This window comes from Denticeps clupeoides, chromosome 5 (genome assembly GCF_900700375.1).
Source record: "Denticeps clupeoides chromosome 5, fDenClu1.1, whole genome shotgun sequence".
NCBI lineage: Eukaryota > Metazoa > Chordata > Actinopteri > Clupeiformes > Denticipitidae > Denticeps > Denticeps clupeoides.
This window is the reverse complement of record NC_041711.1, coordinates 9,478,949-9,623,127: the sequence shown is the minus strand read 5'-3', so window position 1 is coordinate 9,623,127 and position 144,179 is coordinate 9,478,949. Positions and strand designations below refer to the sequence as shown.

General features: G+C 43.3%; 8 protein-coding genes across 19 annotated transcripts in view; 3 read left to right on the top strand and 5 right to left on the bottom strand.

The window, feature by feature from the left end:
* Positions 1-2,360, bottom strand: part of LOC114790700 (ras-related protein Rap-2a-like) — a 6,091-nt gene extending 3,731 nt beyond the window's left edge. Inside the window, exon 1 of the mRNA XM_028980989.1 lies at positions 1,681-2,360. Within this exon, the coding sequence (XP_028836822.1) occupies positions 1,681-1,994 (314 nt within the window). The 5' untranslated portion in view covers positions 1,995-2,360. The remainder of the gene's footprint in view (positions 1-1,680) is intronic.
* A 1,582-nt stretch (positions 2,361-3,942) lies between these two features.
* mbnl2 (muscleblind-like splicing regulator 2) lies at positions 3,943-48,452 on the bottom strand. Of its 8 annotated transcripts, none has more exons than XM_028979241.1 (10): positions 48,236-48,452; positions 36,536-37,359; positions 18,847-19,011; positions 18,424-18,624; positions 17,287-17,541; positions 13,451-13,504; positions 12,921-13,077; positions 11,739-11,774; positions 10,808-10,902; positions 3,943-8,066 (listed from the first exon to the last, which is right to left on the bottom strand). In XM_028979241.1, exons 2-10 carry the CDS (start codon positions 36,707-36,709, stop codon positions 8,052-8,054), a joined length of 1,152 nt encoding a protein of 383 aa, XP_028835074.1. In that variant the 5' UTR covers positions 36,710-37,359; positions 48,236-48,452; the 3' UTR covers positions 3,943-8,051. The 8 variants fall into 8 exon arrangements, with proteins under 8 accessions (XP_028835074.1, XP_028835073.1, XP_028835076.1 ...); XM_028979240.1 differs by lacking the exon at positions 48,236-48,452 and adding an exon at positions 45,465-45,738; XM_028979243.1 differs by lacking the exon at positions 48,236-48,452 and adding an exon at positions 45,465-45,738 and having other exon boundaries at positions 10,808-10,860.
* A 16,551-nt stretch (positions 48,453-65,003) lies between these two features.
* LOC114790973 (2-oxoglutarate receptor 1-like) lies at positions 65,004-66,640 on the top strand. The gene is made up of 2 exons (XM_028981427.1): positions 65,004-65,077; positions 65,173-66,640. Exon 2 carries the CDS (start codon positions 65,334-65,336, stop codon positions 66,363-66,365), a length of 1,032 nt encoding a protein of 343 aa, XP_028837260.1. The 5' UTR covers positions 65,004-65,077; positions 65,173-65,333; the 3' UTR covers positions 66,366-66,640.
* Positions 66,641-69,776: 3,136 nt separating this feature from the next.
* On the top strand, positions 69,777-71,762 carry LOC114790673 (2-oxoglutarate receptor 1-like). Of its 2 annotated transcripts, XM_028980918.1 has the most exons (3): positions 69,777-69,944; positions 70,070-70,199; positions 70,293-71,762. In XM_028980918.1, the coding sequence occupies exons 2-3, from the start codon at positions 70,155-70,157 to the stop codon at positions 71,136-71,138; spliced, it is 891 nt and encodes a 296-aa protein (XP_028836751.1). In that variant the 5' UTR covers positions 69,777-69,944; positions 70,070-70,154; the 3' UTR covers positions 71,139-71,762. The 2 variants fall into 2 exon arrangements, with proteins under 2 accessions (XP_028836751.1, XP_028836749.1); XM_028980916.1 differs by having other exon boundaries at positions 69,780-69,944; positions 70,070-71,762.
* Positions 71,763-75,936: 4,174 nt separating this feature from the next.
* Positions 75,937-80,121, bottom strand: slc5a3a (solute carrier family 5 member 3a). Of its 2 annotated transcripts, XM_028980914.1 has the most exons (4): positions 80,101-80,121; positions 78,832-78,920; positions 78,674-78,741; positions 75,937-78,225 (listed from the first exon to the last, which is right to left on the bottom strand). In XM_028980914.1, the coding sequence occupies exon 4, from the start codon at positions 78,045-78,047 to the stop codon at positions 75,984-75,986; it is 2,064 nt and encodes a 687-aa protein (XP_028836747.1). In that variant the 5' UTR covers positions 78,048-78,225; positions 78,674-78,741; positions 78,832-78,920; positions 80,101-80,121; the 3' UTR covers positions 75,937-75,983. The 2 variants fall into 2 exon arrangements, with proteins under 2 accessions (XP_028836747.1, XP_028836748.1); XM_028980915.1 differs by lacking the exon at positions 78,674-78,741 and having other exon boundaries at positions 80,101-80,117.
* A 4,408-nt stretch (positions 80,122-84,529) lies between these two features.
* ptgfrnb (prostaglandin F2 receptor inhibitor b) lies at positions 84,530-109,457 on the bottom strand. The gene is made up of 10 exons (XM_028982013.1): positions 109,339-109,457; positions 108,852-109,185; positions 105,759-106,124; positions 103,492-103,902; positions 100,832-101,197; positions 95,851-96,258; positions 94,929-95,336; positions 93,224-93,331; positions 85,960-86,265; positions 84,530-84,930 (listed from the first exon to the last, which is right to left on the bottom strand). The coding sequence occupies exons 2-10, from the start codon at positions 108,895-108,897 to the stop codon at positions 84,767-84,769; spliced, it is 2,583 nt and encodes an 860-aa protein (XP_028837846.1). The 5' UTR covers positions 108,898-109,185; positions 109,339-109,457; the 3' UTR covers positions 84,530-84,766.
* Positions 109,458-110,114: 657 nt separating this feature from the next.
* On the bottom strand, positions 110,115-114,448 carry LOC114791024 (interleukin-1 receptor type 2-like). 3 transcript variants are annotated; one of them, XM_028981519.1, is made up of 10 exons: positions 114,379-114,448; positions 113,703-113,928; positions 113,457-113,628; positions 112,517-112,655; positions 112,372-112,434; positions 112,014-112,134; positions 111,783-111,925; positions 111,581-111,697; positions 111,052-111,157; positions 110,115-110,367 (listed from the first exon to the last, which is right to left on the bottom strand). In XM_028981519.1, the coding sequence occupies exons 1-9, from the start codon at positions 114,434-114,436 to the stop codon at positions 111,105-111,107; spliced, it is 1,092 nt and encodes a 363-aa protein (XP_028837352.1). In that variant the 5' UTR covers positions 114,437-114,448; the 3' UTR covers positions 110,115-110,367; positions 111,052-111,104. The 3 variants fall into 3 exon arrangements, with proteins under 3 accessions (XP_028837352.1, XP_028837354.1, XP_028837353.1); XM_028981521.1 differs by lacking the exon at positions 111,581-111,697; XM_028981520.1 differs by lacking the exon at positions 112,372-112,434.
* Positions 114,449-138,100: 23,652 nt separating this feature from the next.
* On the top strand, positions 138,101-142,731 carry atp1b1b (ATPase Na+/K+ transporting subunit beta 1b). The gene is made up of 6 exons (XM_028979958.1): positions 138,101-138,299; positions 139,775-139,903; positions 140,862-141,017; positions 141,502-141,686; positions 141,777-141,860; positions 142,260-142,731. The coding sequence occupies exons 1-6, from the start codon at positions 138,206-138,208 to the stop codon at positions 142,518-142,520; spliced, it is 909 nt and encodes a 302-aa protein (XP_028835791.1). The 5' UTR covers positions 138,101-138,205; the 3' UTR covers positions 142,521-142,731.
* Positions 142,732-144,179: the final 1,448 nt, after the last annotated feature.

The window sequence follows — 144,179 nt, the reverse complement described above, 5'->3', positions numbered from 1 at the left end:
CTTGTTCTTCCATAGGGTTTGGAGGCACCAACCCCATCCTCACAACTTGAAGGACCTGTTGCTAACATCTTAGTGCGTGACACTAATAGAATCCTTCAGCGGCCTAGTGGAGGCCAAGCCTCAATGGGTGAAAGGAGTTTCGGTGGCACGTTAGACGACCCAGGGGGACAAATAAATGCTTTTTAAAAATTGGGAAAATTGCACATACCCCCCAGCCCCCCACCCTCCAGGATCTCTATCTGTTGTGACAGATATGATAATATATTAACTGAAAAGTATGGTTTTGCGACACCTCGATGGAGCAGAAATGACATACATTTAATCATAGTTTGATAATTTGTTCTCTTTATGAAAATGTACCCATAAATAAAGATCATTCGTTTGCAACTGACAGCAACTAGTGTCACTCAGGAATGAAGCAGACAAGCTCCAGAGCCAGTAGGTACAAAAAGCTGAAGATACGTTGAAGACCATTAGTAATTCATAAGCCCCATCCTGGTGAATAAAACATGCATTATTCATTAACAGATGTTCATTATGTTTCAACGCGAGCACATATAGCAGGCGGGCCAGTCGGGGAGGCTTACCCACAGTTACGCGAGGAGAAGCGGGATGTAGAGCAGATGACCTCACTCCTGGACACCCCCTCCATTTCCTTTTCCCATGCTTCCTTTGCCAAGAGTCAAACGTGGCTTTAGGTTATAGCGCATTAATGCAAGCCTGATGTTTCCTTGGCTTGAGACGAAACTAAATCCCATTACGTTTCAGCGAGTGGCCGAATCTCACCATTGTCCATTACAACTTGCTGTGTCAGCAAGCATGCACTTATTTATTCAACTCCCCTCCTTTTTGCATGAAAAATATATGTCTGTTTAAGTGTGTGTGTGTGTGTGCATACATACACACACATTCCATTTGTAAATTCCCAGACAAGTTTTCTGTCTCAGCATTTCACACACACATTGCTTTTTTTGGAGTAATAACTACACAACCCACGTCTGAAAATAGTTTAGAAGCACAATAACACCCTCACCTGACACCCGACTACTCTACTTCACACACGGGCATGCTGGGACAAGGCGCGTTTCCCCACTGCTTAAAGAATTCCCAACTTTTCCTACTGACGATTTGTTGTGTTCATTAAATAAAAAGAAGCATAAATCTTTGGCAGCAGATGGATAGAAGTTTTTTTAATTCAACATTCATGCCTGCTGGAAAATTGGAATGATAAAATAAAGAACGGTTTTTATAAGAGGTGGAAAACCAGATGCCGGGGATAAGATTCAGCTGGGGACGGGATGCGGTCACTGATATGCCCAGATGTTCCCAGAAACCAGGTACAAACGAATTCACGCAGCTGGTCGGAAGCATGGACCGGACAACGGGGGGTTCCGGCCCGCGTTCCAGGGGGAGAACATGCCAAGATGTGCAGGATGACGGGCTTTAGCTGGGATGCTGCATTCTCCACTGTGTTAAACCCTGCTACTTACAGCATACACACACACACACACACACACACACAAAGTGCACTTCCAGATGGGATGTTGCTGTCTCCTATGACATCTGATGGCATGGACATTTCATCGCAGATGTTCTAGAAGAAGTGATGAGCTTCATAAAGCACAGTGATTCATATGGAACGACCAGGAAGGCTGATGGCAGGTTCTCCACTCCACTCACCTTTTCACTCTGATGATCTGATCTCTCATTGGCTTGATGTCCTGAAAGCTCTGCTGGTTGACCAGGCTGTAGACCAGGATGAAGCCCTGGCCGTTCTTGATGTACAGGTCCCGCATGGAGGCGAACTGCTCCGTCCCCGCCGTGTCCAGGATCTCCAGCACCGAGGGGGAGGAATCCACCTCGATCTCCTTGCGGTAGAAGTCCTCGATCGTCGGGTCATACTTCTCAATGAAGGTCCCGGTGACGAACTGCACGGTCAGGGCGGACTTCCCGACGCCCCCGCTGCCGAGGACCACCACCTTATACTCGCGCATCGCTGCGTTTCACGACAAAGGACGAGGAGAGAGGGGGCGCTCCATTCTGCGGCGGCGGGGGACGGTCCCGGTCCTGCCAGCGGACGGCGACCAATGGAAAAAAATGTCATTAAAAAATGTGGCGACCGCGTCCCGATTATTCCCGTCCCCCCACGCCAGCCACATCCACGGCCGCCATACTCTCGGGTGGAGACGCTCGGCTTCCGTACAGCGGACGATGATGGAGAGGCGTTCTCCCCGCCCACTGGAGGCCACGCCCACGGCCGCCACGGAGGATTTCCGCTGTGGACGGTGAGGGACGCGTCCACGGCGCTGCCACCAATCAAAGGCGGAGACGAGGAACGGTCCCAAGGAGGCGGGGACTGACGGTCCCGGATGCTGTTTCTATGGCAACAGGGAGCACCGCGGCGATGCTGCACAAGCAAAGATGATTTATTCTAAGTCTTAATGTAGTCTAATTACCGATGTCAGTAATAACGGCTTTATATACTTTACTGCAGTACGTTCATAGCAAAACATAGATGAAACGTCCATGTGACGTCAGATATTATCCATGGTGACTACCGTTCAGCGGTGGAGTAAAAGTGAAAAACACTGCAGCACAGCACACCGCCACAAAACAAAATGCTTCCTCTGCTTTTAACCATCACCCTTGGTGCGCAGTGGGCAGCCATGACAGGCGCCCAGGGAGCAGTGTGTGGGGACCGCGCTTTGATCAAGGGGACCTCAGTGGCAACGATTATGAGTCCGCTTCCTTACCCGCTTGGCCACCACTGCTCTACAGTTTTGGGTCCTTTAGAAATGTCCTTTATATGAATAGAAAAAAACAATAATGTAGTAATAATGCACGAGATACTGGACTAGTGTGAAGGCCAGTTTTAAATTATACTGAAATAATGAAGATTTTCAAGTGACAGCAAGTAGCAGGAAATGACTGGAGTTCCAGACTAATTGCTGCTGCTGAATTTTCCTTTCTACATTTAGGCAGATGTCAGCAGCCATATCCAGCTACCAGAGTCCAATCCAACTATTGCTTTCCATCCAAAAAAGAACATTTCTAAATTATCCTAAACTCTCTAATGGTTGTGTACGTAATACTACACTGCAAAAAGTGAACACTGGCTAAACCTTAGAAAATTGAATATATACATAATATATTAGCATTGCCGTAATGTGAATAAACCAAACAAACCTGCTGCCAGTAGCATTATAAGTAAAAAAAATCTACTCATAATCATCAATTATACAGCTTAGTTTAAGAAAGCAAACTAATATATAAAAAACACATTAAACAAATGACAGTTACGGTTGACTTTTTTTCAGCGTGAAGTAATATTGCTGTACTGTTATGTTTCCCATACACTTAATAAAACATAGCTCTCACCTGCAAAAATTCTAATCCAGACTGTTAGATATCCGCTCAATTACATAATCATTTCCATTCTGTAGTCATGAAAATAGTTGACCTTAAATCCCAAGACAGTTACGAGGAAGATATTGGTATCTTGCTCAAAATAATCTCGGGAACAGTAATAAACACAATATTTGTTGGCAGTTGTCATTAGAACCGTATTGAACAAGCAGTTAGAACTTGGCGTCATGTATTAGCGTTGTCAGCGTGTCCAGGCTCACACTTGGGCTGAACGTTGTAGGACGTTTCTTCTGAACTCCGATGTAGGCCCAAAACCTCAGTCACTTCCGCCATTCATTTTGCCAGGGCCAGATTTTGTTTCGATGAGGAGACCACCAAAATGCCAGGGCGTTGCATTGCACTAGATTATACGAACATTCGTATAGAAAATACAAACAGCTCAATTTTTAAAAATATGTACTACTGCTTTTCTAAAGATATGAAAGTCAAACTGACCAAAGATCCTGTGCATTCTGTTCCTTCTCAGCGCAAGGTCAACATTTCAATCATGACAAAATAGTCAAACAGAAAACACCACAAAATCCTTATACTTTTATTTCTTTTGCCTTAATAGATTTTACACTATTTAACTGGAACCAAAGACTATAGAACATAAAATAGCACATAATATGTATATATATGCACAAATAAAACATTGAAAAATTGTTACAAGAAAAGTAATATTGTCCAAAAAAAGGGAACTGGTTTGTTAATATATATTTCTCTTCTCTTTAAATTTATGTCGCAGTGTAGGTGGGCAACTGCAACTGAAATCAGTTAACATAGTTAACATAGAGTAAATACGACCACAGTCAAGTTCATCATGGCACTAAGTGCCACCACAGTATCAGTGTGACACTCGTAGCAGGAAATGACTTGGACACTCAGCTGCACGCCATTCATTCGGCCTGAAACAATACATCTAAATCCATCTTTTTTCTTTTAAAGCTTTAGTTGTTTTAGACAGGTTTTATAACCAAAAACCATTTTTTTATGTATCAAGACTTCTCACAGCATAGGAATTTGAGAAACGGACAGAAGATAAGGCAAAATGTTTTGATAAGCTGTCTCTGCTCAGTCATTCCGCTGATCAGAAAGTGCTTCGACTTCTTGACATACACCATCAGACAGCCGTAAAGGTTATTTTGTCAATTTTTTTTTTGTCAGTTTCTCAAATTTCAACAAAGGTTTATTCTCAGTTTTCGTTTTAAATATGATGTTTTAGTATTTCTTTAAACATTCACTATATCCTTACAATAGTCATTACATTATGTTTTAATTTGATGTGAAAATGTCATGCAAGATGCTTGATTAAATCTTTAACATTAATGGTGAACAAGAATAATCTAACGCTTTTCTTTGCACATTAGTTTAAAATGAGATAATTCTACTCTTATATGGGGGAAAGTGCAATTTTTAAAATTATTTTTACAAACAAGTGTCTGAAAACCAAGAGTTCCTTCAGTCAACCATCTAAAAAGGAGAAAAGCTGAATAGGTCATGGCTGGACGAGGTTGTCTGACTATATTTCATTTATCGTTACACTGATAAAGAGGTCTTTAAAGGCTACTAAAAATATTACGATATACAATCTTGACATACAATAGGAAATGTCTCAATATTTGCTTTACAATCTAATGTTGAACAGTGTTCTAAAAAAAAAAACCAACTGAACAATTACATCATTTACAAAAATACAAACTTTAGCCATTACAACTTCAGGCTGCCACAGCAACAATTTAATATTGTTATGAAACCATACTATCATACTTTTTTCAATTCTTATTGACTCTTTTTTTGTTGTTGTTGTTGCCTCATAAAATCTTACCGCTATACAATAAACTATTTGTTTCTGCTATTGTTTTCAATACAAGCAATCCAAAGCCTCGCTTGACTGCAGCACACTGTCCTCTGCTGTTGACAGGAGGAGAAAGCGACCGACGGGAAGCCAGCGGCCGCTGAAGGCTGTGAGACTCCACTCTGTGCTCAGTGGTTAACCCTTCGAGGGTCAGCTGAAGGACCAACTGTGCAGAGTTTAGCGCAGCTGAATAAATTACATTCATCTGAAAACATAATAGGTTACAACACTTTTTTTTCTCTATTACCACTAAGTAACAAAACAAAGGAAAATTAAACAATAAAATATAGATTTTTAATCACTTTCCACATCAAAAATTACATTAAAACTGTAACTTTTGTGAAGAAAACTAAATCATAATGTATGGGGAACAAAAGAAACCAAGAAAAAGCTAAGACCAGTGTCTCAATCTCGCTGAACCAACAAAATCTGTGGATTGTCTGTGTTCATCAAGCACCATGAAATTATGTTCAGTCATCATGATACACATGCATGCAGGCATGTGCAAAACACACACACACACACACACACACACACATGCATGCATGCATTCAGGTAGAGTCACACAGGCTTACACTCACTAAAGAAAGGAAAAGGATGGTGGCAGATGCAGGTGACCTTGGTGAACATGATTGGCTGGTTCCTAGTTCCTTTGTGGCCTAAAGAGCTCTGAGTGAAGCTTAGGAAACCAGGATATTCTATGGCATTCCGTATTACCATGGCGACATAGGGTTCAAAGGTTGGTGGATGACATGAACTGGAGAAAGCAAGTGCTCAAGAGATCATGCCATGGAGGATTTAACTATGGTCATGGTTATGATTTGCTGAAAAAATTAATGATAGAAGGATGTGTGTTCTAAATCAAACTCTATAAAATGAAAAACAAAAGTTCTTAAATGTATAGATGTATATATTAGAATATATGGGATTTATCTTGTATAATATCATAAAATCCACGATTGTTCTGACAGTCCTGATTTAACATATCTTAGTTGGACGTTTAACATACAAAACAAACAAGGTCCTCACAGAGTACACCTCAGTGACAATGAATACACACTCAATATAATATACACATTACAGACGATGAAACACATCACAATACGTTTCCGGATTTCCCGCTCAATAGTAACTACCGAACATGAAATAAAACCGTAAAAAATGATTATAACGTTATTCAAACATTCATCCTAAGATGGTGTGACTACTTTTCTTTGTCACATTAGTGATCACTTGGTGGTGTTAGCAGTTGTTGTGTTGACTATATATTTTGACACACACACACACACACACACACACACACACACACACACACACACACACACACAGACATATATCTCTTCTTTTCAAAGTATGGTGACTTATTTTGGTACGTGGGAGTTTGCTTCAATAATCGTGAGATTTTTTTTCTTAGATACATAGATACATCTACTCAAGATGCTTAAGATGGTTGCTGTGTGTAAAGGATTTTAGGCACTTCTACTGTTTTTCAAATAAAACAGAATTACTGGAAACAGACAGTCACAGATAGCCCTCCATTATGAAATTAAAGTCCTCTTGCTTGACAAAGATCGTCTACTGCACTCTTTTTGAGTCTAAGCTAATTTTCCTGCCCCCTCCACTCTACATCTCAGGACTGAAGTCAATTTTCACACAGACAGCGCTCCTCAGACACAGTCTCCGTCTAGAAGCCGCCTAGATGTCATCTCCTCGCCCATCTAGTCAGCGTACAGACCTGTGGACACGTGAGGCTCCAAGTGTGTGTGTGTTCTCAGCAGCTCACCAGCTTGGTTTAAGCCCTTGGCACGAAATGGAAGCCACGATTGACTCCCCAATGGCCTGTGTTTCCTCATTCACACACCCTCTCTATTTCACACACACGCACACACACACACAAGCACACACACCCCAAAATCAAGCCTTCCCATGACAGTAAACTCAGTCGATGTGAAAGAGTGAGAGTCAGAGTGATTGGGGGGGGGGTCCTTTTCACAGAAGCAGTTCATAGCACATTGATGGCCACTTCGCACGTTGCTTCCCATCTTTGTTGTTTCCAATATACCATTGTTTTGGCCACTGGTGACTTTTTTCTGTTTGTTTGTCTGTTTTCAGCCAGAGACCGCCGCTAGTCTGTAGTCTGTGAGACGGAGAGATCCCGCTGTCTTCCACTCAGGAAGGGGAATGCATTCCTAACAGTGGACAGTCACCAAGGTACAGGCTGTATTGCCCTATGACATTCAAGTTTTTTTTTTTCTTAAATATCAAATAAGTAAAGCTCACACAATCTCTCATACCTGGCACTCACATGTTGCTAAGACCTTAGGGACATTTCTGTGACTCCTCCCATTCAAAACAATCAAGTACTTTATATCAAGCACTATGTTTGAAGAACAGTGCATATAATGTAATTTTTTTTTTCCCAAGGGTGAATCTTGTGCAGCTTCCTTGTTTTGTTTTCTTTGAAAAATATATGAAAAGAATGACCTTAATTAAAGAAGCACAATCATTCAAAAAAAAAAAAAACTATCCATATGCTCCTATACATGTTTTTTTCCTCTCTTTTTTTGGACTGCATCATTTACATGTCAATATATATATTTTCCTAGTAGTACATTTACATTGTACATATTACACCATCACTCATTAAGTTGTGGTTTGGTAATTTGTATTCGTATTCTCTAGCATGCAGGTTGCTGTACTTCTAAAGGGGAGGGGATGTAGTATTTACAGACTGGCTGTTTGGGGTTTCTTAATGCAGCTTCTTGACATGCTGTCCCGTTCCGTTGGCTTACTTCAGGATGATCTGTATTGAACACAGAAGAAATAAGAAAAAGGAGAAAAATTGTATCATTTAAAATGAAGTTTTATTGCGTCTGTGGCGTCTTTAATAACATTTAAATTCTTGCATTTGGTTCAATTTAAAGAACAGACTGAACTGAATAACATGTTGTTAAATGTTTTTTTATAACATTCTAATATGGCAACAATGAAAAAAGAAAGAAAATCAAGTGAGGTTCTTATTTGTAATGATACTTCACTGTACCATCAATATAAACAGACATTTTTACTGTTGATTCTATCAAATGCACACCAACACATGCTTTGAAAATAAAGAGAAAAAAGAAAGAGACCAGTTACCAGCTGTTTAAATGGCCGTGACATCACATTGAGAATGTAATATGTGAGTTGTGTGTTATGGATAGTTAGAGTAAAAACTTATAGCAGCGTGGCTGACGTCTCAGCATTTTCGACTGAATGTGACGTGGGGCTGAGGCATCTCGATGGAGGGGGTGTGGGGCCACGAAGGGCAGCGCCACACGGAAGTGTTTGGCTGAGCAATGAGGGGCTGAAGCACAAGGCCAGCAGAGGCAGGCATGCAGGATTTGGGGGTCCAGAGATGTTAAATAAGAAGGCGCAACACAAACAGCACAAAGTTACAAATGTTCAAGAGTGACCTCAGCCTTTCTAAAGGGTGCAGGTGTATCATAAATATGTCTATTTAATTTCATATTGACACATTTCCTGTCCCCAGTATACTTCAATGTAGGATGATTTTTTGTCTAAAGGTATAAAAACTACAGTTATTTGTCTCTTCTGGATGTTCTGTTCGCTCTGTAATGATGCTTTTCAACCAAGCGGGGGAGCTGTTTCCCTGTGTGTGACCACTTCAGCAGTGCAATACAACACTCAGAATGCGGTTGCACTTTTTCGCAGACTGCTTGTGGTCTACTCTTTTCGAGAGAAACTTGGGGTGCTGACATCAGTGGCAGCTTAATCCACACTTTCGATTGCCTGGAAGCCAACCGCAACCCTCAGTAAAGTCAGACGGCTCCCAGACATGTCAGAGAAGTCAGTGCTGGAGACCATGGTTTTCGATATGAGGCTCAAGGGCCATGGAATGATAACCGGTAAGACAACAAGTAGAACCAACTAGTAGCACGTCTTGGAGCGTATGTGGCGCACACAGAGGGGTCTTGTTAGGCTGAGGGCTTATTTTATGCCTCCTGCATGACACATTCACAAGAAGCAGAGCCCTGCGGCTCTTCTCTCCACATAATTAAACCTGGGCGTTAAATTATTTGCAGCAGTGACTCAGCCCCTGGCTATGCCACTGTCCATCTGGACGTCTGGGATTGGCTGTCTAGACACAGAGGGGACAGGGTGAGGGGGAAAAATGAAGCTGTTTCCCAGGTCAGAAAAAGAAAAACCCAGTTCTGTAAAATTATAAAAAATAAATGGGCAGCTTAGGACTGTACACTGTACTACAGCCCTTCAATGTCAGAACTCATAAAAACGATTAGAAGATGTATAGGTGTATGACCGTTGCACCCCTCTGGATATGGAATGGCTGCCATGAAAATACAAACACAGACCGGCATGTGTGGACTGCGCACATTCTTCCTGCTTCTTCCTGTTGCTGCGCCACAATCAACAGGAAATGGTCAGTCTCCCAGAGGAAATAGGGCTTTCAGAGGCCAGGAAGGCGGGAAGCCCAGGCAGTTTCCTTACACGACTCCATGTTATCCAAAGGCACTCCAGAGAGGTCAAATTATATCTGGCTCTAATTATTCCATACAAAGGGACCATCATGCCACAAAAGACAAAAAAATAAAACAATGTAAATTATGCATCCAATGGGAAGAGGTGTCAAAGGTCAATGGGCAGATTCACCTATACAATGAACTTCCTAAACAGAAGAAGAAAGGTGGAAATTCCCTGCTGCCTAAATTTGTATGGCAGTTAATGACTAAGCAGTAATTAGGTGAGCTGGTTGGACGCTGTGTTCTCTGCTGCTCTTTATGTCACTAAACTGTCACTTCCCCACCAAACCCCCCCACCCGTCTCCATGTGGCCTTCATGTCCTCCGGGCTTGTCCATCAAGCAGCACTCTGGTGTCTATCTGCTGGATCGGGTGCCATTTTTAGTACTCTCTGGAAAAGGGGCGACGCAACGTCCTTCCTGCCACTGAGAGCGCTAATAGCTCCACTGACATGTGGCAGCATTGATGGGTTTCCTTGAACAGTGAAACACCCAACCTTGCACCCTTACAATGCACAGGCAAGACCAGGGTCAGGAAAAAGAAAAGCAAAACAATCCCGTGGCATTCACACAGGGAGGAAAGGTGTAGACCGCAAGCGTGGAAACCTGATCGCCTTGATGTGCGCTCTGAAAGCGTGTTGTGACTGAGTTTTCCTTTGCTTTCTTTTTTGCTCTCCCAACTTATTAAAACAGACATAAATCCCTAGTGCAGATGAAGGAGGACAAAACTGACAAAACAAAAGTTGAGACCATGCAAGGAAATAATGCAACACAACACAACTACTATTTGCCAATGGGTGAGCTCTGAATAAGCACTTGAAGGTGCAGGAAAAAGCTGCTTGACATCTAAAATCAGAACACACACAACTGCTGTATGTGCTGGCTAGCGACAGTGCCGCTAGATCAGGCATGGTGTAAGATGGACAGGAAGCCCAGGCTCGCGCTAAAACCGTGCTTATTTGGAGCTCAGGGACATATGAAATAAAGCTTTTAAAAAGAGCAAACCTGATTGGCTGGTGCTGTTGCTGCGTAGGGGACACTTGTGGCAGGAGTTGTTGCTGCAGAGACAGTAGCAGGCGTAGCACTGTACATCATGGGTACTTTTTCAGGAAGGGAACCATGGAAGCAATGAACAGGTAGGTGGAGCATTATGGTAACCATGGTAACAGGTATGTGTATGAATGTGTTTTTGGGAAGGGGAACAGGGTTTTGTAGTATTATTGTTATTATTATTGTTATTTTTGCATGGTGAATATTACAGAGCAGCAAGCCATCATTAGGTTAAACCAGCAGATGGCATGCAATCACGATGCAAAGCAAAAAATGAAAAGCATGGGAGAAAAACAGAAATAAAACAAAACAACACGAAAAACAGAGGAAAAGCTGATTACAATCACAGGTAAGGAAATTTATTACAGCAATCAGTTTATTTCCAGAGATGTTGATAGAATAAGCCAGTTTATCTATACATTGCACAATACTTTTATGAAAAAATATATTTTTCATTCTAAAGTTTTTAAATTAAAAAAGACTTCTCTGGAAAACTGATCAAATTTCCCAAATCAACAAAGCACACCAAAGGCAAAATATAACTCCTGATCAGTTTGGTATTAGTCTGGTAATTTCACATACAGATGATAGCCTTCTGAGTAATAAGTTCAAAAGAATAATACTTAATAATGCTAATTAAATACATTATAGTAGTAATTATTATTATTATTATATGGAATCAACAAATCGACTCATTTAGAGTGACCATCTGCCTGTGCAGGTGAGTTAAAGAGAATAAGATAATCATCGCACAGCATTTAAACTGGACTCAAATGTGGTCAACACACCCTTTAAATCTTTAAATCACCTGCAGGGGCATCAATACCCTCCCCAGTGTCAAAGTGGAATGGAAGGATTAAAAAAAAATTAGGAGGAAGGAACCTACCAATGCTGCTAGCAGGAGTCATGCACAAGACTGACCCTGTGCCCATGCAGTGAAGAGTGAACAGAGGTTAACAGAGGAGAAAAAACATGTTAGAAGAGCCAGATTTTTTTTTGTCTTTTTCAGCATGCCAAAAAACAAGAGTACATAAGCTTCTGTCATCACAGCTTGCTTGTTTTCTTCGAGAACTGTTCTTGGTAAATGGCTAATGCAACTCAATCATGGTACTTTTCTTGGACAGTTGCCATTCGAACTCAGGGGCAACTAGTGGAAAAATAGCTTGATTGAATCGAGCTGAGAGCCACTAAGAGATGCCAACTGTGCACAGTGCAAGGGAAAGAACCAGGAGGTCGGTACGAGTTTAAAAAATGAAATAGGAAGCCACACTGGTTTGACAGAAGATGTGGGGTTGGTAGAGCAGGACAATGCAGTGAGAGAACAGTCGTGGGACTGGCTGCTCTCAGTTTACAACAAGAGGGTGGGGGGATTTCACAGGGTGTTGCAAAAGTCAACATCACAAGGGGGGAGAAGGCTAAAGGTAATAAAGGATTAGTGCACCTTTCTTTAAAAAACAACTATAACTAGTTATGGAGAGCTAATATAACTAGTGTTTCAACAGTGGCAGTGGTAGTACGGACTAAAACTGAACACTGCAGTCGCTGACATATGGATCCTGTGCTGGCAGTTTGTAAGTAGGTGATAAGATCCAAAGTGCATAGCTGGTAATTATGCGGCATAATAACCCACCATCTACCATATTATTATCATGGCTTTACAATGCGGATGAAAGGAGATTGGGTTTTGCTTTGCCTAACACCTGGCACTGATTCAGCTTTTATCTCCAGGCCCATTTGTCTTTGGATCAAAGTCTGAATAACTTTGTCATCTGCATCCTTCAAAGAAACTAGCACAAGACAGTGTCTGGAAGCACCACACCAGAATAGGCTATACAGTTGTTGGACAAAAGCAAATAGCCTGGTGGGTTGTTTTATTGTTCTTCATAAAGTGTTGCGTTCTTTTACATTTTACTGTAAAAATGTGGTTTAAAAATTTTCGGAGCATTTGGGAAAGACTTGCAGGTTGTGGCATCAGGAACATTTTAAAATGTGACGGTGCTAAGAGAGTTAAGTGTGTGTGTGTGTGTGTGTGTTTTTTTTTTTTTTCACTCTGCGGTGCCAGGCTTACCTGTAGGAAAGAATGCGGCCGCGGGCTGCTGGAGCTGCGCGCTGGCCAGGGCCTGCTGGTAGTGCAGCATGCTGGGGTTGAAGAGAGCGCTTGCCCCATTGCTCTTTTCAAGTGCCGGTCTCTTTGGTAGGGGCTGAAGAACGCCATGTGGGAAGGCCTGGTCAGCCAGAAAGGAAGGACAACATTAAAATACCTGACAATCACACACACACACACACACACACACACACACACACTCATGCACTTCCAGCTTATACAACAGCTTTTATGAGAACTATAAAATTTTAAGCAAAGCACTTAACTCCAATTTCATTCTTAATTGAAATTCATTATATTCATAGTTTTAGAAGACATCTCACAAGTTTACTGAGAAGTAAATACATTGTACTGCAATCCTTTCCATTATTCAATGGTAGTATGTTATGTCCACATATACTGATTAAATCATAGAAAAGGCAAATTAAAATCTGTGAGTAGCTACAGTACATTCAAAAGCTACATGCAAAGCAAAAGGAGAAAGGTCAAAGTACCAGATCTACAGATGCCTCGAGGGGTCGCTTCATTGCTTTGGCAGTCGACTGAGTCTTTTAATAGCAGGCAGCGAGCACATGATGGCAGTGGGCCAATGGGATTCAAGCGTATTAACATACAGGTAACAGCAAGCAGAGGTGCATCATGGGGGACAGCATTGCATTGTGGATAGGTGAGAAGAAAAAAAAAAACAAACAAAAATAATCTGAATGCAGTATACCACATACAAAACAATAGGCATGCACATAACGAAAAAACGGTTTTAAAGAAACATTTTGCTAAGTTCTGAATTAGTACGAAAGCAAAAAGCATCTACTACACCTTTGTTAAAAGCATAAGAAATAAAGACTTAAAATTTAACGAAACAAAGGCTTAAAATTTCACACATGTACACTATAATGGGATTGTAGTTAGTTAGTTGTAGTAAGCCTTACATACATAAAACATATTCAAATAAGACTTCTATATACATAGACACTCTGTATGCATTCAAGGTTTTTTGAAAGTTGGAAAAGTGAACTGGGACAGCCTGGACTGTGGGAGCCTGGCCATGTGGTGGGATAGAATCTGGCCACGTGGACATTGTGAAACTTTCATTTCTATGCGCAACAACAAACCAACGTGGCCGTGCGCTGTAAAATGCAGATTATGCACGCATTGGCTATTTTAAAATCGAAATGTGGCCAAAAGTTACAATAACCTCATGTCCTATTTAGAGCCCATTCACCATGACCAACGTCAATGGGTAAGGGTGAAGAGGAATTTCCTAGAACTTGTCAATACAGATGCCACTTCAGCGTAGCTTCTCAGAAGAGGTCAAATCCGTGTTTAAGAGACAATTGAATGGAACACACTTTTCTGTTCCTTTTAGAGGGCTGCTGAGTGTTGAAAGGCTACAAATTGTGCATAAAGGATAATGCCGGAGGACGTTGGCTCTTGGTCAATGGGGTCTCAAACAGGGTCTCCTTTGTCATGCTGATAATGTGCTTTTTTTGCATTTACAGTAAACACTGTGGCATTTCGAGTCATCACTGGGTATTGTGCCCTGTGCTTTTCCATGGTTATTTATGGCTATCTCCTTATCAACTGAACTCAATGACACTGAATTGGGGATTCTATGCTTTGTGTCATATTTACATTTTGTGAAATAATGATTTGTTTGAAAGTGAAGATTGGAAGACTAACAGAATGTGGAGCTCTCTTTATTTTTATATTTGTGAAAAAAGGTTCACAGTAACTCGTAATCTGCCATACACAATTGTTAGCCCATTCAGAATCTAAGTTATTACATGCATGTTGGCTCAATAAACATTACAAAGTCTGTATTAAGAGCAGTGTATTTGTAACCATATTTCTGTCCAGAATAACTGCTATTATTCTACAAATTAAATAAGAAAAAAGATGTAACAAATGAAAACATGCAATGGCAATCATGTATTACTGTACATATCTAGACATACAGTAAATTGCTTGGGTTTAGATTTTTTTGAGCTTACATAAATAGTAAATGATGTAAATGATGCAAGTCATTGAAAGGGATCATGCAAATGGAACTTGCCCCAGCACTGACACATATTCTTTAAAGCAATTTTAATTGTTCTTACCATGAAGACAGTTTGGAGGAATTTATTCAGTTCCCTGGCACTCTCAGCAGCTGGAAAATAAGCTAACGGTGAATTAGTGCTCAAGTGACTCGATGAGTTTAGTGGAGGGAGTTATGGCAGCCCACGGAAAATGTAGAAAGGATAAATTGTAGGTTGAAATTTAAAAAAAACATAGAACCACTCTGTAGCTTCATAGATATCAACTCTGCAAATTCCACTTTTGTTTACTAAATGCACTAAATCAACCCCCAGAAATCATGGCCAGTGTATTATTTAAGGATAAAAGGATAAAACCTTCAAAAAGGCCATATATGTTTAACAAGTACCATATGTTCTGATTAAGGAAGTATTAAATACTAAATGTTACTAATACTAGTATCATGTAGTATCATTATCAATAGTAATACCTGATACTAAAAGAGTGACGTTGACCCTTTTCTGTTACAAGCTAAGAAACACACTCCTAACGTTTTTTGTCTTTATCTTTACGTCACCTATGTAGTGTGGTGCTATTCAGAGCCACTCCAAACGAACGTCTTAGACCTGGTAGTTTATATCGGCTGAAAGAGTAAAAAGGTACTCAGAAAGAAAGACTCTGATATAGATCTGTCCCCATATTCCCATGAAAAATCATATTTTGTTGCTTCTAACAAAAGTGGAATTGCCATCCAAACGAAAGGCAGATTTGAATTCATTTTATTTTTCAGTAGGCTCCATTCACTTCCATATCTAAAGTCACTGATTCACATGGCCGCTATTTCACTGCTTGCTTGTTTCCCAGATATGGTGAACCAGGGGAATGCTGATTACATTCCTAGAAACTGACATCACAGTTGAGACATTCATGTCAAATTGCAAACGCATTTAAGGCACCAGGTGAAAAGCTTTGGATAATGTGTCCTCTAAAAGTCACATTCTAGCGTTGGAATGGGAAATGCTTAGTTTCAGGGCTTTGTTAAATTAGCAAGTCATGCTAATTCTGGGCTTCAACTGGGTGAATGACAATCTGATTAAAACATCTGATCTGAATTAAAAACTGTGCTTTGTTAAATTACAGTGATGGAATACAGAGCTTCGCTTGAGCCCACAAATCTAAAAGATGATATGTGACAATATCTAGTTGAAGCCAACAATGGGCATTTAACACAATGCACTATGTTATCGAAAGTATGAACAGATATGAAAGCAAATCCCGAAAATAAAAGATAAGAAGTGGCTTACAGCATATTAGCAGAGGTCACTTCAAGAGCGCACAGGATTACCGCTTTCCAGACTTTATGAGCCTGTAAAAAGATTCTGAATCCTGAGATGAAATCGAAACAGTGGCACCTTGAGGTAAATAATGTTTTAAGGCGTACAGATTAGCCACAGTATATTTATTTTCAGACAGAAGCAATATCCTCTGAATTAATTTTTTTACCTAAGCCAGGCAAGCGTCTGTCGTCCTTGTGTCACCCTTTGACCCAAATGGCGTGAGGCTGGACAGGCAAGGAGAGGGTTAGGAGCAAGCAAAGCAATGGGGCAAGCAGACGAATGAAAGCATGCCGGGGCAACAAGAGCCGAGCACAGCGACCGAACTGAGGAGCCCAATCCAGAAACACTGCGTCAGAAAGAGGAGGACGGGTGCAAGTTCACCGACACACCCTGACACTGCCTGATGGCACTCGGCCAGATTTGCAGTTTCTGAGGGAAATGAGACGCGGTCCTATATGTCAGTTTGGCATGACACTACCATCCATCTACCTAATTCAATTTGTACTGACTTAAACTGAGCGTGCATTCGCTCAAAGAGAGAGAGAGGGGGGGGGGTTCTGTCCTTGAGTGACCAAGGGCGTTAGGACAAAGCATTCCAATCTAGTGTTCTAACAATAACAGAAATAACAGGCGTGTCTATATAAATATAAAGTAGTGCTCCACATTGTACGCATCAAAACGCGATTGGCGAAATTTGTGTCCTTCAGTCGTATGTGTGAATTGAGCGGTTCAATCTGTGCTTAGCCCAAATGAGGAATTACTCCAAATACCCACTGCATGTGCAGGACAGCGGTTAACGAGGTAAGCCGCGAACTAGGTAAAGGTTTAAATGATATATTTGACATATTTTCATATGTTAATATATAACCGTTTCATGCGACGGGCGGCCGGTTTGATCCTTTTCTGTTATGTTTAGGCGGTGTGTACTGTTATGCCGTCGGCATATGCATGAGGACGTGTGTTGCAGGGGGTCTCACCATGGCAGCGGCCGCAGCCTGCGCTGCCACGGCGGTCTGGTTGGCCTGATGTTGGGCGGCTTTGATCTTGGCCTGCAGGTGGGCAGGGGGGTGGAAGTACTTGCACTTCTCACGGGAGCACCGGCTCTTAATGTAGTCCATGCAGACGGTCACAGTGTTGTCGCTCGTGTCGATCATGGGGCTGTCGCTAGGGTGGGCGAAGCGGCAGTCTGTCTCGCCCCGTGCGCAGTTGCCTCTCTGGAACTCACGACACACCTGGGGTAAAAAAAAAAAAAAACATACACACAAAAACTGAAAGATTCACGGACTTAAACTGCATAAGAAGGACTGACATAGAACATCATCAATGGGTTTCTGTCAGAGCATCAATGAATGACCTTACTTGTTCGGCGCGGCTTCAAAAAAACCTTACAGATTGTGATCTGGCACTAACAACAAGCCCCTAAGTGGTGAGCAAGAGTGAACTTTAACATCTTAATGGTTCTAGGCCCATTCATCTGAGTGCTGACTCTGACTTTACTATGTGCTTCTTGGCATCATTGATGTTCTTCAAAAAAAAAAAAACTTCTTTTGTTTGTTATGTATCAGTCACCTCAGGTGAACCACAAAGGCTCCTGTTTTCATCCAACCAACAAAGGTCACCAAAGATAGAGTGTTCACATATCTGTGTCCTTTCTGTCTCGACTGGCATGGAGAAAGCTTGGAGAGCTGCTGGGGTAGCGTAACGAATAGTGCAGTGTAAGGCATGCACGGTCAGAATTATTTCATATGGTATACAGGAAAACGAACTTCTGCACAGAGCAGATCAGGAAATTGTAGGTCACAAACAGCTCGGTAAACAGTCATGCTTGGTGTGGGAGGAACCTCATTCCTGAGAGCTCGGCCTCTCATTATCATGCACATCATTCAGTTGCTAAGTGACAGCCACTGGAGAACACTCATACGCAAAAACATGCTGTGGCATCTCCATTTGCAATGGTTTAGGCTGTGTCCACTTTTGAACAGAAAACAAAAACAAATGTTGGTTTTGATGTGAATGCAATTACTGAGCAATGCATTGTTAGCATTTATAAGGGGATTTATATATATAATTTCACTATGTTATCATTTCAAACCATTCTCCGAATGCCTGGTTACCTCAAGCTTGTCTGTCCGCAGCAGCTTTTGCGTGGAGGACGAACTCTGTATGCTGACGGGTGGGCTGCTGGGGACGATGACGGGGGTGCTGGGGAGCATCTCAGTGGGAACCAGACCCATGCCGTGACTCATGGGTGTCAGGTATGGAGCGTAGCTGACGCCAGGGCTTGATCCCAGACCTTGGCTAACTGGAAATGTAGGCTGTGAGAGAAGCAGAAATCTGTATGAATCTACACATACCGTCTGGTATTCAAAAGACATGAATTTTACATTAATGCTGCTGGTATTTATGATGTTGCCTCCACTGATATATGCATTTAATAAAAGCACTGATTTGTATTAAATATCATAAATCATTTTGAACTGAAGAGTAAAGCAGCAGACAGAAAGAACATGGAGTGCGGCTTCAGCATGGCAACTCACCACTGGCTGCATGGTGGTGCCAGGGATCATAAACTGCATCTGCTGAGCCAAAATGGCTGCCGCCGTCTTCTGCTGAATGAGGTTGTTTCTGCCGTTAATCTCCAGCTGTGTCTTCAGGTGAGCCGGCGGGTGCAAGTACTTGCAGTTCTCTCTCGTACAGCGGCCCTGGAACAGAGTCAAACAATGGAGGACATGTTGACAAGACGACTTCATCGTGACCGTGACGGACACAGTAAGCCAAGAGCTGCAAAATAAAGACAGTTCAGAGATGAAGAAATGCACACAGGACACAAGATAAATAAGATAATAAATGAAATAACAAAGAGGCCGGGAGAAAAAGAGGGGGATGGTGGGTTGGCGAAGAGAGATTAGAGGAGAATATTGCAACGCCCGGGGTTCTGTAGGGGAGGCTGCTGACCAGAAACAATAACTGACGCAGTAATGCAAGCAGTTCCGAGAGGTCACCGTCTCTGCATCCAATTCGCGTCACCTTAGAGGTGAGCGCCAACCACATCCCGCACCCGCTGCTGTCTCACTGCGGTAAGGACGCTTTGAGTCATTCTGTCTAGAGTATGTGTGCATGAGTCTGGTGTAAATGACCACAATACTGACCTCAGGACAGACTAAGAATATTACACTGTACATAATTCCATACTACCCTGGACAACCAATAACCTTTTATCCTTTATTCAGAAGGGGCTACCACTTCCTCGGAAACGCATCCAGCAAAAGGCATACTGGAATCTGCCTGGTCAGCATATTACACACCGTCTGGCCCACAACGTCTATATGAAACCGGATATAAAGGATACAAAGTTCAATAGTCATCCAGATTGCATTTCAAGTACCAGTAAGAAAATCTGAAGCAAGAAACATCCAATACACCTCTACTCATCACAAAAGGAAAATCAAACAAGCTTGCATTCTTGAGGCTTCCAGTTCATTTGGCACAGTTGTGATACGCTCTAATTTCCTGTCATCAAAAACAAACTAAATTTGGTCTGGTCGGTCCTGCCCCCCTCCCTGGCAGGCGGCTTGGCTGCTTCCTAAGTCGCCAGTCGCTGTGCTAGCACTTGTGCGCCGGCTGTCGCGCCCCTACTACATTGGTCGAAGACCTGTCAATAATTCAACCCCCCCAAAGGCAGCCCACTGGAACAATGTTGCCAGAAAAAGCCGAGAGGTGTCAGGGCCAATCAGTGTGCGGAGGGAGATGGGCTCATTGCGGCCGCCGCTGTCCAGACAGTGAGATGACACAGGAAATGATGGAGGAGTGAGCGCTGCTGCACTGTGGCCAGGAGTGAACCCGAAATTAGGCCAAAGATAAACCACTGCATCCACATATTTTCCAACCTGGTCCGAACCCAATACGATACTGCAGATAGCGATACCCATCCTAATACAATTGAACCGCTTTTGCTTTAACATTATTGGTGTTGCTATGGAGACACAAGGACTCTATATCAACACAGTATGGCTTTCAGAAATCACAAAATACAACACCACAGAATCTGACTGAGCATATAAAGAGGTCTATTCATAAAAGCTCTGCATTGCAGCCAGACCTCTTGCAAAAAGTTATTCTCCGCCCCTGCAGCAGTGGGCAAAAAAAAAAAAAGACCATCTCAACCATATAGCTGGCTTCGATGGTTTGTTTCTAATACGACACGGTGCGCAGAGGTCAAAGGTCAAATAAATTCACCACAGAGTGCCACGCCATTTAAAACTGCTCTTCAGACACGCATGCCATACCAAACAGGCCCATCTCTAATAAGATCAACCACTCTGTATACGCTTCCTAAAACAAGGTTATTCATGTGTAATTACTAAACATACTACAAATAGTACCTACACTTCAGAATCAGAAATTTATTGGCCTCAACGTTTACAGTATAGTTGCAGTATTTAATGATTTAAAGGATTATTTAGTTTTCATTTGTACTGAAATGCCAATATGTTGCACAAAATGTTCACCACAAGCACTGGTTCAATGGAGCTTTTGAGGTGATTGCACTCTGCCTTTCAGGGAGGCGTCAAGTTCAGCATATCGAGCAGGAGGTAAGAGTTGAGATCATTGATTCGTTTACCAAACTAAATTCTTCAAAGCCTTGCCTGCGTTTCCTTCCGTGTCCCTTTTCAGCTTCCCGAGCACAGGCGCAAATTTCAAGTCATTTCGAGAAGCCTGGGCCCATCAAAATATGTCCACATTAGATTCAGTTTTGAACAGATCTAGTGATCTCCCAGCATTCCTTGCAGGCTGCGACATCAGTGACTTGGCAGTGTTTATTTAGTGCAGGTATATGAAAATAGGAACCGAAGCCGGGGGAGTGTTGACAGTAATTTAAACTCTGTTAAATGGGATGACATTACACCCTCTTACTCCCAACTGCCGGCCCGTATCGCCCGTATCACACAAAGGGGCTGGTTTACTCCGAATTGGCTCTGACAACCAGCTTGTGGGGAAGGGCTTTGAAACCTTCGGTACATGAGAAATCAGAGCTGGGCATTAGACAACCCTAAATCCTTCACAGACGCAGCCTTAAGACAAAAAAAATGTGAAATCCGCCAGCCTCCCCCCAGCCTTTCTCCAACGCTGCCTCATGAATCGAAGTGGTTTCAGCCGAGGGCAAAACCAGTCACAGAACTGGTCATATGGCTACCGTGACAGTGATCCAACCGCACTTACATGTTAACATCACCACTGCGGCCCGGTGATGGTATTGATATCTTCCTGCTGCTCCAATTTTTCACTGTGGAAATACACTAACCTTTAAGCAATTGCAATAAACAAGGAGGACCATAATCCACCCCAAGGGAATCAATTGAGGAATGAATGACTTTTCTATATTAATGATTAATTATTCAACTATATAACTTAGTGAATTATAAATATATCTGATGGACTGTAGGGCTTACTAAAAATGGCATCCTTGTAATGAACAGCGATACTGACATGTAGATGTTATTTAACCATATTTATGCAGTACTGATTCTAGTTGCAACACCAGAACTAACACCAGTGCAAACAGTAAAAAAAACGAGGAGCATAACCCTCTCCTAAATGTTTCTGTGTAATATTAACATATGTTAGTTCCAGCTTAAAATGAACTAGACAAGTTAACAAATGCATCTGTCACTAGCGGATGTATCCCACTGCTATGCTGTCTGTCTGTCCTTCCATAACTAGATGAATCCAATTCAGATCCAACCCAACCACAATGTTAAACGATGGACAGGAAGTAATACCATGTGAACCTGCTGTCTGTGTCTCTCAGTTTTTAATAAATATGGACCTCTGTAAAAGAGCAATGTGGAACAGCGTCAACTGCTGACAAAAGAAAGTCCCTTCCCATGGGTGTCCTTGTTCCTAAATTACTCATTTCATTTCACCTAAGGCACACATCTAAACAAGGGCATTTGAAAGTGTAACAGCACACACCCTATATCACTACAGGTTGAACAGTCAATGACTACATTTGCATTATCCTGATCTTGATCATTAAAATAACCTGGTTCACTGCTAGATGCCTACAGCACTGAATGTCCCTTCAGTTTATGCAGCTTGTGTCCCATGTCTATCAAATGTAGGCCTTACGACTGCCCAGCGGTTCCAATATACCTCTGCGGCACGGACATGAACAGATAACCCATTTAGAGCTTTTCCCTGTGGAATTCAGCTAAGTGTGCTCATTAACTGCACATTTAACACTTTCAGGAAGAAGGAAACTGTCCCCATTTTCAATTATCTTCACGACAACATCTGTTATCAAATGTTTACTAATTGGATTTATACATGGCACTGTTCTTGCATAATTAATGGAAGTTAATGACTTAAGAGGATTAATCTTCAGAATCTTAAGATAAATATAGGTTAACTACCCAAAACTTGGCCTCCTTTCCACAAGGTCTTTCTATAAAGATAATGCATGTATCTGAAACGCCCTTCATGAACATTCCCACCACAGGGCACAGATCTGGACAGAAGAGAATGTTAAACATTTGCCATTAATTTGCCTATTCCCCAGGACTTAGAGTCTCGGTGTCACTTCAACAAGCTGGCCTTTAAATGGAGACGGCCTGACCGTGTGCCTCTGGGTGGGTGACAGACAGACGCGCACAGAGGAGATTCTCAGAGAGTCGGGATAAAGGAGCTTCAGTTGAAGCTCTGGCCACCCATCATCGATTTGCATATTCTGCTCAATGGGGCTCTATTTGGCCAGTCGTACTGAGGACAGAGCGTGGCAAAAAGCGCCGGGGTGCTCTAGACGGCTCGGCAGTGTGCTCCTTTAAAAAGGTTCAAAGTTCTGCTCTTGCTCTCTGATGCCGGTCCCACAGTCCACTTCCCTGAAACATCTTTATTTACCTTTAGCTACTTGTCACCCATCAGCGTTCTTTCAACCTCTGTTTTTAACCTTCTCACCTTCCAAATTTCTCTTCCTCTGTTTCTTCTAGTGCCAACTGAAAAGAGCACAGCCCTGCAGCCAAAGTCCACATTACAAAGCCCCGGCATCAAGAGCAAAGGCTGTCAGTCGTGTTTACTGAAAGCACACTAATCCACCAAATCATCTGATCAAGACTACATCAGCTCAAATCAAGCATACATTTTTTTTTAAAGCTCAGGCATATTTCGTGTCATATAATGAAGTGCCACGAGATTAAACATAACTTAACACTAGCCCGATTTTTTAAAAATAAGCTAGTGAAAAAAATTTGATGATTAATATTGGATGGTTTTAATAAACACAGATACCTGAAAACCATAGCTACAAAATTCTGCTTAATGATTATCAATTTTCTAAAAACTTTCTTGGTGCTTTTGGTCCTCTCAGTGCATCTGTAGCCATTCTAGGCTTTTAAGGGGGCTGCCAGCCTTTGCAACCAGAGGAGACCCCATTAAGTGAACCATCGTGCAACTAGAACCCTACGGGATGGGCCACTCGGAAGTTTGGGCAGCTGGTAAAGAGCAGGTCATGCCTTGAAAGACCTAGGGGTGGGAAGGAGAGAGCGTGGGCTGGATGCAGCAAGACACTTGGGCCTTCATGCCTGGATGAGCCTTTCCGGCTCCTCTTTCGAACTCCGGGCTCACTTATTGCCAGATCTCTTTACCAGCCAATACAAGATGCTAGCTACTGGAGGGAAATGGTGTGTACAGGGTGGGCGCTTCAGGGCCAGAGGTCTATGTCAGAAGCAACGAGTAACCTATGAGAAATCCTGCCAGGACAACAGCGAGAAGAAACTAAGCAGAGAGAGAACACACTTTACTGATGGAATGGAGGCTCACTCAAGCCAGTCACTTTCAAAACCACACGATACCTCGGCAAACAGTAAATCGTTGGGAGATTTGGTTACAGAGAGAAGCCTTTGCATGTTCAGTGTTGCAGGGAATAGGTGGACTGAGTATTTGAGACACCAAGGTTGCCGCACTCAGTAGACTGAATTAGCAGACCTCCAAAGCGTTCATGGAAGTCATAAGGAAGGGGTCATGGGTCAAATTAACAATGGATATTTTTGTACTTGAAAAGTGACTACTGTGACTATAACAAGAAAAGCATATGATAATGTAGCAAGCAATCAACTGGCATGAAGAGCATTTAAAAAAAAAAAAAACATCTTTCTAAATTTGTCTCTTGGTTCAATCGGGGTTTATGTGAGTGAAATATTGTTGTTTGTGGGTATAAATAGAATTAGCCTGTATCAGTTTCAGCATCACTGTGAAGGTCAGTCTCAATACAGTGGCACAGACCTCGAGGACAGAGTCATTGTTGCAAATGATGGATGTTGGGCACCGTAGGTTGTCACAACCCCGGAGAACGATGAAGAGAATCAGGGTGAAAGGTGTGTTTTTTTGTACATACATGAACATATAAGTCCTCCTGTGCTGATGGCCCAAATGATTTTGGAGGTTCCCTGAGGTCATTAAGAATGCATTTGTTTCAACACCTATAATCCTACAGATGGGCTACCAGCACGGCCTAGTGACGAGCCTCAGATTAATGCAGGAGGAACACTACATCCCACCCTCCTAAGCCCAGCTTTCCACTGCAGGGAGCGACAGAAAGGGGGAAGGAGGGGAACCGAGCAAAGGCTGATGTAATAGGAGAGAGAACGAACAGCAGAAGGAGGCAGAAAGAAAATATGGGCAGTAGACAGAGTGAGGAATTACATCTGCAGAGACTTCCCAGCGCCGCGCTGCACTTTCCAAGAGGCGCATGCACGTCACAAGCAGTGTGTGTACGTGTATGGGTGTGTGCGTGTGTCCATGCGTAGTGCAGGCTGAACCAATGACATTTCTCAAGGCCATTCAGACACTGGGAATCCTCTGTTCAGCCACGGCCAATATGCGCAGCCTATGGAGTTTTATTTCCTGAATACTGTGTCAACCCACACAAGAATATTCAATAAAAAAGCCAATTGGATGAAATGAATAGACGGAGCTACACAAGAACAGAAACAACTTGTAGTACATGCAAAAAAAATAATAAATAAAGTTAATTAGAATAAGAAAATGAATTTCTTTCACATTTAACTCCAGTTCCAATCGCTCGGTGACGATGTTGGCAGGCTATCGGAGAGGAATCAGCAGCAGACTCGGTCGATACAGAATAACCGATATTATCTGTGCAAACCTACTGGCCTTGTGTCTCTCAGCACCGTCAGAGCTTCTGACACGTGTGGGCGTTGATGTAGGAAGACTGCAGCAGCAGGGCGTTTTGTGAGCATACTCAAACAAGACCATGATCTTGCAGACTGAGCATATACTATACATATATTGCGATATACTGTACAAAGTCTGACTGTCAATCATGTTCATCAAAACCAGTTAAATGATCAACATGAAGCAAGCGACGGCATGTATAATGATAAATTTGGCCCACACATTACTCTCCAAACCAATAGTGCATTCAAATAGTTTTTGATATTCACGAGAAAATGACAACATCTCGTGGTGCTTTGTGGCTGAAGCAGAATAAGGGAAATATTCTGCGTGTGTGTGCATTCACCAGGTCTGAAAGGGCTCAGAAGCACCTGCCCCTCTTGCGGCGCTGCGGTAATCCAGACAGCCGTATCTCTCCTGCTGATAATCTGATCATGTGTGAAGTGCTGAGACATGGGACCCACCAAAAGGATTTCATATAATCCACCTTCCACACATACACACACAAAGCCACAAGCTTGTTAACTTGTAGCCTTGTAGAGGTTTATAATGTAATGAAGAAATGTAATACCATTTACTTGCCACACATTACCAGATGAATATGAAGTTGCAGGCAAAATGGTCGTAAATTACAACGCATGTGTTGTAACTTTAATATTAAAATGTTCTATTCCATAAAAAAGTATGACAAATGGCAGATAATGCACTGCAAAGCTGTCATGCATAATGTTTATGTTTTTGAATTTTTTTTTCTGTTGTAATTGATCAGATTAATCAACAGGTGACTTGCCAAACTGGATTAATGATTAAATATCCAGCCTAGCACAGGGGCAGATCAAGATGCACAAGACTGCAGAGTGGGCTTATGAATGGCACTGAATAACTTCATATGAACTGCAAAATCAAACAGGAACAAACTGCCTAATGGGCAGGCTCCATTTCCACAGGAGCATGTATTGATTTTTTCGCTGTTGCTTGTCAGACGAGGGATATTCTGACATTAACGCAAATCCATGAAGAGAAAAAAAAAAAGCGGAGGGGGTGAGGGGATGGGGTGGGACTGAGATGGCTCTGGGATCTTTTCTCGCCCTGTGATTAAATGTATATAATGGTTCTTTCGGACTTTTAAATCTGTACTATCTTTTAGTTTAGTTATAGCCACTAACAACAGATGATTCCGATGACTGGACAGCGAGGGGGAAAATTCTTCTGGCAAAGTTAAAATGCCGCTAACAATTTGACTCGATAGACCTAATTTAGGAAAGCACAGCAGACTGTGCATTCATTTTACTTGACCAGCGGCCAATGGTCAAACAAAAGACGAAGAAACATGCATATGTGATGAGCTGACACCGTGACCTTAGAAAAGAGCCGCCCACGCAAGTAGCGTTGAGCTTAACTCGGGGGCCACAGAGGAGCTGACAAGTAGCCCTTAACTGTGAGCATGTATTAATTAGGCTGCTTCTGTCAGCGTTCAGCACCATACGAATAAATAAAAAAAATGTAAAAAACGCTGATATTTTCCTAAACGCATTTTTTTTTCCTTCTCAGCCTCCGGTTCCCGAATGTGCACTGATCAAATGTGCGGTTGGCATTTCAGAGCTTTCCACTGACACCAGAGCCTTTAATGCCCATGAGGAGGCCGTTAGAGACGATCATTGCGCCAATTAATCAGATGTCAAAATGGAGATGGGAAACATTTAGGCCAGGGAAGTGCAATTACCATCTGGGGCCTTGTCATGTCAAAGCCCATCATCTTCACCTTTTCTTTTGATTAGAGTACCATGTCGTAGATGCTTTCGCTACTTAGTCCTAATTAGAGCATCAGACACATTTTGTTACAGCCCTTTGCACCTCCATTCATGGTACTAAGAGCAAAGTTAGTTCTGCTAGCTGTCTATTTTGTCAAGGGGGTTCACATGAAACTGGACATGAAGGGATTCCAGTCAGAATTAAGCCATGAACCATTTTTTTTTTTAAAGAAACCAAAATTAAGGCACACAGTGACAGTGATTCATTTGTGAACACAAGCTTTCAACGTGTCTCAGCCAATCAGATTTTAGAACACGCATTATACACTATTTATTCACCCACAAATGTTAAGGCCAATTACAGTCGCTGCCATCAGCAGGGTTAAATTCATCCTGTTTAAATGTCATTTGCTTTGCTCCTGAAACAACATGGCCTTTGTCGACATTTTCCCTTTTTGTTGTCGAAAATTAGAGCCGTAGCCACAAAAGCAGCACTACTCCGCTCCCAAGGTACTCCAGTGAAAGGCATGAAGTGGCTGGAAATGACAGGAAGTGAGCCGTGCCCCACGTGTCTGCGTGACTCATGCCAGACTAAGTGCACCGGCGCAGAGGACTGGAGGAAAAACGACGTCAGCAGGCCCACCTCGCGATTATTACCACTTAACAGCGTGAGACATGATAATGGAACGAGTGGGTGCGAGAGGCTGAAGAGAGGCGGTGTGGGAGGCCGAGAGGGAATGTGGCAAGGTGTGGAGCAGGGGTAGGAAACGTGATCCACAGGATGACCTTTTAATAAGCCCATGATAAAAGCTCCTCCCATGACCCTTACTGGGCGTGTCTCATTTTGAAGGCCACACCCTTCTGGGCCTGCATTTGGAGACCAAGTGCATCACAAGCAGGTTGATGAGGTGATTTTATTTCACAGATTGGAATTCATTCAGTTCCTCTGATGGATCTTTAGTTGTTTATGCTATCCCACAATTCAGTGCATTTTTCTTCAACACATGGCTGTCCAAGCAAAGGTAAAGTAGGCACAGGAACACTATCCAGGAGAAAATCAAATCAAAGGAATAGCTCAGGTTCCATTGAAGCAGTTTGTATTGCACTGTAATTAAAGTTTAAGATGCGTCAAGACGCAAGGACAACTGTAATTATCTGTAGGCTAGACTGTCTCATTTAACAACATGAAAAAACCACTGCTGTGCTGTGTTGTAACCACTGCTGGGCTTCTCAAACTTTCCACAAAGTGTAACACTTTGACCTGCACTAAAATACAGCAGTGCCAGCCCTTTTTTTAATGTGAATAAATTATTTACTGTCAACAAATGGCAAAACTGTACTACACAGAGTATATTACAAATAATAACTACACTGCATTTAATCACTCAATAATCTCAGTCGATTCCTGCTGTATCACAAGACGGTCAACGTGACCACAGTGACCCATGACCTCTACTGTTGACTGATTCAGAGGCCATCCAAAAAGCACCCACCTCCCACGCTGGTTCTCCACAGATCAGATTCCCAACCACTTCGTCAGAAAGAAACCAGGTTCAGTTCAGGTCTCTGAGAGGACAAGAAAAAGCCATGAGCTCATCCATCAGAAAAACAAGCCCAGAGCTCCCCTCTCAACGGCCACTCTCTTTGATTCTTAATGGGATCCTCAGAATCCGTAAGACTAGACGCACTGCCAATTAATGTCCCCACCTGTCATGGTGGTTCAGCGGTGCTGGCATCTGCTGGGTGTGAAATTGGCCGAGGCTGGTCTCACTTTCACCCCGAAAACCCTGCCAGCCTCCTCAGGGGTCGCTGGCCTCAGGCTGCTCTGACCTCTATGGCATGGCCACACACAGGGAGGCGCGTCCTCTCCATGGTCACCAACAAGCTCAGTTTCCTCAGGCCTAATTTCAAATTTTCCTTCCCGCTGAGCAACACCATGTTACCTCACCAGATTACTGAGTTTACCTTTTTACTGGGAAAATGGACTTCCAATAAGGTACTCAGCCTCGGTCAAATGGGTAAATTAACATTTCATTTGGTCAAATCCTACATCAGCTCGTGGAAGTCATGCTAATGAAAACCAGGCAACATCAGAAGTGAACCTACAAAATGTCACTTATTTTCAAATGCTGCACATCGGTCTTTTGGGCTCATAATGTTAAGTTATTTGAAGTGATTCCTGGAGAGATTTAATCATGGCAAATATTCGGGTATCTGTCACAGATTAGAAAATAGGAAATTACTTGATTCAGTCTGGGATTCCCTAAACCCACAAGTCCATAAACGCCCTGGATGGTGGCTTTTAAAAGTCCTTAACTTTATATCCTTCGTGGAACGTCTTACACAAGCAATGTTGCCCATGTGAATCTGAAGGGACTAAAGTGGAATTGCAGTACTGTAGTATTTTCTGTAGATGACAATGGATACCTTGAGACATCAGACCTTGAGACAAGGCCTTTAAAATTCTCCACACTTAACATCACGTCTGAGAATCTAAGGTACGAAAGAAGACCTTCTGAAATAAATATATAAGCAGGTCTGCGATCTGAATGCCAGACCTGTATGCTGACAAACACTCCCTGTCACTCCCAACTGTGACGTTCTACCTGTGAGACCTCTCTGGTCTCCTATCAGGGACTTAAAGGTTGCCGGCTAATTAGACAGGTTTGCCAATTTCAAGGGGCCAATTAAAGAGCCTCTCGGCTCATTAAAGGGTCTTGCTTCTTCAGCACCAGCTGTGGCCTTTTGGTCTTTTCCCAGAGTGTCACTGTTGATGCCACGGATTAGAGGCGAGACTGGCAGGATTGAGCGCGTAGTGCAGGAACATGGCAATCCAGTACGTATTCATCAGTGTGTAGTAGTGGGGTATCCAAATAGACTCTACAATAATGTAATTGCCTGAGGCTAATAAAATCAGAATACCCCAAATATGATCCTGGATGGACTAGTAAGGTCACCCGAAATGGCTTGAAGAGTTTGAATTTTAACGTAAACTTGTTTCACGAGTTTGGTTTTATTTTCCAGACTATGCCTCAAGCCTGGGTGCGATAGGGGCACAAATCAGCATAAAATTGTACTGCAGTTTACTGTGGCACAGATGTATATTTTGGAAAAAGTGTGTCAAGTGTGAATGTCTAATCAACATATACTCTACTAATTGCACAATGTTCCATGTGCAAAGCACTGTAAGTGGTTTTGAAAGTTTTACGTTCTGGTTCTGTATTATCCCAGAATATCTGTGTGTAGTTTGTTCCTGGACGGCATAAAAAAATGCATATGACTGACCACTCCATTAGAATCAATAGGATATTGGATTGAACTGACCTAAAATAATTAACCAAATGAATGAAGATTGGTCTATTCAAAATCTTTCATCTTTTTAGAAGTATGATGTGCTTCTTGTACATAAAAGAAATTTACATTTATCAGACGCCCTTATCCAAAACGACTTACAATCAGTAGTTACAGGGACATTCCCCCTGGAGCAACTTAGGGTTAAGTGTCTTGCTCAGACACACATGAGTGGGATTTGAATCTTGGTCTTCTGGTTCACAGACGAGTGTCTTTCCCACTAGGCTACTAAATTTGATATATTGTTATAATGGTATTATATAACAGTGCAGGCTGTGAAAAAAATACTTGAAGTGAAAACTGAGAATGAATTCAAATTTTTTCAACCTTTGATTTGTTAGCACAATTTATTTGATTTGGTTCTCTCAGTTCCTATCAGGCTCAAGAATGCCTCAATGTTTACGTTTGCAAGTCGTCCTGGCAATCTGCGGGAGATGCGCTCGAATGTGGGCGGCGAGGGAGGAGGAGACAAGCCTCGTCGGTGTTTACGCTGTAATTATGATTCAGCTCAGGGGGGACATGGAGCAAAACATGCTGTACGCTTCAAATGCATGAAAAAAGCATCTGATCAATAGGTTAATGCATTAAATGGAGTAAATAAGCTATGGCTTTACTTGCTGAGCATTGCTAAAAATGGCTTTAAAACATATTTTTGCATAGCAGCCCCCAACCTCTAGGGGTCACCACCTTCAATGACAGCCTTGATCTTAAATCTGGGTCTCCGTTCTTCATCCCAACATTGTCATTAGTTGCACCTGCGTTCATCCAGCGCACCTGTTTTATACATTTGTGTGTGTGTGTGTGTGTGTGTGTGTGTGTGTGTGTGTGTGTGTGTGTGTTCTGCTAGTCCTTTCTTGTGAAGCCTCGTCAGCATACTTCTGTGCATTGCCTGATCTGCGCACTTAATCCTCTTCGGTAGTTTTGGGGCTCTGTCCCAAATTTTGTTTAATAAAACTTGCAATACATGCACTAATGTCCCACAGACGCAGTCTGAATAATTACAGCCTACAGACACATTTGAATGCAGACTGCAGCTCAAAACCGTAATATTGTAAATAATAATTCCATTACGACCAGAAAGAACAACTGGGTACAAATGAGCAACATGAATCCACAAAAAAGTGGCACATTTCAAAGCAACAGTGACTGGGAGCCTGGATTTCAGTTCCTGGGAAAAGTGTAGTCACTTGGACAAAATGAAGGCTGGCAAGTTTGGAAAGAGGGTGCAAGGGGGTCTTCCTCAGGAATGAGTGAGCTGCCAGGCTCATCAAAGCCCAGCTCCCCGCCCGTAGTGCTGCAGTTGAGCACAAGTCAGCGCTTCATTGTTTTGTGAATGGCCAGAGGGGACTGCCACCGAGCGTGCTGCACACATTTCTCCCCATGTTTGCTCTGCTGAGGGAGTGGCCTGCTTTACGCCAGGGAATCTCAACCCTCCTGTTGCATAAAAAGGTGTTGCTTGACATCTTAGGTCTACAAAATAAAAATATAAAAAAAAAAAAAAAAAAAAAAACATAGATAGATAGATAGATAGATAGATAGATAGATAGATAGATAGATAGATAGATTTATGCATGCAAAAATATATGAATGGGAGTATTATACTGACACTGGCCGTCAGTTGGGGCTAAAGCTGACATTTCTTTACATCAAGTGGCAGGATTCTCTTCTAAATACATTTCAGTTGGTGTCATGACTTTAAATGCCATTTTTGAGTGAGGGAGCAAGGTAGCAAGGGATGTGATTTTTCACGTGAGTTTTATTCCTCTACTACTACTAGGTCTATGTAGCCCTAGAGAATTTGCAACATTTTGAGAGAACACACCACAAATTTTTTCAATCTGATTGAGAAAAAAAAATGGTGAAATCCTAGGGGGGGACAGAGCTCTTTATCGCATCAAGAATTGTTGTCCAAAAGTGCAATTTCTATTGTGATTGCTGAACATAATATTTCCTTCAATAAAAGTGATTTTTTTTCAGGCCAGTAGACATGCTACGCTGCTTTGGTTCCAGTCCGAGAGACTTTAAGCCTTGCAAGAATTGTGACAACTGAATCCATCCCAGCAGTAAGTGGGGGAGGGCGTTCAGAAGCCCCCGCTGACACGAATGTCATCACAACATCCCGCAAATAGAGACGGAGAGCACAGGCGGCGCTCCCCAGGCAAGTTCAGCTGGCGTTCACCAGCCTTTTCCTTGATGCATGCATGCTGACAGATGTTGACTGTTGATAGGACATTGTTGATAGGGCCAACCCACCCATGGCTTCCTGAAGCATCGAGCATGTCCGAAGCAAGACAGCACTTGAGGTGGCAACAAAAAGAGACGGGGGGATGAAAAAAAAATGAAAATGACTTTGATAACAACGGCCCATTCAACAGCAGGCACTGTGACATCATCATATGACTGGGCCGCTTGTATATCTTCTGTTCCCCTCCCCCAGGTTTCTCAGCTCTGCTGGGTGCTACAGCAGCGCCTTTCTAGGAGCGAGCGCATGGAAAGGCGGTGGTACGTCGGGACGGCGTGAATAAGATGACCTCACACGGTGAGGGAGACACCCGCATTCCACAAGGGCAGAATCTATATGCGAGATGCTCCTGATGCTCAGGAAATGCTGAGAGCAGCAGGACGTAGCCCGCCGTGAGTATAACAAATGGCACGCTGACAAGATCCATTTGCTTTTATTGCGTAGCAGAGGCGGCACGGCCAGACTGCGAGCCAGCCTTTTGTTTGCTGTTTCAGGTCAATGCAGCGGTTGTTCCTCGCAAGTCTCCAGTGCGCACCCTGCGGCACACTCGCTGGGGCGTGGGTCTGGTGACTGCGGACCCCAAGGCGGCCCAGAGGCGAGGGGGTTCTGAGCTGGGCTCAACGTGCTTCATTTCGGATCGACTGCGGGTCGGTGTCCTCAGACATCTCACGGCATTTGCTTTAGAATTTTTCAAATTCAAAACTGAAATGTACAAAATGATTATAACATGTAAAACGATTAAAGAGCTTTACTGCATTTTCATGGAAGGCACGAACATTAACACAGCTACTTGCATTTTCAAGATTGCATGACTGCGCGTGCACATTTGCATTTTTATTCATCATTCTCATCATTGTGAAATCGATGTACTCTCCCATCTGCTATTGCGATTTTTATGTCAACAATGCACGGCTGTCAATCAAATGGGCAGATTTCATTGTTGCAAAGGCAGCAATAAGGAGAGGAAGTGAGGCCTGCTGTCCTGTTTCCTTTTCATGTATAAAATCATCAAATTGGAAATAAAATTATTTTCCAAAATTCTTGTTTAGAACTTGATCAGCTTTAGAACGTTTTGGGCTAGACCCTGGAATGATGCAAAGAGCACATGTATCACCAGACAAATTAAACACAGTGATACCTGTTGGTCACTCATAATCTTCAAATGAAATAACGGACCATGCATATATAATTCCATTATTCTTATGAAATCAAGCATATATATATATATATATATATATATATATATACACACACACACACACACACACACACACACACACACACACAATTGAACAGACCAAGCGTCTCGATGACAGGGTGAGTTCCCCTGGAGAGGCATATATTTATTTTTGTCCTGTAAACATGTTCATGTGAGCACCATGTGAACTGAGCGTAACCTGAATCTTGGGTATTTCTCATTTTCACTGTAAATGGATTTCCATCTGGTCCTCCAGCTCACTGCACACAGTCAGGCAACATTTTTATTTTTAATCTTACCTGAGCCAGATATTCATTGATCTTTTGGTTTAGTAAACTGGAGCCTCAGTACCAACATCTTGGATCAGCACCGCTAATGCTACCATGATGTTGTATCGCTTACTTCTGGGGTTAATTTACTTGAAAGTGAAAAAGTGAAAGTGAAGTGATTGTCATTATGAGACACTGCAGCACAGCACACGGTGACACAAAGAAATGTGTCCTCTGCTTTTAACCATCACCCTTAGTGTGCAGCATGACAGGCGCCCGGGGAGTAGTGTGTGGGGCACCTCAGTGATTCCGGACTCGAACCGGCAACCTTCTGATTACGGGTCTGTTTCCTTACCCATTGGGCCACCACTGCACCTACTTCCGCTCTCCATGGAAACCGTCTGGTTTGGCATCAAGGCCCATGTGTGAAAATGATCTGGACATCTCCGCGCATGCCGAGCATTCCTCTCAGGGCCGGACGCTCCCGCTCGGCCGACGGGCCTTGACAGCGGCAGTCACAAATTGATCCCAACTGGGGCAGCTGTTAACCCATTAAGCCATCCGGGGTCTTTGATGGACGCGAGCAGCCGTAATGGCCCGCCAGTCAATCGTCCGATTAGCGGCACGGTAATTTACTAACGGCCTCCACTTTGGTGCGCGCACCCTGCCTCGGCCTGAAGAATAGCATGCGAGCTGCCAGGAAGTCAGCTAATTACTCCCAAAAATACACTCCAGCAATGAGTCACATAAATAATGCCACCGTGCCAAAGGGCGTGTAGCTCGAAACTGGAAATATTCGGCGTGCCCCTGCTGAACACTGCTAATGCTAATTTAAACAGTACAACTAAAAACTTTTTGGAGATAACATGGCACGGATAGCCTGATATTTCCACCAAATAAAGGTAAAAGAAGTACATCTTGATGGATAATGCTGTATTGAATCTGGAACAGACACTGCCGGAGAAACAACACCGTGTTCCAGTACACATGGGCATAATGCTCGCCAGCCTGACCTTGACTAATTTACAAGATAAGGACAAAAAAAAAGAAAACGCAAGCTGTGGGAGCTGCCAGTCGTGTTTTATCGAAAGGCTGCGAGTGTGTGAACGCTAAGCTTGGCTTTAAGGCTATTGTTGCGGGGAGATAGTACCTGCTCTCATTTCAACGCTCGTTTGTCACTGTCAGGGGAAGAATATATCCCGTTATGCCGTTTTCGTGCATAAGAAAAAGCCCACAGCTCCATACACACTGTTCCACGTGTGAGTTTTTCCCCAAGTAGAGGGGAGAGAACTGTGGTCACTTCTTAAGAAGTGCAGCCTACTTATGATGCATTGCCTTGGAAGTATAGAAAAAAAAATCCTTTTCCCCTCACATTACTGACGTCATCTGACATAAGAACGTCTGAAACCACCTGTGGACGACATTCATTCAGATTATTTCTGAGTAAAGCTCTGCACCCATGGCATTCTACTAGAATAACACCCAAATGCATTAGGGAAGGTAAACTGTAAGCCATGATCTGCCATCGGGGGGGAGAAATCCAAGCTATCACATGAACAAATTACCTTAGCCTTATTCAATTACAGGCCATTACATAAAAGCTCATGTTGCCGCTGCAGTTTTGAGCATTCGAGTGGCTGACATTCTGCCCACTCCAAGAATAGCCCTCGGCAACACACAAGAAACGGGTTCCGTGAAAGAGGGATGCTGGAGTGATGGTGGGGTTCGTCGTGGATACGGACTCTTGGCCTTTCGAGACGGCAGGTCAGGTTGGGTCTGACAAAGCCGCCTTATGTGAAGCCCAGGGCGTGGGGCTGACACACACACTCTAATTTGGGAATGTTCCACTCACACAAAGGCTCCACGTTTAGCATCTTGGGCACAAATCAGAAGGTACAAATGATCATGAGGGGATACCAGACTTCTCTGTCAGATGCCAAATATAGCCAGAATGCAACTTGCTACCGGAAAAATGCAGCAAATAAGAGCAGAATTGAGCGTACCGTCAGGACAGTTGAGACCGTTCTCGTTCGAAAAAAATAAATGGGGGATGGGGGGGAGGAAATCCATACTCCTTGGAGTCAGAGGCACAAATAGAAATGCTGCTGTAAACAGTCAATCAAGAACGAGCTTGGAAAACGAGAGCGCTCCGAGGGAGCTGCCAAAACACAGACTCTCGAGAAACGGTGGACGGGCCACGGGACCTCGTGGCTTGGCACTGCTTACCTTCAGCGAATCGAAACAGGCGATCACCCTCCCGTTCTCCACCTGGCAGCTCTTGGGTGGATGTGCGAATTTGCATTCCTCATCACTACGTGAGCAGGTTCCCCTCTGAAACTGCCGGCAGACTTCCAGAGTCAGCCATTTTGTGTCTCGTATCGAGGCAATGTTCAGAGCCATGGCAAAGCCCGGTTTAAAAAAAAAAAGTCCAGTTAATATCTGCTTTAAGACAAAAAGTGTTAAAAGGGCCGTGAGGGACTTCAATTATCTCCGAGTGCGCGTTAAATACAGTTTTACACCGCGAAAGAACTGTGTTTGGTGCATTCAGCGCGCTCCTAGTTTCCAGAGAGCATTATCGGCCTCACAACCGCCTGTGGCAGAAGCACGAGAGATGGCTGCTATCGACAAAGCTGTCCATCAGAGCCACGTCGCTCACTCAGTCCCGTGTGCAGGCTGCTGGCACGGCAACAAGGACATGCTCAGAGTCCGTATGCTGCTGACAACGTCCCGGCGACCGTGGAGTCGGGCTGTTTTGGGAGATGTTTCGAAGTGTCTGCCCGTGTGGACTGAGGAATTTGGAGGAGTGGTGATGACGAGGTCTTTTTTTCTTCAGGGCTTGAGATCTTTGTGCTTTGGCCAGGCCATCAGATTCTCCAGCTGCAGATCCAGCTTTTTCTTTGTGTGTGTGTGTGTGTGTGTGTGTGTAGGTGTGTTGAGCCTGCACTGAAAGCAGAGGCAGGAGTGGTCGAGTTTCTGTCAAAGCACGGCTGAGGAACAGTGAGCTGCTTCAAGTAGCGATGTTGTCTGACAAGGCACTTTCTGTTGGGGATCTGTGAAGGACAAAGAGAGAGAAACAGTGTTTTATGCATGCGTCATAAATGACAATCCCAACATTATCATAAACCTGGCAAACCAAGAGATTATTCGTCTATTTTAAACATTTATGATTAAGTGTGAGGCATTACAAATCTGCATTAACTATGCATGTCAAAAAAATAAGAGTATAGCGCCCACAATAACACAAAATTGATTATACACATTACATTTACTCCCTTGAAAAATTGTACTTCTAAGAGTAGGTTCACAACGCCATATTTTTAATATTACTTGAGTACATTTGTGAATTAGAAACTTTACTGAGTTTGTTACCATTTTGCAACCCTCAATTCGTTACATTTTAAACAATTTATTCCATACATTTATTTTTGCCAGAGATGCCGCCAGTAGATCTAACAAATAACGACAATAATCACATGACACCGTTTCACCAATCAGACGTAGCCATGCAGTCACATAAACATGCTATAATTTAAAAAGACCTCTATATATCTTCTGTAGAGGAAGGAATTAGCATTATCGTTTAGCTGTTTTATTTAATATATTACTAATATATAAACACATATAATTAGCATATTTAAGATTTTTTGTATGCTCAGATTTAGTCGATTGATTACTTCAAATTGTACTTGAAGTTAAATATTATTATTAGGAAATACCATAAATTAGCCTGTTTATATTTTTCTTTCTAATTACATTGTTTTTAAAAAATAAATGAGATATTAAAATCCAAGAGTTACTCAGTTGAGTATTCTTTTTTATTTTTGTGCTCTTACTTGAATAATTTTTTTGGATGACTACTTTTTACTTAAAAATTTTGGGCTACTTTGCCTACCACTGATTATACATTGCAAGGCAGTTTTAATAACAGTTAGACTTTACACTGGATACCAGTGTATCAATAATGTCAAGCCGAAGGAATTATCAATACCTGTATCGTTTTTTTATTTTGTGATGAGTCTTAGTCTGGTACTTTCTGTTTGAATTTCTATTTGGAGCTATTAGCTGAAATGTGTTGGTAGAGCATAAGCTGTCCAAGTGCTTTGGCTCAATCAAGTACCCATGGTAAAGCAATAAACATGGCCCTTCTCACAAAATTCTCCCTCGCACATGACAAACTGCCTCAGAGAGCTAGTGCGGTTTTGGCAGCAAAATGATGAAAAGCTAAGAGAAGTATGAATCCCTCAAAAGTCTGGCTGGCGACACAGAAATTAGGACTAATTAGGCTGTTTCATAATGGCAAGAGAGATAGAACATCTTGATCAGCTGCCTACAGCGTTGGCCCATCTTGTGGGCCATCGAGTCGCATACGTAACATGCTCAGCCCATCAAACCTTTGTTTCTTTAGCAAACATTCAAAGGCCCGGTTGGCCAATAGAAAGAGAGAAGCAATATTCCGGGCAGCAATCCAATAGGCGGAGAAGGGCCGAGACAGATGTGTGTGCCAGGCGCAATTACAGAGGCCACACAGGCTCAACCAGATCCATCCGAATTCAACGCTACGGGACCCCTCTACACGTACAACCAACCTCCAGCAAGAAAGAGGTGTGGGGGGGGGGGACTAGTTGCTGCTGTATAGGAAGCCTTTTTTCACTAAAAACATCTGGAAATATTTTCTTGTGAAAACTCAGGGAGCAAAACTGTGAGCGCACATGTGAACGAGACGGGGCGGGGTCGTAAAACGCCTGCAGCTGCCGTTTAACGTTCTTCCTTTGCTGTTTAACAACAGATGCATCCCCTACATTGTGGACCCGCACTGAACGAGAAAAAAAAAAACACAACAGACCACTGTTCGCCGAGAAAGCAGCAGCGTGATGAGTTGATAACGCCAGGTACAAGCAAATGTGTGCAAATTCCATTCAAATAGCAGCCGGGCCGGCTGAGGCCTCGGCACAGTGACGTCGGTTCCTTGTCCGGCTTTGTCACGGCGCTTTTTGCGGTGGTCCGCGGTGGGCATCAGAGCGTTGCTCTGCTAGCATACTGGGGCGCTGAGGAACTCTAATGAGCTTGAGTGTTACCGGTTGCTAAGGGTCATTCTGTACCTCTCGCGCCGGCTCATTATGCATAGCAACAGCAAACGCAGCCATAAAAGAGATTAGAAAAAGAAAAGATGTGTGACTGTACATGTTTCAAACATAACAATTTTGGAACAATAATATTGAATGTACTGTTAACAGGACTGCACTATTGCAAGTTTCATGCTATTTAGTCATTTGTGTTATTTGAGATAATCTTAAATACTAGTATGATTCTTGTCAATGCTCATACTAATATACTAATATAGAGAAATACTAATGTAGACAGATACAGTCAGAGCACAGAGCAGCAGCATGAGACGTATTTATCATCCACAATGTGGGGTCTAGCTGCTGTCAGCCAGATATGAAATGCAAATGTGGGTGACTATGCCTCGTCTGTGCTTGGCCATGCAATGCAAAGTCTTCAAAAGCAAAGGTGGTCGCCACAGGGATCTTAAAGACAAACATACAAGACAATCAACCAACTGGTGGGGCGAAAACGCACTGGCTCTTTAATAGATGGAGTCCATGGAAAGTGCACTGCAAGAATGCACTCCATGTCTTGGAGAAGAAATGAAATTTTATTAAGTTTAAAATGCGACCCCTGCTCCCAACCTCTTCTTTATGCTACTGTTAAGACATCACACATGAAACGCTCTCATGTGTTCACCCCCTGCTGCAATCACATGATCATCACATGACCACTCCCACTACCAAGCTCAACTGTTGAATCTGACATTCTCGAACACTGTGATTTGAAAACATGCCCCTGTGGTTTTTGATTATGAAACATAAAATCAGCACAAAATGTAATATGCTGTTTGAGCTTCCAGGGATACATGCTCGACAAACTGAGATTGTTTGTTTTACATCCCACTATTATTCTACTCAATCATTGTTTGATTGAGTAGAATCTCTGCATTCGTTTCAGCTTTAACTTGCTGAATCATCATTCAGCCATGCCAGTGATCAGACACAGAGAGCAAGTGTGATACAACCTCCTGACCTTATAACTGAGGATCATAACATGGCTCAAGAGTCATGTTATGCTAAAAATCAAACCGGGGATGAAAAGAATGCTGCAATTCCTAGCAGGGCAAATATCCAAATATCAATCACAAACCCCTGGCTGTGAGTGAATAATGTGAAAAGGGCCGCAACCACCTACACGCCCACAAACTGGCACACATGAAATTTCCAAATGAAACCTGTCCATTTGGAAATAGGCAATACGAGGTGAAATTATACAAAATACACACTGAAACAGAGCACAGAGTCTCAACGGTGGGATTTAATTTCACAGGCTCTCCCGCTGGAGAGTCAAATGCAGTGAGGGAATCAGGTAAGAGTCGCGTCAGACGTGACCTTCTGCAATTAATCCCCTTTTATTTTTAGTGCTCATAAAAAAGCCGACGGTCTAATTTACGATGTGCACAACAGCTAAGTGGTGCAAGAGAGAAACGTCCCACCTCCAGCTCGCCATACAGCCACCCATGCTGCCAAGTGCCACGCACAGCATGGCTTTACTTTATGGTTTTACTGTATGATTCGCTGCAGCATGTTTTACAGCATGCAGTGAAATAAGCTGACAAATGAAAAGGCGACGCTGGAATCATCAAAGTCTTCTGACCAAGCAGTTTTGCTATTTGCCATCCGGCCATTAGCTGTTTCTGCACTCAGGACGTTAGTGAGGAAGGTGGTAAAACACTAGAATCATCTGTTTCAGGACAACTGCACAGCACCATTATCAGGAATTACATTTCCAACACAAACTCGGGGGCATATTTGAATTTATAGGATCTGAATATTATTTTGGGCGGTCACTTTCACCTGACCTGTCAGGCACCTGCAATGGGGTTGTCCTGGAATAAAATGCATACCTTTTATACCTAAAGTTTAAGTGTTTTTATATTATTTGCTAGTTTTGATACAGCATTTGCAATACGGATATAAAAATAAATGCGATTACATTTGAGCTTTTTGCCAAAGACCATTTGCATGTAAGCAGCATTTTGGTTTGGACGAACTGTTTGAGCTAGTTAGGCGTGGCTCTCTCACATTCCCAGAGCGACCAGTGAATTTCAAACTCTATGAAGAAATTCTACAGCAGGTCAAAATGTCAGGGGACTGTGGTCTGTGATCTACAGCTCAAAGAATGTTGGGTCATGCAACATTGGCAATAATATAAAGCTCTGTGGCAAATGACGGTGAATTACAGTCCAACTGAAACACAGAAATAAAAACATCAGTGGAGGAAGCAGCCAAAAACCCCCTCCTGACCATAATGCACTTCACATTAGCAACTGTTCAGCAGACGTCAAGGACATCGGCTTGATCGGGGTACGTGGTCCAGGGGGAGGGGCTCCCAAAAATGATCTCACAGAAGCCCCGTCCAAAAAAACGAGAAGCTGGTGAAGAAGGACAGATGGTGCGCAGGTAGGAAGGTGGCTGCAACACCCTTGTTGTGACCTGCAGAGATTAGCAATGAACGCCCCCACCTATGCAGCGTGGACTGGCGGTTTCCGGAGCTGGGCTCTAGAAATCCAGACACCACGGTTACAACTGACCTGTCCCTCAATATAAAAAGTCGAAGTAAATGCAGCCGTAGGGACGCACACATACATGATTAATCAGAGTGACATATTTGACTGACTGTGGCTGGGGAGCCTCAGCCTTGGGGATTATGAAATTTTAATTCGAAGCCATTTATAAACACACTCCAGCCTCGAAAAATGGCTCTCACAGATAACAAACCTGAAAGGCATCCGGAGCCTGGCACTCCGACCCCTTCCAACAGGCTCCTTTAACCGACTAGTAACCAAGCTCAGGCCCAAGGGGAAAAACAGGGAGAAAATCTCAAAGGCATCGGCCCCATTGGGATTAGGGCTACTCAGGCCAGCTGGCTCTGGATAATCTTGCCCATCGACTAATTTGATAGGGGAAAGGGAACGTTATGATACTAAAAGCCACCAGTCTGACCTCAGAACAGAGTGGATCTCATTAGCTCGGATCTCCCACGTCCCTTGTAGCCTTTTTCATTTGCAAATCCTTCAAAAGCTGACAAGCAGGCGCGCCAGTTGGGAAGGGAAATCGTAGTAAAAGGGGGAGCTGATCTAATTATCTTGCCATGCCACTAAGGTTTGGTCGATATTGGATTATTTCCACATAAAAATATTTTAATTATCAATGACATCTAATTAGAACGTAGCCACCCTGGCATGTGATCATGACATTTAGCAATGCTGTACAGGCTAGTTTCCAGTGTATGGGTTCTAATACAGTTGCTCGCCTGTTGTTGTGGGAATAAAGCCGACATAAGGTTTTTACATGTGTGTCAGCATTGCAGTGCTCATGGCGGATTTAAAATGTGATCCAGTGAAAATGCAATTAGATACTGCTGCCCATAGATGCAGGAATTTTCCAATTTTCTTTATGATCATTTTTATTATTTGCCAAACCCAGCATCCCGCCATGAACTAAATAAACTAAAACCTGGCTTCTGGTAATATCAGTACTGATTCAAGTATTTATCTGTGTCAGCAGGAGAATTCAAATTATAGCATGAGAGCACATAAATTGATCAGACTGTATAATGTTGTAATTACTAATTTTACATACCAGGCACTAACATTGAACTCAGTGCAGGAGGGGTTAAAGAATTAAACACAGTTTAAGTAATAAGCTTAGCTAATGGGTGCCACACATCCAGTAAGACTAGCAGGAATGAAAGGGAGACATATCTCCACCGGACATTGACAAATGATTTTGAAATTGTTCTCTTTTAAATAAACGTCAAAGTAACTGAAGGAACTGTACTGCAATGGTGACAGCTGACTCACATATAAATTTATGACAGTATTTGCAGAAAATATGTTATATCTTACGTCTATCGCATTCAAATTCTTTTGCAAACATAAAGGCTATATATTGAATTACAGCCTGTCTTGAGTAGCTATTGTTCCCGCAATACAGCTCGACCTGTTTCGAGACTCAGGAAAAGTGTTACTGCAGAATTATGAGCATAGAGGGAGATGAGTGTCCAGCTGATTGAAAAGGGTTAGTGGACTAAGCGGAGCTATTGGACAGATGCGATTCCTCGTTTTATCGAGTCAGCGAAAGTTTAGATTATAATAGCCTTACCATCAAACTGAACCTCAGTGACCCAATTTATTATCTTCCTTGCACTAAGGTGGCATTTCCCTGCTAGATCATGCACACTGGTTTATTACAGACCGACGTACGTGTAACGCTGGCGTATCCTTCACTGTAGCCTTCGCGGACTGATGTGCGGACTGATTCAGTTAAAATGAACACTTGTGTCAGCTCTTTTTTTAAAGCTAATTCCACGGGAGCAAATATGTTAGATCACTTTCAGTCAATCGTCTGGGCTAAACAGGCATAAGACCAATCTTCAGAAACAAAACTGCAGGGTTTCAATTTAATATATCCATTTATTTCTTAAATTGTCTTTTTGCAAGAAGTGGAGGCTTTTCTGAAATCACGAAGTCAGCGAGCCGCTAACCCATCGCTGGTTCGTTTCCAGCTGCAGTCTGCACAGGGAATGCTGACTACCTCAAATTCTTCCGCACTGGCATAAATTTAAACAACTACAAGAGATAATATTTCACAATTTTTGGCACCGAGCTCCAATTCTTGAATATGTGTGCAAAATGTGTGGAATTTGGGGTGCACCTATCAAGCTATTTAAAAGACTGCTCTGCCAGTGACTTTAATTTATTAATTTTCTTCTGTATTATTATTTTTTTAAATTGCAGGAAGGGTTGGGTCAGCCCTACAATAAAAAGAACAGCATGCCTTTTTCCTGCCATTGCACGGCCTTCTGTGTCCTGAGCTTTCAAGGGCTAGCGCTGCAGCTGTGAAGCGGGGCAGTGGTCAGGCTGTTGCGACTTCAGAGAGATTATGAAAGATGTTGGCTCTCATTAAAATTGCATGAAGCCCTTGCTAATTACAGAGCCGGCCATCACTTTCACAGAGCCTCCTCCAGAGCAAAGGGGAGGACGAAGGGAAATTATGCTGCACTTGAAGCCCCACTGCAGGGATCCTGTTAACCAAATAAGAAAAAAGAAATTCCATTTCAAACTGCATCAACGCATTAAAATGAGTAACATGATTATACCCACCCACTTTATATTTTAGAATATATATATTGGCATTGAAACAATCTTGTGGGAATTTTTTTACATCCTCCAGATATAAGGGTAGTTATTCTGACCCCAACAATTGACTATAAAACGTGCTCTATAGTAGCCTTATAATAGTTAGATATGTGTTTAAACACAGCAACCTACTTAAACAGTCATCCAAAATAATCATTTGCTTTCTAACCAAACAAAATAATTATGCACTTGCTTGCCAGTATAATTCAGCAGAAGTTGGATAGATGGATATGTTTGCTTTGTAGTGCTGGGAAAAAAGTTTGAAACATATATTTAATCCCTTGGGTGATGAAACCATGACTACTTGCAGCCGTCAAACACATCCTTTTGTGCATTAAAATACTGCCTGCTTTTCTCCTTTTCCCTAAAACCAAAAGTAAAGCAGGCGTTGAAAATGGGGTCACTGCTATTCATGTCCAGGGGGTGGGTGGTCACAAGGAGTTCAAAGCAATCAAATTTCCCCTCACGATTCAATTGTATTTACCAGCGCACGTGATTTTAACCCAGGACCGATCTGAGAAAGATAACACAACACAAGTACTGTTCAAAAGTCAGAGGAAACTTTGCTCAGCTGTGTTCCTTCAAGTCCAAAGACAGATTACAGAGCAGAGGCAGATGATGGCAGCGGCTGCCAGCCACCACCACAGCAATGCTGAGTTTTACAGTCTCAGCCAACCTCACTATTTACTCTGTCTGTCGCTTGCCCTGTCTCTCTCTCTCTCTCTCTGTCCTCTCCCTATCCTCCCACTTCCTCTCAGCAACCCCCCCCCGCCTCCTCCACACCCCAGATGGTATGCATCACACTGCAGCAAAAACTAATTTTTTTTCTCTTGTTTAAGACAAACGAAGAACAATTTTTTAAAAAAAGAGAGAGAGAGATCTGAGAGTCTCTGCTCCTCCTACCTCATTCGTACAGTGTCCCGACTGTCTCGTCCTCGTCCTCTCAGTCAAAGTCAGGAGGCACCTGGTGCAGAGTCTGGCCTGCCCCCGTCTCTGCGGCTCCCGCTAACGACCACGTGAAGGAGCGGCTGTCATTCCCGGCGTGGCGCACAGCGCCGGTGGCCCATGCCTGCACAGGGGCTGCTCTGTCTCGGTAACGGCGTGTGGAGCGCGAGCGCGTCTGCCACTTAACTCTCCGGCCGAAACATTTCTAGCCACTCCTCTGCCCGGACTCCCCCCTTCCCTGGTGCGAACGGCCCCTTCCTGCCCACCCACCTCAGGCAACGGTCCGCCCCTGATGCGCTCTGGCAAATAGCGGAGCGGATTCCTGCTCTGCAGCTCGCCGGTTGGCTGGACGACTGTCAGGCTGGCCTCACAGCCTCTGATGACGGCCCCATCGATGCTGCTCTTAAAGGCGTTTGCCCCGAGCAACAGATACTTCTAAATGCCATTTATTATTTCGAAGTTGAAATGATTTCATAACACAGAAATAATATGGTAAATTATGCTTTACAAAAAAAAAGAAACCAAGTGCAGCACCGCTGAGATTCGGCTCCTTCAGGCTTTGGTGTCCCTCAGCAACCTTTGTTTCTACGGCGTTACCGTAGAGATGAAGATGTCCCCTCCCCACCTTGGTGACAGTGAGCCTGCCGGCGTCACGTGAGGGGGAGGATGCAGCGGTGCAGAAGTGATGAATCAGAGCCCGGTCTCGCCGAGTTTCCACCGGAATCAATAGAACAGCTGTAGGCTCTCATTACCCCTGAGCGGGCCGCAGCTATGTGGCAGCCAGAGAGCTTTTACAAACATTAAAACCATACGCGCGCCTCGAACATCAATGGGGTGAGCCGCGCCCGCGCCGCTCAGCTGCCAGACTGACCCCGCTCACCCCTCGGGCCAACTTTCACAGATAACGCCTTTCACAAAAGAGCGGCGATCTGGGTCAATCAGATCGCCAATACGAACGCCGGGACCGGCGTCTGTCATGGTCCGGCTGCGGCGACAGTGACTTTCACCCAGTCCCGGCTAAACTTAACCGGCGCAGTCATCCAGATAAGAACAAAATGTTTTCCTCCGCCACGAAAAAAACAAGAGGCGTCGCTTCCTTCCCACACAGTAAACACTCCAAACTTTTGTCCATGCTGACCCTTGTACAGGCTTACAGTCCATTACCGAACATCAACAAGAAGCAAATATCAATTTCAGCAAACATCGACTTTCGCTGTTTACTGAGATCAGATATTACACAGACATGTTTCACGTCTACAGTAACAACGTAGTAACAGAGTAATAATAATAATGCTATATTAACACGTGACGTGGTCCACTTTCATCAGGCACCCAAAATAAACACGCTCTCTAGCTTTCACTCTGACCAATGAGAAGAGAAAAGAAGAAGAAAAACATACTCGGAACAAAAAAAAAAACCCACAGGGCCATCCCTGACGACTGATCCCCTAAGGCAGTATTGTCATATGATTGCAAAATAACTAATACTTAATTACAATCATTAAATCTAGCAAATTCCAAATGTAAAGTTATGAATCAACTTTCAAAACTTTAAATTATTTTTTTATGAGATGCAAAAAAAAAAAATTATGTTAATGTGAATACTAGGTACAAAACTAGGTCCATTATCATTAATAAAATGTTAATAGGTTACATATGGGCTACTGATATGAAGTCATAATTCTCCTGTCCTTTTTCAACAAACTTTCAACTAAAAAATGAGACCAAAACACAGCCAAAACACAGGGCCTGACTATATAATGCTTTTAAAAGCACTGCCACCATAACACTTGAATGCTTTATTGGGCATTAGTATTAGGTTGCAAAATGTGATATGCACCACATTGTTCACCTGTGAATCAGATAATGGAATTAGATTTCTATCTGGGTCACACACGCATTAACATTTATTAAGATTGACCAAAGCATCTTAACATATATCCTCTTCCATATCTTGCTCTCAGCAGGTTTCCACGGTTACTCATCTTTGGTGTTAATGAGAATGAGATATCCACGTGCCCATAAGGTTATGTCCACACACACACACACACACACACACACACATAGATACACACACCTTGTAGTCAATGTAAAACTAGTGAAACAACTTGTAAATGTTGCCCTTAAAAATAAAATCATTATTAGTAACAGTAAAGTCGCATATAAGAATTTTTCACCCTAAGTCGTTTTTATACAAGAAAAGTTTGCGTGGAAACAAATATGGCTGACATATGATACACACTCATTTAAATAGCATAAAAATGTCTAAAAAAGTTGCTATTTCCTTCCGGAATACACAAATACAGTCGGCGCAAAAATGGCCATTCTGTACAACGTGACAAAGCCACGAACTCCAACCCGCACGGCTACGTCATTAGCTCGCCGACGTGATTCGGCAGTGATGAAAATGACATCCAGCTCAACAAGTTTTTATTTTATAAAGCCTTTTTTTTATTCACGAAGCACATTCTTATTGCACCAGAGGTGCACATGGCGCTAGCCATGTTTTATTTTTAGGCCAATGACCCTTAATGCTGCACTGATTGTAATATTAGTTACTCATATCAAAAAAGAATCTTGTTAGCCGGCAGCTAGCTGCAGAAAGACCCCCGAACTAGAGTCGCAAGGCCGCGAAAGTGCGAGCAAAGTGAGCGGATTTCCGACACAATGAATAAAAATGTCATCGGACAGACGGACGGACGGGAGCAGCCGCTCCGCTACCTGCTTACCTGCTGCCCGCGACCAGCTGCTTCTGGCCACCTTTCTGCCTCCCGCCGCAGAACGGGTCGGTGGGCTCGGCGGGGCGGAGATGGAAAGCGTGCCGGGCGGCAGCTGCTGCGACGCGGACGCGGGGCTTCAACTCGAATGCATTTTCGACTGAAAGAAGCGGAAAGATTTTTACCTCCAACTACTGTTACTTCTGCCTGAGCAACAAGCTCCTCTGACAGCTCGTGGGAGGGGTCACATGTGACGGCGGAAAGGGGGGGGGGGTTCCCTGCACGGTGCTTTTTTCCATCACACGCCAAGAAATTCTCACGCGTAGGTGTGATTTCTTTAGCTGATATAACCTTGTATTATCGTGTAATGTACGATTGTATATGCAGCTCTGCTACATTAACGGTCAATAGAACTGAGTGATCTCAGTACCCCCCTCCGACGGAGATGGTACGTTCCCAATGAATGTCAGGAGCCCTGGGAAGGGCAAGGGTCTGCTTGTTGCCTTGGAAACAACATCGAATCTCCGGGTTGTACAATGGATGCACACTGCTTTTAATCAACGAGCACTATCGTTACCGATACCCTCTGCATAGATTAACATTTATGACGTCATGTTTTAAGTACAGAAGCTCACTGTAAGTTCCTCACATAAAAGTTCAAATTCAATCAGTGCAGAATTTTAGCCATTACAATGTAACTACAACCTTACTAGTATGCAAAAGATGTAGATGAATAAGATGAATAAACTCTCTTCTGCTATTTGATTGTTTTAACACAAACATTGTGAGTCATTTACTCAACAACAGATATTCTGGAAATATGTAGGTGCCAATGCAACGAAAAAAGTTTTAAGTATAAATATGTGAATATGTAAAATAAATGTAAAAAAGGCTTGATTATCACTAAATGTTAAAATGCAATAATGTCATTGATGATTACACAGAGGCATAATTTCAAGAAAAAAACTGTTACTGGGAATTTCACACATAGGCAGAAACTATTTGTATTTCTCATTTCTGAGACGAGTCTATTTGCTATGTTGAAATTTATTGTAAAGGAAATGCAATAGCTTAATTTTTTTTTTACAATATTCAAAGCATAAAAGCCAGGACTATTGAACCCCTGCAAATGTTCACCATATATATAAAACAATATATCTGAAGTCACAATCCATTTACTTTGAGTCAAACGCAGAACAAAATGCCCATTAGGGCCAAGTCATGATGTAATTGATTTGTACCTAAATGAATGAAGAATTGACTTCTGTATACATCATAATTCACTCTGTGCCTGGTCTGTTGGGTAATTGAATAATTTTTGCTCAACAGCACAGTCTGATTAAGACCACTGTGCGAGGACCAGAGAAAAGACCGTAAACGAGGTTAGTGGATGTGTGTACTATCAATATGCCCTAGCGTGATAGTTTCACCTTGCTTCTTTTACATCACAGACCGGTTTTAAACAGAGCGTTCAGCGTCTACTGGTTAAATAGTACACATGCTGCCCTCTGCCTTGCTGAGAGCCATCTGTTTTCTACGCACACGTTTAATAGTGCGAGAAGTCTGGCGAGTTGGAAGCAACTGTTGCTTGATCTGTTGTATTTCTCACCGAACGCAGTATGGAACGCAGAGAGAGCGAATTCGGAGCTGTGTTGTGTAAATAGCGGGCAGGGTTTAAATCCTTTGTTTGTGTATGCAGGACACTGCAGCGAAACACACCAGACTGCTCTGCTCCATGGCTGCTGCAGGATAGGAATACATTAAGTAGGTTACAAATGCATGCATATATTGGAATTTGTTTTATGTTTTTTTTCTTTCTATTTTTTCTATTTCATTCACACTTTTTCACAGTAAACTCACTTATATGATTTTAAAGTGGCTGGCTGTCATTGCTGGTCATAAGAGTCACAAGACCGGCAAATGTCATCATCCATGTCACATAGCTTTAACGTGACAACAGATGAACCATTGTCAGGCATGATGAATCTTTTCTTTTTAGCTTGAATAAGGTTCATGTGCCTCTTTTTAAAAACAGAGCTCGGAGCCTTTCGGTGCTTCACAATAAACTCTATCATAAGCAGGCGGCTCGGCCAAGTAAAGTGTAGCCAGCGCTGGACCAGTGGCCATTACGGTATCCTCCTTGTCAAAGAGGCCAGTGTCCTTTCAGATAATAAAACAATAGGATACAGCCATTATATGAGCAATCATTCACTTTAAATTCTGCCGCTCGTGGGCATTTTCTCCCTCTCTCTCGAGGGTCAGTATGCACTCTGCTTCCGGTGCCATCAGATACCGCACCCAACCCAGTCGCCATTCTCAAATTAAACATGTCATTAATAGCTGCTCTCCTGCTGTCCACGTTGTCATCTGATGACAAGTGTACTCGTCCAGTTCTCCCAATCAACCACAGCAATGAAGAAGCTGCGAATTTATGTGTTATCAGTTTTGCCTTTTTCTGCAGTGGCTCGTTCATTCATGTTGATGCCACCAGCCGGCAAAGTGAATGCTCTGACATGGGCATGTAAAATAGCAGTGCTTCAGTGAGACTGTGACCTTCAAGTGAACGTATTGACCACTGGTCATTTCGCTGAGGATTCACCACCCTTTCATCGTGGGGCACGGCTAAATTTGCTATTCTCATTTGCTATTCTCTCTGAAGCGCACTGAAGCATGTGTCACGAGCACAGATAGTAATGACATTTCTTTGTGTTTCACACATCAAGCACTTGGCACACCTCAAGCATCAGCAAGCCATGTACAGGAGATGAACAAGAAAATGAAGTGTGTTTCTATTGGAAATGCACATTTCTGTCACAACATCCCCGGACTGTTTGGCTTGTTTCTGGACCTCTATCCATATGAAAGCCGAACAAAGAGGCCGATGTCATGAAAGCTAAGTATGCATTTCAGCGTAAGCATAATCAGCGGTGGCCAAAGGTGATATGTGTAGGGCAGTAAGCTACTTTCTGCCTTGTTGTTGCAGGATTAGGGCCATGAACCTCATGCAGGGTGTTCGCTTGACACCCCCTTATCCCCCTTCAAAACCACTGCTAAGCTATGAGAATGACAGAAATCTGCAGGGATCAGGATCCACCGCCAGCCACCTCCCGCGGACGTAATAAAGGCCTGGAAAGCTGGAGGCTATCAACGACTGAATCCTCCGACCCGCAGTTCACTGTCTGCACTTCACTTTCTGTTCCAGCATCCTTATTTCCAATTCTTAAACGCATTGTTAGACCTTAAACATGCTGATTTCATTATTTTGTGGAGAATGCAAATTATGCAAAAGCCCTCCTTTAGCTCTGTGGTTCTGAAGTCCTCAGATATTCAGAGGCCTTCTCCCTGCTGCATGTGCAGTATCTGCAGTTGGAGGCAGTGCACAGGGCAATAACTGAAGGCCTAATAACATTGAATTGCATCCTGGGCCTCAACCCACTCTCACAGGACCTGACTATTGATCGAGTTGCAGAGGAGGTAAATAGAAAAGATGTAGGCAGTGTCATAGATCTACAACTCAAGGAAAAAAGAAAACACTCACTACATTTTATTTATGTGCTCATGTGGAACTAAAACAGAGTACAGAGGAAAAATACATTTCTCTGTATTCTGGATGACTACAAGAAAACCTTTACAAACAACCAGCGGTACTACATGGAAAATGAAACTGAAATGATCTTCCAATTAAAATTTTTTTTAAAAATGATAAATATTGCTTTCTCTTCATCAAACATTCTGTCTATCTGTTTGTCTGTCTTGAAGGCCTATGACCTCAGTGAATAGGTGGAGCCGGAAGGCAAACAAGTCTGCATAGTGACAATAATAAAAATCTTTACTTAATAAGGTTTAAAGCTTATTGCAGATAGCAGCCAGTTTGGCAAAACCACCCTCTGAAAAATGGGCAAATTAAATTGTGGATGTGTATTGTTTTTCTCAGCCAAAGCTGGACCTCTGTGACCTCGCTAGGAGCCACTCAAACCTGGATGTTCAGTCGATGTCCAGCATTCTCACCCACGCTTCCCTGTATCCCAGGGCTGTTTATTATACCAAACTGTTGCTTGCAATGATATTGGCACAGCAGTTGTATGAATGTTAATATTTGTTACATAAACAGGCTCTCTGACAAACTGATTTAGACTTCAGGAATACGATTAATGAATTCAAATCAACATTTGATCACCTCATGATGGTTGGAGAAGTCAATTATTGAATCACCAACCACAAGCATGACAACTACAAATATTCCCAAGGGTTATTTGTTTGATATATTATAAATTAAAATGACATTAACCAACTAAATAGAATGAATCTGGGACCTTTTTGTATTAGGCACATATTTTTAATGTATGCATTAGAATCTCTATGCGCAGACATAAACAACATTGTCAAATCTGAAGCAATAATTAAGTATAGATTTGATTTGGCTGGTACTTAGGGGATTGTCAAAATGATACAAGCACAAGAGTGTGAGTGCATTCATGCACATGGACTGGGCAACCATGAAGTGAAGAAAATATTTCACTTGAGAGATTAAAATTATCTGGGCATTTACTTCATATTAAACAATTCCAAGCATTTGACAAGCATTGTCTAAGGATTACTATATAAACTGTCACTGTACAATGGATACTATATATACTGTCACAAATAATGAATTGAAAATGATGTGTGTGGATGAGTGTGTGTGAATATACACGCATTCCTTTATGAGTAAATACAAGAGGTAATCAAACATGTCTGATGATTAGTCCAAGCATTTAAGAGCAATATAAAATGAAGGACTGGCGTGAGGAATAAGTGGAGGAGCACAGATTGTAAATTTCAATACCTTTAAACTGATTTAAGAGACTTCTAAAATTTCTAAAAGTATATCAGCACCTTACCTCTGGCCCAGAAGATCAATTAGCTCTAATTGTCTTGTGTAAGACAATTGTAAACTTCAGACATGTGCTTAATAACATCCATCATTGTTAAAGCAAGCATAGCATTTTCAAGTTCTATGTATCGTTCTTATGTATAGAGCCATTTATCCTTCGAATTTCTATTCTTTGTCTGCATTCGCTTCCAGTAATTACTTTACATTCACGGCAGACATATATCAGTGCTTTATAGTCCATCTCTGATCTTCATACCTGTGCAGACTTTAAATGAACAAGTCTCTGTTCATCAGAGACTATCAGTATATCAGTATTCATGATGAACATTTAATGTCTGCACTGTAGATACTTCTATATGGAAATTCAGAGTACTGTTTGTTTATAGTATTATTAGTAAGTATCATACAATTTCACAGAATCTGAATATGTGTGTTGTTGAAAAATTTGAACACAAGGTCTTGACGTTTAAAACCAGAGGATCCCAGATAAAAGAGAGAGGCAAACATAAACAGAGAGCTGGATTATTACACATGCTTTGAATTAATGAAATTCACTTAAAATACCATGAAAACACGGATTTAGATTACAGCGCTGTTTTGCTGTAGGATTGTTGTCTTGGTAAAATCTACAGCTGAAGTGGGGGTGTGTAGAGTTGGAGTGGAGGCGGCTATGTGTGCAGGAGAAAAGCATGAAGCCAGTGGCAAGAATGCCTACACACCACCCACATGGTGGCCCAAGGCCCAAGATTGTACACACACACACACACACACACACACACACACACACACACACACACACACACACACACACACACACACACACACACACACACGTACACATACACACACACGTACACATACACACTCATAAACACTATTGCTATCAGAAGAACAATACAAATATTCCTCATTCCTTCTTCTAAACTCTTAGTGAACATCTGGCTTCTGCAATTCATGCAAATTAAATTAAAGCCTGCCATGGACAACTGAATGAGATTTAGAGAGAAACCCCACTCAAACTGTGCAAAAGTCAAGTTGGCAGGGAACCGTACCAAGGTCAGTAGCACATGCTGATGCCACCTTTACAGTTGGTGCAACCCTCTGCTCTGGTGTGAAAACGAGATTTCCAATGAAATGCCAAGTTGGACAGTGTACATTATCTTCTTTCTAAGCAATGACAAAAGCTATCTTTGCACTGCACATTAAATGTAATTTAAATGTAATATATTTACACACACACACACACACACACACACACACACATATATATATATCAAGAACAATAAAAGAGACAAATGGATGCAAATAAAAAAGATTCATGTACTGCATCATACCAATGATAACATAAACACTTTAAACAAAACCTTTTTACTTTTCTGATAATTGAGCTCCACCTAGAGGCCATACAGCTGCACCACTGAATAAATACAGTGGTATGAAAAAGTGTTTCTCCCCTCTGTGGTCTTACTTTCTTCCATGTTAGTAACATTTAAATATTTCAGATCATTAAGACAAAAAAAAGTAAACACAAGTGAGAGATTATATTTTTTATATTCCCTAAACATAATAACATAATAATAACATAATTAGAATTTGAATCAGAATCGCATTTGTTGGCCAGGTATGTAAGTAAACACACACAAGGAATTTGATTCCAGCTGATGGTCTCTCAAGCACAACAGTATAAAACATAGACAATATACAACATAAACAAATCTTATTTACACAAAAACCCAAAGATTTTCTTATTACTAAGATATGTACTAAGGTGTACATAAAGTCTAATTGTTTAATCTAGTATAATAATAAAAAAATATTCTAATTTAAATGTGACATGGAAAAAGAAATAAGAGAGGGGGCAAACCACTGTAAATAATTTTTATGATTGGTCCCTTCATGTGTGATATATTGGAACCCATAGAGAATGTTATGTTTAGAATATTGTGGTAAAATAGAATAGCATATTATTATCTCAAATAGAATTTTATTTGGAACTGCATCATTATATTAAATTGATTGTTTTTGTCATTTGCATTTAACCCATCACCCTTAGTGAGTAGTGGGCAACCATGAAAAAGTGTCCAGGGAGCAGTGTGTGGGGACGGTACCTTGCACCTTGATGGTTAGGGATCTGAACCTTCAACCTTTTGGTTACAAGTCCACTTACAAGCACCCATTAGGACACCTTAGGAGAACATCAGTCAGATAAGTGAAGTGAAAGTGAAGTGATTGTAATTGTGAAACACTGCAGCACATGGTGACACAACGAAATGTGTCCTCGGCTTTTAACCATCACCCTTGGTGAGCAGTGGGCAGCCATGACAGGTGGGAGCATGCCCGGGGAGCAGTGTGGGACCAGTGGTACCTTCGCAGTTCAGGATTCAAACTGGCAACCTTCCGTCCATTTCCTTATCCACTAGGCCACCACTTCCCCAGATGACACTATATGTGTTTCCAAACATGGTGGCACCAGGGGGTTGCAGTGCAGCTGATATTGGCCCCTCCTCTTGCTCTTTGAGTGACTTACTGGGATCTGGCCTGAAGAGAGCTGAGTCCTATTTTTGGGTGAGTACAGAATTTGTTTCTTTGAAGGAGAAAAACACCCTTGTGTTAGTTTAAAAGCGAAAATTCTAAGGGTGACTGTCAGCAGCTGTTACCAGGAGAATGTAGCTCTGAGGATGAAACCAGCTGTCGGGCAAAGACAACAGCACTTGACCTTGGCACAGTTTATGATTCATTAGGTCATTTTTTTAAACAAAATAATTAGTGATATTAAGAGCAGATGTACAAAAGATGTACAATTTATTTTTCCTTTGTGTGTATGTAATTGTATTTTAGCCAAGGCGTTACAATATATGGATTTTAATGTTTAGTGTGCTTCAATCAAACTCCTGGTGTAACATTTGTGCCACCTCTGCCACACCCCCAGTGTTCTTCCGGGGCTCACTAGCACCTTGATTATTCCCACCTGTTCTTCATCACAGGTAAGTGGTGGTAATCACGGGTGCTTAGCGGGATAATGACTTCTGAGCGGTGATTGGTTAGTTTAGCGGTAATGGGTAATGGGTCTGTCCACTCCTCTTTATAACCAGCCGGTCCCTCTAGTCCTGCGTTCGGTCTCCCTTACACAACCAGAGTTCCTTGCTGCACTGCATGCTGTCCTTAAATGGCAGTGACTGTGAACCCCACAGTAGGACAGGAACTCAAGTCTCCCCTCTAGTCTCACTACAGCTCTGCCACACTGCAGCTCCCGGAGACACCGTTTCGAGGCCAGTGAAGGACAAGGGCGATCTTCGGCTCTCACGCTGAGGGCCTCGCTGAGGATCCTGCAACAAGACCTCTTGAGGAAAGGTGTGGCACTACAAGAAAGGACATTTTTTTGTTGTTTAATTTTTTCCTGAGTTGAAAATAAATCCGCCATTCTCATTTTTCAACCTGCGTCCTCCATTCATCACCTGAGCTAGAGGGGAACGTGACACCTGTAATGCAGTAATCGCACTTGGGTGTGCACCAAAACAACCCACAAAAAGAGGAGGTCCCCATGGACTGGGCCAACACGGACGACGAGAGCAATGGAAAAGCGAGTTGGGCAGTCGGGGCCCGTCCACGATCGTCGCGAGGTCTGTGGGGACCCACGTCACTTCCAGGGGAGTGAGGACCACGAGAGAGAGCGGAACAGTGAGGTGGAAGACCGCAACGCTGGGGTAAGCTGGTGGAAGAGGGCGATGGGACGTCGCCAGCCAGCAACTGCGCCATCGGAACTGCCTCGCGGGGAATACGCCCTCCCAGCTCTGGTCGCTGACCCGCCTTCCCTCTGCCTGGATGTTCCCCAGCTGAAAGGCAGTGCAGCACCAGCTGCCCCCGCTTGCTGGAAAGGACATCCACCATCCACCACCACCCATGCCACACACCCACAACCATCTCCATGCTGCTCTTCCCTCCCTTTCAGATGCGGATAAGATCACCACCATCCTCACGCGTCTGACTGGGTCAGCATGGGGCTGGGGCGCAGCCCTATGGCAGCAGGGAGAGACAGAAAGAATGTGTTTTCAGTACTTCCTGGAGAGACTGAGGGCGGAGTTTGATCAGCCAGACCCTGAGCCAGGGATCAAACTCTGCCCCTCCACCACATCCAGCACCATTCAGGATCCGGGGCAAGAAGAACCAGCACTGGCGGGCCGTGAGAAGGTCGCGCCTCCCAAGATCCTGGCTGTGCCCCCTGAGTAGGTCCCGGAGAGCCCAGAGAGGGAGCCAGACGACCCTCTCTTCTGTCTGTCTCTGTCCGTGTGTGTGTGCGTGGCATTTGTGTCCGTATGTCGCCCCCACTTCCCCTCTTTTTGTCCACCAGATGGCGGCCCAGCAGCGGAGCCGAACCCCAGGGAGGGAGTTCCTAACCTGACTGCACTGGTCCAGGAGGAGGTGGACGAGCCCCAAGGTACCCCTAAGTCCAGCCAGGGAGGAGGGGGTGCTCCCCCAAAGAAAATTTTGGGGGGGTGAAGTTCGGGTTGGGGGCTCCTCCTGAGGGGAATGACACAAGACGCATCAGAGTGGACGTGCAGAGACAGGGCCCGCACGTACCTGGAAGGATCGGCCCTGATTTTTGTGTGCAGGTCTGAGGGTCCGGGGTCGCCATGAGGGACCATGCCGGGGAGCCAGGCTGAGGGTCCGGGTCCGCCAGTGGGAGGACCCAGTAGGGCGGGAGCCCTGTTGTTGTTGTCCACCCCGACGCCACTGATGGTACTGCTGGGGCTCTGAGGACGTAGCCCTTCGAAGGGGGGGCTCTGTCAGGATTGGCTCCAGGTGATGCCAGTTCTGACCATCTTTAAAAGTCTGTAACTCCGCCCCTTCTGCAGCGGCGACATTTTAGTGAACTCTGTTGTGAACTTTGAGGAAGGTATGCATCTTGAGGTCTGGAAATCGCCTGTCCCTGGAACGTCGCCGGAGGTTCCGGGACTGCTTCCCTGCGTGGTGCAGGGAGGGAAGCTGTCTGTTCTGCTAGCGGGGACGTTCAGCAAGAGGGGCTGCATGGTCCCAGAAGGCCCCAGCCTGGGGTGCCTGGAACGGTTGCTGGAGGTTCTGGGACCGCCTCCCTGTGCGGTGCAGGGAATGACACAAGATGCCTCAGAGGGGACGTGCGGAGCCCTGTTTTTGCCGCCGTCTGCCCGGCCGGGGAGCCAGGCCGAGGGTCCGCCAATGAGAGGACCCAGCAGGGCAGGAGCCCTGTTGTTGCCGACGTCTGCCCCACCACCTCCACAGATGGAACTGCTGGGGCTCCGAGGACGTAGCCCTTGGAGGGGGGGGCTCTGTCAGGATTGTCTCCAGGTGATCTCTACAGCTGAAGCCAATTCTGACCACCTTTAACACTAGAAGTCCCAGAGAGCAGCCATTTGGCTTTTTTACCTATAAAACCCACAGGACTTTTAACTAATATCCTTAAACACCTGTGAACAGATGCTTTTGTTACGTAAACAAGGCGGGGCCATGCTGAATCACTTCAAGGACACTTGTGTTTCACTTTGATATCTTAGTTAGAAATTAACACACATGGGTTTTTTTCCTTTTTTGAACAGATTTATTGATAAAAACAGTACAAAACAAACCAAACATTTGTATAAATATTTACAAATAAGAATAAAAAGTGAGTGAGTACATTTCAGCAATCACTCACAATCTTGGCACTGCCATGGCATCTCCCGTCTGCATTTACCACATGTGTATCTGTAGCAGTGAACACATCGCACAGTGGCATGATTGTTCTTGCACTGGTGTTTGACCTGGCACGTGGCTCTTTTTCCAGGGCTAGGTGTGGAGGGTTGTGTCCGAAGCATGAGAGCTAGCCAACTCTCGTGCAAGCTCCACCAGGAAGTCCACCTGTCTTTCTTGCTTCCCGGTGCATGCTTGATATAGCACATGTGCATTCTATGCTGCCATGTCAATCATATTATAGAACACGTTATTTTCATAGCACTTTTACACACAATGACACACTTGGAGGTGCTGATTCCCAGCGAATCTTGTTGACTATGCTGAGGATGGTGTTTTTCCGGCTAAGCAGTTTTTGCGCAAGTGACAGCGATGTGAAGAAATTGTCCATGGTAAAATTTCTGCCCTTGTCTAGGAATGGTTCCATCAGCCTCATCACTACGTCTCTCTTCACTGGGACAACTGTGGTCCTTGCCAAGATATGGGAGGACATTGCAAATGTTCTTGGATTTTAGGTCGCAAGCCACCCAAAACTTGATCCCAAACTTATCAGGTTTAGTTGCAATATACTGCAGGAAACAGCAGCGAGTCTTTGACTGGAAAAGCTGTTCATCAACGGTGATATGTAGACCAGGGTTGTAGGACGTGATGCTGCTGGTGACAAATTATCCCCATACACTGGAAATTGCAGCGAACTTATCTGTCTTTGCTCGATCACTGCGGGTGGACCTGTCATCAAAGCGTAGGTGTCACATGATGTCTTGGAAGCGCCATAGTTCCAACGATCTGTGGGTTTCCCAGGTTTGCTGACCAGCAGTCACGTAGCGATGGAACCTTAATAAGTGCCATTAGTTCAGGGAGGGCCATGAACCAATGAGCATGCTCCGTTTGCTGTGCATGTTCGATAGTCCATTCTTGAATGCTACGAAGCATGTCAAGAGTGATGAAACACAGGAAGCTCTGATGGTAACTCGAGATACTTCTTCTGGCCTTAGCTGTTGGCTCTCCATCTGCGGTGTACGCTTCTATTGGGGTGAAAGGGAGCAACTTTTAGCAAGCGATTTTTGGCCCAATCTCCTGTGGAGAGGCCATCAGCTCTATTGTCCTCCTGCTTTTGTTGTGCAAAAACACTAGTTACCTGTGAACCCTGGCATATTTGCATTTCTTTACCCACACCACTGCTTCAAGAGCACACAAAAACAAAATTCACTTTTTTGATTTTATAATTCAGTGATGATTCTGTACATGTATGAGCATGTTTATCAACCATGGACCATGACTTCACTCAGGTTATGACATTTGTGAACAAACATACATTGGAGACTGATGTGTTAGCATGTTTCCTTCATTTCATTCTATTAGCAACGTTTCATTCTATTTTCAGTCTATTTTTAATAAATAAAACACACATGTATTTCTATATTTAGTGAATTTGTGTCTTTCCTATTTGCAGGTCAGTCAGTGTGTGGGATATTTTGTATAGATATGGCAAGCTTTTGTGAAGGTGAATGTGCAGGTATCATACACAGGCGGTGTTAGAGTACACTTCTTGGGGGGAAGGGGAGTGACACATTCCAATCGTCCACCCATTTACAAATGAATTACAAATACATTTGTCGGTGATTGAGTTGTTAGTTTCAAACCAAGGTAGGGTTGGTAGGGCTGGTAGGGCTGCGGGGGGTCAGAAAAACCTGGGACTTTCTGTGTGTTAAAAGGCTGTAACTCCGCCCCTTCTGCAGTGGCGACATTTTGGTGAACTCTGTTGTGAACTTTGAGGAAGGTATGCATCTTGAGTTCTGGCAATCGGCACACGCCTGTGGGCTAGTTTAAGTTGTTTCCCCCATTATTCAGCCAGGCATCTGCCATAACCTTGATTGCGCTACACTACGTTTTCTGTATTATCCCTGTTTTCGTTTTTATTTTGTGTTTTGTAATAAAATCCCTTTCCAGTATGTCCTGCCTCTGCACTTCCTTCCCCCGTCAGCTCACGGTCGTGCCAGATTGTGCGTTTTTTGAAGCGACGCATTCTGGTTTGCTTGGATTCTTCCGTTTGTGAAAGGGAACCAAGCCAAGAGGAGATTATACAATGTTCAAAACTCACAATGTTCAGAACTCACCAAATGATTTGAACCAAAGCAAACGTTCTATGATGTAAAAGCGTCCTTAATCACTCGCTTATCATAATCGCTAAGTTCTACACAGGGTTGTTGCTTGGAGCCCATTCATGGACAGGCACCCAGCCCATTGTAGGGTGTAAACACGCCATTCTCTTACACACTCTCACCTGCAGACAATTCAGAGTTGCCAAATCACCTTAGGATGACAGGAGGAAACTGGAGAACCTGTAGGAACCAACACAGGGAGAGAAAGCAAACTCACTACCTCAGAGGTATGAGGCCATGTTGCTAATTGCCATGTGACCATGCGCTCTAGAACAGCAAAGTTCCTACTAACAGCTGAGCCTCCAGGTTACTCTAATGCAGGTGAACCCATTTGTTGGCATTTCAGTTGTGTCAAAGTGTGAGATGAAAATTAATATTTGAAAAATCAGTTGTGAAGAAATCACAAACAGCTCACACAATGAAATGTGGCCTCTAAATTGAACCCATATGGAGTGGTGGGCTGCTGCGATCAGGGGCCAGACCACAAGCCTGCTCCTTTAAATACTAGGTTACCACTGCGACTATGGGATCCTGGATACAGATACAGTGACATGTGCATTGATATGCACGGTGAGAGAGAGTGAGTGTGTTAGAATGCTTGACATTGCAACATTACATAATGTTAGCATATGAGGAAATAACCCTCAGCAGGTTGTGACCTGCCCAGAATTGTCGCTACTGGGGAATTACAGTAACTGATTGTTTAGTGATTGCACACATTGCCTCAGTGGTGAAAAGTGAAAGTGGAATAAAAACTGACAGTTTATAATTTCAAGTATCTGCAAATGGGGTAGGTCTCTAGGTGTTGATGTTCAGTGACTCAGCTTTTTAAAGATCTATCCTAGATAGTTAAGTGTCTTGCTCAGGGACACAATAGTAGAAAGTAGAATGTGAGTAGCAATAGAGTGATGTGAGAAAATTACACGTCATGCATTCTGAATCAAATGGAGAACGCAGAGGAACCAGGAGGAGTGAAGACCTGCTAGTCCAGTCTTAATGGACCAAACAAGATTGGGTGGCCTGTGTGATAAGAAATAGACATTCATGAGAAGATATGCATGAAGATTATCAGTATGTGAGGACAAGGAAAGGTTTCCCCAAAGTTGCATGCAGTGACCATAGATATGGTATAGCACACAGAAAACGTAGTGCAGCGCATACAAGGTTATGGCAGATGCCTGTGCTTTCAGGAAGGCAATGAAAAACATAGTGACACCAGTCAACCAGTGACAAGGTCATTGGGGGATTTTTATATTTTACATTTTTACATTTATGGCATTTATCAGACGCCCTTATTCAGAGCGACTTACAGTCAGCAGTTACAGGGACAGTCCCCACTGGAGAAATTTAGGGTTAAGTGTCTGGCTCAGGGACACAATGGTAGTAAGTGGGACTTGAACCTGGGACTTCTGGTTCATAGGAGAATGTGCAACCCACTTGGCTACCACCACCACCATTATATGCATCTTGATGTCACATAAGTACAAGGAGTGTGTCACATTCGCTAGCTCACCAGCAGAATACTTGAATTACATTACTGACCTTCTGCGTATTTGGTGTGGTTGTGAGATGTCTTCAGCCATATACAGTGTATGATGTCTTCTGAGGCCTCGTCTACAAGAGGTATTAGGGATGTACAGAGCAGAACACCTTGCCGGGAGGCGTATCTGGTTCCAGGCAACTGCTAAACAACAACTTAGCATGAAATGAACCAGAGGGTCACCAGGGCCACCACCACTGTAACAACTAAAGCTTCAGGGATTTTCAAATGGACCAATAGCATCATAATGGACACCATGACACTGGACTTTCCTTTCCTTTCCTTTCCTTTCCTTTCCTTTTATTCAAAGCGACTTACAAGAGGAAGACACATAAATGTTGTTGTTGTTGTTGTATCTGGGCTTTCAAATCATGTGTGTGGATAAAGGCTTCACACATATAACATATAAAGACACACATATTATTGCATCACATGCATCATTATCACAGAACAGTCTGGAGGATGCAGGTGTGGAGATTATGGAAGTGTCTCTGGTTGTAGGAGGAGAAGGATCAAGCCCAAGGGGCTGAGGCTAAGACGACGGCAAAGTTTTAATGTTGTGGCTGTTCAGTCATGTTCGGCGGCTGCGAATTGGTATGGCGGCGTGAGGTTGCTTTTGGAAAGAAAAGTCCAGTTGCCATGACTCAACTCTCAGACACGGTCGAGGATTGTGAGTCGTGAAACACAAACATTGAACCGGCAGTGCATTATGGCTGGCCAGCGACTTATGCTGGTCTTCCTTGCTGGCTATGGGTCACGCGCTGGCATAGTGGGTGATTTGTATTGAAACAATCACAAAAAACAAATACAACGTTTTTCCTGTTCTTCAATGCAGAATTCTGCATTTAATGGGGTTTCCAAATTTTTCACATTACTGTACCTAGTGGTGAGTAGGGATGTGCGTGTTAATCATAAATATCAATACTATCAATACCAAGTTGGTATCAGTATTGGATTAGCACAATGGTCTCGCTGTTTCTGTACCACGTTCCAACTGAAAGTAAACGTGCTGGTAGAAATGCTGCTCCTCACACAGGGGCGGCCCCAGTCTGTTTGGTGCCCTGGGCAATAGCCAACCCCGCCCTCAAGCAGAAAAACACGCAGCCAATCTCACCCGCCACAGGACACACACATTTTCGTTATAAATTCCAATCACATTTAGTTTTTGTATAAAGTATTAGAATTGGATCAGTATCACCAATACCAACCTGAATTTTACTTGGTATCTTATGGAAAAGGAAACCAATGGTCCTGCACATACCAAGTGGTGAGTCAGTAAAACCTGCCTACCACAGTAATGGCAGCACCGCATGATGGTAGTGACCACAATCCAAATCTTGGATTCATATACGTCAGTAGAAACAGTCTGCTTTTACCATCATGCATGTAGAATTCATTGTACATTTGTTTAGGGAAAGCTCCCAGTCTATTTCCTGTAGAGTAGGATTTTACATTCATAAATTCTCAAAAATAATAGTTTAAATAAATAAAACAATTTATATTTTTTTAATGTCGAGTGCTGACATTGTTAACCTTTAAATTAAAGAATATACAAAGATGTCAATTAAAAAAACAAAAAATAAACCCTGTAAATCTAAAATATAACATCTTGGATGTGATGATTTTTGAACAGTGGTGTCTCTGCCATAGGCAGCCTTGTAGGGCATGGTGAACACTAACATACAAAGTTCTCAAAAAAGCCTAAGCCATTTCAGTTGTGTACTTTGCACTAATAGCAGCTAATGGGATGGAATGTGTACTGGAATTACATAATAAACATATGAAATACATTCTGTTCTGTTCTTAGTTTACGTGAAGGCATACTAATGAACTTCAGCAGAAGTTAACTGACAGGAATTGTGATTATGGGTACAATTAAAAAAAAAAACTTGCTATGCGCGCACATTTTTAATTCAAGAGCACACTTCCCCAATGGTGTAACATTCCATTGTTAGACTTTTGAATGGCAGTAAGATCATCCTCACGCAAAGTAAAAAACAGAAGTCAAATGGGCAGTGTTGCCATTCATAACTGATGGACTTCAGCGAAATTAAAATCTCTCTACTAGATCTGCATTATGAACAATGTTAATTCATGTTTGTCATTTAAACACAGCTTAATGACAGTATTACTCTTTGCACAGTCTTATACAACTGTAGTCCTCTATAGGGAGTCTCTGCCACCCCCCCCCCTCCACCCCCCAGTTGGGATTGGTTGTATTCTCTTTTCATTTGTGGTTTATTGCTGGTGGAATAATGGCATTTAAACTCCCATTTACTAATGAGTTATTTTTGCTATCATGCTACCTCAGTGCATGGGCCTTCGTGGGGGTTTCAGGTCAAAGAGTGTTGTGGATTTTAACAAAAAAAGTAATTATATCAAACCAGTCCAACAATTTTTTTTCTTAGCCAGATGGGTGGAAAATTGCCCAATCTGGCAACTCTGCCAATTGAGGAAGAACATTATGCCTGAAAAGTCTGCCCCTAGCCTTTCAAGTGGAGGCAGAACTCAAACCATGCAAATGAAGATAGTAGCCAGCAGACCAACATCTTTTTTCACGGCATACATCAACCACGGTAAATTATTTTTAGTCTATGTCTAATATGGTTAGTTGTTGTTTTTACAATGTCATAATTTTTTCATAATTGAATGTTTGTTTTTTTTCACAAAGGATTTAAGGATTTATGTGGTGAACCAGATCCAATCACCCTTCCTGAAACAGTCCTCCCAATTTCACCAGGCTTGGACAGTCACATGCATCCCCAGTGGCTGGGTTAGCATTTATACAGTCCAAAAGCAAAAAAAAAAACAAAACCAGAATTTCTTTGGAAAATGGGGAATTCCTCGTCTGACAATTGTACGAATGTGGACGAGATGGTAAAGCATTATTACTTGCCCGTCATGTACAGCATCATCTTTGTCGTTGGCCTGGTGGGCAACCTGACCTCCCTGGTGGTCTACATATTCAAGGTGCGTCCCTGGAAGAGTTGCAGCGTCATCATGGTCAACCTGGCTGCCACAGACTTGCTGTACATCCTCACCATGCCCTTCTTTGTGTACTACTACAGCTCGGGAGACTCGTGGAAGCTGGGCAACTTTATGTGCCGCTTTATCCGCTTCGCCTACCACTTTAACCTCTATGGCAGCATCCTCTTCCTCACCTGCCTGGCCATCTTCCGATACTTAGTAGTGCTGCATCCCCTGAAGGCGATTGAGTTTCAGAGAATTAAGTGGGGGGTGCTGGCTTGCCTGGTGACCTGGGCTCTGACTGCAGCTGCGATCGGCCCCATGATGTCCATAATCACTCTGGTGGAGCAGAACAACAAGACTCAATGTCCAGATTTTGCCAGCAATGACCCAGCGCAGGTGTGGTGGTACAGCTGGATTCTGGCGGTGTTTGGCTACTTTGTGCCGTTGGTGGTGGTGTGTGTGTGCTACGCATTCATTGCACGGGAGCTGGATAAAGGCCCGCACATAGAGAGCCCTCATCGCACCCGAGCCCGCCGACTCACCATGGTCGTGATTATCTGCTTTGTGATTTGTTTCATGCCATTTCACATTCTCCGAGCGCTCCGTGTGGACACACGGCGCAGGCCGGACACGCCATGCATGCTATTGCACGGGGTGAACGCCACCTATATCATCTCTCGTCCCCTGGCAAGCTTCAACACCGTCTTTAACCTGATCCTTTACACGCTGGCTGGAGACCGTTTCCAGCAGGCTTTACAAAGCCTCATACAGGGTGAACTCTGGAGAAGGATGAAAACTCACATCAACGTGCTGGTTGTCTACAAGCCTGCCTTTAATCTTACACGACCCAGACATCCAACACACAACACGGAGGAATTCAGGAGAATTCCTTGAGTCAACAAAATTCAAGTTTTCCCAGTTCATGGTAAAGTTTAAGAGCTTCAGGGAGAACTGAAGCCTTTGCTCTGTTATGAGATGACCTGTAATCTGTTTTATTTGTAATTTTCCAGTGTTGTGATTATATTTACATTTTTTCATTAGTTGTACTGTCATGCCACTGTAGCATAAATGCATTCTTAAGATGGGGAATTCCAGATCCATGACTTTAATGAAGATCCCCACACCGTCCCCACACACTTCTTCCCAGGCTTCTTTCAGGGCTGCCCACTGCTCACCAAGGGTGATGGAAAAATGCAGAGGACACATTTCCTTGTGTGCTTGAAAAGTTCAACTTTTATTTCTTCTTTCTAAATAAATAACAGATGTTATAAATGTGTAACAGCATGTGCCTAAAGCTCATACCCATGAAGATGATAGGCGGCAAAGGCACAACGTTTGGCTCAGTATTTAAAAATGCAAATAATTGTTTTTCCTTGTGAATACCTGCAAAATGCAAACAGATTAAAAAGGATTGAAATTCTGTTTCTTCTATATTTGTTACAATATTAAGCCCTTACCAATATCTAAATCCAAAACACACACACATTCACAGAATGGCTTTCCTGCAGTAAAATTTTTTTTTAACCAGCAGCAATTCCCACTTTATATATCACTGTAAAAAATTCCACACTTGGAATTTTAAGGAATGAGTTCTGACCAACTTTACAGGTCATAGCCTATTCAGAATTTGTGTACTCTTATAAATACATTTATGTGCAGGTGTGCACATAACCTAGGACCAAAATTAAGATTGTGTTGGGACACTTGTGTTACCACGTGCCTTTGCATACCTCACCATCTCATATAGCTTTACACGTGTTGCTTGTCACTAACTAAATGTCCAAAAAAATTTTGCCATTTCACCACCAGCTAAGAAATTTCACCACCAGCTAAGGCTCCATTATATACTTTGGCTTGAAGCTTACAATGTAGTAGGGTGGTACAGGGTGGTAGTAGCCTAGTGGGTAACACACTCGCCTATGAACCAGAAGGCCCAGGTTCAAATCCCACTTACTACCATTGTGTCCCTGAGTGTCACGCCCGTGAGCTGACGGGGGAGAGAAGCGCAGAGGCGGGACATTCAGGAAAGGGATTTTATTATAAATAAACAACAAAGCACAAACACCAGCATGGTTGCCGAAAAGGGAAATTAAGGGGAACAACATAAACAAACCCACAAAAGCGCAGAGGAAAAAGGCAGAGAAAAAGAAACACCGCGAAGGACGCAGCCCGGTGCACTGAAAGCTGCCTGGACCCAGCGTGGGTATGTCCCACACGGAGCTGGACGCACAGCTGGAGATGGTGGTATGTGTGTGGCATGGGGGGTGGTGGGTGACGTCATCACGCGGCAACATGTGCCATGGCTCATCGGGGAGAAAGTGCTCCACCAGAATGGGTGACGCGTCTCTCCGCTGGCGTCCGCTTTCCTCGCGCCGGGCTGCGTCCTTCGCCCGCTTCTTCTCTGCCTTTTTCCTCTACGCTTTTGTGGGGAGCACCGACATTCTGTCACGACCGTGAGCTGACGGGGAGAGAATCGCAGAGGCAGGACATTCGGGAAAGGGATTTTATTATAAAGACAAGGGAAATGGGAAATAAAGGGGAACAACATAAACAAACCCACAGGCGTGTGGCGATTGCCAGAACTCAAAATACAAAACATACACGGTTGCCAAGTCAAGTTCACGAAAATGTCGGCACTCCCGAAGGGGCGGAAATTCCCGGCTTTTAAGTGCTGTCTGGATGCCGTCATGAGTCCAGGTGCCGTCAATCCTGACACTGAGCAAGACACCTTACCCTGAGTGTCTCCAGGGACTCAAGTGATCTGCACTGAGGGATGAAACACTGTAAAAAATGTCAAGACTATTGGCAGGCATTAAGATGCAACTAGGCGATGTCCTAATGTTTGTAGTTTTGATTTAGGCATGTTGAGTTGACCTCTTTTACGGGCCTTTTTCATTTATCTGGGTTCTTTGAAATGTTTATTGTTTGGGTGATAAAACCCTGCTTTCCAACAAAATATCTGGCGTTATGGGGTATCTAGTGAAGCCAACTGAAATCATGTGACCAGCAAGGACCATTGACAGGAGACAGATTTAGATATACACACAGGTAATGGGAATCAGGCATGGTTAACCAGCACAAGGACATGGCACAGGGTGGTGCACCAGGTCATGCACCAGGTCATGACAATGGTATTTTAATTCCCCATTCTTTGAGACTTCTAGGAATAAACTCCTCCTTTATTCAGGTGTTATGTAAAGTAGTAGCCGGCAGCTACAGACTTGAATGGAGTTGTCACTAGGATACCTGGCTGTGTTTTGTCATTTCTTGGTGTGCCTGTCACATGAGCATTTAGCGATAAATGCGATCAAGGGTAGTGTGACAGTCTCTGTGTTTGAAGTGAAGACATATGAAGACCAGAGCAATATAACAAATGAAATCAAAGTTATATATGGAGTGTGAACAATTGAGTATTAATCCTACTTATGATCAACCCCATTTTCAAGTACTTATATATTCATACCTTTTCAGTATTTAACCATTCAGTATATAAACCATGAATGATGAACAGGGTGGCCTCATGCGGGGACGCCCACGCACCCCCTGGTGGGTATATACCCATACCCAATAACATGTGATGCACTGTGTGTTCTGAAAACTTTCAAAAGCAGCCTAAAATGGCTCCAGTAATTTCAGCCACAGTAGCTGTCATGTCAGACAACACAAGCCAGCCTCCATATGTTCTCTCCCCATTTCATTGGTTGTCCTTAGTTATATTGGTAGGTAATGACCGCTGCTGAACAGGAATGGGGTGTTAGTAGTTTAGTGGGTGGCACACTCACCCATGAACCAAAAGCCCCAGGTTCAAACCCCACTTACTATGATGCGTCCCTGAGCAAGACATTTAACCCCGAGTGTCTCCAAGGGGACTGTCTCCAAGGGGACCAGACTAGGGCGTCTGGTAAATGCTGTAAAAAAAAATCCCACATGAGCTGCATTTTTGGAGATTGTGTGACCCAGCTGTCTAGCCATCACAGTTTGATTGATTTCTTGACTATTGTTTCCGCTTCCCACACATCAACATCAAGAGCCAAATGTAATCAGTTTTACTCACATCAACTCGCAGTGGTCATGCTATGCAAATCTGTTGTCAGTTTACATAAATACAAAGGAATGGGATTTAGTAGAAACTGACCTGTCCGGAATTGTCAGTTTAGAGATTTACAGCAAGTAGGCTTCACACGCAATTGCATCTTATATTTAAGAGCGAACTTCCCCATTGGTGAAACATATAACATTCCATTGTTGCTCCCTGAATGGCTGAAAGCTTGTCCACACGCAAAGGGGGAGAAAAGAGAAAGAGGAGGAAGAGTGTAGATGCTGGGAAGTCCAACCCACAAAGCTATTAAGAAAAAAAAGAGCACGATGAAGACTGACATTGAAGACAGACTTCCACTGCAGAAACAACTTGGCTCATTTCATGTACTATGATAAAGAAAGTTCACTGCATATTCAAATCTAATATACTGCATGGTGAGTATTTATTTAACAATTAACAATTTCTAAAAGGTATATAGTCTGAATATTTTAATTTAAGTGTTTTCTAATCTTACTTTCTTACTTCTACATTTCTAAATGTGTTTCCTTGTATGTTTTAGATATCTTCACTGTGGATATCCTCTGATGAACACCTTTTGATTTTCTTTGCCTACAAAAGTGAATAATCCATGAATAATTGTGAAAATGGATAATTCCTCGGCTGACAATTGTACGAATGTGGACGAGACGGTAAAGCATTATTACTTGCCCGTCATGTACAGCATCATCTTTGTCGTTGGCCTGGCGGGGAACCTGACCTCCCTGGTGGTCTACTTATTCAAGGTGCGTCCCTGGAAGAGTTGCAGCATCATCATGGTCAACCTGGCTGCCACAGATCTTCTGTTTGTCCTCAGCATGCCATTCCTGATATATTACTACAGCTCGGGAGACTCGTGGAAGCTGGGCGATTTCATGTGCCGCTTTGTCCGCTTCGGCTACCACTTCAACCTCTATGGCAGCATCCTCTTCCTCACCTGCCTGGCCATCTTCCGATACTTAGTAGTGCTGCATCCCCTGAAGGTAATTGAGTATCAGAGAGTCAGGTGGGGGGTGCTGGCTTGCCTGGTGATCTGGGCTCTGGCAGCAGCTGAGATCGGCCCCATGATGACCATGATCACTCTGGTGGAGCAGAACAACAAGACTCAATGTCTGGATTTTGCCAGCAATGACCCAGCGCAGGTGTGGTGGTACAGCTGGATTCTGGCGGTGTTCGGCTACTTCGTGCCGTTGGTGGTGGTGTGTGTGTGCTACGCATTCATTGCACGGGAGCTGAATAAAGGCCCGCACATACAGAGCCCTCAGCGCACCCGAGCCCGACGACTCACCATGGTCGTGATTATCTGCTTTGTGGTTTGTTTCATGCCATTTCACATTCTCCGAGCGCTCCGGGTGGACACGCGGCGCAGGCCGGACACGCCATGCATGCTATTGCACGGGGTGAACGCCGCCTATGTCATCTCTCGTCCCCTGGCAAGCTTCAACTCCATCTTCAACCTGATCCTTTACACACTGGCTGGAGACCATTTCCAGCAGGCTTTACAAAGCCTCGTACACGGCAAGCGCTGGAGAAGGATGAAAGCTCACATGCACATAATGGTTGTCAACCGGCCTGCCCTCAACCACACATGACGCAGGCATGCAGAATTTCTTGTGACTTTTACGTAAGCGTTTCAGACTTGTTTCGTGATAAAGACTCCAGATAATCAACAATGATGAGGGATATTGGCTTTCGGGAAAAACTGGTTCTTTATTACAAAAGATAAAGAGCACAATTATTCACTGTGTTTAAATATATCCCTTGGTAAGTATGTATTATATACTTGTAATTTAATATACATATAGGTACATATAATTTACTGATGTTACTCTGTGCAAATGTGCAAGAAAAAATTAAAATAATAGTTCTGATCATGCATTATGCTGTACTGTCTTTATGCTGTTTAAATAATTTTCTTAAAATATACGGCAAAAAGTAAATAACAGCTATATTTTAAATGTGTAACAACATTGGCCTAAACCTCATCTAGATATCCAGAGTTTAAGCCAAAAATGCAATACCAGTTTTGCTGAATCTGTTAACATGCTAGTAATAAATAGTAATAGTAAATGTACTGGTTTAGTTTTGGGAGTGTTTCCCACATCCCTCCAAACAAACCATTTCATTAAGTCCCCTGTTTGGGAAGTCACCTTCTCCCAGAAAGTTGTTCTCTATTTCTGCACAGCTCTATAAACAAACTCAATTAAAATAGCATTTTAAGTGGATGTGGTTTTTGGATGTGGATGTCCATTTTTTTCAATTAAACCAAACACAGACATTGCGTGTGTGTGTTTTGGGGTGGGCTGATGGAACTGACCAATCATCACGTCTGATGTGCTGGTTAGCCAGTTCATCAGCTGTTAGGGAATTTCATTTTATGTTATCCTTTATTCATTTATATCCATTTAAAAGTTATTAATTTAATGTTGTTGTTTACTCAATATATTCCGATATATCCAACTAACCAGCATATAAACATATTTAATTAATGGTCACATTAATGGTCAGTCTGGGTCAGTCTGAAGACTGTATCATTACAGACAGGCATCGCTGAAGGTCTCTTGTACATTGACATTTAAGGCATTTATCAGACACCCTTATCCATAACACCTTAAAATAGTTACAGGGACAGTCCCCCTGGAGACACTCAGGGTTAAATGTCTTGCTTACCCACTAGGCTACTACTACCCTACCACTCTAGTTGTAGATACAATGATGCATGATGGAGAGTTCCACTCTTGCGCTATACTAATACCGCCTTCTAATATCTACTGTATAAAAGGAACAGACCACCTGTTCCACTTCAGACAATGTCGTTGTCACAGCAGCCACAATGCAGATGATCTTCCCTTTAAGAGTAAATTACTGGACTGGCAAAATATTTTTCTGATGACACACAGCTTAGTGTTGCAAACCACGGACAGTTTCTAGTATATTTCCATTGGTGTGAAGGCTTTTTTTTTCTGCGGCAGAAACTAGGGTACGTTACACTCCTCACACAAGTTGTGTTTGGATGTTCCAGCACAGTAAAACCACAGTGACCTAAATATATAGAAAGGCCGAGTTAAGAAAATATGTTGGTTAAAACCCTACTGGACAACTTTCCAGATGTAAACTGAAGAATGGTACGTTTGTATTTGATATAATATAGTTGAGCAGTGAATGGGTCAAAAAGAGCTGACTGTGCATATTACATAACATGTTGCTTAACCTGATTAAACAAGAACTGCCACAAAGGTAGGAGTCTGCATAATTTTATCCACAGTGCAGTGCTGTCAGAAAGAAGCAACACTTGAGCTTTTCTGTCATTTCGACTAAAGAAACCGTGTATAGAAACAGCGTGAGAAGGAGATGGAGTGAGACGGTCTGTTTGATCACTATTGAGAACTACAGAACCTCGCGTGGAGCAGCGTACAAGGACATTTCAACTTGCCGTGAATAGTTCAGAGGCACAGCACGTTTTATTCTTACTAGTTGTCCTGTTTGTATTAGCTGGCAGATCAGAGTGAAAAGAATAGGGCTGGGCAAAACAATTATTTTTTAAACGATCAATCTAGTGATTATTTTTACAATATATTGATTAATCTAATAATTCAATATTCAAAATGGGTTTGATTCATTGAATAAAAAAAGTCACCCAGAGTACTTTCTCCGAAAACTGAATGGCTCAAATAAATTAGGGGCTTGAATACAGAAATTTTTTTGTCTTTAATTAAAATTAACAGCAGCGATGAGAGCCAGAAGCCCTTCCTAAACCCACAGGAACACAGCATAAGTATTTCAGGAAAGTATTTAATGTATCAACTGATCAGATCAACTGAAGGTGTAGGCGATTTTACCATAGGCACACCTTTTCGGAAGGTGATGATATTTAGTCATAAATTACACAGAAAATGAACATTAGCATGACACATCGGCCGGCTTTTTACAATTGCCAAGGTTCGTCACATCTTTGGCATCCTGCATGACATTAGTACATTGATTTTCCGCCTACTCGCGTTCCTTGACGTGTTTGATGACATTGATGCCAATGATGCCAATAATGACTTTGACGCATTGCCCCAGCCCAAGAGAGAAAATGTGGTGAACACATTCAGGCAAATGTGTAGCCACTCTTATAAAGGGTGCATTTTAATAATTCGTTTTTTCGTCCAGAGTTTTGTTGTGTTCCTCTTGTGTTTTATCTGCCACGGTGGGTCAGTGCAGAAGCATTTTTGATAGACAGTTGTCATTTTGCTGTGGTTTGTGGTTTCATATGCCACACACTGTTGTAACTGGAGCTAAGCTGGAACTGCAACTCGCAAACTTGAGCTAAGACTAAAGTTAGAAGAAGCACAGCTGAGCACCTCAAAAAGGTAACCTGTAACAGTTCAGGTCCGTGTGCCATGTTTTGGGGCAGTTTTGGAGAAAAAAGTCAAGAAGAGTAACACTCATGCAGATACTGGGATTTTCATTTTACTCAACATTTATTTACCTTATTATGCCGGCTTGAATGACCCTATATGTTCAGACATGAAATGGTAATACAATGAATAGGGGCTCCTCCTGAGGGGAGGGTGCGTGGGGAAGCAACAGAGCTGGGTCCTCCGGTAGCCGGTAAGCAGGGTGAGCCAGGCATGGCTGCACGTTACCAGAAGGCACCAACCGGGGGTGCAATAAGTGGTCGGACGGTCCGGGCAGGTTGGGAGTGAAGCAAGAAGCGTCATTGGGGATGTGTGGGGACGGGGCCTGCACATCCCTGGAAGGTTCGGCCCTGATTTTTGTGTGCAGGTTGGGAGTTCTGGCAATCGCCACACGCCTTCCCAGTATGTTTCCTCTGCATGTACACGTGACAATAGATGAAGATTTACCTCTCCTCACCAGGTTATGACCTACAATGTACTGTTCATAAGAATATCAGGCCAGTTTGAAATTTGTCTTCCATTGTGAGGGTTGTCCTCTCTGCACATGTGCAAACACAGAAGTGTCGGTTTGTTCAGCTGAGCCATACACAAGCAAACCTTTTAAACGTGGTCTCGCCTACTTATGACTGGAACAACAGGGAGAAAAGTTAGATATAATGATAAATCAAATGAATTTTGAATGAATGAACACCCCCATTTATGAAAGTTGCGCCATACCCGATGATGCACCACTGCCTCTATTTAAATTTTTCTGCACACCAAATGGCCAAAACAGCACGTTTCGCTTTATTCAACATCACTACTGATGTGGGCTCTTCTTCATATTGCTTGTGTATTGTGAGCAGTCAGGTCCCATCGGACCATACAGTGTGTGTACATGAGCTTTTTTTCGCATGCCATTTATCTTTGCAGTTTGAGCTGGGTGTTTACCGCACAACAGGAAATGACCAGGAAAACCGCACAGTGTAAATGAGCACAAGGCTACATTTGTAAAGTCAATGGGGGACTTGTCTTCTGACAGTTTCAGTGTCCTAGAGAAGTGTTACTTTTTTGATCCCACAAGCACCATTGTCAGCCTGTCTGTTGCATAGAACTGACTGGAGGACCCAGACACAAAGTAAAGTTTATTCACTTTCTACCCCAGCAGCTCACAAAAGGAAAGTTAATGCTGAGAGATGCATCCTTTTTCAACTATGTCAACCCTTTAAGTTTAGTAAGAATTAATATTGTTGGGTTTAAATATATTTGATGTAGGCCATCCAATTAAGGTAAATGTTATCTTTTTAGTTAACAATCTAATGAGGAATATTTTATTATTTTATTTCCTCCCTGAGAGATTGCCACCTTATCATGATCAAGGGATCTGTGTGCCTCAGTGACACCAAGGTCAACCTTCAGGTAGGACACAGAAGTTGAACAGGTCTTAGGGTAGTGGCCTGACAAAGTGTACATCCAGGTAAATGACAAAAACACTTATCCAGAATACCCCACCACGTTCTCGCCTCCATTGCCACTGTGTGCCCCCTTCACATTTCTGTATACCCCCTCATATATGCCTGTCTAGAACCAGCCCTGCATTTCAAAATTTATTGCAAAACCAAAATTTCCAGAAGGGCGTATTGAACCATGCCCCTAATTTGACTGCAGTCAAGCATGTAAATTCTGGAAATGTTGCCCACATTCTGCCCAAGTGCAGTAAATGGAGGAGGGAATAACCCGCCACATGACCAGAGTCATGGTAAATCCGAGAAATGTGAGATACTGGGAACTGTAACTCTGACCTAAAAGTCTATATCAGCCACACCCAAGAATTCCTGACCTGTCAGTTTAACATTTCTGGAATACTTTACAGGACAGCAGTCTTTTGTTAAGGAATACTTAACTACTTACAGGTGCTTTTTCACATACAGTAGCAATATGGTGATCCAATTATGAACCACAGTAAAAGTAACTCAAAGAAAAATAATCTTTATTAACAATTGCATTGGGTGTATATTAAGAATTATGCATTAATCTTTCTCGACATTAACAAAATTACAAGGAGAAATATACAAAGAGAAATATTCCTAAGGAATACACCAGAATAAGACCTATGTTGAGGATGGCCTTTGTTCTTGGAGGTTCATGTAGCATTGCTAAAATTGGCTCCTTGTCCTCTTCCAACGGTTTCTTCTGGATTTTTGCCTCTTCCTGCTTAAAGCCACAGAACCACTCCAAAATTTTCATACATTTGCCATCTTGTCCCTCTCCTGCTGTCTCTTCATTGTCTGAGGCATCAGTAGGGGATTCCAAATGGGTATTCCTATTCAGTGATAGACCCTTATGGCTTTGAACGGTCAAGTGATTGTCAGTATCATGAGAAATGTCATTTGCAATCAATAAATTCAAAGCCACACTTGTCTCAGCAGTAGGGTGATTGGAGGCCCTGGTCTGGAGTGGGGGCTTACAGTCTTTACATCTCCATATGGTTGTGGTGAGAGTCTGCTCTTTGCCTGGCGGAGGTGTACAAAGGCTGACAAACACTGTGACCAGGCATGAGATCCAAAAAAGTCCTGCAGCCACATACATAAAGTGAACATCTCTGATGAAGGTGGGGCGATTGTCAGGCTCATTGCAGGGGGGCTCTCTGTAAACAAAAGCTAGGATCAACCTGAGCGCTCCTAAAACCAACCCAACAATCCCGCCCCAGAAGGCACCAGATTCATTGCATCGCTTCCAGAAGACACCAAGCAGGAACATAGCAGCCACAGGTGGGGTGAGGTAATCTGAAACCTCTTGGATGTAAAGGAACATCTGGCCACCTTGCATCGCAATAATGACTGGTACCCAGGCAATGCTGATCACCACCATGAATGCCACAAAGAGTCGTCCCACTATCATGAGCTCCTTTGAGGATGCACGCTGCCTGAACATTTTGTAGATGTCGAGGGTGAAGATGGTGCTGGCACTGTTGAAGATAGAGTCCAGGTCACTCATGAGGGCGGCAATCATGACAGCCATCATCAACCCCCGAAGGCCCACTGGCATTAGTTCCTTCACCAGCCTTGGGTAGGCTATGTTGGAACAGCCTGAATGGCTGCCACACACGCTCTTACAGTGTTCAGGGTCAATGCAGGCCACTGCATCTGGATAAAGGATGCGGGATATCATACCTGGGATTACAATAATAAACATAGGTAGGATCTTCAGAAAGCCTGCCATAAGTGTCGATCCTTTGGCATGGGCTACATTTTTGGCGGCCAGAACCCTCTGTACAATGACTTGATCTGCACACCAGTACCAGATCGATGCTGGGGTTTGACCAAGGAGAAAGCCTGGCCATGGAAGGTCTTTATCTAATGGGCCTCGGAGTATCTTGAATGACTCTGGCTTGGGGTCAATATTGCAGAAAGGACTGTAGCTGATATTAAACATTAACGTGATGGCGGTGACATTCGGCCTGGCTTCCATGTATCTCTCTCGCAAGCCACTAAGACCCCCAACCTTTAGCAGGCTGAAAGCCGCCAGGATCAGAGCTCCAGCAATCATGAGGAAGGCCTGAAGTGTGTCAGTGTAAATGACAGTCACCAATCCTCCAGTGATGGTGAGCAGAGCAGTCATGCTGATTAACAGAACAATAGACACATACAGGTTCCAGCCCAAGGACTCTTGAATAAAGAGAGCACCAGAGTATAAGTCCACAGAGAGTTTGGTGAAAATATAGAGGGGGAGGGAAAGAGCGGCAAAGTAAACCTTTATTCGCTGTCCTCCGAACCTTTTTGAGAGGTACTCGGGCATTGTGTATACCCCGGAGTGGATGTACACAGGGATAAAGACCCAGCCAAGCACCTGGAGAATTAAGATTGCATTGAACTCCCAGGCTGCTACCGCGAAGCCACTGGTAGCTCCGGATCCTGCCAGGCCGATGAAATGCTCACTGCCAATATTGCTAACAAACAGGGAAGCCCCAATGACAAACCAGTTCATGGAGCGGCCAGCCAGGAAGTATCCACTGACTGTACTACGGTTGGCCTTCCACATTGAAAAGAGGCCAAAGCCTAGGACCAGAATAAAGTACAGAGCCACAACAACAATGTCTGCCACTTCCATGTCTGCCATGGTGGTAAACTTTGCTCTGTAAATGATGGTCTGAAATAAGTGCTTAAGGCGGTTTTTGGCCTGAGTAGTAGGTGTGATGTCTGAATTTATTGACTACTGCTCTAACATTTATTCTGCCCCCCATATATTTTTATTGATTCGGTGTTTTATTCTTGCAAGTTGAGCAGATTTTTGACATCTGAAACAGAACAAAGACAAAATTGGCAATTTACATCAAAGAAGAGAAGAGAAGAGAAAACAGAAGGTAAGAAATGTTGCTAGCAAACATACATACATACATACATACATACATAATACATACACTAACAGCATTTCCATACTCTATACTCTAGCTATACACTGACCTTAAAATAACACTATCACCATTAATAGGTGAATTGAATAGCATTGATTATCTTGTTATAATGGCACATGGGTGAACATGAGTTGGAAGCATAAAAAAAAGCATACGTCTAAAAAATCATACGTCATAAGTCTAGCGCCAATGGGCCAGTGCTGTTTTTGCAGCAATATTAGATAGATGTCATAATGTTCAGGCAGATCAGTGGTACAGTTAAAAAAAAATTTTTTTTTTTTTTTTTTTTTTTTATTATTTTAAATAGATCTGAATACCTGCCGTGTTATACCTGCTTTTTTGCGGTTTTCACAATTCTTGCCTGGTTGTCTCAGCTTTGAATCTTGTAGAGTATTGTAGCTTGTAGAGTCAAAAGGTTTTAATGTCAAAAATATTTCTGACTCCGTCAATAACCAACCGAACCATAGAGTATAAGTAAAATATACTCACTGCAAGTCTCATAATGGTTGTATGAGTACATGTCGTATCATTATTGTGTGAAGGCTCACAGGACCATTTTAAATGGGTGCTTTCAATATCTGAAACATTAAAAATTTCATTACAATACAAATACTCCTTTACAAGGTAGGGGTGTGTATTGGCATATGAAACGTATCACGATACATGGATCACAATTATATCACGATAAACTGTGATACTGTGCATATTGCAATATTCTACAGTTCACTGAAAATGTAAAAACAGGGCTGAAATACAAGATGCTGTGATTGGTCTGTCATATGTTGAGATTTCACTCAGCCTGAAATGCCAGACAGTAAAGTACCCAGCTGTACAGCGGCATCTACAACAGTGGAGTAACATTCTGATTCTCATCCCTGCTGATCTCAGAAAAACGCTCGACAGCGCCACCCGGTGGATTAAATATGCATACAAATTAATTGATATTCCATGTCCCTTTACCGATACAATATCACCACCTAACATATCATGATGTATTGCTGTATCTATATTTTCTAACACCCCTACAATAGAATATTATGCTTTAATTCTGCACTGACAGGACAGACATTTCTGTCTAAACTGATCTTTCTTGAAAGTAAGATCTGAAACTTTAATGACAATATTCCGAAGACAGCAGTTCACATTAAATAGCCACGATCAATGCAGTAAATTTTATCCATTAAGTAATTAATTCTCCATAATTTCTAAAATTTCAACAAGAGGAACCACAGAAAACAAGAATGATTCATTCAGTTCACAGACATTTCAAGTCCTTAGGTAAAGTGAAGATGGTGCATATTTGAAGTATTATTCAGGAGCCCAACCAGCAATGTCAAGATGCCAGACGAGAGCTGTTTGATTGTGAGCCATCAGTCTGTGGATGTACCTGTCCAACCTGTTAATCTCTCTGTCTCTCTCATTGTAAAAATTCTTTGTGATCAACTTATTCACAATTCACTTTAGTGAAAAAAAAGTCAACCTTGAAGAACCTAAATACTTGTATGTGTGATATTTATCCATACATGTACATAAACATAATGAAATAAAAATCAAAGTATGATGTTCAATTAGTTTAATATCAACACATTACTATGTGTTGCATGCATGCATTACTAATGCATTACTAATTATGGAATAAAAAATAGCACTTAATTTATTGCCTGTGTCATTATATTTAAATTTATTTAAAGTAAAATTTATGCAGCATAAAAGTGCATGGTGTCTACATTAAATAATACTGTTAAATGAAAAAGTTACTTGCATGTGGCTCTGCTGGTGCTCGACGAGAAGAAAAGCTGAACTGCTCTTCACCACCCAGGGCTTTCTGTAGCCCCGCCTCCTTCGTGGCCAGCCCACGCGTGGGGTTCCATGTTTATTTCCACCGTGAGCTACTTTTCAGTGCAGCCTGGGATTTTCGTGCTTTATTTTGACATTTTTTTAACATTATTAACATCATATTTTATACATATGTATGTAGTTGTTATATATATGTATAATAACATCATGTATAACAAAAAGCTTCTTTCTCTCACTTTAATTATTGGTGAGGACGATGATGATAAAGCAATAAACACTAAAAACTAATGAATAGAGTTTTGTGCTATTATCCTAAAGTTTATTATATGAAAAAGTGGAATTAAGCATGTGGGGTTGGTGTTATTTTTATTATTACCACCAGAGGGCAGCGTTGCCATTAAAATTGAGCAAACAATTAACAGGGTTGATATTTGACGTCAAACATCTTATAAAAAAATATAAAACTATAAAAATTATAAAACAAAAATATAACTTTTTTTTAGACACGACAGTTTTTGTTTACTATAGTAAATGTTCTATAGAAATGCTAAAATAGAAAGTTAAAGACTTGTTGTAATAAATTGTAAAAGATTGTTCATGCATTTTAGTTCTTTTTTAAACTCTAAATAGTAAAAAAAATGTGTCAAAAAGTGAAGAGATTACTTTTTCTGTGTGACATCAAAGAGGAGACACTTCAAAAGGTCAAATGCAAGCATGCCTTCCTTCACCATGGAAACACCTTGTGTGCCATCATGACCTCTCCACAGCAGTGGCCTGAGTGGAGAGTGGAACTTGTGTGAAATGTCTGTGGAGAAAGAGACGAGTGACTCCTGACCTCAGCATGGCATGATGAGAAGTTTATTTCTAAGGTTTTGGAAACTAAGGTTTTGCTGTCTCTTCTGATTCAACATTCTGTAGAAGTCTGTGTTTTATTATCAGCAGTAACTCAAGATGTCTTACAGAAAATACAATTTTTTTGTAAATGAATTGGTAGAGTTGGTTCCAACATGTTCATCAAATGCTATTTAGAGAGAACATTACATGATTTATATTTCAGGGGAAGATTAATTTTCAGATCCACTCATGCAGCGTCTACTATCAGGACGCCAGTCAGCACTGGCAGAAGGTTCAGATTCTGAATGTAGAAAACCTTATTTCTGTACAGCTCTGTACAGAAATGTGCAATTTCTTTTTTGATGCAAGGCTGGTAAAAGGGGTTCACAGTAAACAAAATTAATTTTAATTAAATGAATCCCAGTGGACTCTGATCAGCAGATGCCATTCGAGAGGAAGAAAAAATAGCACTCATCTTTGGGCACTAGGTGATCATTAGCAGAGCTGAGATTGACTAAGATTCAGACTTTTTTAATGGGCACCCTTCCTTGCGGTAGGCTTATACCAATAAGACTCAATCTGTCATTCTCAGTGGATTAGAAAATGTGGAATTGTTGTGGAATAATAGCATTGACTTAACTGCTCTGAAACTGCAGTACAGTAACATGATATTAGACGAAGATAGAGAACAGTAGATGGATTTTGTTCACTACATACAGTAGCTGACCAAGAGATCTCTAGCTGTGACATTCACAATTGCCTTGCGACTAAAAGCACCAGTAATGTCACAGATTTTTGAATGGTTGTGTGTGTGTGTGTGTGTGTGTGTGTGTATGTGTGTGTGTCAATGTCTGACATTTATAGTCCCTTTTCGAAAAGAATGACAACGGAAGACCAGTCATGCATCGAAATTGCCTTGAGGACATGGTGTTTCCTGATGTTTATTAGACTCCGCAGAGGAATTCATGTTAATGCTTTAAAAGCACTTAATGCTGTTTACTGCGGTGAAGATGTAGTCTGGTAAAGCTGCTCTCAGTATAAACACCCAGGCAGATGGGGGTTTTGTGACTGAATGAGTTAATAGACCTTGTGGGATGTTCTATGCCATTTCTTCCTAATGAAAGATGTTTAACGTGAGGTCTCTGTGAGATGCTAAAGGATTGAAAATGAAGCTGAGTAGGAGGCATTCTCTTTTGGAAGGGTTATTCTGCACTTGAACAATACATTTTTGTAAATGAATGTTTTCTAATTTCATCCATCATGTCCCCTCTCTAGCCCGGAGTTGGACTATAACTGTCAAGCTTGGCATTGTCATTTCTCGTCCAGGCTGTGGGGCTTGTGAGTGGGAGGCAGCATTATGCTGGCTGGACCTCTCCTCCAGAGAACAGACTTCTGCTGCAACACCAGCATCTCAGACTGGCGCTCTCAACATGTGTGTGAGTTTGTGTGCCCATGGCACAGCTAGAGATTACAACCAACCGATTTTAATTAACAGGTCTGTTATCTTTCGATATAAACACAGCAACATGAAGGCACATGCATGCATGCACAGATACATGCATCCAAGCAGGCAAACACACATTTCTTGCTGACCTGTATTTCTGTTGCTGCCGGTGTTGCCATAGGCAGGACAGGCAGACAATGGTCATCTGTCTGAGCAAACCTGACTCAGGTTTAACATTTACACTACAGACAGTAGAGTCTGGACAGTTGACCTCAGCCTTACACTCACTTGGGGGCTGGGAACTGAAACAACATACACTTACATAAGTCACAATGGATAAACCGAATGGACTGGATAAGCTTCTTTTCTGAGTGTCTGGGGCACAATTTTGTACAATGTTGGTGTACGATTTAAATGTCCTAAAACATTATAAGTATTAAAAACAGTGTGTGCAAAGTAGAATTAAATAGCATCCAATCTGGCAACACATCGACCATCAGAGTGCTAATGTTGTAAAATACTAGACATGAATCCATTCCAAGAGAAATCGTTCTCTTGCCATGTCAACAGCGTATTTTTTGTGAGAATATAAAAAAATGACAATTTTAAAGTAGCTAATCATTAGTATTAGTTTAGCCTTTTTATGACTTTTAAAAAATTGAAGAAGCTTTTACAAAAGTGATATTATGTACAAGACAAAGAACTGAGGCAATGTTATATAAGATACAGATGTTATATGAATACAGATAACAGTGTAAGGTTATATAAAATTGTGGGGTTAAAAAAATATTAAAATAAGATAATCCTTTAAAACTTAAGACAGTGAAATTTGTATAAATTAAAACAATCAAACAGCCAAGACAATGTACAGTATAAATATAAAACATTTACTATCACTTTAAACAGTTTTTTTGCAGTGGTATAAAATTGTGTACTGTAAAAACCTGATTAATTATACCCCATTGGAAGAAAATGGCACAAAAATCCGGAATTTTCATCTTGCATTGGTTTGATGGTAATACATATTTTAAAAGACAAAAAATGTCACAATGCAGTTTCACAAAAATAACTAGAAATTACAATAATATAATAATAACAACAACAACAGTTTTAACACCATAACAGTAACAGCAAAAGCATAACAGTGCCTGTGTCAGTCCGGTTCACACAGTTGTTACATGTGCCAGAGTGGTGCTGCAGTACAATAACCTCCCTCAGAAATCTTACCCATAATTCTATTGGGTGTGAGCACCACCCATCTGGTCCCCTTCACAAGAGACTTTTCTTTTCTCTGTATCAGATAAGTGCTCTGAGCAGATGAGGAGAGCGAATGTGTGCATGGCTGTGTGTGTGTGTGTGGAGCAGGACATGCCGGGTCTTCTTTTGAAAGACGGGGGGACCGGGTCTTTTGTCTCAGCGCCTGAATACTGATAAACGATAGCCTCAGGGAATGAGAGGGACAATACCACACAGACACATTGGAGCAAGATCCCACCACCCGCAGGCTGGAGGAGGAGGACAGTAGAGGGGACCGTCCCACAATTCATTTCAGCTCCACTTCCTCTGGAGTGGAACAATGCTTGAGCAGGAACGGAACTGCTGGGGGCCCTTTGTCACGGGCCAAAGGCACAAGATCAACTCTGTAATGGACCGGCCTCACAGCTAGAATATTTCAGTCAGTCATTGCATACAGCATCTCATTCAGAAACACAAAATGACTGTAAACCACCATCGGTTGCACTGTATTTGTTAGCACCATACTTACTTTTAGTTTTAGTACAAACCCTGATCAACAATTGTTGGCAAAGTCATGGTCATCAGGTTAAAAAAGGAAGTGCTCTCCCACATCTATTCTTCATTTTAAAGCATTGCTTATTTCAAGGAAGTCATTTTTATATATATACATACATATGTATGTATGTACGTATCTCTCATATATATATATATATATATATATATATATATATACACACACACACACACACACACACACACACACACACACACACACACACACACACATATACATACATATACATACATATACATATATACATATACATATATATATACATATACATACATACATATATATATATATATATATATATATATATATATATATATATATAAATGTATCTCATATATATATTTATATATATAGAGTCTGAACACAACGTTCCAAGAGTGCAGTTGGTCCATTGGCTCATTTACCAGCAGCTTTAGTTATTTCCTGTCTGATTGTTTCCCCAGCACAAACCCCCTTCCCTTTTTGGTGCAGCTGGAGACCACTGGTTTCTGGTGCAGTTGCCATGGCGGCAGGTGGGGATGTCCAATCTGCAGCATTTGTCAGTCCATATCCAGCTCCATGAGTTTGTTGTTGACTCGGGGCTTGTAAGCAGCATTGCGGAAGCAGCACTGGGTGCAGATGAGGCCCAGCAGCAGAGAAAAGATGCCCATTGCCACCGAGGCGCATACCCCATACAGCAGCGGCATCTTCATGGAGTCCCAAACTGTGCAAACACAGGAACATTATCAAATGGTAGAGCGGTCCTATGCATGACTATCTTAGTTATAATTGATTCTCACGGGCATATAATTGATTCTCATTCAATGCATCCTACACATGCATGGATGCATGCACATATATGTATCTACCCTCTCACCAGTTTCCACATAAAAAAAAAAAAAAAAATCCATAATCAGGTGCAGGTACGGGTGAATGTGTGAGAGTTGGCAACCTTTTCTATATATTCACATTTTTACAACATCAACTTACCTATATGTATTGCTTTATGTTTAGGGATCCAAGAGCATTTACCAACCAACACCAAATTCCCCATCAGAAATGAGGACACGACTCTCACCGCATCATGAAGTACCTTTTTTGTAAATTTTGTACCATGGTAAGTAAATTAGACAACAAGAGGTCAAAATGAGATGCAAGCCTTTCATGTACAAGATTTGCAGCACACAGCGTGATTGTATAAAACGCTCAGTGGAACACACACACACCGAGTTTCATTAAGGGCTTCATTAAGCCCTCTTACAGCATCACAAAGCATTAGCAGTGGCTGGGATTCAGCACCCACTGCCTTAATTACCCAGCACTTCAGGGTGCTGTAAGATGAGCCTGACCCCCCAGTCACTTATTTTGTAGAGATTTAGCACAGTTGTAGAGCATGATAAACTTCTATATTATAAATGATATATTCACTGTTCACATGCATTATATCAAGTAATCAATCATTAAAGGCTAGATCTAGTTCAAATAATATATTAGGAAATTGGCAGAAATGAACATATTTTAGATAGCACTTAAAAAGCAAGTAATTTATGACTAAAGATGAACTTTAATGTATAATACAGCATTGTAAAAAGAGAATCTGGTTATCGTAGTTTGTTTGGGATGTTTTATATGCTATATTTGTATCAAATTTTCTTTTTCTTTAATGTGTAAATAATTTACAATCTATGAGGGTCTCCAGCAATCGACTTAGAAAATCTGAATGTGGAATGTGACTGTAATGATGTCCACTTACATGCAAACTTGACATTAATAAAGACTCTTGTGGAGGTGACGTCGGGCGCCTTGCTCCATGTCCCTGAGGCTGGGGAGCGGATCCATGGCGTGGCGATGCAGTGGTACTCCCCTGTGTCACTGTCCTGAACGCTGTGGATGTTGAGGATGTAGGAGCGAGGCCCTGTGCGCTCCAGGCTGCAGTCACTGCTGTCGTTGCGTGGGGTCTTCCGAACCACACCCCAGCGGTCCATGCTGGCCAGCAGCGTTGGGTGGTCTGACCCACGCAACCTAGTGATGTACCAGCGCATCTCGTACACAATATCATCTAGAGAGAAGCAGAAATGAAAGGCTGTGGCCATGATACTGTGGAAGAACTGCTGCAGAAACTGATTCCTTGGTAGTAGCCGAGTGGGTAACACACCTAGTGTGTTACACAGTGTGTAGCCAACCCACCTAGTGTACATGACTTTGGATGATGATAGGAAACTGGAGAATCCTGAAGAAATTGCACCAATATGGGGAGAGCATGCAAATTTCACACACACACACACACACACACACACACACACACACACGCACACAGGTCTGAGGCAGGATTCAGGATTCAGTCAGGGCAGTAAAAATGGGTGCAAACGCACGACTAACAAATTTTAAACAAAACAACAATGCAAATAATAGACAGGGGAAACAACCAATGACCAATGACATGGCAGGCTCACACACATGAAGACAGATTCACCCAATTATTAGGAAGACAATGTCACGTCCGTAAGATGATGGGGGAAGAAAGCGCAGAGGTGGGGCATACTGGGGAAAAATTATTTATTAACAGGGGAAACAACATGGGAGAACAAAACGGACCCACAGGTGTGTGGCGGTTGCCAAAACTGAAAACAACACTTCTCATAAAAATGTCGCAGCCCCGAATGGCTGCTCAGAAGAGCCTTATAAACTGCCGTGCTGTCATGCAGCTTGGTGCCAGGTGAGTCTCCAGCTGCACCTAATCATGACAGAGCCCCCCTCCACAGGCTACGTCCTCGGAGCCCCAGCAGTAACAAAAGCCAGAAGGCACCACCCAGGGGTGCAAAAAGCGGTTGCAGGAGGGTCCGGGACGGCCTCCCTGCGCGGGGCAGGGAGAGACGCAAGAAGCGTCAGAGGATGCCCGTAAGTACCCGGAAGGTTCGGCCCTGAATTTTGTGTGCAGGTTGGAGGGCTCCAGGCCACCATGCGGGACAATGTCTGGGAGCCAGCCAGAGGTTCCGGGTCACAGAAGGGCAGGACCTCCACCTCCTCCATTGGCGGTGCTGCTTGGGCTCCGAGGACGTAGCCTGTGGAGGGGGGGGCTCTATCACGATTAGGTGCAGATGGGGACTCACCTGGCGCCAATCTGCATGACAGCAGAATGGTTATAAAGGACTATGTTGGTCAGCCCAACAATTTATGTGGACTGTGCAACAGTTGTGTTAGTTGTTTTCAGTTCTGGGAATCGCCACACGCCTGTGGGTTTGTTTTTGTTCTCCCCCCTTTTCCCCTGTTTTCGGCCCTCGTGCCATTTTTCCTTTGTTGTGTTATTTTCAATAAAATCCCATTCCCAGTATGGGATCCCGCCTCTGCACTTCCTTCCGCCATCAGCTCAAGGACGTGACAGACAACATGATAATCCAGACCGGAACACGGTATCAAAGCACCCCCTAGTATCAGGTCTTGACACTAGTATATACTGAAATGCTAACACTAGTTGATTGCTAATATAATGCATCTAATGCATGATGTTAACATTTTTAGATATCTAATTCTTAATGAAGATATGCCAAAACACGGCTACTCATGTTAAGAAGCTATTTATTTGTGCCTTAGGATCGCTGTGAGGAGTAATAAGAATTCCCATTTTTACTCCAATTAAGCTGCTCTGAAAAAAAACATTGGATTGACAGAATAAATGTTATGTTGTTTAAACAGCATGGTGCGGCTGGTATGAAATGGGATGTGAGATATAAGGAAGAAAGCTCGGTGAGCTTTTCCAAAACAGGCAATTAGTGCAACAGCAAGACAACCCACTGCAGTCACCCACACATGATTCAAACCCCTGAATAGCATCTCTTTTTGAACACAGCCCCCCCCACATTAAAATACGGAAGGAAAGACAAAGGGAGAGAGAGAGAGACAGAAAAGAAAAGGCAGAGAAGAAAGGAAAAAATGGAGGAAAGAGAATACGAGAGCAAAGTACGACAGAACAATAGGGTGCACGAGTACAAGAAGGATGGAAGTTGGGCCCTTGCTAGTTATCCAGTTCATCTGAAAAAAAATATTACTGCTGCTCTCTGGAGCCATCAGAGGAAGAGGCATGATGGTTTTAATTATCACCCTAATGGGCTTGCTTCTATACACTGCCGAAATCCAGCCTTGCTGCACCCTCATGGAAGTCAACACCATGCATGCTCTATTTTTACTGTCCCTTCGAGGAACAAAGGACCTCTAAAGTGAAGCATATGTAAGGAAATGTAATAATAAAGTAATATATAAATTAAATATATATCAAAGCCATGTCAAGACTAGATATCTTGCTAAATTAGAATATAAAAAGGCGCTTACATGACTGTGCATGAACTGTTCATGCTCTAATGTCCTTCTGAGATCTAATTCAGTCACAAGGCCTGTCTTGGGCTAATGATGAAGACGATGATGAAGAATAAAATGGACAGGGCAGCGGTATTTATAGAGCTAATGTAGAGCCTGGGTCAAGGTCCAGTGCTTTACTGCCAGACTGGGTCCTCAGCCATGGACAGAGGGTGACAGGACCGCATTCGGGAACGGCCCCAGGGTCTCGCTGATACCAAGTGGCATTCAGATCTATTCATAAAACTTAAACTGAATGCTGAGGGTTTTTTTTGTGTGTTTGATGATACTTTTGTCGCTCTTCTGTTGGCCCTTTATTTTGAATAAGACATAGAAAGAGACACAGAGAACTGGGACAGAGACCCAGAAAAAATTCTTCCCCACTTCTCTACTGACATCCACCAATAAAAGGCATCTACTATCTTTGTCTTTGAAGTGCCTAGGGTGCATTATGGTGACATCTGCCTTAAAAGGGATATCTGATCATCATACCCTCAAATGAGAGACAGAATGCACAGAGACCACAGAGCAAAAAAAGAGAGCAGAGTCATCTAGTCTGTGTGAAAAAGGCCATGCATGCGTCCTCTAATAAAGTGTGAATGCGTGTTAATGCCATGCAGCATCTTTGTTGAACCAGGGGCCATTGATAGCTCATTTCTACGGTTTCTCCCTATCAACCCCCTTTCTACACACACCTCAAATTACATCTTTCCGTCAGAGAACAGGCCCATCAGGTTGCTAGTGGTATGCAAAGCTGCCGTAAATAATTACCAGTTTCGAACAAGGAACACTGCTGTAATCTAATCTGAAAGGTTCAGATGCATGCTTTCAGTGGAACCAACTGGGACACGCCAACACCATGACCTAACGATAGAACCGCCACCCGAAAAAGGCCGTGAGATCCTCCTGCTCAGTGCAAGAGCTGAAAGAAAGGCGCAAACCTTCAGGAGATTTCTGCTTCTAAATATAAAGTATGCTATGTATGGCAGAGATAATTAAACTGCAGGAGGAATATTTCAATGTCCACTGAGAGGCACAGTTCCTCTTCCATATCAAATCTGGCTGGGTATAGTCAGTACTGAAAAAAGTTCTGTTACATTGCTAAAATAAAGCTCAATACTCTAAGTGTTATTCACTACTCACTGTAACGTATTTACACGAGGCGTAGAATTTTATCATGTATGTAATAAAAAACGTCCAATCTGGCAAAACTGTCAGCACACCATCGATGCAGGTTTGTCAAGTTCACAAACAAGAACCGTACTTCCACCACTGAAATCTGGAAAGTCTGGTGCGGTTGTTCCTTAAAAACATTACCTTCATGGAATGAGTCAAACTCAAGTCACCTCATCACCTCTAATCTCAGATAAAAATCTTCTGTGGAGCTGAAAAAAATCCATGTACATTAAGTGCTCTGTGGTTTACCACCAAGACAGGTGCAACGTTCTCATGGCTCTAATATATTTTACCTTATATTATCTTTGTGAAGGAATTCAACTGAATTCCTAGATGTGGCTTTCCAAGATGTGTTCAGATGTCATACAACTTTGGTTCAGTCACTATCAATTCTAAAATAAAATGAGCCAATGAATAAACAAATAATTAGTGCCAAGAAAGTTGACCCCAAAAAGATACACATATTGAACACATTTAAATAATTCTGCATGGTCCATAAAATGGCAAATAAATAACTAAATCACTAAATGAATTAAATCAAAGGTTTTTTAAGCCTAAACCTACATCTTTTCCTTATAATTTTACTTTTACATTAATGTCACCTTCATTTAAATATTTTTTTATGTGAAAGTGATATGGACTGTAATTGCTTTTACATAGTTATAAGATCTAAATATAGTTAGGATATAAACGCAAGGAAGCACAGACATCTTTGGGTGGGTCGGGACAAGCCTCTATTCTCTCACTCTGAAACAATGGCACTTTTGAGGGTAATAAAAAAACTAATGAAAATGGCATTAACCAAATGTCACCATGCAGCTGGCTTTGGAGCGACTCTGTATTGTGCAGATTGCAGTTCTATGGAATTTGCAAGCAGCAAAGGAGGCATGAGCTATTTCTTGCCATGCCAGGCTACTGCAGGAAACTGTGCCATGGAGCTAACCCATCACCAAAAAAACTGGCCAGCTGCTACTGAGAAATGGGTAAAACAGCACATCTATCTACGACCCCTTAAGGACACTCAAAAGGGGCACTACATGCTATTTAATGGAACATGTGGATAATCATAGAAGTAAGAAATAGCAGCATATTACTTAAATAAAATAAATAAATAAAGTGAAGTGATTGTCACATGTGATACACAGCAGCACAGCACACGATGCACACAGTGAAATTTGTCCTCTGCATTTAACCCATCACCTTGAGTGAGCAGTGGGCAGCCATGACAGGCGCCCGGGGAGCAGTGTGTGGGGACGGTGCTTTGCTCAGTGGCACCTCAGTGGCACCTTGGCGGATCGGGATTCGAACCGGCAACCTTCTGATAATGGGACCGCTTCCTTAACCGCTAGGCCACCACTGCCCCTAATACAAACATTCAGAATACAGCTAATGATCAATACATTTCTGATCATTTAAAGTGATTTTACTATTTGTGCACTAATAATATTAAGCAGAGATGTATGAAAAGATTTTTGAGTGAGGGAGAGCCTGCCATTTCAGAGCAGATTAAACTGGATCCTGCTGAAAAGAATTTTTATGATAATCTGTTCCTTGGTCTATATGTCTTATTGAATATATTTAAGTGCAAAAGTAAATAAACCTCTCATGAACTCTCATGTCTCTCATGAGACAAACATTTCTAATAATTTAATATAAAGTGTGAGTTTTTTATGAGCAGAATTCTTTATTTTGTTCCTTTGAGCAACCTAAATGATTTAGATGCCCCATAGCTGCAAAACTAATTTGAGTATGTATGGATATATAATAGGTCTGTCGAGTGATTAAACAATTGAAAAACTGAATCACACATTCTGCAAGAAATTACTCATGATTCATTATTTGCCAAATGTGTGATTAATTAATTAATTCAGGGTCTGTGGCTTTGCGTAGCATGCAGTGCCTGTGGCACAAAAAAATGCAAGCACTAGCCATTCCAATCCATTCGTGCATCTGAACGCATCAGCTCATCAGCTAAGTCCTGAGTGAGAAACAACAGGTTGTTGCCACACATGTGCTCCCTGCCTGGCAGACACACCCACCCTCAGGCGCTGATGTGTTAAACGTTTCAAATGAATCACAATCTATTTTGACTCTTATATAATGCTAAAATAAACTATAGCTTTATTAGTTAAATGTGACATCATTGTACACGAGTGTACATTTAATGTGATTGTGTAAGCACTGCAGAAGAAGCAAAAGAGCAGCCGCCCCCACCAAAGACAGTGACATCCGCATCAGAGGCAACAAACATCTCTGCTGTTATCCTCTCCTCACTCTGAGTGAGATCATTACCCAACTGCTGCAGGTGATAAAGCTCAGTCAAGTGATTCCACCGCCTTTAACAAGCAACCTTTCCTTCAAATGAGTCGAGATGCAAACAGCGCTGCACTCTGTGAACATGCTGGCAAGCTAACAATACTTTGTAGAGTGAAGTAATGATGGTGTAGTGTGCTGTTTAATCAAGATAAATAATAATGAAAATGATTATTATTGTCATTGTGATTCACAGTGTAGCAAAGCACATGGTAACTCTTGGTGAGCAGGGAGCAGTGTGTGGGGATGGTGCTTTGCACAAGGATACCTTGGTGGCACCTTCATGGTTCGGGATTTGAAACTTCGTTTACGAGTGTGCTTCCTAACCCGCTAGGCCACCACTGCATCAATAAAAAAAACTCACGTTTAATGAATAATTCATTAAGATCAAAGTTTCAGTAATCATCCCCATAAACGTCCACCTGGGCATCCACCTTTAGACAACCCAACCCAAAAGCTTTTTACAAACTGCAACGACCCTGTTTCTTTAGTCTTGCAGTGCATTCCCGCTAATTAGATTGAAATGAAAACAATATTTGTGATTTAAGGGTGTGGGTATTCTGGATTCAGGGTACAATAACCGCAGAAACATTAAACAAGGGAAATGCCCACCAGGTCGGCTTTATTACCCTCTGTGTTTACCAAAGGCGTGCTGCCATTATTGCATGTTAATATGTTATCAGATCATCAGCTGTTGCACAAAAACGGTCGGTTCGTCCTGGACAATTTTATGAGCCTCTAAGTTTGCAAGAGCAAACGGGGTGATTACTATTATATGGAATGGGAGGAGGTTTGTCCCCAAAGTGTCTGAGAATCCTTGCTAAGATAATTTGAGTATTAAGAATAATCTCACTCTGCTTGTACTATTGCCTAGTAAGCATCAGCAGGACATGCAAAACTTGCCCTTTCCATGTGACCTTGGAACTGATTACAATTCTTAGCATTCCATATGATTATAGGTCTTTCAGGTTTTGAAGGGCCGTGTTGTTAATGGGAAAAAATGCTCGGCATGTTGAAAGCAGAGACACCATTGTCTCAACGCAAGCTCCATTTTAAATGAAAAGTGTAATTTGCCAGGGCCTGCTCAGTCTGAATTCTAATGCAGTTAATCTATGCTGACATTTTGAGTACTATTAGTGGGTGTAAAATAATATGAGAGCAGAGGTCTTGGCACTTGCCTGCATTTGGAGGCGTTCCAGAAACACTCATGAGACACGCCACCTTGGCAGTCTCCCAAGGGTACAGGCCGATGGTGCCTGAGCTGAGGGACACATCAAACGAGGGACCTGCAAGCATAGGGAGACGTCCGTTGAGATGACTGCCAGACTATCACACTGGTGATCATGGCTCACACTCATCCTCATCCAACACCCAGGCCTAGCTGAACAGTGCTTGCCAAGGCTCTGTGAGTAGATCTTAGGGGAGTTCTCCATTCAACAGAGAAATGGAGCAAGAGAGAAGAGAGGGGAACAAGCTGCCGTTTTTGAGCTTCGCTGCACTTTTTTCCCCAAGGACGAGCTACTTTGAAGCCATTATTGCCCAGAGAAGAGAACAAGCCAACAGCCCTCCACAGGCCACATTAGCCCTCTTCAACCCGCTTCCTGGGAACACAATCCACAATAGGGGATAAAACTGAGGCGAAATAGAGGTGCAGAACATGAAAAACGTGTTTCAGGACACATGGGGTGCTGGTGTTTCGACAGGGATGGCTTTTAGGCTGTGAGTTAATTCCCAAGACAGGCAACTCCCCACATCAAAGAAGGTAGAATGTATTTCATTGCGAGAGAGAGAGAGTGAGAGAGAGAGATAGGAAGAGTGGCAATAGGAAGACATTGGTGTTTCTAAGGTGTGTTGACACACATGACATGAGATTATCGAAGCCTTGGAGTGAGAAAATGCTAAAATAGCAAAAGAACTCATGGGAGTTAGAGTCACAGAGAGAAAAAAGGAAGACAGATCTACTTCCCTACTCCAATCTCAGAAAAGTTCCCTACAGAAATATGCAGTGTTGCAAAAGCAACCATTAACAACCATTAACAATGATTGTCATGGTGAAACACTGCAGCACGGCGCACAGCACAACAACAAAATGTGTCCTCTGCATTTAACCATCATCCTTGGTGATCAGTGGGCAGCCATGACAGGTGTGGACGGTGCTTTGCTCAGTGGCACCTCAGTAGCAGATCAGGATCCTGCAACCCTCTAATTACAGGGCCACTTCCTTAACCGATAGGCCACCGCTGCCCATATTGAAAATTGAAATTTCTAAGGGATCATACAATTTGGTCCGATTACATCTAGACATCACTACTCAAACATTAAGGTCTTATTGCCTTGTTATGGCTGTCAACATTAGTGAAAGCATGATTTTCAGTTTTATGAGCATATTTAGTTTGAATGAGCTGAGATAAGAGGGATTGTAAATTGAATAAATTGCTCTCTAATGTATATCATGTTTTATTTAACCGTGTTCATTATAAGGTTCTGATTCTGAAAAACTGATTTATGTTGTATTTATTGAGAGGTTATGGACTTTTGAGCAAGCTCAGTGTTTTGTTGCATTCCCATGTTTGTCATTTTTATTGATGTAGCACAGTTCTGTTCTTTGTGAAATTACAAATAAAGCATATTAAGCATATTTGTAATCCTGTGCCTTTTCTAGGGAAAGTAACTTTGAATACCACTAAGGCATTATTACAAATATGAATTACAATTGAGAACTTTTTTTTTTCTGTTGGTCATTGAGGCTTGTTCACCACTCCATTCTTCTGCACTTCCTGTTAGATGCTAACGGCATTTCATTATTCTCTGTACAATAATAATAAGGCTTGATCTAATATAATACTAATGACTGAAAAGTTGGCATCCCTATTCAATCATTACCGGTGTGCTCAAATGAGATCTGGACTTTGTTGGACTCTCCACTGACAGCTTTAGTCCAGTCTTCTTCCCCAGGCTGCTTGGTCCAGGCAGCCACCTCGCAGGTGTAGAAGCCTCGGTCTGAGACCTGGACCCCCTGCAGCCGGAAGCGGAACTCGGCCGGCCCGCTCCTCGCCAGCGTCACCGAGTCCTGCCGGCCGGGCTCGCTCCAGTCCTCCAGGCGAAGCACGGAGCTCGGGCTCAGGGAGATAATCCGCCTGCTCGGCCCCCCGATCTCGGTCTGGATCAGGACTGCCACGGAGAAGCCTGCGTCACGCAGGTTCTTGGCCACCACCTGACAGCTCATCTCGAACGTGGCTCCGCTGGACCTGGCTTCTCGAACTCGCCGGGCGACCACATTTATGGTTGGGTCTGCGAGAACATTGGAATCAAATTTTAATAATTTCATGAATAATTAATACAATAATTAACACAAGAATACAATAATATATACAGTCAATATCTACGCAGTGAAGAATGTCCAAAGGCTGAAGATATTCAGCTCGTCTAATTCACACGCTGAGGAAACAACTTCAAAGAACGGCCAAAAATAGGCCAAACCAACATCGTTATTGCGTATTTACGAAAGGGTTTCTTTTTAATGTCACAGAGACAGCGCTTGACACCAGCATAAGCTCCAGGGACAGTGACTGATTTATATTTGTGATCTAAGTAAGTGGATGTGGGGTGAAGAACGCTCCAGATTCACTCTGAAATTTTAATGTCTTTAGGAACAAGGGACCTTTGAGGATTTTAGACGAGCTCGCGACAACAAATTCCGTGTTACATAAGAGCGAAAGCAGAGCAGCTGAAGATTCTTCAGACTCATTTTCACTTAAAATACACAATTTTATCTGAAAAACTAGGAAAGAGAAGCAGCACTCACTCTTGTTGGCAAAGCCCACCCTGAGGGCGGGAGTTTGGCGCACCACCACTGCCTCCCAGCCTCCCTGGCGGGCGGGGCTCCAGGCCGTGATGACACAGGCGTAGCTGCCTGCGTCAGCCTCCGAGGTCTGGCACAGGCGGAGCTTGAAGGCGTGCGGGTCGTCGCGGGTGAGCGTGATCAGACTCGCCTCCAGTCGACCTCGATGCTGAGGGCCCGGCACGAGAACCCCGGCAGCATCCAGGGACGCGACCGTGACCGTGGTCGCCAGACTGGGGCTGTAGAGCCAGGACGCACCCAGGCGCCGGTCAAGCAGGTGGGACACGTTCGTCACGCGACACTCCAGCTCAGTGGGATCTCCGGAGAGCTGTGGTGTCACCAGGGCAGATGCCACGGCGGAGAAATCGGTGTCTGCAACACACGCAAACATTCCCCTTTTCAGAATCCTTTTACTGGCATGTGAGCAAACACATACAAGGAATTTGATTGTAGTCCATGGTGTCAACAGAATAATCGAATATCTTATATACAGAAAATTACAAAGATTACAGAATTAATACCACAAGCGTACATGAAAGTGCGCTTGCAATGTGTGACACTTCAGCCGTTTAGGAGGGTGATGGTGAGGGGAAAGAAACTGTCCAGGTCTGTCCTGGTCTAGATTGTCTGTGACCAGTGTGTGAGGGACCTGTGATGGGACCTGTAAGGTACCTTAGGGTGGTAGAAGCCTAGTGGGTAACACACATGCCTATGAACCAGAAGACCCAGGTTCAAATCCCACTTACTACCATTGTGTCCCTGAGCAGGAACCCTGAGTGTCTCCTGGGGGACTGTCCCTATAACTACTGAATGTAAGTCGCTCTGGATGGAGGGCAGGGGAACACGACTACATTTTCTGCCGTACAGTCTGATGCAGGGAATTTTAGTCTGTCTGTTGCCTCCTGCATCATCTTGGCAGGAAAATGTTCTTATGTCATGTCAGTCACCCCAAATTTTATGTGGGTGGGTGAAGGGAGACAGGGGAGAATCCATCTTAGGAGGGGAATGAATAAAAGCAGAGAGTGACAGAATGCTTCTCGGTTGGATATTAATGATCTACAATAAACACAGAAATGCAATTTTGCAGGGACAAGGTGAATTTTATTATTGATGATCATGAGGTCAGCATCCAGTAGCAGCTTTTGAATGACCAGGACACCCGTCACTCGAAACGATAACCTAGGTTTTTATTCTGCAGGTCCTGTCAGAATGGCTGTGTGGACTTCCTTCCTCACAAATACAGCATGTTCATTCAATAACAGTCTTTCGCGAGCCTCAGGAAGAGCGAGCAAGGCGGGTGGGTGAGAATAGCAGGCCGTTTACGATCTCCTTTCTAAAATGTTAATACAACAGTGTCAAGTGTTTACTGGCCTCAAGCCCAGGGACCCTCTATGGGAGGCGAGGGATTGGAAGCGCCGTAACGGCTGGGATGCCCGCGAACACACGCATCCCACAACACACACACACCTCTTACACACAGTCAGTAGCAATATATTTCAGCTGATGCACACAAACCACATGGCCGTCCATGCCTGTCCCCGGGCATATGTGGCAGCGGGCTTGCACAGGGGCCATTTGGACGTCGCCCACACTGAATCACGCTCCATCACCATCTGCCCCATGCCGCAAGAACCGGCTCACTTCCTGTTACGTGCAGAGACCATACCTACGTGCCAGACCGAGCTCCTCACCAGGGCATTTGCAATTAAAAAGCTGAGCATCAGCCATTATAAGACAACCAAGACCGACAAAGCTTCGGCAGGACAAACACAGAAGAAGACAGAGCTGTTTACTCTGTCCATAGGGATGACAGCCGAGTATCCTGGGAACCGAGTGTCTCCAAATGAGCGTTTCAGCGATAGTGTGTCCACCCCCACCACGTTGGATACTTAATCCTCCTCTTTCACTCAAAGCGAACTGGGTTTTTATCACACACTTTATCACACAAATTGGCTTGCCAGACACACTATAAACCGCCCTTCGGTTTTTGTATTCTCTTGCTCAGCTCATGGAACATGACATGGTACATAACGTGAGTGCATACATGTTCATGCTAGTAGTGTGTTGAGGAGTATAGGCAGCTCTGAGGCCAGAGGAGCATGTAGATGAAGGACCTGATGCCTCCACTGAGACATACTTCATAGCAACAACGAAAGTTGGGACAATAACGCAAGAGAAACAACCCATGTTCTTTGCAACTTTAACTTCCTAAGTGGCACAAACCTCCTGGTTCTCATGAAATCATTTTAGGGCCAAAAGAGATCCTTCGAGTTCTCCGGTTTCCAACACCATCCAAAGGTATCTACACTAGGTTGATTGGTGACTCTAAATGGACCGTAGTTGTGTGTGTGAGTCAGAGGTGTGTGTGTGTGTGTGTGTGTGTGTGTGTGTGTGGCAGCCAGGACACTGAGTAGCAGGACCAAATGGTTAAAGATTTTTTTTAAACGTCTGAATGCCTAGATGGAACATTGGACAGAGCAAACACATTTCCGAATGCTTGTTTATGTTGTATCATCTCTGTATTATCGTTCCAAGAAAGTCATAAGTCATTCATACCAATAAAAAACAGCCCTGTTTACCAGTCAAATAACTTGCTACAAGGAACAGTGCCATTTACTTCACTGGCGAGGTTAGAGGGTGATAAAAAACGGATACAGCTTGGTGGAGGTGAGGTTGGGAAAGCTGCCAGAATAAAACAATAAAAGCCACAGCCCTTTAAAACGCCTTTTATCATACGGTAGTTTGATTCCAATTCCAAGTGTTGGGAATCTGTGTACTTGATTCCAGGATTCAGTTTGACAAAACGGGTCAGTTTCCCATTCGTGGGAAAGAGAACTCCAATGAAGGCCCAAACGTTCAAAAAACACTTTTAGTCTAGAATTAATCTAGTTTATTAATCTAAATCTAGAATTAATCTACTCTAGGGTCTCTAGAGTACAATACAGTAAAATGTTTGTTTAACATAATGCATGGCTAATTCATTGTCATAACGAATATTTAACTTTAACCTTAAAACTACAACATAATGTGAGGTAATGACACTGCAATATCTAATACAAAACCGGTTTTCAGCATGCCCTAGAGGAGAATTTCAGGGAAACGCCACGCTGTGCCATAGGTCCACAGGCCAGAGGTTTCGAAACGAAACCCTTTGGTAATTTATGGGACTTTTTAAATGGCAGTGTGATGCCAGTGATTTTGCGGGAGCGCTCAGGGCGGATGTCTGACGCCACAGACAGGAAGAGCTATGGCTCATGGGGCACAAAGATTCCCGCACCTCACAATAATATGGAACAGGAGGAAAAAACAGCTCTATGAACTCTTGCTAAATGCCCCGGCTTTCTTTACTATTCCAGGCAGCTATCCACCACGGATGAGTACTGGGCGAGTAAAAGCTCAGCAGACAGTAATATCACAATCAAATCCTGGTTTTTCTACAGATATGAGAACAATAATAAGATCATGAGTATGAGTACATAAGACCCGTTGCTCTGTCAGTCTGCGTCTCCAGTTTCTCATGTTTTTGGTGTTTTACCATGCTGCCCTTACCAGCTCCTTTGGCAAATATGGAGAAGGTTTTGGGTTTCAGATGGATGAGAAGTCAACCACACGTGATCACATTCCTCACACGCCCTCCACACCCTCACACCATCTCAACACCAAACACTGAAAAAGCCACGGGACGAACACCAACCCGGACTTGAAAGCAGACAGACTCCGTGGTATGAGAGGTGGCTGAACAAAGAGAGCAGATAAGTGACAGAGCACAACAGGTCAAAGAATGTGAGATGGTGTTGTGTGCATTTGTGTGTATGTGTGATGGAGCAACACATGACAACACATGAGCGTCAATGTTGTAAACCATAGAAAGACTGAATATGCATGCATATGTATATGTGTGTAGGTATGTATGCATGTACATAAGGCCCCACTAGCAAAATAAAACTGCATTATGTAAAGATGTATTGTAGATCACGAATGATGATGATGATGGTTAATGTTTAGTTGTCGTAATGTGCTGTACTGTGATGTTATAGGCAATATAAAATGTATAGATTCCAGTACAAACATTACCAGATGTAAAACGGAGAGCATCAGCATATAGCACAAATACATTGTACTATTGATATCAATAAGAAGGAGGGGCTCTTTATGAGTCTCACTTTGAATGAAAACAGCAGTTTAATTTACAGTCTCCTTCTGTTCCCTTCTGTTAAATCACAACTACTGTTAAATGTCTGCAGTCTGCAGAGTGATGAATTATATGGAGAGTCACAGAAGGATTTATAAACTATTCAGCTTCAAACTGGGATGCAGAAGGAAGGGCACCCAGAACTGCATGTGTTAGTGTTCGACTTTTGTGTTTATGCAGGCCCTTTAATGTCACTGACACCCAGTATGGCTCCACATAGCAGGGAAAGTGACACGTCGACCCAGAATTGCCACCCGCTGGCTTTTGACGTATGGCCTGATGACAGGTCAGGTCAGTAAGGACCCATGTCTGGCACCCAAAACAGTTCATCTTTGGTCTTTGGTGAAACACTTTTCAACTATTTTCTTTTTGTTTTATTTTTTATTTTTGAACAAGATGTCAGCATTTGTGACCTTGTCTGTTATGGTTTCTAGAAAGACTAAATGATCCAGCTCCATTCACTAACTGTAGAAGGTTTTTTTATTTGTGCTGTGAAGATGTTTGAGAAGCTCCTTCTGCAAACACCATGAAACAGGATTAAGGAGGATGGATTTCCAGGATCAGTTGGGGCCATCAATCAATCTCTTGTAACTTATGATAGTTACATAAAACAAAAGGTTAGCAGCAAATTCGTCACAATTGTCTTCCTTGCTCTGGAGATTCTTATTGCTCCTTCCTCCTCCTGAACTGTTCCAGTTTAGTGTAGTGAGTTAAAAAACCACAGAGAACTGAAATTAAACAGCATGCACTCACCTAACTGGACCACCACCACTTGGACTTCATTGGACGTCTTCTCCGCTGCCTGGTACCAGCCACCACGGCTTTGGCGTACCCAGGCCCGGACCCTGCACGAGTACAGGCCTGAGCTGGACTTCTCCACGGAGGGTACCACCAACCTGAAGTCCCCCTCGCCCACGCGTCTCACTCCTACCAAATCTGAGCTGTTGGTCACCACCCCATCATGACCCATGTGGGCTAGGACATGTGTGCCATTGAGTAGCCATGTAACTTCCAGGCCCAGGGTGGTGGGGTCTTCAGCAGTAACAATGCAGGTGAGGGCCAGAGTGTCACCCAAGCTCAGAGTAGTGTTGTCTTGGATGGACACATCAAGTGACTGAGCTAAGGAAAAAGCAAAAGAGAAGGTTCAGCTGAGGCATATGTTGACACATTATACAATTTCTGTTAACTGAAGTTAAAACCATGAAAACCATAACACCTGCCACAAGGTGTCAATGCAAAGGTCTGCTCGCTCACCCACTATCCCACAAACCTGTGATCACAACTGGGACACAAATAACGAATAATTCTGTTGATGCCAGAATGTCTCTGTTATGACAACATATTACATGAAGTACTGCATCATAACATGATAAGAAGTTCTGAACATCTGAACAGCTTTTAAACTAGCCATAGGCGTAATTTGCAGGGGATTAGGGGGGTCATGACCCCTGCAAAAAAAAAACACATCCAGCCAATATACACCCCTTCAGTATAATCAAATCATTCAGATTATTAAATATATACTTGCATTAATAACATGTTAATTTTCTTTATTCATTTAATTTGCCAGCAAAATAATTGCATGTTTAGTCAACTGGTAATGGCACTCCTGCCGGTTACTTGATATTACCAAAACGCAATCCCGTTTTGGTAATATTTTTCCTTTTTTGTGTCGTCTGTTTTTTGAGATGATTAAATATTCATCACGTCATGGGCTTCCTAAACATGTGATTGACCGGTGGATTTTTTACAAAAAAAAACAGCATTCTGGCATTTACACCATTTTATTGTTAAAATTATGTATTTTATCGCTCTGTTTTAGAGGTGAACATTTTTAAGAGGTGAACATTTGCAATTCTGCACATTCCTGCCCCGCCCCCCCGTTCATGCACGCTGAACCCCCAATATTAGACCCAATGTTACGCCCTTGAAAATTGCTGCCTCATATTGTGCAGGTTCCCCTAACCTGAAAAGACCCTACAAGACCTCTGAACTTGTCCTGTGGTGTCTCGCAAATTTGGACAGGAATTTATTGCCATGTTCGTATGTCCTTTGCCACAGAGGGGTGATGTGGTGGAACATCTACACAACCGCAGAACCCAAAGTTTTCCCAAAGTTTGTTTTGTCTAACAATGTGACTGTTGTGACTGTTGCCTTTATCACATAGAGAATCCAGCCCAAATCTTTCACAGTGAAATCAATGCTGAGCCACGTTCGTTGGTCCACTGGTTGTCCTTCCTTGGAGGTATGAACCACTGTGTACCAAAAAGTGTTTTGGAGATGCATTGACCCACTTCACCCTTGTCAGCTACTTGTCCACCTTCCCTCCCAGACCCTTCAGATGCTGCCTAATAGATCTCACCTCATAACATATTAATGAGTGTCACATGGGTGGTTTTAATGTTGTGGCAGACCTTCATTTGTCCTTCATTGACAGCGCTGTTGCAACAGAGAAGAGCAGATAGTCTTAACAGTAGAGGAATTCTTCTATCTGCCCCCGTTTCTGTAGGCTGCCCTTTTCCAAACTCGCTGTTTTAATTAAAAAGCTCTGCTGCGTTGACAGCGTATGGGAGAGGGCGAGGAATATCCCCAGCAACCTCTGCTCAAACATATCTATCAGACAGGGAGGAGAGAGACGGGGCCCACTTGCAGACAGCAAACAGGAGGAGACAGTACTGTGCACACATGCATATGGAGATAGGGCCTGTGAGAATATGTGCGACCTCCCCACAATGTAATGCCAGTCTACACACACACAAACATACATACAGTTGTGTAGACATAGATGCTTCATATTAGCTTCATATTAATTACTTCATGTGACAGTATTTATGTATGACGGTATTCATACAGAACTCTCATTTGAAATTATGATCACCGTCCACACTCACAATATCTTAAAAGCCTGTGTCACACACTAACCAGCCATAATATAAAGATGGATGAATACCATCGATTCTCTCATATCAGTGGCACCTGGCTGTAGGTGCGATGTTTTATGCAGCAAGTAAACATTTTGTCCTTCAAGTCGATCTGTTGGAAGCAGAAAATTGGACAAATCTGAGAATTTGACTCTGATAAGGGCTAAATTGTGATGGCTAGTGGCTAGACAAGGAAGGAAAGCTGGTGGGCCGGCGGACAGGGTGACGAGGTTCAGCCCTATTTCCTGATAGCACTGCCCTTTTTGGAAGGATAAGAATGGGAACACAAGAATATGTTTATGATGTCAGTTCAACTGAACCTCTGTAGGACGGAGGTACCAACTTACAGGACCTGCTACTAGATCTGCTACTGACATCTTGGTGCCACAGCATACCTTAATGGGAGTCCATGCCATGATGGGTCAGGGTTGGGATCTGCGCAATATAAGCCAGGAGGTAACGACGTTATCTAAATTATATCCCGGCACCAACCTGTGGGCGTAACAGCAACTTGTCCCAAGTCCACACTCTTCTCCTGCAGTCTGTACCAGGCTCCCCCAACCTCTCGGGTCCACTCCCCAACTGTGCAAACGTACATCCCCTGGTCTGTGGGCAGCACTCCGGTCAGCACCAGACCACAGGAGCCCCTATGGTGCAGGTCCAGACGGAATCCACCATTGGCATAACGTTGTGCTGAGCTGCCAAGAACAGACACAGTCCCCTCTGGGCCAAAGGTCAGGAGCTCTTCAAGAAGTGAGGACCCTTTCTTCACGGACCAAGTGAATGACAGTTGTGTGCCTGCAATAGAATCCCAGGAGGCATTGCAGTACAGGTCCACAGACCCGCCTTCAGTCACCACTGGCCAGGGGATGTCAGAGGTCACAACCAGGCTGTCAGGGATCACTGTAAATAAACCAGAGACAAGGTCCAAATATTAATATTATAAATTTAATCACACCTCCAGGATGCTTCTCTGTATATATTAGATATAACATATATAGATTCATATCTGCAATAGGTCCAGACACACACAGGAAAAGGCAACCACAGGAATGTAAATTCTTAATATATTAAGTGTTAAAATGTCTATAACATCCCAACTTGCAGACAGACATAACTCCGAAAAAAAACTCAGCCTTAAGTTCTTAAAAGTTTTGGGGATGCCTTTGGCATTCGCCAGTAACCCTGAAGCTAAATGAGACGTGACATGTAATCATAAAAAAACAGGTGAATGTTGTGTTCAAGCCACAGAGAATGTGCAGAGAAACAGTGACCGAGGCAGTAACATGGAGTCATGAGTTCATAAAAAGGGCTGGGAAACTAGAAATATTCAGAAAAACCTGTTTACATGTTTGCCATTTTTGCCATTTTTAAATTTTTACTTCCGATATTTGTTCCTGACTGTTTAGAGCTCAGTTTTGTTCTCAGTTTGGCTTTGCTTCTGATCAGCAGTCTAAGGTGCCATGGTGCATGGTGAATGTAAGCAGAACAAGAAAAATAATAATAACAAAGTTAAAATGTTCCCCAATTGTTGAATTGAAAGCAACTTTCAATTGCATGATGGTTTCTCTATATATGTGTGTGTGTGTGTGTGTGTGTGTGTGTGTGTGTGTGTGTGTGCGCGCACGTGCGCATGCATTTAATCTGCATGTTCACAACGTGTCACTTTACGGCCACACATAAAGTTTACTAAAACTATTTGACAAGTGACATCAATATTACACTCAACACTCTAACCAGTGTGATTACAGTTCTCCTTTAATGGGAAAAGCGCATAGAGCACCAACCACACACACACACACACACACACACACACACACCTGTCATCTGGTAATCTGTGTGGTTTGTACAAAGGATCAGGTGCAAAATAAGCATCAGACCTCAAAAATGTGCTCCGGTGAAGACCCACATGGTAGCAGAGAGAGCAGAGAGTAAAACATCACTCATGCCTGCTAAGCACACAACATGCCCACCAAAGCCCAATTCATGTCAAATAAATCGCACCGACGTCACCTTCAGGAAATCGGTTAAGGAGCTGAGTGGGCCTGGTGGCCTGGTGGCCTGCTGGGTTGGTGGCTGGAGCCAAGGGGCTCTGGACAGCACGGCACAGTTTTTATTTTTTCTCCAGTAGCCAAAGGAAGGAGTCATGTGGAAATAAATGACAGGGCAGTCCGTCCAGTCAACCGCATTATGCAGTCGGCTCAGCCAAGAGGAGAACTAATGATCTAAAGTGGCCAGCTGAATAAATCCGGCACGTTAACCGGCCTGACCCCGGCATCATATCCATTAAATAACACTTTGGCCCAAATCTTAGCTGCTGCTTAGTATGTCATCGCCTATCTCCGCTGGCATCTTTAGATGGGTTTTTAAGTGGATGCCAAGATGTAGAACATTTTAAAGTAGTTCTAAGTAAAACAATTCTAAATGATTATACCGTGAACACTATATTTTTGTCTATAAATGTTTGGGAAAGACACATTTAAATTTCATGCAAAAAGATTGGGATTAAAAAAAGAATACAATAGGACCATCCTAATATCTAGGCCATTTGTGTGTGCAAGTGGCCTTCAGTGACGTCACATCATCCCTCTCCGGGAAATTCTCAGGCCAGCTGGGATAACAAATAAATAGGAAAGTATCGATGGTTATATTTAATTAGAAAAGAGTGTTGCTGTGCACACACACATACATCTGGTCCCCGATTTCTGATTCCCTGCTTCTTTTTGAAGACCTGGGGACATGCACACGAAATCTCTCACCTCTGAGCTGCACGTCTGCTTCGTAGTTCCCGGTGACTGACTTATCCGTGCTGGGGGTCCTGCACCTATAGACGCCGTTGTCCGTAACAGCCGCCGCCTTAATCGTGAGCTCCACTTTATTGTCAGCCAGCCGCTCGATGCTTATGTCCCCAGAGGCCACGCGCTGCCTGAAGGACGCGTCTGAGAACGACGAGTCGAAGGTGGAGATGACCTGGACCGGCTCAGGATCCGCTAGTGCCAGCCAGTCAAAGTCCTGCTCTCTGGGACCTTCATAGTCTGTGACGGTGCAGGAGATCGACACAGACTGTCCCTTCACTCGGGTCAGAGGACCAGCAGGTACGGATACCAGTCGGCCTTGGCAGACGCCTGAAAAAATAACCACATCAGGAGCAGTTAGACTTTGTGTTTGGGAAAATTGACCATAATACTGAATATTAAAAATGCATAATGTGTGGAGTTTGTCGGCATTCGACTAGAAGCATCACGTTACCCCTAGATTGCGTAAATGATGCCTGATGCAGACAATCAAAGCAGCACTGAGGTTCTTTTATTTAACTGGTTCTGCCACTTTCTAACCATGGGAATAGGCAACCACAAAACCTGCCTGAACAAAGAAGAGCAGGAGAAACTTCCAGAAAACCCCGCACAGGCGCGTCACTCTGAGCTCATGCCTCCTCTCACCTCCCAGACCACAAAAAACCCACAAGCACTCTGAAGCAGGTCTGATCAACAGATGCACAGAGCCGCTACTAACCACAGGAAACACTGACAGGTCTGGCACAAACAGAAAAAACAAGTGGTTTCGCAACATAAAGATGTCCTGAGAAGAACCTGTTCAGCCATGCTGATGCATCATTTAATGTAATTTGCCAGCGTGTTAAATTTGTAGTTTGATTCACACAAGCACAAGGCGGCCAATAAATGTATAACACATAAATATGCACTTTGAGGGAAGGGTGCACTCATTTTGTTTCCAAGATTTCAACCTCTGAATCATTTCTTTTTTTTTCTTCTGTGCTTTTTCATTTAAAAAGTTCACATCAAGAGATTTTAAGTGACATCTGTTTGATCCAAAATGTCACGTACATGGCAAAGTGTCCTGATCAGACACTGCGGTGATATTCTGGAAGCGCTATACTTCACTTTACTTTACTTTATTTAGCAGACGCTTTTATCCAAACGGACTTACAAGAGGAAGACACCAGCAATTCTCGTTCGATTTCTATAGAATATTGAGTTTACAAATTAAGAGCCCTGATAAGGCTCAACTTGTCAGCGAAGAGCATGCTCAGAGCTTGTTAAGTGCTAGACGCTTAAAAAATAATAATGATAAATAAAAAAATGATAATGTATAAATACATTTTTGTATTGTTTTGTGCAATGTGTACGCCTGTGCGTGTGTAAGTGTTAGATTTGTCTGTAATACTTTTTGAACAAGAGGGTTTTAAAAAGCGCTATACAAGACACGGAGTTAAACTGCAGATTGGTCCCGAGGTGACAGGGATCACACGTGACGTATATGGAGAGAGTCTCTGGAAGGCTGTGATGTACAATGTTCTTCTACCGCGGTTTTTGATAAGGATTCGCTGCTTTACTTCACAGATTTACAGATCCACAGATTCCCTTAATCTCCTTTTCCCATCAGGAAATAACTTACCATTCATCAAGCTCATGACAAAATGCACCCCAGTAATCACCTGTTTTAATACAGCTATGGGCCTAACAAACGCGTTCCCTGAAGCGAAAGTGATTGTTTTTTTTTAGGCCACTTTTAACCCACCACCGATTCTGGATTCAGACCCGCAGCCTTCCAGATACATGTCCTTACTTCCCTTGCCACTGGGCCACCGCTACATTTACAGCATTTATCAGACGGCCTTATCCATCAGTAGTGACAGGGACAGTCCCCCTGCAGCAGCTCTGGGATAAGTGCCCTGCTCAGGGACACAGTGGCAGTAAGTGGGGTTCTGGTCCATACGCGAGTGTGTTACCCACTAGGCTGCTACCGCCCACCACCACCACTGAAACACACCGGTACAGCCCGGCAACAATCAGCCACAGAGCCATACTGTTCAGGCCACGCTGTTTACGAGGACGGTTTCACACAGTTTACACACTTCCCCGAGTGTGAAGGGACAGGAAGCGCGGGACGGCTCAACAAACGCCATGTAAGGAATAAACAAGAGCAATATTTACACCTGCTCAAGAGGGGGGGGGGGGGGGGCACTGGGGCCGTGCCAGTCCAGCACACACACACACACAGCAGCAAACACACAAATACTCTGGTGCAATTTAACAGGTAAGAGGCACACACACACACACACACACACACACACACACACACACAGCAACAAAAACACAAATACTCTGGTGCAATTTAACAGGTAAGAGGCACACACACACACACACACACACACACACAGCAGCAAACACACAAATACTCTGGTGCAATTTAACAGGTAAGAGGCACACTCACACACACACACACACACACACAGCAACAAAAACACAAATACTCTGGTGCAATTTAACAGGTAAGAGGCACACACACATTTACACACACAGACATACACAGCAGCAAACACAAATACTCTGGTGCAATTTAACAGGTAAGAGGCACACACACACACACACACAGCAACAAACACACAAATACTCTGGTGCAATTTAACAGGTTAGAGGCACACACACACACACACACAGCAACAAACACACAAATACTCTGGTGCAATTTAACAGGTAAGAGGCACACACACATTTACACACACAGACATACACAGCAGCAAACACAAATACTCTGGTGCAATTTAACAGGTAAGAGGCACACACACACATACACACACACACACACACACACACACACACACACACACACAGGTTCTCTCTTCTTCTTGCTATGTGAGGAGTTTTAAAATCGTCACCAGAGTGTGTGACCCACCTATACAGGGAATAATTATTAACCTCAGTTTCAGTGCCACCCTCGCCACGTCGCCGCCTAATACTGTCACCAAGGCTCCCTTTCTGTCACACACCAGCGCGCGTAATGTCGTGTAATGTTGGACTATTGAACTGTTCGCGCCGGGAGAAACTTACCCCAGAATAAAGACGCACAGCTCAGCATTTTGACCAGGGTGCCCATGCTCACGGTGCGGGTGTCCGGCGTGCCGGTGTCGCGCCGCGGTCCGCTCGGGCTGCGCGTTCCCGACGCTACGCGCGCGCGCTGACGTCTGCGCGCTCCCCGCTCGTGAAGGGCGGCGAAATGACAGCGTGTCGCGCGCCGTCCGTCTGTAGGGATGGAGGGAGGCGACAAGACGCTCGTTTCGCGTGTCCCCTCTGGTTATTTTAATCATTCTGGCAGGGAGCACCTTTCTGGTGCCCTCTAGAGTAGCAAAACGTGCCCTTCCCGTGACTGTCCCTTTAGTGTCGCCTGTATGAAAGTGAAGTGATTGTCATTGTGAGACACTGCAGCACAGCACACGGTGACACAACGAAAGGTGTCCTCTGCTTTTAACCATCACCCTGCGTGAGCAGTGGACAGCCATGAACCGGCAACCTTCCGATTACGGGTCCGCTTCCTCACCTTATATGGTGTCTCACAATATGCCACCACTGCCCCTTTCCAGCGGAGAAGTGCTCTTCCAGGGGATAAAATGTGATGCAGCGATATTGCTGGTGTCCTTACACATGACAAGGTGCCCTGCCGAGAGACCATCTACATTAGAAAACTGCGAGGCACTAAGCTGCTGTGAAATTAAATGGGCCATGGAGCCCCCATCTTGTCGTAGGTGCCCTTTTTTATTCGTCCGCTCCTGCCCTTCAAACAGCCTGACCCCACCGCTGGTTAATGATGTGTAGCCTATGAGGCATAGAACCAGAAATAGTTCTACAAGCAGAGTAGGTCAACGCCCAAATCAAGAGGGCAACGCCCTTGAATGAACGCAGTGTGTTTCGGGACGACATCCAGCCAGTTTGTACTGTGCACCATCCATCACTTTATCGCTGATCGATGTCCGATCACACGACAGTTGCTGGTTGGATATTGAGTATGATCGTGTCGTCACCTCCCTCTGCTGATCTTGCCTATGACCCAGAAGAGTACAAAGTTCCAGGTTCGAACCCCAGTAACTACCATTGTGTCCCTGAGCAAGACACTTAACCCCGAGTGTCTCCAGGGTGGGACTGTCCATGTAACTACTGATTGTCAGGCGCTCTGGATGAGGGCAAAATGTAAATGAAACACACACTCACCTGAAATGACATGTAATTAGAAAAAAGAAAATGAGATTGTAAAAAATCCATTTTCAATAAAAAACTTTTTCAATAAAAAAAACAAACAAATAAAAATGTACACTTAGCTGGTTGCATGAATATTTTATTAATTCCCCATTTTGATTTAATATCGGCATTCAGTCTTCCTGGGCTGGAGTCTTTCAGCATGGCACATCTCGACATGGCAGCTTTTGTCCACTCTCCCTTGCAAAAGTGTCCCAGACCTGTCAGATAGCGAGGGCGTCTCTTCAGGTCACCTCGTGGATTTAGGTCTGTTCTCAGGCTGGGTCGTCCCAAAACCTTCATTTTCTCCTCCACCTCGACTCCAGCCCTGTTCCAGCTGAAGAAAAGCACTTTCATAACTAGTTGGGAACTAGTTTAATAGTAGCCTTGGGGTAAAACACTCGCCTGTGAACCAGAAGACCCAGGTTCAAATCCTTCTTACTACCATTATGTCCCTGAGCAAGACACTTAACCCTGAGTGTCTCCAGGGGGGGACTGTCCCTGTAAATACTGATTGTAAGTCTCTCTGATAAATGCTGTAAATGTAAATACTGTTTCTGGCAGCTATACAGGCTTCAGGCTGATCTCATTAACTAGTCAGTTTACCTCTCAAGTATTCAACTACACCCTGAGGTTTAAAAATATACTCAGAACACCAAAAAATCCTTTTCATCCACATTTCTACAGCGCAAACAGATACGAGAATAGACTCGGTAAAGTGAAGCATGACCTTGCTGGGAGGAATCCAGCGAGCGAACAAGTCGACTCCTGCGCAGCAGAGCTATCAATCAGAAAGACATCTGCGTCTCTTCAAATCTTTCCGGTTTGTGGTTAAATGTTTTAAATGTGAAATGGATCAACCTCGATTATTACACATACATTATAAGCTACTTTTCTTTTGTTAACACTTCCCTGAGATCCAACCTCATAAATATGAGATGTGCTTTTCTCCTTTACAATAAATATTAATACACCAGTCAAACATTTGCATATATAAGTTGTGTGTTCAGTACTTCAGTACTTCAGTACTTCAGCAACTCGATCTTTGGTGTCATCATCTTGCAGCACTCGCCTTCACTCACGTCCACTGAGATTAGAGCAAGCGTTGTCTGTAGCTGAGGGATCTGCTGGAATTGACATTTCAAAAGCGCATTAGAACGTCCTCAGCAGAGAAGAGTCAGAATTAAGTTAGAATAAACATGCTTCTATGGGAAATGCCCACATGCTTATTTCAGCCCTCCAAAATGCATCAGTTCCAGTCCAGTCGTGGTAAATAGTTTTCTAGTACGGTATAGTATAGATTTCTGTTTTTAAGAAACTTTGGTCTCACCACCCACCATTATATTTCAGCGCTTTAAGTGAAAGTGATTGTGATACACAGCACACAGCACACCACGAAATATGTCTTCTGCTTTTAACCCATCACCCTTAGTGAGCAGTTTGCTGGGACCTTGATGCCCTGCCGCCATGTAATAAACTGAACTTTTTAGACAAAACTACTGAGAAAGGGGCATAATGATGATAATCTTCTTCTTCCTGAGGATGCTCACCTGCTTCACTGGACCTGCGGCAACAGTCTTTAGCACAACAAAGGCTGTACAATGCAACAATGACCAACATGAAGAGCCCCAGGCTGACCATGCAGGTGTAGAAGTGCCTGGAGTGAACTGAGGCCGCATAAAAAAATCAGAATATATATCAGAGTATATATAGCACAATGGATCTGTGATGTGTGTTTCATAGGGCACTCACCAGGGATCAGCTGCAAGTGACCCACATCCCTGCCAGCAGGGTTGAATGCAACACAAGCAAAAGGGACTTGGAAGAACTCCGGACGAGCCGCAGTAATCGTCAGTGTGGAGACAGCATACAGCTGGCCGTCCTCTCTTCTCTCTCTGCAGTTAATATGGCAGTTATCTCTCTCTCTCTCTCTCTCTCTCACTCACACACACACACACACACACACACTGGAGAAGTACCCACATGCTCAGGTTCTGGTGAAGCTCCGGATATTTTGCAATGAAGGATTGATTAACGATCCAGTAAATCTCGTTTTCGGGGTCCCCTCCAGGCAGTACGGTGCACTCTATCTGGACTGGGACGTCTGTGACAGGATGCACAACATAATCCATAAAAATCGGGTGATCAGCAAGACGCCACATATGTATATACAAAACACGTCTCTACTCAACAAATATTTACAGTGTGTGTGAGAAACTGGTCTCATTGGAGAACATATGCTGCCCTCTGTTGGCCACATGAAATTGCGAAATACAATTTTTTTACTGTTATACTGAACAGTTTTATTTTGTTGTTATATTATTATAGCTGCTCCACAAACCTGGTTTTATGTACATCTTTGCATCTCGAGGGTAAAGCACTACTGGACTGCGGATTAAAGGTTCTGGGCAAAATATCAGCATAAGCAATTTCATCAAATCATTTAGGATGGATGACATACCTAAAAATATTGTTATATGTTTTACCATTCTGGATGTTGAGCGAAATTGTCCAAGATGCAGTGAATTCCTCCCCCTCATGTGTAAACTCAACCACACAACTGTAATTCCCAGCGTCGCTGATGGTAACATTGACAATCCTACTGTGGTCTATTGGTTTGCAGTCCTAAAAAAAACACACACACACACACACACACATTTTTTTTGCACAGACGCATCAATCATACCTAGTATTAACCTACATTACATAACATCTTATAATAAATATTTTCTATAAAAGATTATACATACAATATATAGTGGAAGTCAAAAGTTTGGTTGCACCTACTTGGGGGCCATTTTAAAGAATCCCAGAAACATATTTAGTATTTGTTGTATCAGGAGAAAGTGATGGCTGCTTCTTTCAGTAATGGGATCATCATAAGCCACTTGATGAGATGCTGATTAACATGAGTGAGTGCTCAGAAAGTGTTCAGCATGAACCTCCAGGGCTGTTGTTCCCCACTCATGGCAACCAAGCCGGGGTAAATGGGGAGGGCAAAAAATTTTTGTGGACAACCAGATGGATCAATCTGCTATGGCGACCCCTCATGGCAGCAGCCGAAAGGAGCCAGGTAGACTTTTTTACTTTACTTTACTTTATTTAGCAGACGCTTTTATCCAAAGCGACTTACAAGAGGAAGACACCAGCAATTCTTGTTCGATTTCTGTAGAATATTGAGTTTACAAACTAAGAGCCCTGATAAGGCTCAACTTGTCAGCGAGGAGCATGCTCACAGATTGTTAGGTGCTAGACGAAGAAAAATTATAATGTATTTATACTTTTTTGTATTTTCAAATGACTGGTTACGATTTTTTTTTAAATAAATCTGGCTTGGACCTTGTGTCTGCAGTGTTTACATGCTTGTGCGGGTTTCCATAATTCGAGATTATCATCGTTATGATTAAACATATATTTTTTTTTTACCTTAAACCAGCTCACTTGTGAATCCCCATCTGTCTCCAGAACATGGTCCAGCCGGCAGGGCAGGCCCAGGGTAGACCCAGCCTGTATGGTCCAGACCTCGCTGGGGTGTGGACACGTCCGGTCTGTGACTGAGAGCAGGACCTTCGTCTCAGAGGGGACCCCAGAACCTGAACTGTGAGGCGTGGAGCAGCAGCACATCAGCTTCTCAGAACGTGACGTCACGTAATCCGAGAAAACGTCACTCACCTCGCGTTACAGGAGTAGGTCCCGCTGTCTGAGACGGCGCTCGGCAGGAACCACAAGGTGGCGCCGTGGGCTTTGATCCGAGAGGTGGAGACGACCTGGGACCGATCCACGCTTCTGGTCCAAAGCGCGGTGACGTTGCCGCCGTCCTGCGTGTCCTCCAAGCGGCACTCGAGGTGGGCGACGTGACCCCGGACCGCGTGGACCACGTCTGCTGCCCTCGGGCTGCCTGGGTTTTTTTTTTTTATAATAATCAATCCATGGCATATTATAGACGTGGAGAACGCAGCACGTGACTTATCCATAGTGTACATATTGCGCATTATATGATCATTATAACTGATATAAAAACGATTATCATAAATTATAAACGATGATCATGAATGAATCTCTATCTCTAGATAGCAGTGTTGTGGACTCATGAATTATGATTTATTTGAAGCTATAAGAAAATCTTGCTGTTACACATTTTATGTTTTATGTTAAAGACTTAAAAGTGTAATATTTGGTTTTGTTTGCAATATTTGCATATTGGTAATCATTGTATACCTGCAATATTTGCAATACTGTGGTCTGTAGCAGTCGCCAAAGCATTTCACTGCATATCATACCATGTATGACTATGTGACAAATAAAATTAGAATTTGATTTGAATTTGAATCTCAGCTGTACAACTCACCCCAAGTGGACAGCAGAGTGGACAACAGCAAGAAGAATTTGGCGGCTCCACCTGCCATACTTCTAAACGGCTTGAGAAGCTCCAAAGGAAATGGTCAGCAACTTCTTCTTTCGGTTTCGGCTTGGGACTTCACTCATGTCTGCGCCCATGGATTATTCATGATCCAGTGGACACAAGATGGTGCTACTGGGCCTAATGGGCATCTTATTGGGCATGAGTGGTATGAATGATAATAGCAGGTGTCTGCACAATGATGATTCAGAGATTATCTTTCATCGATGTCCAATACCCATCTTGAAATGAGAAGCAGAACCAGAGGCACTTCAGTTAAACATTAAGCCTGAGTACATCCTGGATTGTAGTCACGTGTCAGGAAATGTTTGTGATTTGCTCTCAAGCCAACAGATCTTTACCTCCATATCATATCTTGTCAGTGTGGGTACATCCTTGTCGTTTTGAAAACACTCATGATCACTGTTGCTGTTTTTCATCATATATGGCAGTTTTCCTCAGTCAAATGAGGCCAAGTTTTATAACATAGACATCAGTCAATTCACATGAAATATTTCCTTCTGTTTCTGTAATGAGGTGCATCAGGATATTCAGGTAAGGTGAAGATATCTGAAGCCAGAATGACGGTTGCCACTACGACAGCAATCTCAAGCTGATGAAGGCTCTCAGGACATCAGTCACTCCGAAGCCTGTAGGCCTGATTTTGGTGTCACCCTATGGACGCATGGCTCTCCCCCTGGCTCCTGTCCACCACTCCCCCGCTGGCTTTGTTTGATTTGCTATCGCTGGCACTGAGAAACAGAGGGCTGTGTGTACGGTATCTGCCGCCGCAGGTACACCACCTACCTTCTCAGAGTTTTAGCTGTGTGGCTTTTTTTTCTGAAGTCGTGCTTGATTAATGGGCCGGGCCAAACCGCTCCAGAAATAGCCGACCCTGGGTGACGTCACAACCAGTGCGGATGCTTCTGCTCCCCCTGCTCATCTCGCAGTCAGCACCACGCTGCACTAATACCAGATTGGGCACACTTCGTTGTGTGATGTTTGTGTGTGTGTGTGTGTAGCTTGTGGTGGGGGGTGTGCATGCAAGGCATGCATGTTGTGTGTATGTGAGTGCATAGGAGGAGCAGTAAAACTGATACGAGGTCGTGATTTATTCTCCCACCGAAGGTGCAGACACAGCCCTATAAGCACGGCGTACTGTACATTAGCAGCGGGCACTTATCACGTTTCCCCCTGTTGTCATCATACGACCCGCTGAAGGTCAGCTTTGGTCCAGAAAATTCCTTTTCAACATCGCCATTGCTGCAGTCAACACAGGAAATAAAGGTAGCAAATGCCATGTGGGGATGAAGCCTAATTCCATAGTGCAGCTTTAATGCTCAGCAGTCTGAAGGACAGAGGGGTTTCAAGGACTGTCCTGCTCCGGTGACGGGGAGGGGAGTGAAAGGGTTTATGGGTAGACTGAGGTATAAGTGATGTCACCCCTTTACTGATAGGAACACACTGCGGTCTGAGGAAGCGCAGGCATAAGTCGGATGTGGTACCCGCTCCATTCACACCCAAAATGTCTTAGACACAGGAAAGGTGCTCCTTGAGGGACATTTACAGATATAAGATACATTTCTACCCGGTGACCTTGTGGGCACAGCGATTTTTAAAACACACAGTGGATGGCGCCCGCTGTAAAATGGCGGCATGAAGAGTGGTGATGATGTGTGGGTGTGTGTGAAAGAGGAGGAGAGAGCAGTCTGCAGTGTTAGACATGAGCCTCTCACCCTTTCTGCATGCATTTGATGTAGATATGATTGTGATTGGCAGAGTAATGGGATGTAATGACGCCAGGACGCTTTACTTTGCTTGTGGCGTTCACGGTCACCAATTAGCGCTGTTGTCTCAGATCTGTCCTCTTTCTGTTCTAAAGCATCAAGATTTCTTACTGCTGAATCTGCAGAGTCATTCCAGGCATGCTGACCTCAAAGCAAACAGAGACAAAAGCCTTCCTCTCTGCATGTAATATCAGAGGATATCAATACATCTGAGGGAACACAATGAATCCAGAGATGTAGAGGAGGATTATAAATGTAGAGGAAATCTTTAAAGGATTTCAATCATCTTCACACTATCTCTTGCACATTAATAATCCCCTGCATAGAAAATGATCTTTGTTAAAACATTATTAAACATTATTTAAAGATTCTTGTCCGTGAAGTCTGCTGATGTTGCCCTGTACATTTACATTTACAGCCTTTATCAGACGCCCTTATCCAGAGTGACTTCAGTAATCAGTAGTTACAGGGACAGTCCCCCCCTGGAGACACTCAGGGTTAAGTGTCTTGCTCAGGGACACAATGGTAGAAAGTGGGGTTTGAACCTGGGTCTTCTGGTGCATAGGCGAGTGACCCACTAGGCCACTACCACCCTGTACATGGGGTATCATGAGTGGAAATGGAGGAGCTGCTAGACTCAGGAAGGGTTTCATAAGATTTTTTTAATGAAGACATTATTAAAGCTTGTCACAGAAGCAAATGGTAAATGGTCGAACCTGCCTCATTCTTGCGGTCATATATTGCACCCAAAAATCTGTCATTCTACCGATATGACATGATATGCATAAAACTTTAGTTACCTGCTTATTATGCACATTCTCAAGTCTTGTCCCTTATAACTGCTTATGCTCACCTGCAGTGTTATCTATGAAGCTAAGAATGAAGAATGAAACATTGGGAATGAAAGGGGTTCCTCCAGAGGAACAATCCACATCGTTAGGAACTGCAGTGTAATTTTCATCTCTAGAATAAACCTCACACAGCCTCCATGCTTCTAAAGAATAAAGATGGAATGTCTGTAAACTCGCCTGGTTGTTCTATTTATCACCGTATGTCCTCCCCATTGATCGTCTTTTCATGAACTGGCATTACTCCACCCTCCTTCAGTCAATGCCCATGCCCCCTCCCTGTTAGATAATCTCTTGTGAAGTCTCCCGAGACGAAAGCTTTAGCCGACTTAATTATTTCTGGGTTATAACGTCTCGCAATCCTTCTGACGCCTGGAAGTTAATTTGATTGCAGACTTGCTGGAAAGATGTCTGAAGGTGATCTTTCATTTGAATAGCCAAGCTGAAAGATCCTGAAAGATTTTAATGATCATGAGTGAGATGAGCAGCTGACAGGAAAGGAATCAGCATTTTGTCATTAAGGAAACCAAAAAAAATCTGGTCTTAAATTGGGCGTGACAGAGTTGTAGGTTTACACCTTCAGCAGAGGAAGTGTGTTTTGTATGCACTGCGTCTCGTGCTCATTTACTCTAATGTGTAAACCCATAACACCCTGCATCGCTTGGAAACTTCAGTGAAACTGGTGAACCTGACGGGGAGCCTTTTCACAGCAGGCAGCGAGCGCGGGGCGCCAAAGAAAAAGCTGCTGCTTCAGCAAGATTCAGCGGACTTTGTGGAGCAGTTCAGAGGGAAGTGAAAGGAAGGAAGCGATAGGGTGTCCCTTGGCTACGCGAGCCATGTCTCGATATGAGCAGACCTAATGTTCTCTGGGCATCTGACACGGGTGTTGAGTGCAGCCCATCACTCAGACCTGTCCTGTACTTGTTCTCATATCATCATGGCATTCTACCTTTAATGAATTGTTGTGGTATAAAACTTACTGTATACCGCTTGCAAATTATGGGTCATGCATTAAGCAGTGATCTTAGACTAAAAGAGAACTTCAGTGAAGTTCTCCATTCAACAAAATGCTTTTAAGCCTAGGACTATGCTTAATCGTATGGAAAATGGGAAATTTACCTTGTGAGAATCTTTAATTGTTAAATTATACATTTTGTCACATGTAATATTTCTGTGTGATGGAAACACAACAGTGTCAGTGTTGCCTGTGAACAGTGATGGGTTGGAGAAGCCAGACAGCAGCTATAAATCATTTGGATGGTTAATGCTGTCTGCACCAAGTGTCTCCTGCCCTACTGCTTCACCGTTCCACCACAACAGGATTGGTCTAAGGAATGGATGGTAATTTGCGGAGAAGGCGAATCATTCGTTTTTGGGAACATTATGAACAAATGAAAAGACTTTAATCAATCATTCTGGAAAAAAAAATGAAGTTGCAACGAGAGGTCGGGGGAGTAGTCAGCCAACTGATATTTTTAATATAATTTTATGACAACTCGTCATATTTGCAGGTAATGTGAATTTCTGCCACATTCTGCCGTCTCTGCTTAAAGGTTGTCATGTGTAGATGGCTTCTTCATTATTAATTATATTAATGACCTTGCTAAGACAAGGGTAAAACAAATCATAGCCAGAAGGAACCAATAAGCAGAAACATCTAGAAGGGCCTTATATAATCATATGAGGATGAGAAGGGGAAGCTGGCAAGGCATAGCTGACCTGAATGAACAGACATCACATGACGGCATGGACGTGAAGAGGAAGTCCATGTTGTGCTGTGTTGTCACTTGAATTCACCTTGTGATTAATGTGGCTTTCAGTTTCCCACGTCTGCCCTCCATCGTGCCGCAGTAATGTTGTAGTGCTGGTGTCATATCATACCGCGCTGTAATAAATCACAGTCATCAGCCCACAAATCAGATCCAAGCACAGCGGTGAAACTGCCTGCATGCATGGGCAGGGTGCAATGGACTCGGAATTCTACTACAGTACTACTTTACTGTTGGGTGTTTGTGAGGGCAGAACCAGTCCCACAGTTACCTGTGTTTAGTGCTGAAAGAGAAGGAAGTGCTGTCCTTCATGTTGACAGTCAACAAAGTCTCGCCCTTCCGCCACACCATCCTGCCACAGTGACACTGCAGGCTGCCCTTGGTGAGGTCATCGGCAAAAGGTCAAGTAAGGGCTGACAGTGGTAAATATAAAAAAATTACAGGTAGAAACATAATTGATGTAAAACAGGCCACGGCAGAAGACCTTGAGTGGCGTTCTGTCGATTGTTCCGTTTGTCCTGGTAAGAAAAGTCAGTGACACCCTGGAGATGAGTTTCAGGGCTGCTGCTTGGGTTTCTGACATTCCCCTGCGTACGTCACAGTGCCGCACCAACGCGGTGACCTGGCTGCCATCGGTGGAAATGTGATGCTGTTACAACATCGTTCCGCCCCCTAATCGTCTCACACCTCGTCTGGCTTCTCCCCAGTTCTCTCTGTTCCCTCAGCTGAGAAAGTGACACCTTGCCGGCACACACCGTTCCGCCTACCAAAAAACAGAAATGTAGCTTTTACACACACTCATTAATCACATCTGCACATCTGAAGCAACAAGAATCTCAAAAATCCCCCCAAATCTGCAATCTGTGTGAAAATGCTAATGCATGCTGGGGACAATTCATCATGCAGAACATTCTTTTGGTTTGATCAGATGAGACCATACTGCTTTTTCTTGCCCTGTTGCCCTAACTGCAGTACTAGATACACTCCAATAGAGGGCAAACACAACCTGTACTCAACCCCTACATCTTCATCTTCAATCTCCAAGTCTAACACAGTTCAGGACTCTGGTCTTAAATCAGGAGAAAAGACTGTGACATATGACCCTCTGTTAAACGGACACGGGCTGTTTAAGGTGCTGGGGCGAAACTGGTGCTAAATTTGTATTACGCCATGGGGCATCATTGCATTTTAAACGCCTCACAGCTCATGCAAGTATCATTTGGACAAGGTGTCATTAGGTTGATGCATCCATCTGCAGTAGATGCCAGTGCACGTCTGGAGCCGCAGCTGAAGAACCTGGCTACGCACAACCAGAAAACAGGATGGGCCGCAGAGATTTGTTCATCTTTGCGACGGCCAGTGGACAAAAGAGAACGGCGGGGTGTAGTTGCCATCCCAACGCGCCGCATTTTCGTCACTCCAAGTGACGTTGAGGCGAGCGCAGCCTTAATTTAGAAACACAGCACTGCCGAAATGCCGGGTGCAATTTTAACACCCTTCTCTCCAGTGCGGTGTTGCTATTTTTAGAATGCATCCCCGTTTGTCCCCCCGCCCACCCACCCTGCTTTCTCTTCCTCACTGAAGGGGGTTAGCTCGTGTGTAGTAAGTGTTTGCGTCATCCTCACAGACAGCGAGGGTCCCTCCCCACTGCGTCACAGATGGCAGAGCCCCAATGACCTTCCTACCACTGGATGCTCCGGTCCCTCAAGGAAACACTACAGCGACGCCCATGCATGATCAATACAGGCAGTGAGGTGAGGGAACATGAGGATAATGACAGGAGCAAAGGAACCCACAGAGGACAAAAGTAAAGGAACAAATTCATAGTGGCATATCACTTAATGGGTTTAAATGATTTGATCATTAGGACTAACATTCTAAAGCTACCAAATAAGGGTAAAATGAAGAAAAATGGTCACCAGGCGTTGAGAAGTCAAGGTCACGCAGGTGGCCCATGTGCATGTGGCTAGTAATAAGGAAAAAGCCCAAATGCATGAGAGGGGGCTGAGGGAGGAGCTTAAAGCCGGCTTTCCCAAATCTTGCCTGCCGCACCAGCAGGAATGTGTCTCACACTCCAGGATCCAACGTGGTGTAAATACCAAGATGCTTTCCGTGCTCCACGCGGATGTGCTGATGAAGGGTCAAAGCTCCACATGAACTGTGCACCACTGTCATAAAGACCCCAGTGACTTGAATTGACCTTGACTGACATATAATAGACCACGAGCTCCCAATTAGTTGCCATTGCTAATGGAGTCATTTTGCGCTACGCTGGAAAATAATCAATTTTTGGATTTCCCCTTGCAGGTTCGGACGGAGAGGATCTGCTGGAGGACGCCAGGCGGGGTTATGGACCAGGAAGGAAGGAGGAAGGAGGGAGATGCATAGAGTGGCAGGCCTCCTCGCCGAATTTCAGGGACAAGGTGACTCCTGCACTGAAGGGCTTCTGTTTATGAAGGAAAGGGAGGTCATGTTCACCCGAGGAGCAGAACACAAAACCTATTCATGCATCACGGCAGATAAAGATACTTTTACACACGACAGCTGTGTCTTGCCTTTTAAGATGGTGTGTATTTGGTCGTGGGAGCATTTGCAAAAGTTGCATTATGGAATAGTGCATAATGCATTCTTCAGGTTCCTTTTCACGGTGCTGATGAACATGCCACACTTGTGATAACATGCACGTTTGTATTAGCATGTTGCTCCAACAAATTGTAAGTTTACAGTACACAGGTCTTTTGAAGACCTATCGTACCATCAGGCTGCTGTCATTGAACGTCCTGTGTCTCGGCCAGCGCAGGCATGGTGACACGCGGCGGGCGGGGATCAGGTAAACACATTGTTGTTGGTGGTGCAACAAAAGTACGGTACACGGTGTGTACATACTTCCTATATTCTTGTGCTTCTTGCATGTGTGACCTCTACGAGGGCGAACGCTAACAAAGCACACTTTCTTTTAGCTTCGGAACAGGGCATTCCTACCTCCACACACTAACCTTGAAAGGAGGCCAAGTGGCAGCTTTGCTTACAGCAAACCTTGCTTAATAATTGTCCATATTAATAAGTCTGAATGTGGTATTTTGCAACAAAAATTAATAGTTAATAATAATCCATTAGGATAATATTATGTGAATAAAACAATTGGCATTAAAGCACAAGGCACAAGCACTCTGCCTCCTGAGTCGTCATTTAATCTCAATCCATTATCACTTTACACTCCCTTGGGCCCCAGAGAAATTCCCAGTCCGTCACATACACAGACACCCAATTCTGGTTACCCTGGCAACGAGGGCAATGACTCAGTGATGTCTGCCTCAGTGCCAGAAGGGCCCAATACGCCACCAGACTGCACACTAAAGCCACCACCATCCCCCAGTCGAAAGACCTCTCCAGTGAGACCACACTTGAAAGAAATACTGGGCATCTTTACTCACAGCTAGCAACTAATATCTTCATATGAGGGTCATTTAATGCTGTCTATTACAACAAATAAAGCAACACATATACAATTAGAGATGAGCCCACTAGTGCTGGGGATGAACCACACTCTTTGTGTCATTACATTGACATCATGATGTTATTTTACATGGCCAAATTAGGTCCTCACTACTGCAATCCACCACACACACACACACACACACACACCCACACACAAACACCCACCCCTGTGACCTCACAGCTTGGTTGGGCAGCCTAAGTGTCCTCTCAGTCCATCTGTATGGACCAGTCAAGTGGGGACGTTGAAACTGATATGTGTGATGCCTGCGTTCTCCAGCAAGGAAAGAATCCCTGAGTAAAAGTGGGGAGTCAGGATTCGGTCTGTGACTGATATCATTTTCCACTGAGGACTTTCCGTAAGTAACAGTTGTCCCACTGTAAGGGTGACCAGGCCATTAGACTGGGTGTCATCCCTGCTGTCGTGGAAATAGAGCTGTCATGTTCTGGCACAGTGGGGAATTCTCACTCAAAGGTTCATGGAGTGAAGTTTGAGGAGGTAAAATGCTACAAGAGGCTTGTGCTGCGCTGATTACGCTGATTTTACTCAATGGCTATGGGTGCTGTTAGACATGACACAACAAACCTTTACCAATACCATCAACAGCAACATTTATTCTCTATTTAGTCCCAAATCAGAGGAAGTTTGTCTTCACTGGCTTTGACAGGCCCTAGTGTTGACAGCCCCAACACTTTCATCCTTTCTGCGCACATGTAAGAGGTGTCAGGGAAGTGTTGGGATCAATTTTTCCAAAAAAATAGTGCAATGGGGTACTGAAGGTACTGGACAGTGATTACTGGAGAGTAGGTTTCAGCTAGACCAGTTTCAGCTTGACCAGTGTCATGTCCATTTTGGTGATATTGGTCCATCTGCTGATAACTTTTACTTCAGCAGTTATGGTGTTTGGCGGCTGTGGTGGCCCTATGGTAAGTTTCATGCTGGTTTGTCTCGGCAGCAGCTCAATGTCAAGAGTCTCTCGAAGAGAGACAGATTACACTCATATGGCTGAGACAGGTTATAGGAGAAGATCTGGGTACCTGTTGAGTGCAACAATGGTCTACCTAGGACTGCCTAGATGAGATGATCATTATAGTGTATGCAGGTTTAAATATTATGGAAGGCTGGCCTAAGAAGTATTGGCAATGTGTCTGAGTTAGCAGGAAGGCAAAGCACTGGAGCTCTGTAGCAGAAGTCCATCCACCTACTGAGATGTTTTGTTGTCACTTTCCATTTATGCTGGCAGTGTTGCTGCAGAAGTTGCACACATAAATTCCTAGAACTGAGTTCAAAGGAAGAATTAATGTGGTATTATTTCTCCACAGGCTTTTGCTTGTAACTATTAGCTAGGCACTGTTTTTAATTCTTATTATTATTATTTCTCTTGGCTTCTCAGAGTGCATCTGAATATTGGTTTTCTTAAAATAGCTTTTCCTGGTTATCTGAACCATCTGATGTTTATCAGAACATTTGCTCATTCATGCATGCTCTGGGAAGGCCTGTGGTGAAACATTTTAGAATGTTTCAGTTCATAAATGAATAACTGCGCAGAATTTTATAAGAATCTTCTGTACATTTGGACTCACTGTGTATTTTGAAATGTTCTGTTCTCTATGAACACGTAGTAGTAGCCTATTGGGTAACACACTCGCCTATGAACCAGAAGACCCAGGTTCAAATCCTACTTACTACCATTGTTTCCCTGAGCAAGACACTTAACCATAAGTTGCTCCAGGGGGGGACAGTCCCTGTAACTACTGACTGTAAATCGCTCTGGATAAGAGCGTCTGATAAATGCTGTAAATGTAAATGTAGAGTGATTGTGGCACTGATGTAACTGTTCTGTTGTTCTGATGTCTCCCAGAATGAGCTACAAAGGTGCATCTTTCAGCAAGTTTGTTAACAGTTTCCAAGATGTTCATTCATCAGGATGAAGGGAACTGAAACAGATTGAATGAAGATCTATCAAAAGGCTTGTGACATTGGGTTAAGATACACAAGCACATACATACAACATTCTCATTACGAAGCCAATTCTTTAACCACTAAGCCACCACTGCCCCAAAGAGTATAGTCAATGTCACACAAAATTTTAAAATGCTTGTTCTACTAGGTAACATATTGTCTAGTTTAAAGCATGTATATGAAATGATGTACTGGTATGCTTGCCTCAGATTATTGATGGTTTATGTAAATGAAGTAATTGTGCATATTTACTTTACTTTACTTTACTTAGCAGACGCTTTTATCCAAAGGGACTTACAAGAGGAAGACATAAGCAATTCTCATTCGGTTTCTATAGATTTAGAGTTTACAAAACTAAGAGCCCTGATAAGGTCTAACTTGTCAGAAAAAGTTAACATGCTCGGTGAAGAAAATTTTTTTATTTTGTGCAGTGAGTGTGCATGTGCATGTGTAAGTGTTAGGCTTGTCTGAAATACTTTTTGAACAAGTGGGTTTTCAACTGCTTCTTAAAGGTGGTACTAGTCTCGGCTAGTCGAATGGAGCAGGGCAAGTTGTTCCACCAGCCAGGGACAACAAAGGAGAACAGAGTTGATTGGAATCAGAGACCCTGTGAAGAGGGAATTTTCAGTCTCATTTCATTTGCAGATCTGAGATGTCGTGCAGGAGTGTAGCTAGCTAGTAGTGTGTTAAGAGGGTGCACTTCCATTTACAACCCTGTAGGCAAGCATCAAGGATTTGAACTCGAGCAGCTCCCGGGAGCCAGTAGAGAGTGGAGAGAGTGGGTATATTTTGGCTGATTGAAGATGAGACGGGCTGCCACATTTTGGACCATCTGGAGTGGTTTTATGGTGACTGCAGAGGCTCCAGCCAGGAGAGAGTTACAATAGTCGATTTTAGAGATGACCATTGCCTGGACGAGGAGCTGCGTATCCTGTTGTGAAAGAAAAGGCCTACTCTTGCGAATGTTGTAGAGAACCTGCAGGATCTGGAGATTGCAGCAACGTGATGGTTCAGACTCAGTTTGTCGTCAATCCAAACTCCAAGGCTTTTTGCAGACGTCGTGGGTGTTAACAGTAGTGAGCCGATTTGAATTGAAAGGTTTGGTGAGGGGAGTTGTTGCCCGGAGAGAGCAGAATCTCAGTTTTGGATAGGTTCGGTTGGAGGTGTCTTGTCTTGAAGACCTGTCTTGAAGATAAGAGATGAACCAATTTAGTACAGTTCCTGTAATTGCTAAATCTGAGAGTGTCCTGAGAAGTATTTCGTAATTATCTGCGTCAAAGGCAGCACATAGATCAAGTAGGATGAGGACAGATGAGGACATCATTGCTAAGAGGGAGGTTTCAGTCAAATGTCATTTCCTGAAACCAGACTGAAAAGGGTCGAGAAGATCATGCTTGTGGAGAAATGAAGAAAGTTCAGCCAGGACTGCTCTTTCAAGAATTATTGAAAGAAAAGGAAGGTTGGAGACTGGGCGGTAGCTATCCAATAGAGACGGGTTTAATGTGGGTTTTTTGAACAGGGGAGCAATGACAGCCTGTTTGAAAGCAGTGGGAAATGTTCCTGTTGTGAGTGAGGAATTTAAGACGTGTGTCAGAGCAGATACTATGGTGGGCTGTATGGACTGAAGGAGGTGTGAGGGGATTGGATCCAAGGAGCAGGTGGTGGGGTAACTAGACTGGAGAAGTTTAGACACGTCCGATTCAGAGAGCGGAGTGAAGGAAGACAGTGTTCTGGTTTTAGAGGTAACAGCGGGATGAGGTCTGGGGTTAGGGGGTGAGAATTGTTTGCTAATGTCAGCCACCTTCTCTGTGAAGAAGGTAGCAAAGTCTTCAGATGAGAGAGAAGTAGAGGGGGGATGTGGTGGAGGATTCAGGAGGCGGTTTAAAGTAGAGAATAGTTTGCGAGAGTCTTTGCAGTTGCTTACCTGTCCTGGAAGTATCTAGTCTTTGCTGTAGTGACAGGAGCAGAGAAGGATGTCAGGAGAGATTGACACTTAATAAGTTGAACCAGGCACTTGGATTTCTTCCACTGCCTTTCAGCTGCTCTAAGATGGCTCCTGTGGCAGCGAACCTCATCAGAGATCCATGGCGAGGGTGGAGTCGCAAGTGTCGGTTTTGAGGTGAGAGGGCAGAGTCTCTCAAGGCAAGGAGTTAGTGTGGGCCAGAGGATGTCTGTGGCACAGTTATGGTCCTGAATAGAGAGGATGTTTAGGGGGGAAAGCTCAGAGGAAACAACAGAAGACAGTCAAGTAGGGGAGAGGGTGTGGAGATTGCGGCGAAAATGTGTTGAGTGTGAGGTGGGTGTGGTGCGTGCCAGTGGGGACAGTCTGAAATTAATAAAAGAGTGATTGGATACATGTAGAGGAATGACAGATGTGTTGACTGTGGAGCAGTTGCGTGTAAGTACAAGATCAAGTTGCTTTCCAGCTCTTTGCATTGCATATCCAGTACCATCCATTATAAATATCAATCAATCAATTCAATTTTATTTATACAAAGTTTTTTACAATGTATATTGTCACCTCACAATGGAATAGTGCTCAAGACCCCAAGTGAGCAAGCCAAAGGCAACAGTGGCAAGAAAGAATCAAGGCTCAACAAGGGAAACCCATCCTCCTGTGGCAAGCATAATGAAGTCATCAAGTCTTTGATGTCCTTTATACAATTTTCCATCTAAGAAAGAATGTGAAGTTCATCCGGCTTAACAGAAATGTACACTTGAGTGTTATCTGCATAATAAAAGTTTACTCCATGTCTACGAATCAAATGTCCAAGCAGCAGCATGTATAATAAAAATAACAAAGGGCCTGGTACTGAGCCCTGTGGAACCCCAAATTTCACTGTGGTTTGTGCAGAGTTGTCATCGGTCAATACTACAAAGTGAAAGTGGTCCAATAAATATGTTCTGAACCAGGAGATGGCTGACCCACGTATCAAAGGTCTAAGAGAACCAGCACAGAGATAAGGTCCTGGTCGGAAGATAATTTAATACTTTCAGTAAGGCAGCTTCTGCACTATGGTCTGTAATTTGCTTAAACCCACCAATTTAAGGGTAGGTTTCTTTAGTAGTGGTTTTATCATTTTATAACAGCTGTTTTAAGGATATATTAAAATAGCTAAGAGCAATGGAAGAGTTAATTAATGCCAAAAGTGAGTATTTTAGCAAGAAACTGGGTTGAGGATACAGGTTGATGGCATAGCTGAGGAGAATGGGAAACGTGTTCAGAAAGTATAATTGGTGAAAAGAAAGCATAGTTACAGAGTGATCAGTTAAGGAACATAGGTATAGTCATCTTCATCTACAGGAGTTTTAACTAAAATGTTTAGTCCTGAAGTATTCCACGTAAGTGCTGCTCCTTAGTGCATTTGTAGCCTCTATGGAACTATCATCAGCTCTGGTTAATTTAGCAATGGTGTCAAATAAAATCAAAGATTGTTCTTGTTTTTTTTCTTTCAGAAAAGACAGCTATGCAGTTCTCACAGACTGTGCAGAATTGTATTTGCTTATTGAGAGTTTTCACACATAAACTTTTATAACTGATCCCACTGGGTCAAAAGTATATTAATGTGATATTATCTGTCCATGGGTTTTTTCGCGTGCAATGATTAGCCAGCACTGTATTTTTAATTATTTTTATTTTCATTTCTTTGACATTGCTTTTCTTAAAAATGGTCCTGCCTATCTTAACTATCTGATGTTTTCTTGGACATTTGCTCCTGCCAGCATCATTGCTTCCTGACCTTTTCAAAATGAATTAATTGATTTATACATATTTTACAAATTATTTTAGTGTTTTCATAGGATGACCTCTATCGTGGCTCTGGCTCTGGCTTTTACATGCAAACCTGCAAATATGCTTCAGGCAGCTGAGGTAACACAGTCAATGCCACTCAAGACTCAGTAGCACATCCCTCTTTTGGAACTATATCTTGATGTATAATATCTGTATTTTGAAATAACTGTTTATTTTTGTTATAATGGTGCAAACAGAGGAAGAATTATTTGACAAAACCTCAGGACTGGAGGTTATATCATTCTGAGGCACGTGAAGGTCATTCTTCAGTTTTGCGACATGAGCTCCCAAAATATGTCTTTCAACGCGAGTTAATTATTTTCCCCGAACATCCATTCAGCTCCAGAATGATTTACTGAAGGGGGCTGCTTCACAAGGAATGCAGATCTGATATCTACCATCATATGGACCGAGGCGACACCCACTCGGTAGCGTGGCTATGTCCTAGCTCATGTTCATTTGACTGATTCCACCTATCTATGGTCATGAATCCAGCACAGTTTTGTGAAGCTATTGTGGTGCGGACAGCACATTAAAATGTCCAGTACTCCTGTTTGCTTTGGACCACCTCGTTTTCTCTCCAGTTTAACCTTTAATGTCATTGTACTCTGTATCTTTATCATTTAACACTAATAAATCATAGAAAAACCCTAATGAAGGAAGAATGGGGTCAAAAGTGAGGTAAATTGCCAAGTCAAACAAGGCAAATGGGAAAAGGTTGCTGTCCGCAATCAGCAGTGAAGTCAAAGTTGCTGATCTCAGCATTCATGAACACACATAACCCAGATGGGGGGATTTAAAGACTCATAAAAAATGTGGGGAAAGATTTTCATGCAACAAAGAACAAACCTCAGACATTTACAGGGTTCGCTGCATAAAATTTCAGTGTCTTAGAAGGATACACATAAATTGTGCATTTTCTGGTTTGCTGGCACTAGATGTGTGTGTGTATGTGTTGGGGGGTTTGTTCCAGCCAGAGAGGAGCACCCAGTGTTGGACATCCATTCCTTCTACACTGCAGGCACATCTCCATGACACTGGAGCCTTGTGCTAATCCTGACCTTTTCAGTGCTCCATCAGCCACCTTCTTTCCTGGGGTTGTTCTGTCACAGGCCGCTCCTTCCACTGTGCTCTTTGTGGACAGCGGCGGATGTGAACACCCCGCCCGAAATGTTAGAAGTGCCACTCTCCAATCTGGCCATTAAGAGGTTGGCTTCATGAGAAGCACTTCTTTGAAACGCTCGAGCTGGACTTGCATGCAGAACCAGGCAGAGTGTGTGAGCAATGTCTCAAGCATTCATTCCATGCTGTAAATGATAGTAATTATGCATTTGGTGAGGAGCTTGCTGGTCGTAATCAGCCATTGTTCAGTTTAACGCACCGAACCCACATTCGTAATTCCCAGCGGCTGCATGCTGAAGACTCTGGGAAAAGATATGACTCAGAACCCTGAAGATTGCACCATCGTTTTTAATCATTTAAATGATTATGAGCCGAATGTTATGGTCAAGGTCGTTGCCATGGGATCACTTTTGCCTCGCAGCACCAAACAGCACCCCATGCAATAATAATTTTTTTTTTCTGGATGGCAGGGAGAATTTTTGTTTGAAATATCACTTTAATTTACTTTTATACCAATGTGAGTCTCAGAAGACACTAGTGTCAATTGATCATGTGGCATCTAAATGCTACAAACGGTTAAGGAATGAAAATTCTCTTCCTTTGTAACAGGGCCCACACAAAGCTTTGTATGAATATTTAGACCCTGCTAAGGAGTGCTCAGCATGAAGGTGGACATGACACATCATCATACTTAACAGGAAGTAGCTGAAGGTCCATCATGTCCACATGCTGAGTTGAAATGAATATTTAATTTCTCTCACAGTGGGGATGTGTTTGTTCATCTGTCCCTAATAAAACTCCCCCCTTTCCAACAGACATGTTTTTTATCATTGTTGGATTCATTTGAAATGATAAATGCTCATTAAAGCAGAAAAAAAAATAGTTTTAAATTACAAATGTATAACTGCAACAGACATGGTTTATAAAGACAGACATCAGAATAAAGTTATAAAAAAGTTATGAATTATATAATGCTAACCTCATTCTAAATATGGTTAGTAAATACAAATGGATAAGCAAATCACCATTAGCGTAAATTACTATTAGTAGCCTATTAAGTTGCTTAAGTTTTTTTTAAACCAGTTATTTATTAACATGCTAATTGCTTCATTAACTTTTAACTGTTCAAAGGACAGCATTTACCTTAAGGACCTAAGAATAAATGACCAGTGGATGTAATGGGTTAACCTGCCCTCCCTTTGAGAATAGCTGAATGGAGGCCTGGGATAAATTTAGTCTGCTCCGGTTTTATTTACAGCCACAACGATGGATTGTAACGTGAGTGTCAACATTGAATTTCACTGGACGTTTGGCGCCAAAGCTGCTGTACTTTATTCAAGACTCCCAGGATGTTACCACTCCTGGCTTAACGTGGTGAAGAAATATCTCCATATTATTATACACACTACACTAGACACTGCTCCCTTTATACATACATTAATGTTATTTATCCGACGCCCTCATCCAGAGCGCCTGAAGTAGGGACAGGGACAGTCCCCCCTGGAGACACTCAGAGTGAAGTGTCTTGCTCAGGGACACAATGGTAGTAAGTGGGTTTGAACCTGTGACTTTGTGCTGTTCTGGTTCATAGGCGAGTGTCTTACCCACTAGGCGACTACCACAACTACAATGTTTGCAGTGTATGCAAGAGTCATGTGTGCTTTAGGGAATTTTTTGCATAGTTTGGAACATGATCCTAGAAGCTCATTAGTGGTTGTGTCTTTGCGTGGCTCAGAATTGCAGTGACCAGTGGTGTTATTTTCTGGTGAAAGCAGGAAGGATATGTGACTTTCACCACAGGCGATTTGTTAAATCAGCAGTCTGGGTGTGAGATGTTTTTCTGCCTCAGTTTTTCACAGTTTTGCGGCGTGCTTGCTAATGTCATCAGTTTAAATGCACCGTAGTCCGACCGTAGTCCAAGTGACGCCGGCCTATTTATCGGCCTGATCTTGGACTCAGCAGAGCTGTGCAGCTCAGGATGGATATTAATTTGGACAAGAACCATTTTGCGTTCGTTCGCTTAGGTGATCAGGTCTTCATGGCAAATGCACCAAAAAAAAGCAGCAATCATTTCTCTCTGTCACAGGGACAAGAGAAGGACAGATGCTTATCAGTGTTTGAAGGTAAAACAGGCTGTGTTTACTTCCTGGATGCAGCGGGTCTGCCCAGTCCACTCATGCAGTTATCATTCACTTACCGCGGGGTTGTGCGGTTTTGTAAAGAGAAAAAAATTACTACAAGGTTATTTTAAAAATTGCTATTTTAACACAAGGAAATGCTTATTGTCTAAATGTAGTGAAAATAATTGCACGGTAAAGTGCAAGCGCGGTACTTCCAGGTACTTCCGCTGTTTAGTCTGCAAACAGAGTCAACACAGTCCATGCCACTCAGGGCATAGTCAAGGGTGTGCCTGTCCTCCTTGGTCTCAATGCTCCAAGAGAAACGCAAATCTCACATGCCAGTGTAGGGACAGCGGTGACACATGACCACAAATTCACAAACTGCACGCCTGGAGCTTCATCATTCGCTTCCTTCATCTTGAATCTGTTACTGCTGTTCCAAGGGAATTCTGAAAGCGAGACAGAATGAAATATCTCCTTGGTTCAATATCATATTTTAGTGGGTTTGTTGGAGGGGGTACAGCGTTCAGTCACTGATGTGAAAGTGAAGTGATTGTCATTGTGAAACACTGCAGCACAGCACACGGTGTCACAACGAAATGTGTCCTCTGCTTTTAACCATCACCCTTAGTGAGCAGTGGGCAGCCATGGCAGTCACCCTGGGAGCAGTGTGTGGGGACGGTGATTTGCTCAGTGGCACCTCAGGCTACTACTGCCCCTAAACAATGTGTTATATGTTTTAACAGAAAAAGTCTAGGAATTGTAATAATTGGCAAAATTTTTCTTTTGTTAAAGACTGAAATGGATCCCACAGAACACCAAGGCTCAGTCGACTGAACTTTAAAGAATTGCTCAGTTACCATGTGTCTTGGTTTCAGACCGTGCTTGTGGAGTCTGTTTACTTCACCCCGGGAAATGAAGCTGAGAACGATTGTCTCATGTGTAGGGTACTGATTTATTATTTATTGATCGATTAAAGGTTTAGGATTTGTGTGTAGGGCTGCTGAAGCAGCCTGTTGTTGCAAAACACTGCGACACATTCCACCCATTGCTGGGTTCCTGAGTAGGGGCTTGTTATGAACACAACATGAAAATATATTATGAGGACAACAGAATACAAAGGAACTCAAATGATAAATTAAGTGACCCTCAGAATTCAAGTGTCATTGCTCCGAACAGGGATTACAAATGGTCAGGAGTACGAGTGTAAAGGGTGGTAATAGCCTAGTGGGAAAGGCATCTCGCCTATGAACCAGAAGACCCAGGTTCAAATCCCACTCACTACCATTGTGTCCCAGAGCAAGACACTTAACTCCAGGAGGACTGTCCCTGTAACTACTGCACGTTGTAAGTCGCTCTGGATAAGGGCGTCTGCCAAATGCCGTAAATGTAAATGTAAATGTAAACTACTGAACCTGTGGTAAATTGGATTTCAGATATCTTGGCTTAGTTATTGCTTTGTAATGTGTATTGCATGCAGGGGTCATCTGTAAAGGTACCTCCATGGAAACAATTTAAAGAAGTGGTATGTGCCAAACTAGCATCCATATGAATCCTGGACCCAAGGTTCCCCTGCAGAACATTGCTGTCACGTTCCTAAGTCTAGGGGTCTCAGAAAGCAACAAGGGTGTGGAGAGGAGGAGGTCCACTGTTACACATGCAACCAAACAAACGATACAAACAGTGCTTTTATTTACAGTGTGCTAACAGGTTCAATAAGACAGGACTCAGGACAGCTAACCAACATCAAAAACAGCTTAAAGGAAGGGATGGGATAACAGCAGGGATAACTAAAACACGTACAAGTTACCAAAAACGGCACATGACAGGCTAACAGCTAACAGGCTAACAACAAAGGGTCTATCACACAAAGCAACAAGAAACACGAATGAGATCCCCAACGGAGCTCTATGCAGATCTCCGTGGACCCTGGGGACCTCCCAAAAGCATAAGGGCCTAGCAGACCCTGGGGACCTCCCGAACACCATCTGAAGTCTCTTTAAATAGGTGGAGGTGACCAATGGTAGATGGAGCCGGTAGGCCTCAACTCCTCCCACGAAGTCAACCTAAAAGGGACAGGATGCAAAAACACAGCCAGACACACAGAACACGTGGGAGCATACGTCCAGGGACATAACAATTGCTCAAAGCATCGCAATGCCTGCAGTACAACCTGGTCTTCCACGGGAGAGCCTGTGCACCATCCACAGAGTCTAAAAACCAGGACACCTTTTTCCATTCCTCTGTGGTCCACTTTGTGATGACCTGTTTGTGTGATCTCCAATCACAACCAACTGTGATACAGTATGTTTCCTGTAAGAACCAGCATTTCAGCAAGTTGGGCTGCAGTAGTCACATGTGTTGTTTCCTTGGAAGACTTTTGGTAGGTTCTAAACACTGCAGGCCAGGGCCATCCTGCAGTTTGGAGATAACTTATGACCCAGACATCTATCCCACTCAAAACAGTACATCCTGAAACAGTAATTTTTGCAAACTGCAAACTACATTTAAAAAATGTGCCAAAATGAAAATCGTTTAATCAGAGGAAGTCTGATGAACATGGTAAGAAATGGCTGGGAAACTTTCCCAGTGAACGTGTAATCTGAGTGTAATCTGATTGCTAAGAATGCATTGACCTACACAATTATCAACCTTTGCAGATGTTCTGCTGAATCCTGGTCAATTCCATTATGAATGCCATCCAATTTATGATTGGAGAAGTGACGCGTGAAAAAATTGCATGAGCTTAATTGGCTGAAGCTCCACATAAAACTATTCATGATGCTTCTGGCAGAGCGGAGCCGGCTGTGAGTGTTATAAAGCATGGCATTTCCAAATGCCATCAAATTAAGCATCTCACTGTCACCAACCGCGCCTGGTGATTAAGTTGTCTGCACGCCAGCGCTGAAAACCATTCCATTAAAATTTTTTCACGTGGCTATGTGGCGAGATTGTTATCACAGGGGGGAACCGAGCTGCGGTCAATCCTATTTCACACCATTCAGATGAACTGAATTGATTAATACGCACAGTTTTCATGTGACCATCTTCTAACATGGCGTCCGGCCAAGCTGTACTTTGTGCTCGCTGACCTCAGATGACCGAATGATGGAAATGATGATTAGGTAATGAAAGGATGACTGTGGGAGTACATGCTGATTGGACATGTACTGGGAACATCTAGCTCCAGACTCCCTGACTGCCATCCCCAATGTTTCCTCCATATTGAGATCAAGGAGAGCAGCAAGGCAAGAAGACAAAACCACACTGATCAAGAAAGCAATTCAACTTCAAAAAATAAATGGAAAAAGAGTATAAGACCTCGTTTTAGTTTGGTTTTTATATACTGTGGTCTCATGCCATGAACATTTTCTTAAATTAATAGTATTGGTAGCAACTGTTTTCTGTTTTTAGAGGTTCTCTTTCGGCTTTTCTAAAATTCCTGACGAGGGTAAGACTGTTGGAATGGAAGAGTGTTTTTTGCAGACATCTGAAAAGCCTGACAAAATATATTAGTCTCTTCCTCGAAAGATCAAGATCAAGTGTTTCCAGACGTCTTGACCTTCCTGGTGACATGCAGTCAGCTGAATCTGAAATGCAAGTGATCCCAATTTCTGGAGTAACTTAATTTCTATTTGACATTTCAGGCTAAAGGAGTGTGAGTTTACAAAAGGCAGTGTGGTATGGGTAGAATTTAATTTTCACCACGATATTACAATTTAACATTACCCCATAAGAGTCCAAGAAGTTGCTCCAGGGTGTCTGCTCTCTGTTACTTGGCCAACATCACCACCCAGACCTTATCACAATGTCACAGCCCCCACACCTAATCCTGTGCCAGAATCAGAATGACAGTAGACCGCTTGCATCTGACCCGAAGTGATATTTAAAGGTCAGGGCTACCCGTGTAGCACCGGGCCGTTGATGCTAACTTGACATTCAGTGTGGCTGGGTGCCACTGTTGTACAATTTCTACATGATTATGCTCAGTCAGACTGTTAAACTCTCTCTCTCTCTCTCTCTCTCTCACACACACACACACACACACACACAAAGTGGGGAAACAAATGTCACTCCTCAGGTCAATTGTACAGGCAACCAGACAGTGTGATAATGGAGATGACGTCTAGAGTCAAGGAGTTGTTCTCTATCACTATTCAGAGCCTGCAGTTGAACTGAAAAACACCGGTTCTGATATCTTGTGCAATAAGTGGACAGATGACCATTGAATAACTCACATGAACAGATTTAGTTTACAGTATTCATGAAATTGCAGATGATTGATGTTTTTTTTTTCTCCATTATGCACCCTATTGGGGGTGCCCACGTGATCAATCCTCAACCTGCCCACTTCACACAGCAGCTCCTGCAATGTGGCTCTAGTGCCGGTAATTTACTTTACGAGATGAAATTTGCACTCATGCAGGCCATGAATGTCACCCTGTGGCTGAGGAACGAGGCAGGATGCAACTACCTACTTCTCTGCCCAGTAGACTACAAATAACGGGGCAGTATGTACTTTTCAGCTTAAAATTCACATTTTGCACATATTTGTTGATTTGTTGATTTGGTTAATTCTCATGTAATGACCATCTTTTTATTTCCTGTTTATGACAGCCCCCCAACTCAGTATGCAGCACAGCCATAATCCTCTGCGTGTGTCAGTATGACCATCCTTGAGATAAAGCTGTAGAATGATGATGCTTATATTGCGTTTTTATCATTTTTAAGTGACTTTGTTAATATGATGGTTGGGGCTGGTGTATTGAGCATGTGTGTGGTAATCTGGTTTGCCCTTGACCAGACGTCATGAGAGGTCGAAGTGTTGGCAACCAGTGTGTGCTGTGTAACTGGACACGGTTTTCCCAGTGAGTGGAACAGCAAAGCCAACTGCACTGATCCTGGGAATGCAAGAATGCTGAATGCTAAACTTGAAAGTAGTTCCATCGTAGGGAATGCATATCGTACATTGCTGATGTCAGTGTGCATTGGACACGGACTGTTTTGCACCATAATTGCTGTATATAAATTATCACTCAGCAGCATTTGTAGCCTCTTTTCTAATATCCATACAATAATGTGTTGTGTATATTCAGTGGAAAATAGATTTCAATCAAATAATACACAACAGTACATTGTGATGAAATTCAATATTTCATAGATTTCACCATATCCCCATTTCCCTCGACCTACATGGACTTCACAAGAGCAAAACCCGATGCTTCAGGTTATCCCAGTACAATGTGAGGATGGTGTTACCAAATACTCGGAAGACAGACATTTTATAGCAGATAACACAGACAGTATTTCCAATTCAGTGAAATGTGATCAGAATATTTCATAAAGTTTTAAAATATACAAATTCCAACAATGAAATTGGATCTATTAACTAATTTGTCACATGTGAACTGCTATTGGCAGTAAATACCATGGTTCCCTTTCTCTTTTGGGAGTCATTTGAAAAAAATCTGTTAATGTCCAAATAGAAACAGACATCATGAAGGCGGAAGGGAAATCTGTCCTACCTGACCTCAGCTAAAATAATTGACTCATACTTGAGAGTAAACTGTGTGCTGGTCACAGACACAGGAGGCGTATGTTTACGGTGACGGTGTGTCAAAGCCTGCATGAAGATGTCCTAAAGGTTAAGAGCTGTGCACAGTCACCTTGCGCTAAATGAAAATTGCCCAGTGCGTGCCAGGAGGCAGACCCACTTCAGCAAGTCACTTGTCAGTGCAAGACACGAAGAAGTGCTTCATTACTGAAGAGCCAGTTGCCAGTCAGGGCCCCGCTTCATGCCTGGCTTCAAGGCTGGATACAGCACCAGTACATGGTCCACAGCCCAGACCTTCTTCTGCTGTAAGAAGCTGCTGGGATTACAGTACAGGCCAAAAGTTTGGACACACCATCTCATTCAATGTGTTTTATTTATTTTCATGACCATTTATATTGGTAGATTCTCACTGAAGGCATCAAAACTATAAATGAACTTGAATTGAAAAAGGTGAAACTGAACTGAAAACATGTTTTTTATTCTAGTTGCTTCAAAATAGCCGCCCTTTGCTCTGATTACTGCTTTGCGCACTCTTTCTCTCGATGAGCTTCAAGAGGTCGTCACCAGAGATGGTTTTCCAACAGCCTTGAAGGAGTTCCCAGAGGTGTTTAGCACTTGTTGGCCCCTTTGCATTCACTCTGCGGTCCAGCTCACCACAAACCATCTCGACTGGGTTCAGGTCCGGTGACTGTGGAGGCCAGGTCTCCACTTTTTGTTAAGTACTTAACTCCACATGTTCATTCATAGTTTTGATGCCTTCAGTGAGAATCTACCAATGAAAATGGTCATGAAAATAAAGAAAACACATTGAATGAGAAGGTGTGTCCAAACTTTTGGCCTGTACTGTGTCCTCAGGTAAAGAGTCAAAATTTAAATGTTCTTGCAAATATTTCAACTTTACCGAACAGAGAACCGTCGGAAATTGGGGACTTCTGGCATCATTGATAATCAGCATCACATTTTTCCCATGTGAGCTTAATGAAGACAAGTGAATTAGTGGCAGCGCCGTTTTATGGGGTCCGGCCGCACAGGAACTCCGCGAGAGAGACGCGACCCCTTGTGCTCCGCCGCGCTGTTACGCGCCAGGTACGTAACGAGGACTCCCTCCCTCCGCGCCGGCGCCGCGCCGCGATTGGCCGCCCCTGCGCCCGCCCCCCAATGAGCGCGTCGGGTGGGCGGGGCCTCGGCGTGCCGGGGATATATTGTGTGTCGTACGGTACGCCGGGCTGAGTACTACTCCGCGTTTTAGGGGGATCTCAGGTGCTCCGTCGGGGGGAGAGTAAGAAAGCCCAGCGCCGCTTTTCACTCCAGGAGACGAGCCCGCCATGCCTGGCCAAAATAAAGACGATGGCGGCTGGAAGAAGTTTCTGTGGGATTCGGAGAAGAAAGAATTTATGGGGCGCACCGGGGGGAGTTGGTGTAAGTATTTCCTTTTTTTATTATTATTATCGGGGTGTTGGTGCGGTGAGAGGGCGCAGGGACCCCATCCGGCGCGTCATCACGACTCCACACCTGTTCGATTTGACTTTGCACCAAACGCGTTACGGGGCGTCTTGTTCCGAACGTCTGTGCGTCTCGAACCATCGTTTTCTGACACCAGTCACGACCGAGTCGTCATTACATCGCCATTATCAACACGACCTTGGTTTTCATTTCGTTAAATTTGATTTGGAAAGTTGGCGTCTTGTCTGCGTGGGTCTGTGCCCGTGTGCGTGGAGAGGAGGACGAATCGCGTCCGACCTGGTTTCTTAGTTAATTTTAACGAGTCGCGCGCGTTGTATTTTTAATTGCGGAGTAATCCGGTCGCATGACGCGAATTGTGTGTGCGGGAAGGGTTAAAAATGCATCACCGTCCAAGGTGAGTCAAGGTGATCGGGCCTGCCCGGCGCGTAATGGAGACCGGCGAGCCCACCCAGACTCGCTGCGCGGTCACGACTCGTCTGGGTGGGGGGGGGGGGGGGGGGGGGGGGGCACGGACAAGTTTTGTCCTCGACGTGCGTTTTTACGCGGTGGGTCGTGACTGGGCGTGGGGTGGGAGTCACGACTTCGCTCTGTCTGCCGGTGGGTACGTCCGGCGATGCCGTGTCTGTTCCTCGCGTGACCCTTTGACATTGGTTTATGCGCCACTGCCGCTGCTCTGCTGATTGAACTCTTCTGTGACCAGAGCTGATGTGCTGAAGTGACATTATGCCAGTCACCTGCACAGCTTTCCCCACATGTCTCAGTTGGGATAATGGATAATTATAATATTTTCATAAGCATAATTTCAGGTATGAAGTGCTAGATCTGGAAACTCCCTCTGATCAGTACCATTGATCTGTTATCGTCTATAAACAGGCTGCTACTGCTGCATCCACGACACAAATGATCGAATAAACACGTGCGTGTGACTCAGACCGGACGTAATGCTGTGCACTTCTTCTGTCTGGGTTGGACGTGCCGGTTCCATGGACTGCTGTGAGAACGCAGTGTTCTTGAGGACCGGCGGCGAACGCCCCCACCGTCTGCCTTTTGTCGCGCGTTTTCACCGTGGCTGGTAGGCGCTATGTCGTTCAGGCGTAATTTGCATTAAGCAAGTGCTCGTCCGACTGGCAGCCATTGTCTCTGTGGGTTAATGAACTGACGTTCATTTGCCTGTGGATGGAGCTGAATGCAAAAGTCTAGAACAGTCGTCCTTAACCAGCTTGTATTTACAACGAGCGAAGCTCGTTTTGGGCCTTCAAGAAGGGCTGCTTAGATGTACATTTTTCTTCAAGGTTCATTGAGTTTATGTGGGATGCCAGGCCAATATTTTCAAGGGTCCCTGCGTGGCACCCACAGGACCCTCCCACCGGCATTATTTGCGTATCCATTGACATTCTCGTTTTTTTTTTTTTTTTTTTTTCTACCCACAGTGAAAATCTTCTTGTTCTATGTAATCTTTTACGGATGCTTGGCTGGGATATTCATTGGCACCATCCAGGTCCTACTGCTTACCCTGAGCGACTACAAACCCACTTGGCAGGATCGAGTTGCGCCCCCAGGTAAGCGCTCGGGAGCGGTCAGACCTGCGGACATCAGTGCGTGCGACGTGGCCAGGAGAACAATTCTCTCCGTGTCTGTATACGTATGTGCTCAGCGTACCAGTGATTACGCAGTGTTATCGTTTTTATGTACTTATTTTATGCCCGCCACTGGTTTAAAGTGAAGCACTAGAATATTAGCAGCATTAGAAAAATGGCGCTTCAGACGTGGCTGGAAACTCTAGAGTCTCCAGCATCTACTGCTGACTGACTGGTCCAAGTCAGAAGGGCTTTGTTCTGAAAAACTAGCCGTTTTATTGTCTCCACTGGACAAAACTATTTAAAGTGAAAGTGAAGTGATCGTCATTGTGAAACACTGCAGCACAGCACACGGTGACAGTGAAACGTGTCCTCTGTATTTAACCATCACCCTTGGTGAGCAGTCGGCAGTGCCGGGGAGCAGTGCGTGGCAACTCGGGATTCGAACCGGCAACCTTACGGGACCGTTTCCCTGAACGCTGGATCAACCACTGCCCCTTGGCTGCAGAGTAATGCTGCGCGCTAGCAGACGGTCCCCTTGTCCCCGAGTCATGTTGTTTGTGTCCCACAAAGCATGCAAGTTTGGTATTTTTAGCCGTCGCTGCGCGGGGCGAAGATACAGAACGCTTTCACCTTCCGCTCCCGCTGCTGGAGATAAACTAGGTTGCTTTTTATAATCCAGGCTTGGTTGCGTGGTGCTGGCCATTGGCAGAGTTGGTTTTTATAGGACTCTGTTCCCCTTCACATCTCCAAGTGGCGAGTTTCATGCTCTGTAGTAATGAAATTCTTTACTTTTCTGAGTACTTTTCCCAACTCTGCCAGGCATGCATTTTATTTCCTTTTTTTTTTTTTTTGCATTTTATGATTATTCTGGTCTAGCACTCAACAAGATTGCGCTGTAATATATGAAGTTTATATCTGTTTCTGTTCTGGATTTTAGGACTGACACACTCCCCAAAGGCTGATAAAGCTGAACTGAGCTTCAACATGAATGAGGTGGAGACCTACTTGACCTTCACAAAGCGCATGCGAGACTTCCTGGAGGCCTACAACGAGGAGAGACAGAAAGATCAGATGCAGTTCGAAGACTGTGGAGGTAGTGCTGTTTAGCTTCTTTGTGATTTTTTTTTTTTTTTTTTTTTGCTTCAGCAAATAAAATCTGGACGTAATTCCAGCCCTTAATGCAGTGGCGCTCGGCACAGCGGAGAGCTGTGACAGTTAACGTTGAACGATTTAAAAAGGCCGAAGCTGGAATATCGGAAACATCCATGCATTTTCAGTTCTGTCACCTTGTGGGTCTGTTGCCCGTCTAAACAGGGTTGGCAGGTTCCACGCGCTCTTACAAATTCCGGCTCAGGCTTTGGCATGACGACGGCAAGCGGCGCAGCTAATTGACTTTGTCCACCGTTGCTCTGCCATGCGAAATCGAGGCGTAGCTAATAAAACCACTCTGTCGGGTGTGACGCTCTGGTGTCACCGCCTCCTTCCGCCTCCAGCTTGTGCATTATTCCTTCATAAGAGCCAATGTTGCTGTGTGACTGGGTGAATCGGCCCACTCTCATGTCGCCTCGTTCCCTCAGACGAGCCTGTGGGGTACAGAGAGCGAGGGGACCTGGAGAGCGACATCGGCGTCCGCAAAGCCTGCCGCTTCTCGCGGAGCTGGCTCGGCCCGTGCTCTGGGATTGAAGACCGGCATTTTGGCTTCAGCGAAGGAAAGCCCTGCCTCATTGTTAAGCTCAACAGGATTGTCAACTTCCGACCACGGGTACATGTATCCCTGAATGCAAAATGTCCCATATCCAAATATTTGTCATATTTCAATATTCAACGTCTCTTTTCCATCTCCTGTCTCTAGGTTCCATCTTCTAATGACAGCATTCCTGAAGGGGCTCGGCACAAAGTGCTCAATAATGTTATTCCAATCCACTGTACTAGCAAGGTATGGTCCAAGATTATTACAGCAAGTTAGTTAGTCGATTCGAGGTTTGGTAAGAGAAGTAAAAGTGGCTCGTCAACATTTTATGATCTCCGGAGTCACATCGCAATTGGGAAAAGAGTTTCTATTTGAATTAGTAGAGTATTGTGTGTGTGTGTGTGTGTGTGTGTGTGTGTGTGTGTGTGTGTGTGTGGTGTGTGTGTGTGTGTGTGTGTGTGTGTGTGTGTGTGTGTGTGTGTGTGTGTGTGTGTGTGTGTGTGTGTTGTGTATATATATATATATATATATATATATATATATATATATACACACACATTTCTTTTTAAACAGAGGTTTCAAATAGGTTGAACCAACGTTTTCAATGCCGATCCTTACAATGTGCTCCTTCCCCATCTCTTTCAGAAAGAGGAAGATGCTGACAAGGTTGGTGAGGTGAGGTACTTTGGTGTCGGTGCCGGTTTCCCCCTGCAGTACTACCCCTATTACGGCAAGCTGCTGCATCCACAGTACCTCCAGCCGCTTGTGGGCATCCAGTTTTTTAACCTCACCCAGAACCAGGAGATACGCCTTGAGTGCAAGGTGTACGGAGACAACATCGAGTATAATGACAAGGACCGTTATCAGGGACGCTTTGAGATTAAGATCACAGTCAACAATTCATGACCTCGGCGATGACGTATCACTTCCTCTAAACCCCGTCTCAAAGCAAACTTATGTCATTTTAGAAGAAGGCAAAATAAATAATGAGGAATAAATATGAAGTCAAAAACAAAACCTTAGTCTTGAACAAACCATCTTCACACATGGGACCTACACTTAATCTGTCTGCTTCACACTAGCTTCTCTGCTTCTGTCTAGGGTTAGAATGTAAATCCCAGAAGGATTAGCAATAGCATATAACTATTTATTCTACTTTAATGGTGGGCCGTCCTTGAGCCATGGGACGTGTTCATTTATTACTGTAAAACGATAATTCCACTACTGATGTAGCAAGCAGTGTTTTTGTCCCTTTAAGTATTGCTACCATGTGTGGTTCAACTCTGATTGAAATATTTTTTTAATTAATTTTTTGTTTGTGTGCAGTAATCACATATGTTGGTCCTTTCCAAGCCATGTTGTGGTCCATTTTAATTTCCTTATGTGAGCGAGCTTTAGCTGTCCAAGGTGTATATAATCTTCATACGTATACTTGCCAAGTGAAAATCCGGGTGTGGCACGCTCTGATCTATTAAGGTCCATGTGTATGTGTGAGGGGGGGGGAAAGAAAAATTATAATAACTGCACTCTGTAAAGATTGTTTCCTCTCACAAGTGTGATTGCTTTACGGGAGGACATCTTTTTTTTTATTTTCTCTTTCTCTGTATATTTTTTTCCCTCTTTATCTTAGGAATCACATGAGAGAGGATGGTGTTCAGACTTTTTGGGTTGGGTTTTTTTTTTTTTTTTTTTTTTTTTTTTTTTTTTTTTTTCTTCTTCTTCTTCTTCTTCTTCTTCCCTTCTCCCCATTAGTAATGTAATGCCAGTATATTTGTCCAGAATGTTACACTCTTGCCTTCTCCAGGGGTAATGGTGCTAACTCCTGTGCTTTTCAAGGGGAGGGAAAAAAAATGTATTTTTTTTTGCTGGTGGCATCACATCATGTGGTGCAACTTTGTAATGAATGTTTTAGCCATTTACATGGTGGGAGAATTTTATATTTATGCAGTTGTACTTTTTTTTTGCAGACGAGTGTAATGTATAATTACAATACCAAAGTTACCTGTCGGAGGTTTGGAAAGATTGCAGTGCTCCATGTTTTTTTTTCCCCTAGGTGTTCTTTGCTCAATGTCCTCCATCAAACATGAGTCGAGCTCTCAAGACGTCATCTGGTCCATTTATTTAATCCAGAAAAAGACCTTAATACAAATAAAATAATATAAATGTTTTCATGTATGCCTTTTATTTACTCTCCCGAACACAGTTCAGTTATGCTTCCTGAGGTTCCAGTTTTAACAGACCTTGAGAGCAAAAATTCCAAGGGAACAAAGGGCTGAGGACTAGAACCCTGAGAACCCACAATATTTTTACACTGACATGAACCAATGTTTCTCTGCTGTTAGAAAGCACCGCCACACCCAGGAACTCTGCTTAAGTGAAGTCCAGATGCTTTTTGTTCAAAGAAAGTCTAGAGATCTTGTCCCTAGTTCTGAGTACGTCTATAATCAGGGACCATAACTAAATATAAGGCAAACAGTTAAGCTTAAGGGTGGTGATACCCAATTTGAAGTGTTTTCATTTAGAAAAGGAGAAGACCTCTAGAGCTTCTGGAAGATAGACAAATGA

Excerpts from the sequence above, each read along its gene's own strand:
- ptgfrnb (XM_028982013.1), bottom strand. The coding sequence starts at position 108,897 with ATGGGCACCCTGGTCAAAATGCTGAGCTGTGCGTCTTTATTCTGGG. Across the intron at positions 103,903-105,758 it reads AGCAGACGTGCAGCTCAGAG|TGATCCCTGACAGCCTGGTT; the intron begins GTGAGAGATTTC and ends GTTTATTTACAG. Across the intron at positions 93,332-94,928 it reads GATCTCATTTGAGCACACCG|GTCCCTCGTTTGATGTGTCC; the intron begins GTAATGATTGAA and ends CTATGCTTGCAG.
- slc5a3a (XM_028980914.1), bottom strand. The coding sequence starts at position 78,047 with ATGGCAGACATGGAAGTGGCAGACATTGTTGTTGTGGCTCTGTACTTT.
- LOC114791024 (XM_028981519.1), bottom strand. The coding sequence starts at position 114,436 with ATGGCAGGTGGAGCCGCCAAATTCTTCTTGCTGTTGTCCACTCTGCTG. Across the intron at positions 112,135-112,371 it reads AAAGATGTACATAAAACCAG|ACGTCCCAGTCCAGATAGAG; the intron begins GTTTGTGGAGCA and ends ATCCTGTCACAG. Across the intron at positions 111,926-112,013 it reads CTTCACCAGAACCTGAGCAT|AGAGAGAAGAGAGGACGGCC; the intron begins GTGGGTACTTCT and ends TATTAACTGCAG.
- atp1b1b (XM_028979958.1), top strand. The coding sequence starts at position 138,206 with ATGCCTGGCCAAAATAAAGACGATGGCGGCTGGAAGAAGTTTCTGTGG. Across the intron at positions 139,904-140,861 it reads GGATCGAGTTGCGCCCCCAG|GACTGACACACTCCCCAAAG; the intron begins GTAAGCGCTCGG and ends TCTGGATTTTAG. Across the intron at positions 141,687-141,776 it reads TTGTCAACTTCCGACCACGG|GTTCCATCTTCTAATGACAG; the intron begins GTACATGTATCC and ends TCCTGTCTCTAG.
- LOC114790973 (XM_028981427.1), top strand. The coding sequence starts at position 65,334 with ATGGGGAATTCCTCGTCTGACAATTGTACGAATGTGGACGAGATGGTA.
- LOC114790673 (XM_028980916.1), top strand. The coding sequence starts at position 70,155 with ATGGATAATTCCTCGGCTGACAATTGTACGAATGTGGACGAGACGGTA.
- mbnl2 (XM_028979241.1), bottom strand. The coding sequence starts at position 36,709 with ATGGCTCTGAACATTGCCTCGATACGAGACACAAAATGGCTGACTCTG. Across the intron at positions 17,542-18,423 it reads TGCGGACAGACAAGCTTGAG|GTGTGTCGTGAGTTCCAGAG; the intron begins GTAACCAGGCAT and ends TTTTTACCCCAG. Across the intron at positions 10,903-11,738 it reads GACTCCTGCTAGCAGCATTG|TACCCATGATGTACAGTGCT; the intron begins GTAGGTTCCTTC and ends TTCCTGAAAAAG.